The sequence below is a fragment of the Diadema antillarum genome, unplaced genomic scaffold, assembly GCF_040938485.1.
Source record: "Diadema antillarum isolate AM-2024a unplaced genomic scaffold, OU_Dant_1.0 seq00000256_RagTag, whole genome shotgun sequence".
NCBI lineage: Eukaryota > Metazoa > Echinodermata > Echinoidea > Diadematoida > Diadematidae > Diadema > Diadema antillarum.
Genome location: NW_027271297.1, coordinates 40,944 through 185,122, shown reverse-complemented (window position 1 = coordinate 185,122; position 144,179 = coordinate 40,944). Strand labels below are relative to the sequence as shown.

The window sequence follows — 144,179 nt, the reverse complement described above, 5'->3', positions numbered from 1 at the left end:
ACAATCTACTAAATCATTTATATAGATAATAAAAAACAAAGGCCCTAGTATTGAGCCTTGCGGGACTCCACAAGTAATGTTCGATTCGGTAGAAAGTTCCGAGTTGACAAGTGTCCTACATACTCTACCCGTTAAGTAGCTTTCCATCCATAGCAATGCTTTACCGCTAATCCCAATGTTTCTAAGCTTTTCAAGAAGAATATCCCAATCTACGGTATCGAAGGCTTTTTTTAGCTCAACAAACACCGCCCCTGTGTATTCTTTCCTATCAATTGCGTGGAACCAATCATCCGTTACCTTGATCAGGGTTGTAATCGTTGAGTGTTTTGAACGAAACCCGGACTGTGCTGGTGAGAGGATATTATGTTTATGTAAGTATGAAACTATTTGTCGCTGGACGATGCGTTCTAAGATTTTTGATACACACGGGAGGAGGGAGATGGGCCTGAAATTTCCTAAGCAATGGAAGATTGCTAAAATTATTCCGATACATAAAAGTGGTGATAAGGACATTCCATCAAATTTCAGGCCCATCTCCCTCCTCCCGTGTGTATCAAAAATCATTTATATAGATAATAAAAAACAAAGGCCCTAGTATTGAGCCTTGCGGGACTCCACAAGTAATGTTCGATTCGGTAGAAAGTTCCGAGTTGACAAGTGTCCTACATACTCTACCCGTTAAGTAGCTTTCCATCCATAGCAATGCTTTACCGCTAATCCCAATGTTTCTAAGCTTTTCAAGAAGAATATCCCAATCTACGGTATCGAAGGCTTTTTTTAGATCAACAAACACCGCCCCTGTGTATTCTTTCCTATCAATTGCGTGGAACCAATCATCCGTTACCTTGATCAGGGTTGTAATCGTTGAGTGTTTTGAACGAAACCCGGACTGTGCTGGTGAGAGGATATTATGTTTATGTAAGTATGAAACTATTTGTCGCTGGACGATGCGTTCTAAGATTTTTGATACACACGGGAGGAGGGAGATGGGCCTGAAATTTGATGGAATCGTACAATACCTATAACGTCATTTTCATTAACAGGCGTGAATTCAAATGATTCATCTATTGTCTTAGTGTTTTCCTGGAGAAAGGGAATATTGGGCAATTTATTTGCAAGATTGCTTCCGACCTTAGCAAAAAAAATTATTAAATTTGTCTGCGGTTTTTGAATCATTTTCAGAATTTATTGTAGAATCACCCTTTTTGTTAGGTATGATTGATTTTAAGGTTTTCCAGGTATTTTTTGAATCATTACATTGTGCCAATTTATCGGAGTAGTATTTTTTCTTTGCCTTTGCGATCTCTGCTGTTACTTTATTACGCAATTTTCTATATTCACACATAAGTTTATTATCATTTAATTGGCAAGCTTTCTTTTTCACTTTATCACGTTTTTTCATGAGTTTATAGATATCAGATTTCATCCAGGGCGAATCCCTATCCCTAATCCTCTTAGTACGCATCGGCATGTGTTTATTTATTACTTTTGACAGAAGGCTCTGCCATGCGTCAACGGCTTGGTCAATTGTATTGCACTCAGTAAGTTTTGACCAATCCTGTCCACGAACATCGTCCCTGAACTTGTCTGGATCAAGATTTTTGCAATTTCTAAAGGAAACAAATCTGGAAGTTGAAGTTGCTCCACAATTCCAAAATAAGTAGCTTATAGAATGATCGCTCATGCCGTTGTGAGCGACTCCAAATTTCTTTACCTTATACGGGCAGTTAGTAATCATGTGATCGACTAAGGTTGCTGAGACGGGAGTGATTCTAGTTGGTGTGGTTTCGTTTACTTGTACCAAACCGAACATATTATTGATTTCTTGATATCGTTTGCTCATAGCTGATAAAGGTATTGACAGAATATCACAATTCGTGTCACCGACTAGAATTATGTCGAGGCTATGACTGTCTAAGTAATTTATGAAATTTTCATATTGTTTCAATACGTCAGCATTCGAAGAAGGTGGTCTGTACCAGGTTGAAAAGACAATTGGTTTTGAATTTTTCAGATAAATTTTGACCGTGACAATTTCTAATTGATTTATGGAATCATGATTTAGCTCTTCAAAATGGAGTGACTTGTGAATGTAGATCGCTACCCCGCCACCATGCCGATTTCTATCTTTTAAAGGAAAATATTATCGATTTTAATTTCGGCATCAAAAATAGATTTATCAACTTTGGTCTCATTCAATGCTAGCACATGAATATTATTACATTTCACCAATGACCTAATCTCGTCAATATGTTTAAGAATACTATTCACATTTAGTTGGGCAATTTTAAGACCACACCCATTTAATTCTTTATAATCTAAATTATTAGAATTTGATTTAAGCTGACTGAACTGGTTCCTAGCCTTAGGACATGGTTTTTCTACATCTTCTTGGTAAATATGAAATGGCATTTGTTGAAAAATACATATATTACATTGCCAGTCGATAAACCTTTCCGACGGATCATCATAGTTCTTACATGACACACCTGCACATATGATATGAAGCCACCGTTTACATTTGGTACACCTTAATCCTTTCTGGTTGTTCTTGACAGGTTTCTTACAGGAAGCACATGGATATTTACAAGTATATGACCTAGTTTCCATTCAGGTATACATACAATAGTTATCAGATAATAGAAAAAGAAATGATATGTAACCATTCACACATAAAGCATTAAAACATGCATCAATACATAAAAATAATGCAAAAATAATTAGATTCATAGGTTGGGCGAGAAAAAAAATAGTTATTGATTATTGAAATCAATTCCAACACCTAACATGAACTGTTTAAGTTCCAGTAAATGGCACAGAGAATTAAAGAAAGTAAAAAAAGGTCCGTGCCGTATCAACTGTAAATTCTGTTAAATTAACCAAAAGAGCTATTACCCAATTTTCGGTTTTTAATCAATTCGGAAATTACGGCCCGAATTCCAATAATCAGTACATAAGTTCGCGGTATTATGGGGCAGGAGAAAAAATGATGGCGAGTTACCGATTAGTCTCGTTGAGTAAACAAACAAGCCACATGCAAAAGCTCCGCGAAAGACGACTGTATGATCAATTACAAGTGAGATTGTATGAGATCAATCGCGGGATCTGAAATATCAAACACTCGTTGACTGCGCGAGAGGTGGCTGAGCAACCAATCACAGGCGAGATAAGACATGACAAAACCGCGGAAACCTTGTTCCATACTAGGGAGGGAGGTATGAGTGGCCGATGACAGAAGAGATAAGACTTGACAGACCCATAGAACTCTTCTCTGGATAGACCGGTCGTTGAATTCTGTACATGTGAAAATAACCATTGGGCTTAGGCAAAAGCAGACTGATCATCCAGTCACCAGCGAGTTCAGAAGTTCAGAAGTTCAGAAGCGAGTTCACGGATGAAGCGCGAGATCCTCGTACAGCGCAATGCTCGTGGTCTTGGCTGAAGATGGCGCTGGTCAAAAATAAATAGGGTTCACTTGCGCAATGGCTGGTAACCATGACTCCGTGACGCGAGCTTGAATAGGTGTACACGCTTCAGAACAGATATCAAATCCAAGACGATGTGTGAGAAAGTGAGGGAGAAGACAAGCCAGCGTATACAACACAATAGTGGAGAGCAAGTAGAATACACTGGTTAATCACTTGTTTGGCGACAAAAGGCGATAATAATTGAGAGATTCACGCTCAGCTCAGGTTGTGTAGGACCATTCTTCCTGAATACAAGTGGTAACAAGTCGCTCCTTCCAGCACAAGGAGAAGTTCAATTAAGTGAGCTCACTGTGCTAATTCGGGCTACGAATACAGTGAAAGAATTTAGTCCCGAGTGAAACACGAAGGGAATAGATTCACTTTACGTACTGTTTAACTTGTGCATGTCACTTTCCCTTGTGATTGAGATACGCTTTTTCGACTCTTTATGTATGCAATGGATGCGGCCATCTTGCGTCCACAGTGCTTCCAAAACGTCCCTGAAATTGTTTTTTACTTTGCGGAATAACTCAGATCTCAACCTCGTTAGGCTTTCGTGAATGTAGATTGCCCCGTCCTGCGAGGTCCTCAAGTGTTTACGTTTCTTGTAGATCTGGTCCCTTGTATGATAATTCGTGAATTTGACAATCACTCCCCTTCTTTTCTTTTCTTTACTGGGACCCATTCTGCGACTTCGGTCAATATCCCTTTCGTTGAGTTTGATGCTAAGTTTTTTGTCACACAGAGAGATTATGGTTTCATTGGTATTTTCGTTCTCTCTTTCCTCCACACCATGAAACACTAAACAGTTTCTGCGCGAGTATTGCTCGGCTTCATCTTGTTGGTCAAGTAGGGTTTGAATTTTGGTCTCTAGAGAAGTAATGAGATTGTCTCGAGATTGTAGCTCAAACTCTATATATTCACGTATGTTTTCAGTCACCTTTTTGGTGATGATGGGGGTGATTTCTTCGATAAGAGTCCTTTGAAGCGCACTCACCAGTTTGTTGGCAATCTCGTCACTCTCCAGGGCTCTGTTAAGTTCAGTGCATACGGCGTTCGTTAATTCCTCGGTTTGGAGCTTGCTGCGCGTGTTCGGTGTAGGAGCCATGACAGTGATTCGATCCTTTGCAATTTTCAATAAAATACTGGCTACAAATCCATCGAATTTCGGTATGCACTTCAACAGCAAACTCAGCACGAAGGAATTGAAGTAGGAGAAGAGAGATAACGATTTTAAAGGCCGTATGAAGGCACAATGTTACGGTGATACGACACGGGTTTTGGAGCACTTAAAAAACACGTCCGCTCATGGCGGTATCATGGCGGTAAAAGTCGTTATCTATAAAAATCGTTATCTATAAGGCCGTCACTATATCTTGATTAGAACTGTAAGATTTAATAGGCAAAAAGTTACAAGAATTCCATGTTTTGTAAGCTGAAATACAAAAATTTTCGGCTCGCTCGCCAAAATTTATCAAAAAAAAGAAGAAAATAAGAACAAAACGTGATGATGACGGGAAATATACAAAAATTTTCGGCACGCTCGCTGCGCTCGCTCGTCAAAATTTATCAAAATTTATTACATTTAAATCACCCTCAAAAGACCCCTTGTAAGTGTTTGAAAAAGCATATCATGTGGACTTTTTTTAAGTCCCTACCGGGATGGGGTTGGGGTTGAACACTTTTTCAGAAATTAGGGGCGCAATTTTCGCACTTGCCCCGGGCGCCGTTTTCCCTAGATACGCCACTGACTACAGGAAGCAAAATTTGTTGTTCTACGGTGTTGAGGAGCAAAGAGAGGAAAACGTTTTCACTACGCTTACTGATGTCTTCATACTCCTCGGCCTGGATGAAGAGAAGGCCAAAGGAATACAGCTATAGTTAACCCCCACAGGCTTCCCCGCCGCAACCCACACGGGAACGCTGACGCCCACCACCCAGCCTCAAAACCGCCCATCCCCCGCACCGATAATCGCTAAGTTCGTCCGGATGGCTGACCGGGATCTCATCCTCTCCACCTTTGAGAATCAAAAGCGACCGAGGAACACCCCTGAAGGAGACGGAACCAACCCGTCTCCCCCTTCCCGGATGACCGTCAGGACATTGTATTCTTATTGTATTCTTATTGTATTCTTATTGTATTCTTCTCCACTCACGTATTCTTCTCCACTCACGAATACTTATTGTATTCTTCTCCACATTGTATTCTTATTGTATTCTTCTCCACTCACGCAGTGGACCGGCTGCACAGTTTAATACAGTTTATTACAATATATTATGTCAACTTGTAACTTGCTCGAATTTGGTGTGTGCCTTGTTCGCTACAGAGTTGCCCTTGGCAACCATGTATTTGCCCTATATAATATACTGGCCGTCGGCGGTCCCAGCGTGTTTGTCTTTTTGGGGCATAGGGACGGGTGATCTTTTGCGCTGCAGTTATGGGAGAGGAGGAATCCGTATAGAATTAATGATAAAAACGGTTATTTTTTTTTCATTTCTTGTAAAATTGATTCTTCGGGCAAGGATTTCCTTCCTAGAGTTGCCCTTGGGAACCTAGTATTTGCTCGATATACTGGCGGTTGGCGGTCCCTATAAGACTTGAGATGTCTTCTCTTCTGTCATAACACAATACGTATTACATACATGTGTTCCCTCTATTGATCGGATATAGAACAATTACCGGAGTTTTATTATAACTTATTTTGAATATTAGTATTCATGCTTATGACAAACTGTTCTCTTTATGTTTGTGCCTACTTAGATCGTATTAATGTTATGTATAGGACGATCCTATTTTCCTTTGTAGACAACGTTATATTAAGAGACAACGATAAAATGTGTAACTGCAATATTGCAACAATCTCCACAGTCAAATTGTTCTATACTGCCCTCTACAGGTGCCCTCGTGGACTCAAGCAACGGACAACACGCTCACCCTTTAATACGCAATTCTATAGACACAGCATTCAATTCAATTAATGATGATGACTTTTTTGATTTGGCAGGACCTTCTTTTGAACAAAACGAATCAAATATCAATCAAAATGACAATTTTTTTGATAATTATGTTTCTGACAGTTTTAATTCATCGCCGCAAGAATTAGACTATGATTTTGACACAGAGAACCAATTGCAAAGTCCGTCTTCTGAATATCTTACTCAATCCCAATTTACCAATGTTGTCAAGGAATATGATAGTACTACTTTTTCTCTTTTACATTTTAATATCAGAAGTATTAATAAGCATTTTGAAGAATTGAGGTTATTTTTAAATAGTCCCATCATGCATAATATCTCGGCGGTAGGTTTATCCGAAACCTGGCTCTCTCATGACTCCAGTCTTCCCTTCGCTCTCGACGGGTACGATTTAGTGGTTAATAACAGACAAAATAGGGTAGGTGGAGGCGTTGCCATATATGTTAAACAAAATTATGATTATGTAGTCCGCGATGAGTTCACCAGTATGACTGATTTTTTTGAGTCTTTATTTATTGAAATCACAGTTCCAGGCAGCAAAAATATAATCATAGGTGTAGTATATAGACCACCAAATGCGAATACTAAATCATTTTTAGATTATTTTTCGGATCTGGTTAAAAACCCACTTTTTATCAACAAAAATTGTTTTATAATGGGTGATTTTAATATAGATTTGCTAAAACAGAATAATATGTCGCAAGATTTTTTGGAAATATTTTTGTCTGCCTCTTTTTTACCCTTAATATCTAAACCCACACGTATAGTTAATGAATCTGTTTCTTTAATTGATAACATTTTTTGTAACATTCTTCCTCCTGATTCTTTTGTAGTACTCTCAGATATCACCGATCATTTCCCCATCTCGACTGGTTTTTCTTTAAATGGAGCAGTTAATAATAAAAACAACAATATATTTAAACGAAGAATTACTCATGAAAGTATAGCCAGGCTAGGTGCTAGCTTAGACACCGCAGACTGGTCCTGTATCTTTGATACAGATGATGTTAATTTGTCTTATGAATATTTTATGAAGATTTTTATCCAACATTTGGACATTTGTATTCCAAAACGTAGAGAAAAATCAGCTAATTACAAAAAAATACCCAGGCTCCCATGGATTTCAAAATCGCTCCTGCGATCAATAAATAGAAAGAATAATTTATATTACAGATTTAAAATGAAACGTACTGAGCAATCAAAGTTGAAATACACTAGTTACAAAAATACTTTGACGAAAATTATACGAATAGAAAAGAAAAAATATTATACTAATCAGTTACAATTTTACAGGCATGATATGCAAAATACATGGAAAGTTTTAAAGCAAGCCATGAATATATCAAATGTTAAGTCAAATATTACAAAAATTAGATTTGATGGTGAAATTCTTGAAGATTCTCAACAAATTTGTGATGTTTTGAATAACCATTTTTCTTCAATTGGGGAAAGCCTGGCAAGTAATATTCCTCCCTCCACAAAACATTTTTCCGAATTTTTGGGTCCCCCAAATTCTAGTTCAATATTTTTTAATCCAACATACACTCAGGAGATAATTAATATTGTCTCTGATTTCAGTTCCAAAAAAAGTGCTGGACACGATGACATCAGCAATTTTCTTTTAAAGGGGGTAATATCGTCAATTGCGGATCCCTTAGCTCATATATTTAATCTATCCCTTTTTAATGGCACCTTCCCCGAAAGTATGAAAATAGCAAAAGTCATCCCCTTGTTTAAAAAAGGTGACAAATTAGATGTAAATAATTACCGACCAATTTCTTTGTTAAGTGCATTGTCAAAAATTCTTGAAAAAATTATTTATAAAAGAACTATTAATTTCTTTAAATTTAATCATATATTTACGAATTTTCAATTTGGATTTAGGGAGAAACATAGCACCACACATGCATTATTGAGTTTTATAGAAAAAGTGGCACATGCTATCGATAAATCTTCTCATTTGATAAGTTTGTTCCTGGACTTCTCCAAGGCCTTCGACACCATCAATCATGATATTTTACTTAACAAATTACACCATTATGGAGTGCGTGGGAAGGCCTTGGAGTGGTTCAGGAGCTACCTCATGAACAGGAAACAATATGTTTCTTTAAATGGTTGTAATTCACAAATATCAAATATCAAATGTGGGGTGCCACAGGGAAGTTTATTAGGTCCACTGTTGTTTACTGTTTACATAAATGATTTTTGTAGATCATCAGATGTTCTTTCTTTTATTCTTTTTGCAGACGACTCAAATCTATTTTTTTCACACAATAATCTTTTTACCCTTGTTAATACAATAAATTTAGAATTAGAAAATGTTGCCCAGTGGATAAAAGCAAATAAGCTATCTCTTAACCTTCAAAAAACAAAATATATGCTCTTTAGTAATTCTACTGAGGCATTACCTGTTGATATTGTTTTAGATGGTACTCCACTCGAAAATGTCTCCCATATAAAATTTCTTGGAGTAACAGTTGACAATAAGCTGTCCTGGAAATTTCATATTGACAGTATATGTAAAATTATTTCACGTAATATTGGTATAATTAATAAGCTTAAGTTTTGTTTTCCTTTGTCGTCCCTGCTCGTATTATATTCATCCTTAATATTGCCACATTTAAGTTACGGTATTCTCGCGTGGGGAAATACATATAAAACATTCTTAGATAAATTACTTTTATTGCAAAAGAAATCACTCCGTGTTATATGTCATACTGCATTTTTGTCCCATACTGACCCACTATTTTATGAGCATAAAATATTGAAAATTAATGATTTGTATTTGTTTAATCTAGGACAATTTATGTATAATTATAATAAAAATAATCTCCCAAATATATTTGAAACAATGTTTCAAAGAAATCAATCCATTCATAATTATCCAACACGGCGATCAAATGATTTCCATTTGCCATTTCTGAGAACTTTGTTGGCTCAAAACACATTTATTTACGACGGGCCAAAGTACTGGAATTCACTTCCCAGTAACATTACTACTGCTCAATCTCTGAATTCCTTTAAGAATAAATTAAAACCATTTTTATTGAAACTTTACAACATCCAACAGAGTTAGTTTCCCTTTATCATCTCAGTCAAGTCATCATTTTTTTTTTTACATAAGTCCTCCTATTAAACTATGTCCCTCTCTGTGTTCTAAATATAACGATGTGTTTTTTTTTCTCCTGCATTCTTACCAACATAACTACGTATAAAAAATGTTTTGCATTACATTCAATCCAGCTTGTATATTATCACTTATTTTACATTATGAAATCCAGATTGCTTGCGTCCACGATGGCACATGCTGTAGTTCCCTCTTTTTTCTCCCTTTTTTTCCTCTCTTTTTTTCCTCTTCTTTTTCCTTTCCTTTTCTCTCTTTTTCCTCTTCCCAATCATTTTGATGTCAGTTGACATCGGTTCGTTTATTGTGTTTTATATTGATGTTTTGTGTATTTTTCTGAGGGTCCCATATCGTACAAGCTTTGCTTCTTAGTGGGACCCTCCACTTCCATCCTCATCCTTAGTTGACTTGTATTATACGCTTTATGTATTTAACAAAGATGTAATCACATCTACTTTTCACTTTCATAATTTTCTTATGTACCTTTTCAAGTTTTGTTCTGTATCACAAATATCCCGTGTATACGCAATGTACATAAAGTTCTTTGTTCATTTTGATGGAGGTGAAAATAAAGTTGAAAGTTGAAAGTTGAAAGTTGACCGATCTCCCTCCCACGTTGAAAGCCCGGCGCGGCCACCTTGCTGAGGTGGCTTACAAGCTGCGAAAGGAAAAAAACTTGTCTACCAGAATTAAACTACTAGGAGTCAACATCGTCCTTCAGTGGAGGGAGAAAGGAACAACAGCATGGAAACCTTACCAAGACTGAACCCCTCATCACCTCAGGTGACCTAGCTTGTTTTTTGGTATTTTTTTTCTGAATGGTTCAGAAATAAGAAGTAAAATGAATTACTCTCTAAAAAAAATCGAGTGAAAATTTTCACTCTAAAAAGAGAGAATACAAAAAAGAGTGAATTTCGAGTGAAATTGGAGTGAATTTTGAGTGAAAATGCTCATTTTCACTCATTTTGGAGTGACGTCAGGGATCACTCGAAGATTTTGGAGTGATCCCTGACGTCACTCCAAAATGAGTGAAAATGAGCATTTTCACTCAAAATTCACTCCAATTTCACTCGAAATTCACTCTTTTTTGTATTCACTCTTTTTAGAGTGACAATTTTCACTCGATTTTTTTTAGAGAGTACAGCTACATATTATAATCAATGTGAAACTGAGGGGGAAAATATCAAACGTTGTTTCTTTTGCGTTTCACATTGCTTTGGCACTTTCTTTATAAGCCTTTTTCCAATGTGTTTTCTATCCAAACTTTAAAATCCCTCGGTTTGAAATTATTATAACATGTAGAGGGAAAAACACCTTCAGTATATTGCACATTTCGGTATTGTAGTTTAATTTGTAATTATGACTTTAAATTTCTGTCATATTATAATGAAGTAATATGAGTGGTTTTCTTTTTTCTTTCTCACCGCAAACCATAAAGATATCGTACACAGAATGTTTGATTTTTATGACCTTTTTTTCTTTTTGCTATATAAAAAATGAATATCAATTAATAAGATGGGGAAAAAACTAAAACAGAATAAAAACGAGCTTCAGTACTGGTACCAGGTACACATGCTCTCAACGCAAAATATAAGCAGAGCTTTACTTTTCCTGTACACCACGGCTGTGATTTTCACGTACAGGCTCATGTTAGCCGAACATATTGAACACTGAGTCAGAGTGAGGGATGTACAGTCTTATTTGTCGTTTTAAATCTGAACTTATTTGTCATCAATGATGACCCTATTCCACACTCTTGACAATCCCCGTGAAACGAATTTTTACTGGTGTACTATGCATTGCTTATTACGTTATTACACCCAAGGAAATTTATAACGAAAGAAAAAATGGAATGCAATGTTTGATGTAGCAGAGAAATACTTCCATCTCAGATCGATTGGAGGCATGCATTAAAGGACAAGTTCACCTTCATAAACATAAGGATTGAGAGAATGTAGCAATATTAGTAGAACACATCATTGAAAGTTTGAGGAAAATCGGACAATCCGTTCAAAAGTTATGAATTTTTGAAGTTTTTGTGCAGTAACCGCTGGATGAGAAGACTACTGCAGTGTGTGAATAACTTAGATGTCACATGCGTACAACAATATAAAGAAAATATAAAGAGAATTTCACAAAATTTCATCTTATGAAAAAAGTTCACATTCCCCCGACTCGTTACCGACAAATGTTATGGGTAATATTATTCCCCCTGCCTTTAGAAAGAGCAAAGTCAAGTGCTCTTTTGTTATGTGAAAAAAGTGAAAATATGTTGAATTTTCTTTATATTTTCTTTATACTGTTGTACGCATATGACTCACAAGCTGTAGTAGTCTCCTCATCCAGCGGTTCCAACACAAAAATTTTAAAAATTCATAACTTTTGCATCGATTGTCCAATTTTCCTCAAACTTTCACTGATGTGTTCTACTAACATTGTTGCATTCTCTCAATCCTTATGTGTATAGAGGTGAACTTGTCCTTTAATTACACTCACTTTAGTGATTGTGGTACTGATGTTTATAATACCTCTTTTTATACATATAGTGTCCAATTTGCTTCATACGAGAAAGGTCTATCTGATGAGTCAAATTCTCATTTTTTCTACTTGTTTGCCTTTTTTTTTTCTATTGGCGAACGTAAGATCCCATTTACTTCCAAACACGTTAAATGTCATGCGTGGACGTTCTCCCTCTATTGGGACGACCCATCACTCCTTGTAAAATGTGAATACTATACATTTTATTCAAAAATACAGCTCAACATCACAATTTGTCATTTATTTATTCTCTGTGAATTGTTATTTGAACTTTGAGCATGTATCACCCCATTTTTGAGTCTTGTATATCCCCTGTATCAATCAATAATCTTATCCCCACAGCTTATACACACAGCTTAAAACATGTAGTCATAATGTTCACACACTTCTAAAACAGACACAGGACGCTGTTTCTCTTCCACGCCACGGCTGCTTAATATATTCTAGGCACACTGGCCGTATGGAGGGGTCAACTATTTCGATACCTTGACTTTCATCGTGATTAAGAACTACCAAAGGCACATTCCTGTTGACTATCAAAAAATAAAAGTCAAACACATGAGCCTTGAAAGGAATGTATATTTGTTACTACAACAACAAATTTATAGCACCGAAATATTTCCAAGGTTAGATTGGTTTGAAGCATGCATTCACTACAGTAGCACTCTGACTTTAACGACTGCTTAAATATTTGCTTTTTGTGTTGTCTTATTTTTCGTAGTGAAATTCTGTCCAGTCGTTTTGAGAAAGGTTTGTCTGATAACTCTGGTCCTTTTTTTTTTCTATTTTTGTTGTCTTTTTTTCTTTTGGCGAATGTTAGGTAGTCCTTCGCCTTTAAAATGTTGAACCACGTGCGTGAATGTTCTTTCTCTACTGCCATGACCTTCCATTCCTTTCTTTTCTTACTACGATACATCGCATTTAAAAGTACTTCTTAAAATCACAAATTATCTATTCATTTGTTGTGAATTGTTATTGATGAATTACGTTCGAGCTTAATCTAACTACCTTCTGAATTTTGTATATCCTCTGCATCAACCGATGATCTTATTCAGTAATGTCTATAGCATACCTATACTTTTGTATAAAAAAAACCAAAAAAAAAAAATGAAATCCCTGTATTTGTTATTCACACACGTCTAAAATATAGACAGTGCGTGGCTCCTTCTCCTCACCACGGTAAAGCTATAGTCAATATTTTACATCGGTCTTCTGGGCCATTTTTGCTGTTCGTTCGGAAGGGTCAAATACCTTGACACCTGGACTTTCACGATCAATCTGTATTGGTTTTATTGTGACTAAGAACAACTGAAAGGCACAACTGCGTTAGCTGGTTAAGAAGAAATGATAATTAAAGAAAAAGAAATAACAACATTTGACGTTTTAGCGTCGAAAGGAGTGTATGTTTGTCACCACCCTCCAGCAGCTAAATAAGGCTGCCATGCATGCAGGGATGTTCCATTTACCCTGTCTTGCCCGTTGGATTTAGTGACGGGCATTATCCTTTGATTAATAAAAAGAGTTACATAATTTCTGATTGAAAATGGGCTGCTTTCAATTGTCAAATCCACCATCACTGCGGCCGGGTATGTCAAAACACATTCCAACCCGGAGCTCTTTGGTTGATAATTTTCCTTTTTCTTACAACTTATTGTTACTGAGCAAGAACATCTGAAGTCAACCAATTGTCAACTAAGCTTCCATACATTTATCCCTGTTTTGAAATTCAACCATAGAACTCAATTGTGTATTAGCCTCACCACATGTGGCCAATTACGTGTCTTGTGCATGCGTAAACCAATGTCAGGGCGAGGTTTCCCCTCCACGCCTCTGCTATCCGACCTCTTCGTTGATCCACTGTGAATCAATGTATATTATAGATATTCACTTCATAAATTATTATATTTAAAGAAATCACATTATATTGTAAAGATTTTGATGACCGGTGATATGAAAAACCTAACGAGAAAAAAAGGGAAATCATTTTCTGTCATCACTGTAGGGTTACACAGTTCAATTCGGCAAGGTTATGTTCATCCGCCACCAGCCTGCGAGCTGAATGGTGACAATTAGTACCTTATGTTTTCACGTATTAATTGTAAAGCCAGAAATGTTCACCCGCCTGTTTCACTTTAAGTTTCAAAACTTTTTTGAACCCATATCTCTAACTTTCTGAATGAAAGTTACTAATCAATTTTAAGTTTACTGATAACTGGTAAACGGTTTTTACAAACCTCCATACTTCCTGTTATTGTTATTGAACCTCGATTTTCTCAGTATAGTATCCCTTGCACTGCTTTGGCAGGCATTTATCCCTGTACTTGCCCGACAAAATTATTTTGTTTTACAAATCATCTTTGTGAAAGTCAGAGGTGTTCCCACTGACGTGACGTTCTTATTCTATGCATGTGTACTATCAGAATTTTGCAAGAATGTGTAATCGTTCACATGTTTAGTGTAGACACTGAGCGTGGCTACTCTTTCACACCACGACCTACTTATATGTCTGTATGTTAATCAAGCCACTGCAAGTGGCACCTGTGTTTGACGCATGTTGAACGGGTTCCTGTTTGTACACCCTGATTTCCATTCAATATTCATACTGTATTTTTTTTTCTTCGACACGTCCTTTAATGGGTACATGGTTAAAAGTCTCGTATTTGATAGTCAATACAGAGATTGCAAGAAACGTACCTTCACTCCCCCATTATTCCCCCCCCCCCTCCCTAACTGGCTAAGGGTCACGGTCCTTTGGTTTTCATATAAAGGAACTTTAAAGTTTGTAATGAATTTGTATATATAATGAATTTGTGTCAACCAATGATTTTATTCAGTTATTTCTGCAACGTAACCATAATTATATATAAAATAAAAACAAATATGTAGTCTTTATAGTTGTCCACACACGTCTAAAATATAGACACAGGGCGTGGCTCCCCTTCCTCACCACGGTAAAATTATATCCAATATTTTATATCGGTCTTTTGAGCCATCTTTCCTGTTCGTATGGAGGGGTCAAATACTTCGACACTTTGACTCTCATGATTAACTTGTATTGGTTTTATTGTGGCTAAGGATAATGTAAGGCACAATGGCGTTGGTTGAGTAAAAAAAAAAATAACAAGTAAAGAAAAAAATCATTTAACACACTAGCCACGAAAAGAATGTATGTTTGTCACTACCTTCCAGGAGCCATTAAAAAGCTACCATTCAGGAAGATTTTATTTACCCTGTTGGATTTATTGACGGGCATCGCCCTTTGACTCGTAAAAAAGTTACGTAATCTGTGATTGAAAATGGTTGCCTTCAATTGCCAAGTCCACCATTACTGGGAATGGGAATGTCAAAGCACATTCCCATCCGGAGCTCTTTGGTTGACAATTTTCCTTTTTCTTACAACTTATTGTTATTGAGCAAGAACATCTGAAGTCAACCAATTGTCAACTAAGCTTCCATACATTTTTCCTTTTTCGATATTTAACCGTAGAACTCAATTGTACCTTGTAACATCACTACAAATATATGTGTTGTTAATTACGTGTCTTGTGCGTAAACCAATGTCAGGGCGAGGTTTCCCCTCCACGCCTCTGCTATCTGACCTCCTTGTTGATCCACTGTGACTCCCAACGCTGAGTGTATTGAATGATAGAACCATGGCTAGTTACAACCATTTTTATTTCCTATTATATACATTCATATGTATATATATTTTTTTGATGGCGGTTATCAAAGTTTTAACGGGAAAAAAGAAAACCTTTTTCGGTCATCATTTTAGGGATACACGGTTCAATTTTGCAAGGTTATGCTCATCCACCACCTGGTCATTCTCCACAGTATGGCGACAGTTTATAGTACCTCATTTTTTCACGTATTGATTGAAGCCAGACATTTCTACCCACATATTTCACTTCATAGTTTCAAAATGTTTTTGAACCCATTAATAACTTTAAATTTTTAAAGAAAGTCACTAATCTCTTTTAATTTATAACTGGTAAATGGTTCTTTTAAAGCTCCCACACTTTTTGGTATTGAACTCCGATTTTTTTATTATTATTATTATTTTTAGTACAGCACATCCCTCACTGCTTTGGCAGATATTTATCCTACTGTGAACTGTCCGAAAAAAAAATCCCTTTGTTCTACGAATCACCTGTTGAAACTCCGAACCCATTGATAAGACGTCCTTATTATACATGTACAGTAAGCAGTTTCCATGAATGTGTAATCGTTCACATGTTGTGTGTCGACACGAGGCGTGGCTGCTTTTTCGCGCCACGGCCGACTGATCTCCAATGGCAATTAAGCCACTGCAAGTAGCACCTGCGTTTGACGCACGTTAAACGGGTTGCTATTAACACCCTGATTTCCATTTAGTATTTGTACTGGGTTTTTTTTTTCCTCTCTCTCTCTCTCTCTGATACGTGTTTTAATGGGTGCATGTTTAAAAGTCCCACATTCAATAGCCAATACAGATGTTGCAAGAAATGTACCTTTACTGTTTACTCCCCTTTACTCCCCCCCCCCCCCCCCCGTATACGGGAAAGTCTCCCTGAACTTTAACTGGGCAAGTGTCACGGTCCTTGAATTCTCTGTCTGTACGTGTTTTAAAACACAACACCTTTATACTGAGTGGTCCGGCTATCCCCTGGTGATCTGTTGTAATTGAGTAATTATTGTAACTGTGACCAAGATGGGTCTAATTGTACCAAATTTTGTATTGTATATTGAAACCCCACACACATTTGCACTTTGTACACACACCTGCACAGTAGTATGCACTTGCAAAATGCACATTAGCACCTATGCAGTTGTTGTCTCTCAAATCTCCGGTAATTTACATTTCTGTATTAGAAAATGGCGTCACAGGTGAATACCCCCGATATTCTTGCTGACTTTATGCCTATGCGCGACAGTAAATATTACACACCCCTTGAATTCAATGATATTGTACCGTATAGTTCAGATAATATTTCACTTCTTCATATAAACTCTAGGAGTTTGAATAAAAATTTTGAATGTTTGGAAAATCTTTTGCACTCTTTAAACAATTTTGAATTTTCTGTTATTGGAATAAGTGAAACTTGGTTACATCAAAACTCCCCAGATATCTTTAATTTGCCCAATCATAAATTAGTTAGGGCTGATCGTCAAGGAAAAAGGGGTGGCGGTGTTGCGTTTTATATTGCGCAAAATTTACAGTTCGAAATCCGTTCTGAAATCACGTTAAGATGTGCAGAAACGTTATTTATTGAAATTGAGAACCCAATCTCTAAAAACGTTATTATAGGTTTAATTTATCGACCCCCTGATCTGAATTGTGAATTATTTTGTGATGAATTGGATTTATATCTCCATAAGATAGGTAATGAAAGTAAACATGTTTTTATTTTTGGTGATTTCAACATTAACTTTTCCCCCACATCCGATAACAATAATTCCCTTAATTTTATGCATTTAATGTATTCATATGGTTTTATGTCGATTATCAATAAACCCACCAGGATAAATCCACACTCATCAACTCAGATTGATAATATATTTTCGAATGTGTATAATAATACAATTACGGGGGTATATTATGTTCTGAAGTTTCTGATCATTTACCAATATTTTCAATTTGTGAATGTAAATTGGGTCGTAATGAATTACATGATAAAATACGGTATTATAAAGAGTCAAAACGTAATGTCGAATTATTGAAACAGAATTTATTTTTAGAGGAATGGACAGATATCTATAGTATTAACAATGTTAATTTGGCATATAAATGTTTTAATGATAAATTATTGTATTATTATGAAAATAATATTCCTTTATGTAGAATAAAAAGTAACCGAAGTAAACCAAGAAATCCTTGGATTACAAAAGGTATTTTGAAATCCATAAACACTCGTAATTTTTTGTATAAGTTACATATTCGTAACCCAACTGAATTTAATTTGAATATGTACAAAGTTTATCGAAATAAATTGACAAAATTGATTCGTTTATCCCGCAGATTATATTTTTCTGATAGAATGAAAAAGGTTTCTTCGAATATTAATGCAACATGGAAAATTATTAAAGAGGTCCTAGGTAAAAAAGCTGATTCTCCGCCAACGGATAATATCACATTAAACGGCATTAAAATAAATGATCCCGATATGTATGCTAATTCATTTAACTCATTTTTCGTTAACATCGGACCGGAACTTGCTACTAAAATTAGCAATACTTCTGCTCATTTTACAGATTATCTTTTTGACCAAAATCAAGAGTCTATTTATTTTAATCCAACAAGTCCCAGTGAAATCATTAGTATCACTAAATCTTTAAATAGCTCTAAATCTTGTGGTTTTGATAAAATAAGTATGATGTTATTGAAAGAAATAGTTTATCCACTCGCAGAACCATTAAGTCATATATTTAATCTTTCTTTATCACAAGGTATTTTCCCTGATCTGCTGAAAATAGCGAAAGTTAATCCTGTTCATAAAAAAGATGATCCTCATGAAATTAGCAAATATCGTTCTATTTCTTTATTGCCTAGTATATCCAAAATCTTAGAAAAAATTGTTTATAATAGACTTCTTAAATTTATTAATAAGTATGATTTACTTATTCCCAATCAATATGGTTTCAGAAAAAAATTATTCAACTGATTTAGCACTAATACAAATTCATGACAAAATTACGAGTGCTTTTGCAAACAAAGAACATGTTGCAGGTATATTTTGTGATTTGAGTAAGGCATTCGATACTCTTGATCATTCTATTTTACTCACCAAACTTAGTCATTATGGTATTCGAGGACAAGCACTTTTATGGCTTAAAGATTATCTAACTAATAGAAGACAATATGTTACTTTTAATGGTGGTGAATCTGACCCCCTTTTAATTAAATGTGGTGTTCCTCAAGGCTCAATTCTGGGCCCATTATTATTCCTTCTTTATGTTAATGATATTATAAATACATCCTCTCTTCTCTCTTTTGTTCTATTTGCTGATGATACGAATATATTTTATTCTCATAAAGACCTTAAGATTTTAAATGATACTTTAAATATTGAAATTAGTAAAGTATCAAATTGGTTTAAGTCTAATAAACTTTCTTTGAATATAAAAAAGACTCATTTCATTCATTTTAAACTTCATTCTCATAATGAAGATACGTTGATACATATTAACATTGATGATATCCCATTAGAAAAGAAAATGAATTCAAAATTTCTAGCAGTATACATAGATGAAAGTTTGACTTGGAATGAGCATTTACATCATATTACAACGTGTATTTCTAGAAATATAGGGATAATTTCCCAGCTGAAGTTCTTTCTTCCTCGTTCAACTTTATTTCTATTATATAATTCCTTAATTCTCCCATATGTAAGTTATTGCAATGTTGTATGGGGTACTTGCGGCTCTACCAAAATAAACTCTATATTTAAATTACAAAAGAAAGTTATACGTATTTGTACAGGATCGCATTTTCTGGCTCATACTGATTCTTTATTTCATGAGCTTAAAACATTGAAGGTTTTCGATTTGAATATTCATTCAAGTAGCAGTAATTATGTTTAAATATATACATGATCAACTTCCATCATCGTTTGATAACATGTTTAGGTTCAATACCTCTGTCCATTCGTACCCTACTCGTATATGTAAAAATTTCCACCTTTTGAATCCCAAATTATTAGTGACACATAAATCTATAAGACATTCGGGTCCGGACATTTGGAATAATCTCCCGGATAATATAAAGTCTTGTTCAAGTATTTATTCTTTGAAAGCTTCACTTAAACGATATTTGATACAATTATATTCTCCAAACCAATTGAGCTAACAATTATCTATAGTGTAGATTTTCATCTTGTTGTCAATCTCTATTTTCTTCCTTCAACTGCATCTTGCACTCTCACCTGCAACTGCACTGCACTCACCTGATCACCTTCCTCCAAGAGAGTTATGTCGTTGGATAGTCATTTTATGAGGCCTCCATCCATTTCAAGCTTAATTGCTTATGATGGTGGTCTCCTGCATTCAATTATCTCTGTTGTTTACTGAAAAATACTGTATATCTTATTTTATGTTTCTGTGTATCTACATTGCTCAATGCAATCACCTATGTGTATCTATTTATGTACTGTTATCGATTTATTTCACTGCACTTGTTATTCTTTGTCTTTGTACTTTTTGAAGTTTGCATTCAAATTGCATCTGATTGAATGCAGAAATAAAAGCAAACAAACAAACAAACAAACATACAATAATACGTCTGCTTTTCATGTTAAAGGCAACAAAGGCATACAGACATTATTACCAACATCTTTCTAAGCGTATCAAATAATAAGGTTCTGGGGGTCTTATTCAGACAGCGATAACAACATGATTATATATTAGAAATAAAAATACATTGCTACCTATTACGTTCTAGCTTGAGCTGTCAATGGGGGAGGGGGCACTCTTAACTGTCATTTATGCTAACATTACTCCTGTAAAAGAGCAAATAGAGAAGCATGAAGGAAATCTATACGAAATAGGAATTGAAGGTTTCCAAGGAAATGTAAGTTTTTAGCATCAGTATATACATCGGATATGATTTAAAACTGATCAAAACAAATATTCATATAAAAAAAAAACATGCAGTCCTACGACTGATTTCTGTATTGTAGCACTATTGTAATATATTTGGCCTTGTATTATCATGGTTTACGAAAATGTAAACAGTGGGAACAAGAAAAAGAAAAGACAAGAGAAGCCTACCTTCACAACTCCTACGGATGTCACAAGGTGAATGTGGGCTGGAATGTCTTGCAAAAAACACTGACAGCAGTAAGTGCGGTTTAATTGGCACGCTATGTTTTGAAGAGAAACAATACTTTTTTTCACACAAGATAGCAGAAAGACAACTGATAATCTTTCGTTCATGGGAAATCCAGCAGAAGTTTATGAAAGCATTTCAAGCGGCATCTTGGTGAGTTACAGTCTGTTGAAAATGTCAGTATAGCGTGAAAAACAATTGAAGGTCAGCTGCGATACAGCCTGTCATCACACCAACTTTGATCAACACATTCCATGTTTACTCCTGATGGAGAGGGAAAAAAGTAAACAACAACATTGCAAGATTGATACATTTCTGCCAAAACAACAGACGGGAACTGATTCCATGTAGAATATATAAACATTTGTTTTGATTTTCCATGCATCTTCCCATATCATTACACACAAAGCAGTGTCATGCAGTGCCAAATTTTGAAAATGCTAAAAAATACCCTGATATAAACTGTCAATCTCTTGCAGTATATGGGATTGAAAAAATATTGGAAATCAATTGGACGTAGAATTTTTGTTTTGCTGAATACATGTTTTCAATTTATCTAATTTGTTACAGATTTTCAAAACTGAGGGAGGTAAATCGGCAGTACAATAAACAGAGATCATCACTGAATACGATTAAATCTGACTTTAATTATGGAAGTGAATTCCTTATTGTAAATAAGGACAGTATTACTTTGTTGATATTTTACAACTAGCATAAGAAATAGTTATTTAAAGTGCCATTAAGGGTATACTATTGTACTTGGTACCATATCCCCTGGTGACGCCATAAGGGTATGTTTCGCAGGTACAACGTCATTTAAGGCGGTACATATTGGGTATGCCGTAATACGTCATTCATGACGACATTCATGGTCCATTAACATTCTGAGGTGCTTGAACATGGCTGGGGAGTATATTTGGGCGCACGTCACGAGACCGACACCCACGAATCATACAGCCCATGGGTTCGTATGGCAAGCCTTTTTTACATTTAAAGTTAATTTCTGATATCACAAATTCCATTTTGTGATATCAAAAAATCCAATTTTTGATATCAAGAATTCAATTTGTGATATCAAGAATTAAATTTGTGATATCACAAATTCCCGTAAGTGTAGCACATGAACTTAATTTGTGATATCAAGAAATCGAATTTGTGATATCACAAAATCCATTCTTGATATCACAAATTCAATTTGTGATATCAGAAATTCGAATTTGTGATATCTAAAATTCAATTTGAGATATCACTAAACGAATTTGTGATATCAGAAATTCGAATTCTTGATATCAAAAATAGGTTTCACGTGAAAAACCAATGGTAATTCGTGATATCACAAAATGATTTTTTGATATCACAAATTCGAATTTGTGATATCACGAAATAAATTTGTGATATCACTAATTTGAATTTGTGATATCAAGAATTCTTATTTGTGATATCACAAATGCGAATTTCTGATATCACAAATTCCATTTTGTGATATCACGAATTGAATTATTGATATCACAAAATCGAATTTGTGATATCAGTAATTCACAGGGAATTCGTGGGTTAGTTTTGCGCTGAAATTCAACTGTGAATTCGAGCGTTAGTTGAGCGCGGAAATACACGGGGAATTCGAGCGTTAGTACAGTGCAGTAAATCCCTGTGATTTCGAACGTTAGTTGAGCGCAGAAATACAAAGTGAATTCGAGCGTTAGTTTTGCGCTGAAATTCAACTGTGAATTCGAGCGTTAGTTGAGCGCAGAAATACACACGGAATTTGAGCGTTAGTTCAGTGCAGTAAATCCCTGTGAATTTGAGCGTTAGTTGAGCGCAGAAATACAAAGTGAATTCGAGCATTAGTTTTGCGCTGAAATTCAACTGTGAATTCGAGCGTTAGTTGAGCTCAGAAATACACAGGGATTTCGAGCGTTAGTTCAGCGCAGAAAATCGCTGTGAATTCGAGCATTAGTTTAGCGCAGAAATACAAAGTGAATTCGAGCGTTAGTTGAGCGCTGAAATACACAGGGAGTTCGAGCGTCAGAGTTTAGTGCAGAAAATCGCTGTGAATTCGAGCATTAGTTTAGCGCAGAAATACAAAGTGAATTCGAGCGTTATTTGAGCGCTGAAATAGACAGGGAGTTCGAGCGTCAGTTCAGTGCAGAAAATCGCTGTGAATTCGAGCATTAGTTTAGCGCAGAAATACAAAGGGAATTCGAGCGTTAGTTTTGCCCTGGAATTCAACTGTGAATTCGAGCGCTTTTGTTTGTTTTTATTTTAACGCAGAAATACACAGGGAAATGGAACATTACTTTTGAGCTGATATTCAGATGGACGGTATACTACTGCTAACTTTTTTTAGAACAATGTTCAAAATACCAATAACTATATATGAAAGATTTACACATCCATCATTCCCTAAATGATCTTCAAGGTATATTCGATGAATTATTGATACAAATCAATTGTTTTGCAACATGTTATCATGAATTCAATGATACTATGTTCACTTAGGGCCTACATTTAATTCATCGTTATGGTCCTCAAATTGTCATCTATTACTACATTATTGTTAATTATGATACATTTTTCATGTGGTAACTCCCTTTACAGTAAGACTCTTCCACCAAATCGATGATAATTATGTGTGGTTGTATGTGTATGTGTGTTATAAAAGCATATACCATGTGTTTGTATTGCGGAGGACCGACCGAGGGCAATCAACCCTCTGGTCTGTGTATGCAGGGAGGTTCACCTCCCTGGTGTATGTCAGCAGCGGAGAATAAGAGAGAGAGAGACTGTGAGTCATGCGGGGTGCGAGAGGGAGTCGTAAACTTGCAAATTTAATGTCCACCACTGGTGTCGGCTGATGGTCACATAAAGCAACGTGTTTTTCCTAAAGACATTTTCTCACTCCTCAAAATCAGTCCTCCAGAACAAAGGGGTGTATCCATTAAGACCAATATTGTTGGGTGTACAGTTTGCCTGCCCCAATATGTTTATGATTTTGTAAAATAATTTAAAGTGTAATCATATAGGCAAGTTTATTCAAGAACCAAAACCGGGGAGAACAAAACTGGAATGCACAAGCCCAAAAGTCTTCAGACCAGATCAAGAAGAGTGAAGATATCCAGATCTTATGAGGAGTTTATGCAGCAGTATGCATGTCAAACAAACAGTTAGAATTTGTAGTAAGAAAAAGCAGTGGTACGAAGGACTTCAGTTTTGTTAATCTGCGCAATGAGAAATCTCTCTTATTAACTCGGAGGAGTAACGGGGGGGGGGGGTCGGGAGAGAGTATCTTTCACATGACAGAGTAAACCTAAAGAGGAACGCAAACAAAAGTTGTAAGTCAACCAGTCTCTGCCAAATCAGTGGCGAGAAATGGAGAAAAAAAAGAATATAATAATGACTTTGAAGTAATTGACAACATATCAATAATAGCACTTTAGATATGTTGCTAAACGATTTATTTTCATCGATTCTTTTAAAACCAATTCCTAATCACTTTAAAAGAAGACGAGTTGCCAAAACTCTTCATTTAGGTTTTTTTTTGTAACTATCGTTATATACTATGTAAAGATAACACCTGAAATTCCATAGGAATATCTGCGCTAAACTAATGCTCGAATTCGCAGTGTATTTCTGCGCTCAACTAACGCTCGAATTCATTGTTGAATTTCAGCGCAAAACTAATGCTCGAATTCCCTGTGTATTTCTGCGCTCAACTAACGCTCGAATTCACAGTTGGATTTCAGCGCAAAACTAATGCTCGAATTCCCTGTGTATTTCTGCGCTCAACTAACGCTCGAATTCACAGTTGAATTTCAGCGCAAAACTAATGCTCGAATTCCCTGTGTATTTCTGCGCTCAACTAACGCTCGAATTCACAGTTAAATTTCAGCGCAAAACTAATGCTCGAATTTCCTGTGTATTTCTGCGCTCAACTAACGCTCGAATTCACAGTTGAATTTCAGCGCAAAACTAATGCTCGAAATCCTTGTGTATTTCTGCTCTCAACTAACGCTCGAATTCACAGCTGAATTTCAGCGCAAAACTAATGCTCGAATTCCGTGTGTATTTCTGCGCTCAACTAACGCTCAAATTCCCGTTGGTTTTCTGCACTGAACTAAAGCTCGAATTCCCTGTGTATTTCTGCCCTCAACAAACGCTAGAATTTACGGTTGAATTTCAGCGCAAAACTAATGCTCGAAATCAAATTATTTCTTTGCGAAAGATATGTGCTGAAATTCCATGTAAATTAATGATATCACAAATTCGAATTAGTGATATCACAAAATGTATTTCTTGATATCAACAATGTGAATTCGTGATATCTCGAATTGAATTCGTGATATCACGAATTGAATTTGTGATATCACTAATTCGATTTCGTGATATCAAAAATTGGTTTTACGTGATAAACCAATGAGTATTTGTGATATCAAAAATTGAATTTGTGATATCAGAAATTCGAATTTTTGATATCACGAAAGGGAATTCGTGATATCAGAAAATCGTTTTAAAAAGTAATATGGCTTGCCATAGGTTCGACACTACCCTCACTTTTAAGTAATCATTTTTGAAATATGAGAACCCTCCAGGCATCATTTTATCTCCGATTGGTATATTACTCCTTTCTCTTGTGTGCTTCAGTCTGATCTATTCACTTTATATGTACAGCTGTATATATTTATATATTTGTATTTTGTATGTACTAGTGTGTAATGTTGTGTAAGCGTAGATTTCTAGGATCTCTCGATGATATTGACTTTGATATTCTTAATGAATTTCTATCACCACCTGAATCTGAAATTAATCATGATTCATTTCAAACGAATTGTACACCCGAAGAGTTTAATGATTTCATTGAAAATGAATATTGTAATGATGATTTGAGTAAATATTTGTCTTGTATTTATATTAATGTGAGAAGCTTATGTCGTAATTTTGATGATTTGTCACTTTTTCTTTCTTCTTTGTCCATGCAAACTAAAATTGTTGGCATCAGTGAGACATGAATAACTGATAATTGTCCTTTAACACTGTGCAATATGAATGGTTATAAGTTTGTTGGTAACAGTCGCAAAGCAAAATGCGGAGGAGGTGTTGGGTTAAATGTACACAAAGACATATCTTTTAATCGCCATTGTGATCTTGATACCAATACTGATTTTTTTTAGAGTATTTTTTTTTATAGAAGCAACAAATTGCAATTCCTCTGCTTTGATATGTGTTGTACATAGACCACCCAATAAATCAGTTGATAAATTTTGAGATTTTATGAATGATATTTTAGATATTGTGAAAAACGAAAAGAGAATTTTTTATTCAATGGGAAATTTTAATATTGATTTGCTTAAAGTAGGGCATGTGCAATATGTGAATGATTTTGTTGATTTGTTGCTATTGAATTCTATGCTACCTTTGATTCGTCATCCTACACGTGTAACTGACTCGTCCACCTCATTACTAGATAATATTTTTACCAATGATTCTTGTCAAATCCAGTCGGGAGTTATTCTTACTGATATATCATATCATTCTCCTGTTTATTGTATTTGTAAAAGTGCAATGTCATTGTTAAAAAGAGAACAAAGACAAGTAAAGAGGGATTTAAATGAAAGTAATATCATATATTTTTACGGTCTCTGGAATCCACGCCATGGGTATGTGATAGAGATGACGGTAACATTAGTTATGATAATTTGTCTGATGTAGTTACTGATAAGTAAAATGAATCATTTCCATTTATTTCAACTAGATGTAAACGCAAGAAAAATGATAATGTGTTGTGTACAAAAGATATTTGTAAATTGATAAGGAAGAAATGTAAAATGTATAAATTGTACCAGAAGAATTCGAATGATTATCGTAAAGCTCTTTATAAAAGATATCAAAATAAAGTGACTAATACGGTAAAATTAGCTATTCAAAGAAATATTATGAGAAAATGTTTGCTGACAGTAGTGGAAATAGTAAAAAAGACATGGGATGTGATAAATAAAGCCTTGGGGAAAAAGTGCAATACGAAAACAGTCATTAAATCTATTAAGTGTTATAACGAAACAGTTGTAAGTAGCAAGGAGATCTGTCATTTGTTGAATACATTTTTTGTTGACATTGGTCATGATATTAAATCTTATTTTGATGATTCATATGAGTATGATTATCTCCAATATGTTGAAAAAGTTGAGTCAACTTCACTTTTGAAACCAATTACTTGTAAAGATATAATTGACATTGTAAAGAGTTTTAAGAATGATGTAAGTGCTGGATACGATAGTATTGATTGTTAAAAGAGCTATTCATTTGTAATGTAAACCCCTTTGTGTAGTATTTAATCAGTGTATGGAATCTGGTATTTTTCCTGATAAATTGAAGGTAGCTAGAGTTGTACCAGTTTTTAAGAATGGTTCCCCGGATGTAATGACAAATTATCGCCCAAAATTAGTTTTATCCGTTTTTTCCAAAGTTTTTGAAAAATGTATTTCCACTAGGCTTGTAGAATTTCTTACGAAGTGCAATATCATAAAACCGGGCACTCCACATCTCCTGCATTGATTGATTTTATTCATAAGGTGATCTGTGCGATAGACAGTGGGAAAATTTTACCCAGCTTATTTTTAGACTTCAGCAAAGCATTTGACGCGCTTGATCATAACGATCTATTAGCTAAATTAAGTCAGTATGGATTTTGTGGAGTTACTTTAAAACTTTTTAAGAGTTATTTGAGCAATCGCAAGCAGTTTATATCCATTGATAAGAATATACCACACAGTGCCAGATAACAAAAACATAAGATGTGGAGTGCCCCAGGGATCGATCCTTGGGCCTATTTTATTTTTCTTGTATATAAATGATTTACCGATGTTTCTAATATTTTACAATGTGTGTGTGTGTGTGTGTGTGTGTGTTTTTGTAGATGTATATTTTTGTCTTATGATGATATTGATTCTGTGCAAGAGGTTTTTAACAAGGGATGGCATCATGTCACAAATTGGCTGCGAGTTAACAAATCATCCATAAATGTATCAAAAACTAATTTTATGATATTTACAAAGAAAAAATGCAACATTGACAAGGTATTTTGCAACATGTGTGGTTCTCAAATCATGCAAACGTCTTCCTGTGAAATTCTTTTGAATTCATGTAGACAATAAATTGAATTGGTCAAATCATATTAATTTTGTTCGTGATAAATTATAAAAAAATATTCGTGTAATGTATAAACTTAATTTTCTCCCAAAGTCTGTTTTAAAATCAATTTATAATGGTATAATTCTACCTTGTTTGTATTATGGAATAACTCTTTAGGGCGATGCTTACGAATGTTATATTCAAAGCCTTTTAGTGCTTCAAAAACGTGCAATACGAATCATATCCCGTACATACCTCTTTTCTTGCCCATACCCCACAACTTTTTTTTTTTAATCCCTGAAGATATGTATAAATATCAAGCTGAAATTTGTATGTGTATTATGTGTAAAAATACACTTTTGATAATGAAATTCATAATCATAGCACGCGATTCGCGAATGATTATCAACTATCTCTATCTCGTACTTCTTTTTATCAACGATCTATCATATGTGACCGTGCATCACAAAACGAACAAAAGTCGCACGCACTGATTTTGTGTGAGAACTGAAAATAGGTGAAAAGGGTCAACCTAGTCAATCTCGACTTTTTTTTTCTGAAAGAGCGGGTCTTCTTCTTTGGTATACATTATGATAAGATTTGGGATCATAAAACGAACAGGAAAGTGTGTTTTTTAGCAGTTTATCTCGAACAATTCTTTTTAGAATAGTGCCATTAGGTGTAGAGTCCCCTTTTCATTTCTTAAAAGCCCATACACACTCTTCACTTTCAACTCTAATAACTTTAGAAAGGATGATGCTACTGCTTTGAAAGTTGACATTTATCATGAACAGAATGTACTGATAGAACATACTCAATTTCAGCTTAATTTGATGATCCCTTCATCGTAGTTGATCCGGTGGTTTACATAATGTTTTTGTCCCATTCATTGAACAGGTAGCACGGCTTGGTAAAGATGAAACGCTTGAATAGACCCCGGGCTTCAGAGCCTCTTTTCTCAGTTCACACTTTTCTGGAGTGTGTGCTTTCTTTTCAATATTTAAATAGGTTAAGAGAGTGCAGTTGTTTTGAGTTATACATCATTTTAAAGCTTAAAGTCTGCTCTTTAAGATTATGCTCTTTATCAAAAATCCATGTCTGGCGACTTTTTGTTGGTTTTGTGATGCGAAGTCACATCAAATTATACATTGGCCCTACCCTGTGGAATTCTCTCCCCTGTGCAATTCGTAATGCTAAACCTCTGAATACATCTAAATCTGGTTACAAAAAAAAAATTCCTCGATAACTACACCTAAACTTATTGAATTCAAGGAGTATAATCTTTTATCCCTCATATTTTGAGACATCCTGTATTTTCTTATTGTCATTGTGTGCTTTGTTTTGCCTTTGTCTTGTCTTGTTCTTACGTTTTACTTTCCATTGTACACATTACAGATGATTGGACTTGAATGAATAATTTTAGGTCAGCTGAAAAAAAGGGACATTTCCTTTCTGGCTGCTACCTACCATAGCATATCTGCAAACCTATGTACGTATAATTGTCATTCTATTTTGGCTTTTCTTTTCTTTTCACTGTTTGACTGATGTATTTGTAATCGTATCCAAATGTTGGTTATGACGATTGTGTTTGTTTTTAATATGTTCCTTGCTTTGGTAAAATAAAGAAACTTGAAAATTGAAACTTGAAACTTGAAACTAAGCAAACAAGGCCCAATAGCACGAAAACTATATACCAGAAAACACTGTCGTTGATATGAATAATAGCTGAATTGTGGACAAAACATCATGAACATAGACAAGTTTATCAAATCCATGATTAAAATTCAAAGTTAGGTTGTAGATATTTGTCAAATCTTAACCCCCTGTACGAAACTCAAACTTTAGACGGGAACCAATTATGTTTTTGTGACTGTGTGCTTACAATGACCCTGAACAATGGACATGAATACGACCTGTTCAGAGCTGTGCTGATTCGGCATCTATATAGTCTCTTGCTCCAAGGCACGGGAATGCTTCATTAATAATCAATGATGAATTGCCCTTAGGCACAGATAGTCTAAACGTATAGTAAAAGGTAAAATTCAAAGACATGAAAGAAAAGTATTAATTACATGTTTCCATGTGCCTATCACCATTACGATATTATCATCATCATCAACGACAGCATCAACAGTCCTTTCTTTTAATGATCTGAATTGAAAGAAAGATATATATTATCATTGTAGAGGGAGACAAAGTGAAGAAACACACACCTGATGATCTGAATTATTTCTCATTACTTTGATTGCTTCAAAATCCACTAAATCCACTGAAATGACTTTACACGGTTAATGCCAGAAGATGATTAAAGACTAGCTGTCATAGTGCAGTTCTTCGTGAATGCATTGTAAATAATGAAGCATGCAAACCCTGACCATTGTCTGGGTCTTAATCACACACTCCAATACACACCAACTGACCCCTGTGCAAAGGTAAAGTTTTGTTAAACAGAGGGTTGAAAATAGAGCAAAATCCGAACACTAACTTAAGAATTAATCTTAAAGGGACTGTACAGTACTGGTTGAGGTGAGGATTCAGCTTCTATCGACTTGCTAGATATTCAGAAACCACTCTATGAAATGTTAAAAAGCATACAATTCTAAGAGGAATCAAAAGTTTATTTGATGAAAATCTGTTTTGAAATGACTAAGAACGATTTAATTAGGATTGCTTTTTGGATATCTCAGCCATTTCAAGGCCAATTTTCATCAAATAAACGCTGAAATCTTCTTGAAATTACATGCTCTTTCATATTTCATACGAGATTTCTCATTATCTCACTAAAAATGTTATAAACCTGAATCCTCACCTCAACTGGTACTGTACAGTCCCTTTAAATATAATGAAACTGATTCATGCCTTCATTTTTAAATCACTTCAATCGAAACTTGGGTCCTCTGATCGGGAGTCGGGAGTCGTATCCACTTAGCCACAAGAATGAAAAAAAAAATTATTTTTGTAAATTTTACAACAAACTATGGTCTGCAAGACTGACAGAGGTGAGAGTGTGCTCACCTAACATTTCTGATGATTTCAAAAATTTGCCGATGTAAAGGCAAAACCTGGTTTCTCACTATCAGGAATAGAACCTTTTCCTCTAAGTATCCTCCCGGAAACACTCAATAAGCTTTGCTAAAAAAAAACCAACAACAACAACAACAACAACAAAGCCCATTAGACTCACGCTGAATGAAAATGAAATTTAACGAAATGAATTCATGCCATTAAAATACTGCAGAACCTGATGTATAATGATGGTAGTTGAGTTGTGAATCTGCTGATCTGTGCAGGCTACTGCAAATGTCATCTCATCCATTGCCGTCATTACATCATAATTATTCATTTCTCTCGGATGGAGGCTCACTGAAATTTTGCTCAAATCTGTTAACCCTTTGTGTGTTTTGCGTGTCGAATGGAGCAGAAAATCTCGAAGCGTTGTACACACTTTTGAAAGTCCGTGGCACGGAAAGGGTTAACTATAAAAAAAAAAAGGATTCATGTGCTTTTTAACCCATCGAGGACGAGTCCAGATTCTCGTCAGGCAAGTGTTTGTGGGTAATGCGTGTTGCAGCAAAAATCAGCCCGTCCTCAACAGTTTGACAACTGTAGGCCCTTTATGAAACCTATATATAGGCGTCCTTAGTCTACCTGGTGAGAGCATGAAACAATACAAAGTCATGCTATCTCACAAGAGTGGTTTGGCCGAAACCCAAATCCATCAAAAGATGATTAGATGATCCTTGAGGGCTGATGTAGCACCTCTTGTTTATTTCACGAATCCTCTATTTAAAGGTTTAGGTGATCCATGAACCTCAAGGCCCGCCTCGTATGATTATACGGATTCGTCGTTTTCAATTTTGTTGATCCGTGACGTGAAAGCTAAAGGATCACCTCTTTTTTAATTGTGCGAATTCTTTGATATTATTATCCATGTTTCTTTCTTTCTTCACAAATGCTGTGCAATGGCTTTCTCTTAGTTTTTGAAACTTGCATTTTTTTTGTTGTTGTAAGTAACAGCTCAACCTTGACCTTTAATAATGAGACGTCATTTTCTAAAATTATATTATTGCCTCTAGCTTCATTTCTAAACGTTGTTTTTTTTTGTGAAAACTGGCAAAATTTCAAAACGCTCCAATCGAGCTACAAATAACTTTGCATACCTTTCAGACCATTTTCAGCATCTTTGAATTTTTTCCGCGCATGCACGTCAGCTTGTCATTAGCGAGTATTTTCGCGTCCGCTAGACAAAAAGCTTTACTTGTTTGGTTTTTTTTTCCCGTCGAATCGCTTTCTTATTTATAGATGTTATTTCCACTAAATTTTATATCCAACTTAATATATGTTGTTTTGCGGAATCTGTATCCTGTATAGGCATGAGATGTTACCAATCCACAAGATACCAAATCGGAATAATCTTTTCTTTTCATGGATTTTTATTGAATTATTATGAAGAGTTTGATTACTAAATTTCAAGTTTATCCGACCGGATATGACGTCATACTGCCTTGACGACAAACAGTACAAATGTGCAAAAGATGCTTATTTAAGATCTGTTGTAACTCGTGAACATGGACGATGCCCCCCCCACCCCTCCCCGACCCCCACTTTCCTTACATATTCTGAAAGTAAATGAGAGGTATATGTCAGCTAATGAATCTGCAAGTCTTGCAAAGTGAAATAGATTTATCAAGTTCCTGCATGATATCAAATATATGAGATTTCGGAATGAGGTCATATCATTTCAAATTCATTCGACCGTATCTCACTTATACGTGACTTAATAAACCCAGATTTTGGTATGTTTCATCTTTGATTATCGATTGAAATCATGCCCACAAATCTTTGATTAGATGACGTCATCATCGTGACATGTTACAAAATCGATGGGAGTTACCCTTGTCAAATATGACCATACCTTTTGTCATCATGGTGGGCCATTTCTTTTTTCTGAAAAGCAAAGTGACATGACTGTCTTCATTCACAGAGCAGTACCTCACTTTTCCAAATGGTCGGATCTCTCCCAGATTTTGATATGTTATTTTGCTGGCACTGGTAGCTATCGTCACGTAGCCGTTGCTTGTAATTCTTAGAAATCATTCCTAAGAATGTATGGTTGAATTTGAAACTCAGTCTTCAATTTTAGAGAGATTTATCGCAATGATCATAGTATATGAGCACAATCTAAATGCTTATCGTTCGCTAGATGCCAAGAAGGAGTTTTATTTCGAAAAAAAAAAGATAGCTCAAAAATAAATCAGGTAATTTCTGATCATAAATTCATTTTATATTGATGGATATGCAATACTTGATAAAGATTTATTTCTTAGAAATGTATATAAAGTTCACCATTTCGTGGATGTAAATGGGGAATTAAAAGTGAGAAGAGAGTTCTTAAATATTGGGATTTAATGAAGAAACGATAGCAAAATATCAATGTATGATATATTTTTAGCTTTACCGTCATCATTGAAGGGTACCTTAAAACGAGAAATGAATGTGGGGGATTCTCAATTAAAAGTTGAATTTAATTTACCCGAAAGAGATGGACTTCGTGACGTACCATCACTGCTGGGCGAAGAGTGAACGCAACGTCGTCATCGATATTACTGCCCTTCCAGAGCTTCCAGGCCTCAGATTGATGATTTTAACATATTTCCCTGGAATATGACTGAATGAGTGGATTGAATAAAGGCAAATCTGTCGATATTTTAAAGGAAACCTTTCAGTGCAATTTTACGACAGGCTGTCTAAATTATGATCAAATCACTGAATTTCAGGTCTGAAAATGCAAAATCACCCTCATATGGGAGCCATGCCCTCCCGCTCGATCACTCCGCTCCCTCGCACAAATATTCCAACTGCAAGTTTTGCCCCCCCCCCCCCCCCCCCACTCGTGAAAATGGATCGGCGGTGCTGTCCAGTATTATACCCGTGCTAACCATATGTCGTCTCAAAATAACTGACTACCTGTAGAACACAATACAAACAACGTATTGATAGTTATCTTGTGCACAAACAGACAGATAGATTGACAAACAAACAGGGAACAGAAAACATAACCTCCGCCAGCCACACATATTTCAGGTGCTAATAGACATAATCAAGTCTTCCGGTTTTTTTTTTTTTTTTATTACACAACTTTGTGCGGCTTTGGTTTCGCGTTCATCATAATGTTACACATAACACATTATATATAACATAATATTCCAAACCCGATCATGTTCTGCTTTGTAACAATCCCGCTAATATCTTTTTAAAGGTAGAATGTTAGAATAGGAGTCGACTATTCATATTATTATACACGGTCTCTTATGATGATCATACTGACATAATCATGCTCATGTTCTCAATCGACTCAGATTTAGAAGAATTAACATGCGCAGTAGATCTAAACTTTCTTATCAGTTTTGCAGATATTAACACACTGCTTTATCTGGCATTTTCATTTTCTATATTTCGTCAAAAAGTCGGACAAGATATGTATTTTTTATGACATCTCACGACCATCAGTATGCACTTTAATGTCATTGGTAATAATGTTAAAATTCTTCAAGTGACATGGGGAAATTATGTCACTCCTTCTATTAATAATATTTTATTCTCACATGAAATCAATAGCATATCAAAAGTATTTTCATAATCAGTATGAAAGAGATTTCATTAATCTATTTATGAAATGAGGCTAAAATTCCCTATGTCGGACATTGCCGAGACCGACATTAGATATTAACTTTATCATTTTTTTTTTAAGTCATGACTTTTTTGTCTTGCCTGAACAGAATTCTAAACAATTCATAAGGATAACACCGATTCACCAAAGCAACAGGAGAGTCAAGGGAATTATTTGGACTGCAAGCATTTATTGATGGCGCAGCGTCAAAAGACTGTTTTGAGACTCTCCTACGAGGAGACTCAGACACTCAAAGATGGCGTCAATCTAGTGAACCGCTCAGAAAACGAGAAGTATGTCATTTTTAAAGAACCAGGGAAGGAGGAGTACAGGGCATGCAGGAACAAGTGCAAACATCAAGGTGGGACCTTCATCAAGGATATTGAAGATGCTGGAACGTGGTGAGTCAATTCTTGCCTTTTTAAGGTTTCACGACAGTTCATACAGTGGACATGGTGGAATGTGGAGTGTGGAGGTCAAGCGAATGTTCTCACCAAATTAAAACTTTTGTCGGTACATGTATTAAGGCTTCTCTACATATTTGCGTAAAGGGTATTACTGGTGATAAAAAGTTTGGGTAACACCTAGGAAGTTGAAATTTGAAGTCATCTTACAAGGGCACAGAGGGAGTAAAAAAAAAGAAATAATCAACTCAGAAAATTGCCATTCATAAAAAAAAAAACATTAACATTTTTTTTTGTTATGCAAGGTTAGAAAGCGTTGTTTATCCAGAAACATTTGGCATCATCTTTGTGTTAAAGTGTTCACGCTTGGATGATGATGAGGAGCCTACTGCACAAAATGAAAATGCATTGCATAGCAATTATTTTTGTTTTGCCTCGATGTGTATTGATTTCATTCATGAATTAAATCTGGGTGTAGCATAAAAAATGAAACACAAATACAATGCTTATTCAAAACACAAACAATCCATTCTTCAATTTATACTGCAAATAATCTCTCTTCAATATGAATAACTCAGTTATCAATCAATCCCACTGATAATTTCTTCACTAAGAAAATATTGACATATGCCAAACATGATGCCAAACATATATCCCTTAAGTATATCAAATCATATAACTCTACTCTATTTGTAAGAGCATAATTCGCATAAAAAAGAAACAAGAAATTTTATACAAGTATATAATAAAATCCTTTATGAAAATCCAACCAGCCTTCCTCCTTCAAACCAAAACAAATCTTCATTTATCCTATATAGATATTAAAGCCTACATACCAAATATCTTTCTTACAAATTTTATTTATAACTATCCTTCAAATCGAATCCCAATTTCATAAACCCACTATTCACCAAACCCAGAAACACACCTACACCCACACCCACCAACCCACATACACACACACGCACGCACACACACACACACACACACACACACACACAGCCGAACCGATACCACCTTCCTTCCTGATGAAGCCAGTTCCAAATTAACGCACAAAATACATAAAACATAGTGAACAATATGCATAAAAGCAACATCCGCCTGCAAGCACCCGCTCCGAATCCAAACACAAACCCTTCAGCAAACTGGGGGGCATTTCATCAACGAGTTCGTCGGAGGTTTTCACCGACAAATTTGCTATCAGCCAATCAGATGCAAGCATTTCAGTAGCTTTTAACAGTTGTCAGTGTAAATCACTGACAAAAAGTTTCATGAAACAAATGGTCCCCTGATCAAACTCAAGCAGTTGACAAAAACCACCATTATACCTAGCCCTTCATACTTGAATCCCCTCCTGCCCTGCCCAAACAAAACTCTTACGATTCCAACAAATCGGTTCTTCACGCCTGTGTGCACAAAAAACGAAAATAAGTTTGATCTGATATATTCGATAGGTCATGTGTGTGCGGCAACATTTCCTGACCCATAGCAGAAATAAAGTATTATGTGGCACATACACACACGCACACACACACACACACACACACAAACACAAACACACCACGGCACACACAAGGAACGCACACACTGACCCACACATACACAAGGAACACGTACACCAACACACGTACACATACAAACACTATAACACAGTCACAGACCGACCAGTCCTATGTGCGACTTATTCCTTGTAATGTTGATGTACAAAACATTCATCATTATGTAGCTATATATATATATATATATATATATATATATATATATATATACACATATATATATATATATATATATATATATATGTATATATATATGATTGATTTTACATTCCATTTTCAAATTAAAGTGCTTATGGGAAATTGTGATTTTACAAAAAAATTTCAAGTCGTAATTGTAACTTATGTAAATTATGTTAAACAATAGCACGTTTTTATCCAAGCGTTAGCCCACACCTTGCACACCATTCAATTGTGATAACGAATGATTCGGGATAATTTTTTTTTCTTCAAAACATTTATGATAACATTTCGTTCATAGCTGGTTTGAAAAACAAATCGCAATGTTCTCTGTGAGTGTGTGTGTGTGTGTGTGTGTGTGTGTGTGTGTGTTTACTCACACTTATGTAACTACCAAGATATGAAATCAAAGTTTTGTACCAGAACTTAGACGTAGCAAAGTAGCAAATATACTCTCTGTGGACAAGGGAGTCAAACAGTTTTCATCCTAGAATATGCACCGCAAGAGGATGGATTATGTTTTTGAATTGCATGGTATACTCTATAACGTCATCTAATTTGATACTTTTACACGCTCTGCACGTTGAAAAATCTCTATATTCACGTGATGTGCATTGTAACCACTCGATGAAAGAAAACAGAGTATGGTAGAATACACAGATATTTGTGGGTATTTCGCTTGGTTAGTGGAATCTATGAATGGTCTGGCATGAAATCTTTCTCCAAATTTTCAGTTACAAAAACATGATACGCTGAAAGGATCTTACTCAGTGATATTCAGGGACCGATCCAGGAATTCCGTAAAGGAGAGAAGCCTTTCAAAATGGAAGGGGGGAGACGCACGCCCCCATTTTTTTATTTTTTGTGTGTTTTGTTTTGTTTTGACAAACCGCCCGTTGCGCCCCGTCTGGATGCGCCACTGATATTACATACCCAATGTCTTTTTGAATGATAGGAATGTATGTGTGAGTGCTTCCGATTGTAAGATCAATGTTAATACATAGTCGATAATGTTGACATGTATTATTGTGCGTGTACTTCGGTCGTTCCGATTTAAAGTGGAAAATCTAGCATTTCAAGCATTTTTTTGTATTATCGTGGCCTTCTTTCCGGTTTGATTGGCATGTGTGAAGGATATAACAACATTACATGTGCAAAATGGAGCAAATTCTTTAACTGCTTTAAATGAGAGTCCACAGGAGATAGGCGTGTATTCGGTTTCATCCGTAGTGTTCCGCCAAATTATTGACAAAATGTGCATTGCAATGAGATAACGGGTCACACACGTGGAGGCACACAATTCAAAGTGCACATCTACAAATCAGCAGTTTGTGACATAATCGCAAAATATAAACTAGAAAGGAATGAATACATCAATTATTCATCCTCGCATAGATACCATTTTTAAATATAGTTTTTGTTATGCTAGATTACGTAATGAATGTAGACGTCTTAGGTTAATCTTCCTCCCGACTTCTAAAGAGCTCAATAAGAGCGGTGTATTCACAACATTTTATTTCTTCTTTCTTTTGTTGAAATATGTATGTGCCATTATAGATTTAATGTCTGAGATTCAATATCGATTTATTATAATTTTGATGACAATAAAGTCCTTTACTTAGTTGGATTGAGCTACTTGTAGTTTTATGGAGTTAAAGTTGTATGAGCACGCTTTCCCTAGTGTGGTCAAATGTGTGAAACACGGCTGGAAGCTGGACACGAGGACAATGCACTATACCAACCCACCAGAGAGCTTTCAGCAAGAAGAGCTGGGTAAGCTTGCGATTCATCGCGTAATTCTTTAATCGTTGCATGTGGGAATTCATTGGGCATTCATTACGCATCGTCGTTGCTGCTGCCATAACATTATACAGTATGTTATATCGTGAATGGCGATATAGAATTGTATTTTAAGATAGTTTCGTCTACTGTGGTGTAAGTTTATCTGGGGCCATCCTCCTAGTCAAGCTCTGCTTATGAAGATATCCCTAATGGAAAGAACACAGTGTGATCACAGTGTGGTCACATAGTCGACTATGTGAAACCGCTCAAATTTACTAGTGTTGAGATGATTTCGCACTGTGGTTTGGTTTCACAAAGTGTTCACATGGTAATGTTCTGTGTCACACTCTGAATTGATGATTCAGAATGTTTTCACACTGTTAAAACGCTCGAATTTAACAGTGTGAAGAGATTTCAAACTGTGCAAAATGTGTTCACATTGGGACACAGTGTTTTTTTCCAGAAGGATGGTCCCCTTCATCTCCAATTTCACGTGATATCGTATATATATTATTTACCCCCAATTTGAACTGTTCCTTTCGTACAATTTACATTCAATTTGACATTGTTGTATGTTTTTTCCTATACATTTTCTTCATACAATCGTACCCCATAATCTGTATTGATGAGTTGGAACAATTCATATGATTCATGCCACATCGTCAAATTTTGTTATGCCTTGTAATGAATACGGAATACAGAAATGAACTGAACATAATGTTTACTCACAAGACATGACTGAACGTCTCTCATCTATCATGTCTATTTGATCTCTCTTCCTGGATTTTCTTCCCTGTCACACCCATTTCTTCTTGATTCTCTCTCTCTCTCTCTCTCTCTCTCTCCCTATCCCACGACGTGGGTTTATCCTATTCATGTTCACGTCCTTCTTTCACGTATCTACCAAAGTAAATGCTGTTCGGCACCCTTTCTAATCCTTATATTCATAATCCTGTAAAACCAAGCATAAATTTATTTGCACAATCGAATGTGTGCAGTAACGAGTAAGACACAGATACGGACACTCCGTGCGCATGAAGCAACATTGGAAACTGCCAAGCCAGTCCAAACGAAACGAAAGGAACGAAAATTCTTGACTTAATTAGTCTTCAGGTGGATGTTAATTCATTTTTTTTTTCAATTCAAATGAATTAAATTAAAAATTGTAATTTATTTCAATCCAACTTAACTTGAAATGAAGCAAAATACAAAGCATACATAAAAAAATTATTATTTTATCATTTTGTGAAGCAGCCTACATAATGTGAGGATTATTTAGTACCATTGTAAAGGCCCTACAGATGAAATTACGTAGAACAACTAAGAATAGCAGTATATATACTTAAAGCCAGGAATAGCAATGTGCGTTTTAAAATCTTTGATTTAAAAATCAACAAAGCGCGATAAAATTTCCTACCTTTCACCGTGTGTTTTTGTTGTGTTTTTTATTCATAGGAAAATGTAGGTGCGTGTTCATGTCGTTTTGCTTTTTCTTATCAGTTCCACAGTCAGAATTCAATGGTGATGTGTCGTTTGTTGAACTTTACCCTCCTCAACCGTGGGAGAGTGACGTAAGGCCGAAGCAACCATTACGTGTGGGTGAGGTGAAGGTAAAAACATGATCTTTTACCATTTGCTAGGTTCCGTGAACCCGCAGAGTTGAAACTGAAAAACTTTAGTGGCTGATATGGCAACATTGTCAATGTCGTCATTCCTTTTATGTTTTCCAAGTATATTTGGCCCGAGCATAAAGCAATACAAGAAATATCAAATATCAAATAAAGATCATATTTAATAATTAATAGAAAGCCATTCATATTCAATAGAAAATCACCAGGATGGGACTTTTACTTATTCAGTTTAAAGAATGTTAACTAATTGGACTCAGATATTTGTTAACACTCTTCCAAAGCAGTGCCGAGATCACGTAGATAACGACGTAAAAAAAAAAAAAAAAAAAAACTTCTTACGGGTTTTGACAAAATAACAAATGTGCATATAATCACAGATATATACCGCAGTTGTATGCGTTCAATTGAACTAAAACCTGACAAACTGTAACCCTAATTCAGAAACGAAAAAAAGAAGAGAAAAAAACCCCACAAAAATCACACACACAAAAAGTTCATGTCCTTCATAAATGACAAGCAGGCTCAAAGACCAGAAAAATCCTTTCTTCTCTGCCCAATTATGTGCATATATCTTACTTCTTTCTTTCCTTTCTTAGTTGGCATACTTTAACCATGCCTGCATGGAGTTGAATCTTGGTGGTACAGTCATGTTCACCGACCCGTGGCTGACCGGCCCAGCCTTTGCCAGAGGCTGGTGGCTACTGCATGAACCTCCAGCTGACTGGCTTGGCCGCTTGTCCAAAGCTGACTTCATTTATATCAGCCACCTTCACTCAGACCACCTTAGGTAAACCTAAGTCTTGACTGCTGTGCTAAATTCCCAGAATAATCATCAAAATATCTTCATGTATGTTAAAAATCCGACCAATCATACTATAAGGAAATCACATCGTAGTATGACATCATGAATATCATTGCTGACTATAGTTGAGTAAGAACAATGGCAAAAACGGCAATAATCGAATGTCATGACTTGCTCCAATATGTATTGACAAGAAAAGCCCAGAAAATTGTAATAGCAGCAACGGTCTGTGATATACTTTTACCCCTTTACAAGTTCTATTCATTCTTTATTTATCCTCCACAGTTAACACGCAAACGGAAGTTTAGCAAGAACAACGAAACAATACCTTTTATGATTTTTATTGGACCGTAAAGACTATTCAATCGTGAGATCTGTTGGTTTTTTTTACTTTCGCAGGTCATTCCAAAAAGACACTTATGACTTCATTGCCCCAAAACGAAAACAAACAAAAAAAGAAAACAATGCTTAAATGAAGATGTTATGTATTCTGTGTCCATGTTTAATCTTGCAGCTATCCTACTTTGGAACTGCTGTCGTCTAGAAATCCGGACATTCCGATCTACGTCGGAAATACGTCAATGCCAGTGTTCTGCAAACTTGAAGATAGCGGGATCCAGTTGAACGACATTCGCATTCTCGAAATTGGAACCTGGCATTCGGTGAATAAATATTCACATCACAACATAACACGAACGTACACAAGCAATATATATATATTTGCCCTTTTCATCATATTCGTTTCTGGCTCAAAACGTCTTGTGATTTTCTCCAGAAATCTTTTTGATATTGTCGATGTTTATTGCCGATGTAAAACACGTTTACAATTCTACTCGTTGGAATTATTTTTATTCCCACTATTTTGTGTGTGGAATGTTATATAATGAAGAGAAATTGTGAAGACTGTTAGATCTGACGTCTTAAAGGAGACCTCCGGATGATTTTCAGATTTTTACATTTGATAACTATAAATTAGATATACTGAGGACAGAGTTTCAGAATTTGTGATAATTGGGATAAAGAATAAGAATATTTTCAAAAATGCATGAGTTGGGGCTTGAGGAAGCAGAACGAAAGAAGAAGGCATGCATAGATTATACACAGGTGAACTCGCAAGCAAGCGGTATTGTAATGAAATTACACTGCTACATTTCTGAAATATGTGAGCCTCCAATATCATCATCCATGTTCAGTGTAATTTGTTGAAGGTTTTTCAATGTATTGTTTCTCTGCTCAAGAACCACAATAAATTCCACAAATCTATACATGGAGTTGTCGATTTATGTACTACATGATGTGAAATCATGAAATTCGTCTGGAATGTCCCTTTAAAAGCTCCGCGATCTGTATTTCAATAATTATGTATACGAGCGTATGCTACTGATTCGATCTCATTCAAGGTGAACAAAGACACTCGAATTATGATCATGATGGACGGAGTGCATCCTGACATGGATACCTGCATCCTTGTCGACTACAAAGGTAGGTCGAAATCATTAAAAACGTGTAATACATATTCGTATTCGCCTTCGTTAAACATCCCTGCTGAAAAGAACACAGTGTCTCACAGCGTGAAACACGGTGTGAACACAGTGTGAACATATTGTGATCACAGCTGTTTCAATCTGTTCACATTGTTAATTTCGAGCGTTTTGATAGCGTGAAAGCATTGGGAGTAATCAATTCACAGTGTGAAACACAACTTTACTTTGTGAACACTGTGTACGCACAACACAGTGTGAAATCATTTTGTACACTGGTTAATTCGAGCGTTTTCACATAGCCTACTGTGTGAGAAACACAGTGTGAACACAGTGTTAACACAGTGTGAAATCTAGTCACACTGTTAAGTTCGAGCGTTTTAACAGTGTGAACACATTGTGAATCATCAATTCATAGTGTGACACAGAACATGACCATGTGAACATTCTATGAAAACCAAGCCACAGTGTGGAATCATCTCCACACTGTTAAATTCGACCGTTTTTACATAGTTGACTATTGCCTTAAACAAATACATACTGCTACTGAACGTTTTCGACGTGCACTTTGCTCGTTTTGCTTATATTGTTATGTTCGCGCTTCTTGTTTCATACGTGCGGTTTCTACTCCGAAGAGTGCACGTCGAAAACGTTCAGTAGCAGTATGTATTTGTTTAACGCAATTTTGAAGTTTTGTACCACCAGCATCTCTTTGTATAGTTGACTATGTTACCACACTGTTAACACACTGTCTGACACTGTGTTCTTCCCAGTAAGGTATAGATAAGTACATTAGACAAGAAGTAGAAAAAAAATAATACGTTGAAAACAGCAGGTGATCTGAACTTCGAATGTTTTACTTCTTATAGTGACAATGTTTCGAATGCTTACCTCTTATAGTGACAATGAATTGCAGATCAATGCTGCTTATACACAGTAGTGACCATTTCTTCTTGTACATTATTTCCTCACTGATCGAACAAGTAAAGCCTTCACTTTCCTATCTCATTTTCACAAGAAGACAATGAGGAGAGAGAGGAGGAGGATGAGGAGAAGGAGCAGGGTATAATAAAAGTAAAAGGTTGAAGAAATGAATGTTTGTATTCTGTTGGTTTTCAAGGTTTTTTGTTGTCGTTTTCTCTAGTAGAAAATACGGTGATATGATGGAAAAATTGATTATTTTTTTTATTCTTCTCCTCATTTCCATTTTGTAATGAAAAAGAAAGAAGAACAAAAAATATTTGCATATAATCCTTACCTTTTATACTGATTGTAAATATTGTATATCAGTGCTGCCTATACACAGCAATGACTACTTCTCTGTGTATATCCTTTCTTCATTGATAAGATAAGTTAAGCCTTCACAGACCCACTCTTATTTGCACACACAAAAAAAAAAACGATGAAGAGAAGGAGGAGATGAAGGTAAATTGGATTTAGCTTTTACCTTACCTGTTATACTTATCATGAAATAGGATTATAGTGAAAGTAAACTTAAAGCAGGTTATTTCCTGCGTGACATCATTTTACACCTTTTCTTCTTGAATTATTTCCATTTTGTAATAAACAAGGAAGAGGAGAATGATGAAAGAAAAATCCTTTTATTTGTTAAAATGACTGGAATCTGTGTCAAAGCTGACTTCAAAGTTTAATACATTTTGTGTTTGTATGTGTGTGAAAATTGCCCAAACATAATACGCATATGAAGTTTTTTCTTTTTCCCTTTTCATTTCTATTTTCTAGTAAAGACAAAGTAATACATACAGTACGCATTTATTCATAATATCTATTCCACAATGTATGTCCATGTTGACATCAAAGTTCTTTATGTTTTGTGTGGAATGCTGATTCTCATGTATGACCTTCAGTTCAAACCCAGTATTGAAACAAAAAATATTCAGATGATAAGGAAGAAAGGGAATAGGAAAATGATCCACATAAACCCCAGTTATTTGTTTATGTAATGTATGATAACGTTGATCATAAATTAAGATATATATGTATTTGTTGTATGAGCCCCCCTTTTCCGGTACCAACCAGGTTTGAATACATGTTTGTATTTGTAATAGTTTCTCGGTAATCAGAATTATCATTTTATTTTTTGTTTTTGGTAACAGTTCAGGGAAAAGTTAACTCATATAATCATTTTTGTATATAATTACAATTAACAAAGATAAAATGTCTGTTTGTAATGTAATACGATAAGATTGATTTATAGCTCTGCTACACGAAGATGCCTCAGTTTATCTTATGGTGTGTTTGTTACTTGTACACGGCCGGAAAGTATGCATCCGTTTAACACTAATGAAGTAATGTTTGACAAAATTTGTTATATTTCTGGAATGTTGTTATTATGAATTTTGCGGTAGCTGGGGGGGGGGGGGGACACGGATCACCTGTTTTGGGACACCGTCGCCCATCAACCTTCGTTGCTGTACTGCTAAGTCTTCGGCTTAATCATAGGTGCTGTTCATACTCATGGATAGTTATGGCAATTTATTGTATCATATCAGGTGATGTTGGCCCTTTGACTGCCGTTGGTTGTCTTAAAATTCAAAGCGATAACATATTCAAAATAACTGGAGATTGGGAGGCGTTCTGTTGTCAGAACGTTGTTTTTATGCAAGAGTGTAATGAGGTAATAATTGTGCAAATATTTTTCCCAGGTGACAAGTCGCCTTTATTTTTTCATCTATTCTCGGCTTTGCTTTTTGCCTTCTTTTGCACACACACACACACACCTGTAGACACATGAATTCCCACGAATGTTATAAGTTAATTGTATAGCCGTTCTGTTCAGTTTGTCAAGGTTTGTTGTCTAGATTCTCTTTTCATTCCCCCTCTCACTCACTTCTTTTTTTCTCTCTCTCTCTCCCTCCCTCGCTCTTCTATCTAGGGTACTCACTCCGTGAGACAGATTGGGCTATTTATCATTCTATAAATTATATTTACACATTGTGTACTCGTATTTTGGGCAATTTTGTTTGTATTTGCATAACAGTTTGATGAAAATTTTAACAATAACAATGGAATTGCATTTTTTGTGTGTATGTGTTTTGCATTACTTTGATATAATTGTTCGTAATGCTTATAAATCCCAATGGTATAAGAATTAGTTATTTGGGATAGGCGATCCGACTACCAAAAGAAATACAACAATAACTGGTTCCTTATTTTGTCATTAAGTGGTCGCGAAGTTTAATATGGTCGTATACGTGTATAGTGACGAATTTGTTATTTCTCTCTCTTTTCTCATTTTCATCATCCCATACGTGTTTTTCTTTTCTCATCCCCATCATCATTATCATCTTCATCATTGTCATTCACTTCTCTTTTCATTCATCCTTCACGCACAGAAACCTCTTGTGTAACGTCATATTGAATTGAATTCAAATTGGAAAGATTTCCAAATACAGTTACGTACTGTGTAAATGGATTTAAGACAGCAATCATGCTTTGAGTTAAATACTTCAACTTCTGACAGTAATCATTATACAACTACGGAATTCGTTGAGAATTTCAGAAACTCGAAGAATTTTAGTTTGTTACATGTTAACTCTAGGAGTTTAAATAAGAACTTTGATTCTTTTGAAACCTTTCTTCATACTGTAGATGATTTTCCTTTTTCAGTTATTGGTATCACAGAAACTTGGCTGCATTCTACTTCAGCAAATCTATTTAATTTAACAAATTATCATATGGTTAGAGCAGACCGTGAAGGAAGAAGAGGTGGAGGCGTAGCATTTTACATTCATGAAAACCTGCAATATAAAGTAAGAGCTGATATTTGTTTTGAAGAATTTGAAGTATCATTTGTAGAAATAGAACGTTCCAAGAATAAAAATACGATTGTCGGTTTGATTTATAGACCCCCGAATACTCATAATGAATTATTTTTGGAAGATTTGGAAAAATGCTTTGCACGTGAAAATAAGCAGATATATCTAATGGGTAATTTTAATGTTAATTTGATATGTGATTATGACAAAGATAGAAACTCTGAAAAGTCCCTTCAATTGATGTATTCAAATGGATGTTATCCAAATATAAACAAACCAACAAGAATTAATAACATTTCATCCACTTTGATAGATAATATTTTTTTTCTAATATTTCTGATAAAGAAATTGTCAGCGGTTTATTATATTTTGATATATCTGATCATCTTCCCATATTTGTTATATGTTATGATGAGTCTTTTGTTGAAAACTCATCCAAACCGGTAATGTATAGAAAGAAAACGCCTCAAAATATTAAATCATTTCAAGCAGATTTGGCATCTGAACAGGGGTTTGATGTTTACAGTGAGTTTGATGTGAACACCTCTTATGATAATTTTAATAGAAAAATACAATATTATTATGATAAAAATTGTCCTTTGGTAAAGTGTAAAAAGAATAATAAACATGGGAAGAGGCCTTGGATAACAAAATCGATATTACATTCAATACATACAAGAAATAGGCTTTATAAGATTTATATAAATGATCCTACTGATTCTAATTTGAGAAAATATAAGATATACCGAAATAGATTAACAACTGTGATAAGAGATTCACGAAAAGTATATTATTCTGATAAGTTGAGCCAAGTTAAATCAAATATGAAGGCCACATGGATAATTATAAATGATTTGGTTGGGAAGAAAGAACAATTACCAAAAACAGACTTTAAATTAAACGATTGTATTATTGATCAGGAAAATGTAGCAGATGCATTTAATTCTTTTTTTTTGTTAATGTTGGCCCTAATCTGGCAAAAACATTTGATGATGTAAATGAAGATTTTTTGAAATTTTTGCCAGACCCGATTTCCTCATCGTTATTTTTAAACCCTACAAATCCCACAGAAATTATTAATATTACGAAAAAGTTGAATTCTAGTCAGGCAAGTGGATGTGACAGAATAAGCACATTAGTACTCAAACAAATTATATATCAAATTGCTGATCAACTTACTCACATATTCAACCTTTCCATACTGTCTGGAAAATGTCCCAATTCTTTAAAAATTGCTAAGGTAAACCCAGTGTTTAAGAAAAACGATTTTTGTCAAATTAGTAATTATAGACCAATTTCTATTCTTCCTAGTATTTCCAAAATTCTTGAAAAAATGATATATGATAGGTTTTATAAATTTTGCATAATCATGCAGTTTTGAATTTACATCAATATGGTTTCCGAAAGAATTATTCTACAGATTTGGCTTTGGTCCAGTTGTATGATCAAATTACAAACGCAATGGCAAATAGAAAACATGTTATAGGAGTTTTTATGGATATATCTAAGGCGTTTGATACGTTACAACATGATATTTTACTTAAAAAGTTACAGTTTTATGGTGTTCGCGGTGTTGCACTCTCGTGGTTAAAGGATTATTTATCATCTAGACAGCAATATCTTATACATAATGACATGTCGTCAAATTTTTTACCGATAAAATGTGGTGTGCCCCAGGGCTCAATATTAGGTCCCCTTCTCTTTTTGTTATATATCAATGATATTGTTAATTCGTCGTCTATATTATCATTTATATTATATGCCGATGACACGAATATTTTTTTTTTATTCCCACGATAATATAGAAACGTTGGTATCTACACCTAATGCTGAGTTACCAAATGTATCAAACTGGTTTAAGAAGAATACATTATCACTTAATATTGATAAAACAAATTATATTTATTTCAAGCATATGAAAACTCACACAGATGATCTTGTAAATAATATAAGGATTGATAATGTATTTCTTGAACGTAAAAGTTCTATTAAGTTTTTAGGCATTTTTATTGATGAAAACCTAAACTGGAATGATCACATACGTTATGTTGCAACCTGTATTTCTAGAAATATAGGTGTTCTTTCAAAGATGAAAAGTTATCTTCCTGAACATACTCTTTTTATGCTTTACAATTCTTTAATCCTACCATATATTATGTATTGTAATCTAGTGTGGGCTACAAGTTCAAAAACTAAACTCAACCCTATTTAATTACTACAAAAGAAAGCCATTCGCATCTGTACTGGATCACAATACTTAGCCCACACCAGTTCACTTTCTTATCAGTTAAAAACACTGAATATATTTGATATAAATACATTACATTCTTTGCTTTTTATGTTTCAGTATTTGAACAACTTAATTCCAAACATTTTTCACGATTTCTTTAAACTGAATTATACCGTTCATTCATATCCCACTCGTAATTCGCAAAATTTTCATTTAGTAAATCCCAGATTATTAATTGCACAAAAATCTATAAGACACAATGGACCAAATCTGTGGAATACACTCCCAGATTATATTAAATCATGTAAAACCTTATATTCTTTCAAGGCTACATTGAAAACTACATTACTGTCCGATTACAATCTATGAATATAGCATTTGAATATATATTTTGTTTTGTTTGATCACAAATTGTAAATTGGATTTAAAACTACATTAAATATACGCAATGTTTCTGTGTCTATCATTTCATTTCATTCCCATTATCTTCAGCATCACCACTATCACCTTCATCTTCATTATCACATTTTTCTTCATCATTATCCTGTCAACATCATCATACATCATCATCATCATCATCATCATACTTGACGTTACTCTTATTCGTATCTATGCACTAGGAATATAAAAAACATAATGTATTTACAGTGTTTTATATTTTGTAGTATTTCTCCATTCCGCAAACAATATAATTTTTTTGTGTGTATTATGTAGATAGGTCCCTGGGCTGCCACGTGCTCAAGCTTTTGCTTATAGTGGCAGTCCTTCTTCCGCATAATTTCTCAGATAATTATTTGGAAAATTGGTAATACGATTTATAACTTGTTAATGAAATTGATTTACACATCGATTTTCCTTCTTTGAATTATGTACTTGTAATCTGCGTACTGATATTCCATGTGATATTACTGAAAATAATTTTGATTTATGTATGAAATTGTGTTGGAAGAAAAATAAATCAAACAAACAAACAAACAAACAAATGTCGTTTCATTTGCAATGACATGATGATATGATAAACAGAAGCAGTTCCCCCGTAATTTTTTTCTTTCTTGTTCATTCTTACAAAATTCAGGGGAAGGGCATCGCCGGCATTTTCCAGATTTATCTTTTCTTATCATCGCCATACATTATTATGCAAACAAAGTAAGAAATAGAACACAATTAGGGAAATTGCATAATCACCGTAAATCAGTATATAGAGTTATGTTGTAATCTTACCAAAAAAACAACAACTAAACTTGTCAATTTTGAAACATATATGGTGGCCTCTTCAGACTCTAACGTGTAGTTATCATGGTTGTATAAGAAATGATGTCCATTTGTGACCATGCTGTGTTCAATCGAATCCAGGCCATCTGATCATGAACACCGTGGACTGTACGAACCCAAACGGGGGACGCCTCCCCATAGGCGTTGACGTGTTGCTGAGCGACTTCGCCGGTGGTGCCTCGGGGTACCCCATGACATTCTTCGGGGGGAAATACACAGGTTGGACACCAGATTTCCTTTTCCTTTGTCTCATCGGTAAATCTAGCAAATATGTGTACAGGCATGCATCATGTACATAAATACCTATATTCACACAAATCCTTATGTATCAAATAAAAGGTGCAAGATATATGTTTATATTCCATAACTGTGGGACCATCACGTCGGACGAGGCATGCAGTTGCTAGGCGGAAAGACTTACACTGTATACGTAGGTGTTCTGAAAACCTCGCTTTGTCTCTTTTTGGCAAGCTTTGCTATGCCTTTGTTAAGCTTTCTTTAGAACACACACACACACACTCATAATATATATATATATATATATATATATATATATATATATATATATATTGTAGTTGTTCCGCGTATTGGCAGTACTAGAAATAGCAATAATAAAGTCACAACAGAGGAATGCAGGGAATGCATTAATAGCCAATCTTGATTTAATGAATAATCCGAATTTTCGAGGAACCTTCCTCTTCTTCAGGGATGACAGTGCGAATATTCACAATGATTATTAAGAGTGAGGTGTTACTACCCTGCTAGCGCGCGCAATAAGTGTAACCAAAACAAAAAATAATAGATAATAACAACAAACGCATGTTGTGCGCTTATGAGTGTCATACTACACGTCATAATAGATAAGACGTCACACTAGGATTGCGCGCGCTGCACAAAAAGATCATGAGACAATAATAGCAATAATGGAAACGTCATAAAGGCAATGAAGTTAACATGATACAATGAAGGTGCCAATGGATTTTCACAGTGATATGTCAATATCCCACCAGCGCGCGTAGTCTCAGTGTAACCAAAACAAAGGATAACAAATAATAACAATAAACGCATGCTGAGTTGCGTGAATATATGAGTGCCATACTGTGCGTTATAACAGAGAAGACGTCACGCTGAGATGGCACGCGCTGCACAAAGGAGACAATAATTATGAACGATAATAGAAACGTCATAAAGGCAATGAAGTGATACAATCTGTCAAGTGCTTGTACGCATTATATACAGAGGAGAGACGAGAGACGAGAGAGCAAAAAGTAGGAAAGGAGGGAATAAGGAGAGAAGAAAGACACAAGAAAAAATGTCATAATATACATGAGGTACACTTACTCGTAACACATCAAGACTGCGCAAGTTGTCTAGTACCAGAAAAATAAACTGAAGACCTCTACAAGGGTGAAATTATCAACAGCGGAGTAGCAACTGAAATTAGTTATCGGAAGAAAGTGTATGGGCTGAGCCAGGAAAGATCTTTGTTCATGCCTGTTTCAAAACTGCGGCTCCGAACAATGAAACGCAGTTCTGCCCACTTCCTGTCTTCAGCCGATTTGTAACCCCCGCCAAAGATGCAGACTTTCAAGTCTTTCATCGAATGGCGGGGGTCACTGAAGTGGTTCGCCACTGGAGTATCTTTATGCTTGAGGATTGAGCTTTTGTGGTTATTGAACCTCATGCGAAACTTCGTGCTTGTCTCACCTATGTATGACACCCCTGGGCATTTACTGCACATAATACAGTAAAGCACATTGCTAGAGTCGCATGTGTGGTCCGGTGGTTTGATTCTGAGTGACGGAGAGATTTGCACCACTGTTTCTGTCACCAGATGGTTACAAATTTGACATCGTGGTTTGTCGCACCTCTTGTTACCTTTTGGGGTTGCAGGTTTTGGTAACTCACTCTGCACCAGAAGTGATCTCAAGTTGGGCGGTTGTCTTTGGGAGTGTAGAGGTGGTTCCCCCAATATTGTAGAAAGTCTGGGATCAAGTTGAATATTCGTCCACTCTTTCTTGGTCGTGGAGACAAACTTTTTGACTTGTGGGTGGAATGTAGTAACGAGAGGAATGCGATCGTTCCTCTCATCTTTAGGTTTAGAGTCTAACAGGTCTTCTCTCCGTTTTTCATTGACCTTTTTGAGCGCATTATTCACGAGGCGAACTGGATAACCCCTTCTGACAAAATGTTCTCCCAGACGTACAGCATCTTCTTCAAACACCTTGGGGTCAGAGGTGATCCGCTTATATCTGACTAGTTGGCTGTACACAATTGATTGCTTTGTGTGCAAGGGGTGGAACGAATTGTAATCTAAGTAGGTGAAGGAATCCGTGGGTTTAACATACACACTGGTGGAAAGCAAGTTACCATTCTTAGACACGTTGACATCCAGGAAGTGGATTTCCTCTCTGGAGCTCTCCATTGTGAACTGGATGTGACGATTATGTTTGTTAAATGCCTCGTGAAAGGCTGCGAGGTCTTTTTCACTGTGGGGCCAGATTATGAAAATGTCGTCGATGTATCTCAGATACATTGAGGGTTGGAGAGTGCATTTAGAGAGGAAATCTTCTTCCAGGACTGCCATATATATGTTAGCGTACACGGGCGCCATCTTGGTCCCCATGGCGGTACCTTTTCGTTGAAGGTAGTGTTTGCCGTCAAACTCAAAGTAATTGTGCTTCAATATGAACTCGGTCATGGACGTTATATCATCGATGTCATTGTTGGGTACGTCCAGTTTTGTGAGGAACGTACGAAGAGCGTCTACACCGTGATCGTGTGGGATGTTGGTGTAAAGGCTCTTCACGTCCATGGTTACGAGTAGGCAGTCTGAGCTGAGGGTTCCAGACTTAATCTTGTTAAGAAAATCCGTCGTGTCTTTCACGTAACTTTTGATTTTGGGTAGGTACGTCTGAAGTTTTTTGTCAACAGTTTTTGACATTGGTTCTGTCAGAGAATCAACGCTTGAGACGATAGGTCTGCCAGGAGGGATTACATGCTTATCCCTGGCTTCCTTAATCATTTTTTGAACGTCAGACACCCCTGCATCAGATGCGGTCTCCACCATATTGGGAAGTTTGTGAATCTTAGGTAATAGGTAGAATTTACTCACCCGGGGATTGTCAGGGACCAGTGTACGCTCAGAGCTATTAGCAGACTTAAGGTTCTTTACACATTGTTGGGCTTGCTCGTGATATTCTGGCGTGGGGTCTTCAACCAGGGGATGGTAGAAATCCTTGTCTGAGAGCTGGCGTTGAGCCTCAGCGATGTAGTCCTTCGTGTCTAAAATCACCACGGCTCCGCCTTTGTCCGCCGGCTTGATGACGATGTCCGCGTTGTTCTTCAACGTGTTGATTGCTCGGAGTTGTTCCTTCTCTTGTTGGCTGGGTCGTTGCTCGTTGACGTGACAGAGGAAGTTGTCGAGATGTCGCTCCACTGCAGAGGTGTAGTGGTCAATATATGGATTCCTTCCAGTTGGAGGGGTCCACTTAGCCTTCGTCAGCGATGGTGGTTGCGAGATGGGTTGGGCGCGTGTCATATCGGCTGAGTCGTCTTTTTTGGCGAAGAACTCCCGGAGTCTCACACGTCTGTTATTTTCATAATCTGGCCCCACAGTGAAAAAGACCTCGCAGCCTTTCACGAGGCATTTAACAAACATAATCGTCACATCCAGTTCACAATGGAGAGCTCCAGAGAGGAAATCCACTTCCTGGATGTCAACGTGTCTAAGAATGGTAACTTGCTTTCCACCAGTGTGTATGTTAAACCCACGGATTCCTTCACCTACTTAGATTACAATTCGTTCCACCCCTTGCACACAAAGCAATCAATTGTGTACAGCCAACTAGTCAGATATAAGCGGATCACCTCTGACCCCAAGGTGTTTGAAGAAGATGCTGTACGTCTGGGAGAACATTTTGTCAGAAGGGGTTATCCAGTTCGCCTCGTGAATAATGCGCTCAAAAAGGTCAATGAAAAACGGAGAGAAGACCTGTTAGACTCTAAACCTAAAGATGAGAGGAACGATCGCATTCCTCTCGTTACTACATTCCACCCACAAGTCAAAAAGTTTGTCTCCACGACCAAGAAAGAGTGGACGAATATTCAACTTGATCCCAGACTTTCTACAATATTGGGGGAACCACCTCTACACTCCCAAAGACAACCGCCCAACTTGAGATCACTTCTGGTGCAGAGTGAGTTACCAAAACCTGCAACCCCAAAAGGTAACAAGAGGTGCGACAAACCACGATGTCAAATTTGTAACCATCTGGTGACAGAAACAGTGGTGCAAATCTCTCCGTCACTCAGAATCAAACCACGGACCACACATGCGACTCTAGCAATGTGCTTTACTGTATTATGTGCAGTAAATGCCCAGGGGTGTCATACATAGGTGAGACAAGCACGAAGTTTCGCATGAGGTTCAATAACCACAAAAGCTCAATCCTCAAGCATAAAGATACTCCAGTGGCGAACCACTTCAGTGACCCCCGCCATTCGATGAAAGACTTGAAAGTCTGCATCTTTGGCGGGGGTTACAAATCGGCTGAAGACAGGAAGTGGGCAGAACTGCGTTTCATTGTTCGGAGCCGCAGTTTTGAAACAGGCATGAACAAAGATCTTTCCTGGCTCAGCCCATACACTTTCTTCCGATAACTAATTTCAGTTGCTACTCCGCTGTTGATAATTTCACCCTTGTAGAGGTCTTCAGTTTATTTTTCTGGTACTAGACAACTTGCGCAGTCTTGATGTGTTACGAGTAAGTGTACCTCATGTATATTATGACATTTTTTCTTGTGTCTTTCTTCTCTCCTTATTCCCTCCTTTCCTACTTTTTGCTCTCTCGTCTCTCGTCTCTCCTCTGTATATAATGCGTACAAGCACTTGACAGATTGTATCACTTCATTGCCTTTATGACGTTTCTATTATCGTTCATAATTATTGTCTCCTTTGTGCAGCGCGTGCCATCTCAGTGTGACGTCTTCTCTGTTATAACGCACAGTATGGCACTCATATATTCACGCAACTCAGCATGCGTTTATTGTTATTATTTGTTATCCGTTGTTTTGGTTACACTGAGACTACGCGCGCTGGTGGGATATTGACATATCACTGTGAAAATCCATTGGCACCTTCATTGTATCATGTTAACTTCATTGCCTTTATGACGTTTCTATTATTGCTATTATTGTCTCATGATCTTTTTGTGCAGCGCGCGCAATCCTAGTGTGACGTCTTATCTATTATGACGTGTAGTATGACACTCATAAGCGCACAACATGCGTTTGTTGTTATTATCTATTATTTTTTTGTTTTGGTTACACTTATTGCGCGCGCTAGCAGGGTAGTAACACCTCACTCTTAATAATCATTGGGTGATTTCAAGTTCGGTGCTAGCGTTAGTGCTAGTGCTATCTCAGCACTAACACCGGCGATAAAACCGAACTTGAAATCACGTCGGTGTTGGGAGTTGACCTCAAAATTATGACGTATTTCCGGTAGTTGGTGCTAGGCTCGGTGTTCAATGTCGTCTGCTGAACCGAGCTCCGCCGTTTGTGTTAGCGATTTACGTGCTTTTTCGCCATTGACTAACACTAGCCCCTAGGGATTATCATTTTCGTCATTTCAAGTTCGGTGCTGGTGTTAGCGTTGCCGTACGAGACTCTTATGTACGTCCATAAGTAGTTGCACGTTTTACGTGCAAAGTCTATGCTAATGCAGTGGTCGCCCACGTAACGTACACGAACACTCTCGACATGGCTTTCTAAATCCGAGCCTGGGAGCAAATTTAAGATAGTTGTATTTAGGGGAGTGGATGAAATTTGTGGAATTTTAATCTGTCTTCCTCACCAAGTCTCTAAAACTGAGCAATTTTGTCTACATCTTTTAATATTTTACTGTAATCACGCGCAATCACTTTTTTTCGTCGCGCAATTACCGCGGAGCTCGCGGTGCTGTGATTCCAACACCTAGTGCTGGTGATCGATAATTTTGATCGGTATCGCCTCGTTAATCTGACCGTCGGTGTTGGAGCTCGATTTAACGCTGTTATTTGGGGGCTAGCACTAGCACTAGCACTAGCACCGAACTTGAAATCACCCATTGTGAATATTCGCACTGTCATCCCTGAAGAAGAGGAAGGTTCCTCGAAAATTCGGATTATTCATTAAATCAAGATTGGCTATTAATGCATTCCCTGCATTCCTCTGTTGTGACTTTATTATTGCTATATATATATCATACAATTAATGCGCTCAATTGTGTAGCTTAGTTACCTACTTGAAAATTAGTCGCTTCATGCTTTCGTGACGCTAACATGCATCAAAAATATTCTTATTAAAAAAAGAAAATAACTGAACAAATATTATGACATCAAGCAATAAGTATAATAAAAGTGATCTAAATCGCATGACAATCTTTTCATGAACGTATTCTGTTATGTTAAAGGGTGTGTACAGTTCTGGTCGAGGTGAGGATTTAGCTTTTAACATTTTGCGAGATATTCAGAAACCACTCTATGAGATGTCACAGAGCATGCAATTGTAAGGGGTATCAAACGTTTATTTGATGAAAATCGGTCTTGAAGTGGCCGAGATACAAGGTGAAACAAAGAGATCCTAATAAAGTTGGGGCATGTAATCTTTCATTATTATCACTTTTTTGGATATCTCAGCCATATGAAAACCAATTTTCATCACATAAACGTTCAATCATTCGAAAAATTACATGCTCTTTCATATTTCATAAGAGGTTTCTCATTATCTCACTTAGGAATGTTAAAACCATGATACCCCACCTCAACCAGTACTGTATAGCCCCTTTAATTTCATATCTTATTCACATTCCTTTTAGGCAGTATTTAAGAACCTGAGCTCAAATCGGTATGATTTTGATAAGCTAACAAGTGTACACTGTACAACTACAAGAAGTAGGCAATATGTACATGCCATTTTAACGTGGGCACAGCATCAATGTGCACTATAAGCACACAGTGTAACTGTGGAGCGAGAATATAAATGATATCCTTTTGCTGGCGTTCCAAATCTTTGAAGCCTTTCTTGAAAACGAATTCCCTCCCCCTTTTTTTTTTGTTTACAAAAGCATGCCACAGAAAAATGTTAGAATTGCCTTGAGAATTCACACCGAGAGATACGCCGTTAAAATGTAAATAGCATAAAGGCCCCGGAATGATTGCCCATGCAGCAAGGAAAGTCGACTCGAACGAAAAGCCAGTGGTATTTGCTACAAAAGAATGATTTTTACAATCCAATCCATTGAAGAAAGAGTTTTGCACTGCGTTTCAACCGTGCACGTCACAATACATTCTCGACGTTAGCCAATTGAAACGCACTGCACTGTGCATTTACAATGTGATAAATATGTGCAGGCAGCACATACAGTGTGTATGTAAGTATGCGTAAATGTATGAAAAAAGATATCGAAAGAATGATCACGTGTTATTGAAATGCATTGCATGCCTTACCTTTGATCTGTTTTGTACTGCTCAGACGAATGGAAAGAGCAATTCATTCGGAACGAACGCAAGAAATTACTCTCCTACAAGGCACAAGTGGTGCACGATGTAAAGCCCGTCGTGTTCTGCCCAATCGCTGGATACTTCATAGAAGCGCATCCCTCCGATGAGTAAGTCACGGTAATGAATGTGAAACACTCACAAACACACACACACACACACCAACACACACGAACCACACACTGATATATGTATATATATATATATATATATATATATATATATATATATAAAGGGGTGCTACCCAACACCAGCCACGTCTATATGTGCAAGATTTGCTGTCAATAGGTTTACTGTCCTTTCACCGCCATGTTGTGGTTAAGTCCTTTGATGTCAGTATATATATATATATATATATATATATATACATATATATCTTGTGTGTTTATGAAATCTATACTACATATGCATGAATACATACAGTGTGTATTTACATATATACATATTATGAACATGTGAGATAAGATGATCCCTCGACTGAAATTGAAATTCCTCTTACTGTTCCCCCTCACCTTCTTTTTTTCTAAATAGCACAAGCTGTAAAATTAGTCTCCGCCGGGAGTCGAACCCGGGTCTTTGGCATGGAACGCCAAAGCCTTAACCGCTCGGCCACGGGAGACTTCAAAGCGGTTCAGGCAGACCTAAGCTTGATTACCCAGCAGACCAATTCTTCAACCCTTTATGTGCGTATCTGAGTGACCACTACCTTGTATATTGCACTTGGGGTACAAAGAACAAGAACCATAAACAAAATGTACATATAATAAGGTGTCTCGAAATGCTGGTAAATGCAATAAGAATAATGGAACCACGTAGAAACATACCATAATGTTATTAAATCATATCATGAATTTGAAAAAAAGAAAAGTTATTAAGTGTGAGGAATGAATTTGTACCGCTTAAAAAGAAAAGCGTAAAGACAAAAAAAAAATCTTCTTGGATAACAGAAGAAAGTTTATATATAATGCGTCCAAGAGATCGACAAAAACTCATTTCTAAATCATCTAAAACTCAGAGTGAGTGATAGTTTACGAAGTTTACTTTACACGAAGCTTAGAAATGAAGTTACTATGAAATGTCGTCAGACGAAGAAAGAATACATAAGTCATGTCATTTATTCCAGCAATGGTAACTCAAAAGATGTCTGGAAATCTTTAAAGTTTATTACTCCTGCAAAGAATACATTCAAGCAAATAGAATACATTGTGAATAATAACACGCAATTCAAGGATAAAGTTGATATGTCAAATTTTTTTTAATGCATATTTCACAAAAATAGGAGATGCGATTTGCAAGAGTCATGATCAAAGAACAGAGGAAGAGATTGCAAAATGAGTACCGAAATGGAGCTCCTTGTTCTCGTTTGAATATGTAATTAAAGACACTGTGAAGGTGGTTGAAAGTATGCCAATGAAAAACTCCTATGGAATGGACACTATACGTTTATAAAATTGATAAAGCCTGTTATGAGTAAAATTTCAAAGTCACTTCTATATATATTTAATTTTTCGTTGAATTGTGGTTGCATTCCAGAACAATGGAAGGTCTCAAAAGTTGCGCCAGTGTATAAAAGTGGTAGTCGAAGTGAGATGGATAATTACAGACCCATATCTTTTTGTCTGTTGTTACAAAGAAAATTGAAAAGCTCATCTTTTATCAGTTGTATGATTATCTGAATAGAAATTATATCATTAACCCAAATAAATCAAGCTTCAGACCTGCCCATTCCACTATGACTGTTTTACTTTGTGTCAGAGAAGAAATGCTCCATAAATTAGATAAGGGTAAAATGGTTGGAATGGTCGCCATTGACCCCAAAAAGGCATTAGACACAGTCAATCTGCGACACTTCTTCATAAGTTATCTCTCCTTGGACAATGTTGGACTGAATAGTAATTCGTGTAAATGCTTCTGTAAATTTCTCCGTGATTGTGGTCTGTATACTGGTATTTACGGCTCCATATCTGAGCCTAGGTATGTAACATGTGGAATCCCACAGGGCTCTACGTTAGAGCTCTTGTTATTGTGTACATCACCGATTTGCCTGATTGCATTAAGGAATGTAAGGTCCATTATACCATGACGATACGTGTCTTTATTTACCTAGCAAGGATCTCCGTCAAATACAAAGAGGTCTCTCAATAACGACTTGACGTGCTTGTCACAATGGTTGAAAGTAAACTTCCTCGCTCTGAATGTGAAAAAGTGTGAAGTGAAGTTAGTAGGTTCCAGAAAGAGGAATAGGAACAAGGTGTTGAGAGTCAGCATTGATGAATCTGAGGTTCCCTCTGTTACTTGCTGTAAAATTCATACTTAGGAGTTTATCTTGACCAACATCTTGATTGGAGCAAACAGGTGGATAGGGTGACAAAAAGCACAGTGAAAAGTCTGTATTTATTGAAAAAAAATACGATTTTGTATAACTGAAAAAAAAAATGCTCTTGTATTTATCAAGTCCATTATAAGAGTAAATTCATTGTATGGGGTAATCTGCAAAAAACGGATTCTGAAAAGTTGCAAATTATTCAAAATAGAGTTTTGATAACTGTCCTTTTGGTTGAACCAATGTACTCAGCAATCTACAAACGTCTGTCATTAGATACTTTGGAAAAACGAAGATATAAACAATTACTACATGTTATGTATTGATTTGATTGATTTTTATTGTTCCACATCTCAAACACAAATAACATGATACAATCGATTGAACATAAGACTGGACATAGTGTCGTAATTAAAGAATACAAGAGAAGACAATTAACCATGAAATGTGGGAACCTACTAAAAAGCAGAGCTTGTAATTTATAGGTCCCTATATAGATGAAAATGTTGGTCTTCTTACACAACCTAGTAACGAAAACTATGAAAGGAAGGAAATGGACGTAAAGGAAAAGAGAGCAAAAAGAGCAATAGAAACAAATAAAATACATGAGAGCATAACGAAATAGCCGCTGTATTGCGCTTGCAAGATTCCTCGTCACCCGAGCAATTTAGTTACGTAACTGTAAGAATGCGCAAAAATGCATATGATACATAATGGTTCATTAATTCAGGATTAGCCTTGACATAAATGACTCAGTCAAAAGAACGAAAAGCAAACCCGGAATACCTAATAAACAACGAATCTGATAAAGAGGAGGAAGTCCGGATGAAGATTGCATGTTGTATGATTAGACATAAGCCTGCACGAGGATTTTTTTTTTTTAGTTTGCGTTTGAAGCAATTCAGTAACAACAATTCAGTGATGTTAGAGTCGAGGCTATTCCAGAATGTCGGACCTGTATGAACTAATGTTTTAAGAGCAAATGCAGTTCTTTTGGGGGAAAGTGGAATAAATTTTCCTGTCTTGTAAGGTAGGAATGTAAAGCTTTATTTTTTGAACAAACATGGGAGTAAAAGCATAAGGTAATTCATCCTTACTTAACTGGTACATAGATATCCCAAGGGAGTAAGAATATACATGTATATCAAAAATCTTTAGTACGTTATTACTTTCAAAAGTTGGCTTGTCGGTGCTAAATAATTCGTACAATTGATAATCTTTATAGCTCGCTTTTGTATTCTGAAGATAGATTCCATGCATATTTTGGAACAATTCCCCCATGCCAGTATACTACAATGAAGATAGGGAAGTAATAAAATCGAATATAAACTATATTATACGTTATATATATATATATATGGGGAAAACCTGCTTAATCTTGTGCATAACTCCCAAATTTCGTGAGAGTAACTTGCATAGATGTATAACATTTCTAATGGAATGTTTTCAGATTGTGTATTGCAATTTTTTGAAGAACATACAGCAAATTATTTTCTTTTTAGAAACAGTACAAAGAAATTTGTATTGTGTAAAGCAAAAACAGCAGTTCGAAAAAGAATTCTTGCCTTTACAGGAGTCCAGAGTTAGAATCAGTCAGCATATGTGACCCTGCACCTCAAAACAAACAAAAAGTCGCCAAACATGAATTTTTAGTTAAGACCATATTCTGAAAGATCAGACTTTAAGCTTTAAAATGATGTATAACTCAAATCAAATGGACTCTCCTAACCTATCTAACTATTGGAAAGAAAGCACAAACTCAGGAAAGGTGTGAACTGAGAAAAGAGGCTCTGAAGTACAGTGTCTATTCAAGCACTTAATCTTTACCAAACCGTGCTGGCTGTGTGATGAATGGAACAAAAAACATGAAGTAAACCACCAGAGTAACAACAATGAAGGGATTATCAGATTAAACTGAAATTAAGCATGCCTCATTGACACATTCTGTCCATAATTATTGCCAACTTTCAAAGCAGTAGCACTATCCTTTCAAAAGTTACCAGAGTTGAAAGTGAAGAGTGTGGACAAGGTTTTTCAGAAATGAAAAAGCGGTTCTAAAGACACACCTAATCACACTATTCTACCAAAAATGTTCGAGATAAACTGCTAAAAAAACACATTTTCCTGCCCATTTATGATACCAAATTTTAGCATAATGTAAAAGAAGACCCGCTCTTTCAGAAAATATGAAAAAGTCAAGTTTGGCTAGGTTGACCCATTTCACTTACTTTCAGTCCTCACGCAAAATCAGTGAGTGCGACTTTATGTTCGTTTTGAGGTGCACGGTCACATATGAGTTGAAATGTAAGCTCTCGAAGATCTGTCCAGTTTCAAACGAGCTCTTGATATATTATTTTTTCTCTTTTTTCTCCTTCTATTTGATATTGTTGAATTAACATGTTACCACAGCTGTACTTTTTCAAATGTATCGTTGTTTTGTTGTTACCTGACACTTGTTCCTTTCTTTATTATAATTGTATATGCCATTTGTATGTATTTCTGCTATTTTTTATGTTGTTCACGGATTGGCAGAAGAACAGCTTTCTTGCCGTGATTAAATAAAATAAACTGAAACTGAAACTAACATTTTTGAAGCGCCATGAGCACTGAAAGGTGGACCTTTGCGTTATACAAGTAGCCACTTTTATAATGATATAAATTATAATTGTGTATATGTGTATATATATATATTTATATATATATATATATATATATATATATATATATATATATAGGCCTTTACTTGCATATTATACGCACCTCATGTCAATGCGTTTGAATGCAAATGTTTTCAGCCACTTGAATCATCACATTTATGCAACGTATGCGATGATGAAGCAAGCATATTCGACCAACAAAACGCTTTCCATTTGAAATATGGAATGTTAACAAAGTTATGAATTGAGAATGAATATTGTTCATTTTACAGATACTAATAATGTTATTGGCTGTAAATATTATATCGCGTCAAAAATAATGTTTGTGTGCAAGCGTGTTGGAAAGCAAGTATCCATTCGATGACAAGCGATTTCAATGTTCATTATTCTCAGAATGTAATTATAATGAAAATACGACGAATGAAACACCTGCCATGTACTGGTTATTTTTTAATCAAAGTACCTGAAAGGCATTATTTACCATCTTGCAGATGAAACAAAAACCTAGTGATTCAAAATTGTTCGAAAATGTGAGTTAGGGATAAAAAATTTGATCATTATAGTGTTATGCATGTTTAAATGGACAAATTGTGAACAATAATTATAATAAAATTGTTTTTAGACTAAACCGTCTACAGTCAGGTTTTTTTTTTAGAACAATAGTGATATCTCCTAATATTTCAGACTTTATTGCACATTTTTTATATGGTAGGATGTTTTGTGATACCACAGACCTACACATGCTATGCATCAAATATGATAACTCAAACATTTCTTAAATCACTGCTCCCAATGGTAAACAATACCTTTAACATAAAGATGGTAAATGATTAAAAAATTATGAATTTAAATGTAATATTACTTGGTCACCGTATTCAGTAATTCCTCTGCAAGATTGGCTTTCCATGTGCTAGTTTAGATATAGAACAAGGCACATTATAGTTCTAAAGTGTAATATTGACGGTGTTGCTAGTGCCTATACAAGATTCGACGAGAAGAAGTTCGTTAATCACGTCAGGGAGAATCTCAATTTCATGCTGATACTAAAGCATTCTGGGTTTTTTAGTATCAAATAATGATTATATTGTGAGGGAAAAGTACAATTTTAAGGCGTCGTTTTGCGCAATACCACTGGTATCTTCAATAATTTCTGTTTCGAGGAATACAATCCCCTAACTGAAAACTCAGTGATCATGTACTTGGTGTTAAAAAAAAAAAAATCCCACTATTGATCCTAAATATCTCGAAAACTATATATCAGATAACACCGTCATTGATAGTTGAATCAATAGCTGAATAGTGCACAGTTTACTTGGAGGTGATTTGAATATGAAAACATGAATCAGTTTCATTAAATCCATAGGCTCCAGATTTTGGTCAAATTTTAACCCTCTGTGCAAAACCTGAACTTTATACACAGGAACCAATGATGTGTATGTGAGTGTGTTCTTACGACAACCCTGACCAATGTACATGAATACTACTTGTTTAGAGCTCTGCTGACTAGACTTTCTTCGGTCTCTTGCTCTAAGGCACATGAATGCTTTAATTGATAATTCATGATGGATTGCCCTTGCACTGCTAGTCTCAATTCATGGTAAGAAGTGAAATGCATACACAGGAAAAACGTAATGTGCTTGCATAACTTACATTTCAGGATGAATAAAGACTAGCTGTGATAGTTGGGGTAAATACTGAATCTAGAGTGATACACGCAATTAAAAACAAAACAATAACAACAACAACTACAACAACAATAATTGCTCATGAATGAATAATTAAGTATCATTGTCCAGGACCATTGTCTGGGTGTTAACCACGCACTCCCATCATACACACAAATTGACCCCTGTGCAAAGTTACAGTTTTGTACAGAAGTTGAAAATAGAGCACAATCTGAATCCTAACTAACTTAAAAAATGAATCCCGAATATAATGAAACTGATTTATGCCTTCACTTTTAAATAGCCTAAACAATTGTACTATTCAGCTATTGCTCATATCAATGTCAGTGTTACCTGATATATAGTTTTTGAACTATTAAGGATCAAAAGTGGGATTTTTTTTTTGGAACACCTACACGGCATTCTACTGCTTTTTTTCAGTATCTACAGTGTTGGTGGTTACATTGTTTGTTGCAACTTCTGTTTTACCCTCCGCTCCCCAAAGATATCTTCGGAAAATCAACATCAGAAACGAACCAGATACCCTCAACGCATTGATCAACAAGCGCTGTCCACTTGTGAAAACATGGACTCCAAAACCAGGGTCCGTCTTGGATCTACAGAAGGCTATCCAAGGAGACAGGTACACATGCATCCTGACTTTTGTGGTTGACTAGAAGTTGACTATAGAAAGGAAATTAAACCCAAATAAACATGTTGATTTAATGAATGCTGATATCTTTGAAGGAGAAGAGTACTACATTTCGTGACGCCACGCCGGGACAATAATCTAATTAGAATTTAAAAAGAATTCCACAATATTTGAATCTTGGGGAAAGGGGGAATATACATTCCTGCGAGGTACTATTGACACATGTTAAGGGTAATGTCATTCCACCTGCTTTTTGAAAGAGCGTTATGCTAGAAAAGGAAAACATGCTGAATTTTCTGTATATTTTCTTCACATCGTTTTTCCTACATGAAGTCATAAACTGTAGTAGTTTTCCCACCCAGCGATGAAAAATTCAAAAATGCATAATTTGTTGAGACATTCTTTTTAGACTTCCCCCAAACTTTCACTTCATTTCATTTCATTTATCTTTTCTTTTTTTTTTTTTGCATGGTACAAAGAATCAAAGAAATCATTGTGACAGAGGACAGAGATATGAAAAGAGGAAAACAAATCAAAGTACCATACATGATTATCCCTAGCAAGCCTAACTTAATATTAGGGCCTCGTTAACTTTGCTGATGACAGTGTTCTACTGATATTGTTTCCTCCCTCAATCCAATTATATATTTGGGGTTCATTCTCCTAGAAAATAGAAAGAACTTAAAAATCACAAAATTTTGATGGCAAAGACAAATTAATGTTTCTCCATGAAAATCGGAACGTCCACTCTCCCCGAAAAAGATTATATATCATTTGACATCGCACCGATACATCATTTTACCTCATCAATGAGACCTTTGAATTATTTTGCTCCGGAAATATGATGTCCGCATTGAATACAATTGAATAGGTGACTAAAAATGATTCTAACGCTCACCAATGTGAGATGATGACGTCACCATGTGCAATTGCATAACAAATAATGTGCATAAAGGTGAAAGAACTTTGTTGAAAACAAAAATTAATAAATACACTGGCTTTGTCCTGAATCATGAATTGATTTCTCATTAACATGATTAGCCTAAATGGAATGATAACGATTTCCAGAGATGATCTTTAAGAATCTGAAAACATATTGTTTTCACTACATCTTATTTAAAGATGTTTTTCTTCTGCCTTAAAAATTCTTTGACGATGCAGAGACTACATTCAAGATCCGCCTGCCAGTACCAAACTATTCAAAGATAGGTAAGAGTTGCGCGTCAAGTCGTGTTTTTCTTTTTAAAAATCTTTAATTTGTCACCCTGAATGACGTTCCTTCTATCTTCTGAGGTTTGTCTTCCGTCCATGTTCTAAGCTCTTAGTTTATTACATGAATCATTGCCTAGTCTTGGATGGCGGTGTCATATGTCATAGATGAGGTTCTTTTGCAAAAGCAAACCCCACTCCTAGAAATCTTGTGGATATATTCAACAAAGTGATTTTGTTTTCTATACAGTATTCTTAGTTTCAATAAGTACAACACACGAAATATTATGCTTAAAGTAGATCTAAAATCATTTCATAGAATGCACATACTTACACATACTGGAACTTCATATGGAATTCTTTACCCGTTAAAGTTAAAGTTAAAACCAGCTATTTGTGCCCTCAAATTCTGTCACTGTGTCTATGACCTATTGCATTTTCTTCCTTCTCTAAGACATTTGGGGCGAGGTAACAGCTGGTATTTTAATTCCTTCTGCACTGTAACTGGTTGTTGAATGTCTTCTTTTTTTCTGGGGGGGGGGGGATTTGCAGGTGCATGTATTCCCTCCTTAATACACGCAATGTATAAATCTTTAATATTTTTTTAACCGTATTATTGTTCTTTTCAGAACTCAGAACACCTTTATTTACGATGGGCCAAAGTTTTGGAACTCACTTTCTAATGATATTGTAACAGCACGAACTTTGAATTCTTTCAAGAATAAATTGAAATTATTTTTATTGAAATCTTATAACATATTACCGAACTAGGTTTGTTTCATTAACTCAATTAATTTATCACTTATCTTTATATATATATATTATATATATATATATATATATATATATATATATATACACACTCAGCAAAAAAAGTAATTTCCCCCTAACATTTTTGAATATATCTCAAAAAGTGTTTCACGGATTTTCATAATTCAAACGGGAATGGATAGGAAATTTCATTACTCATAACATGAATGGCATATAATTGCCACCAGATATCATTATTGGTGTAAAAAAAAAAGCGCATTTTATGTCAAAATGCATGGGGAAAAAAGTTGCACTTTAATAGGCTATATGAAGCATATTGTATACATTTCCTATGTAAGTTAGCAAATGACCTTTCAAATTGTGTAATTCTCAGGAATTTCTTCAGGTACAATGTGCTTCCCTATTAAGCAGATGTTATGCATACTTTTTAAACAATAGCCTTTTCAATATGAAAATGTTGGGAGATGCCATGTGATTTGTAATTCCAATTTGGGTTGATCACATTAATGTGCCTTTGGCCATTTTGCATCATGCGATCAAGCTGTAGATCAGTTTGTTGAGGGAAATGGCATCGAAAGTATGGAGTGGCCTACAAGATCCCCTGACTGTAATCTAGTAGAGAATCTTTAGGATATCATTAAGCGGAAAGCAAGCAAGGAGGTGAAAATGACACTTTATTGCAATAATTTCAGCGCATCTTGCAGAGAGCATGGGCCAACATTGAGCAGCGCCAAGTACAAACTTCAGTTAACAGTATGAGGACGAGATGCCGGCTGGTCATTGAAGCGGATGGTGGACATATCAATTATCAAATACTTGACTGTATGCTCATGAAAAGAAAGAGATAGAAAAAATATGCAATAAACCATGCTTAAATGTTCAGAATCATGATTGATTGTTTGATTATTTGTGTAGAAGTCACTGCAAATCACTAAAGTGCAACTTTTATTTCCATGCATTTTGACATAAAATACATTTTTCACACCAATAATAATATCTGGTGGCAATGGTTTGCCACTCATGTTATGAGTGATAAAATTCTTTATCCATTTCCGTTTGAATTCTGAAAATCGGTAAAATACTTTTTGAGATATATCCAAAAATGTTAGGGGGGAACTTACTTTTTTTGCTGAGTGTATATATATATATATATATATATATATATATATAATATGCATTAATCATTACACATCAACTATTTTCTATCATGAGAGTAAAATAATCTGTCGAATATAAGTTCTCCTCAAATATGACAGTCATCGAACAATGCATCATTGTGTCTATTCTTTGCTTTTAATATGTCCGCCCTTTTGTAGTCTTTCTGGTATATGTACCATTCCCATCCGTGTAATATGCATATGTATATAGGCCTTATAAATGCAATTGTATGTCGTTACTCATCATCACATGTATCTTGTTGATGTACGTTTATCGAAATCACTACAAATTTGTTTTGTTTATGCATTGAATATCATTTCTCCTGTTTATTTAATGGAAATGAAAATAAAGTTGAACTTGAACTTGATTATACATGTAGTTCAAATTAAATAAGGATGGGAATGGAAATGGAAGGTTCCACTGAATAGCAAAACTTGTACTATATGGGACCCTCAGAAAATGAATGCGAAAACGAATAATGAATTAAATTAATGAAACTACAACACATATAAAACAAAATCAAATAAACCAATGTCAACTGACAAGAAATCAAATTAGGAAGGAAAAAAAGAGGGGGAAAAATGAAACTACAACACGTGCCATCGTGGACACAAGCAAACTGGATTCCATGATATAAGAGTAATAATAAAATACTACCTTGATTGAATATAATGCAAAGAATTGTGTACATGATAATACCGGTATAAGAATGCAGAAGAGCGGACATAAAAGAAGGAGAAAATACACACAATGGTAAACGATACTGCAACATCTGAGGACAGATTATTTTCCTCTAAAAAAAATATGATTCATATATATATATATATATATATATATATATATATATCAACACTTGAGAAAGGGCGGCGAGACGCTCGAAAATTTGTGTGAAGAAATAAACCGTTGGTGAATACAGCATGGACTTTGTTGCAGCTTTGTTACTTATCTTTTTATCTTGCCAACACGTGGACTACCTTATCAACATATATATATATATATATATATATACCGACGGACATATACCAAACGGATATAGTTGGTTTACAATGTTTTAACGTATTGAATATGCCGACGTCATACTGGATTCAAGTAATGAATGAATGAACAAATCGATTACAAACACTTCAAAATGACGAAGGAATAATCACACTGAAACCCTGATCACCTATATTATGAAATGCCCAACTTTGTCCAATACGTAATGTTGTTATCCAGAATGACGTTGCAGAGGTTTGTGCTCCTTCCTATATAAATCGGTCCACAGTTTCATCATCATTATTATTACCATTATCATTAGAGTTGTTCCATTTTGACTATCCGTCTTTCCAAGAACATGAATTAGCCCGGACTCTAAAATTTGTCTAATGAACTTAATGTAGGTCATAGCTTATGACGCCACAAACGACAATGATTAATTCTTCACTTTTTTTTTTCTCAGTGGGCCGTTTGGGCAATGCTCCGTGCTTGAAAGTTTATACCATTGACTACATAGTCAGTGATTTAAAGATCTTTAAGGTCGAAATAAAATCCAAAGAGGGGGGGGGGGGGGGGTTGGAAAATGCTATTTCATCCTGACCCCTGTGTATAACATCCATATCATATTTGCGCTGTTGAGTAATAGGGCCTTGCCTTTTTACATGTTTTACTGCTTCTGCATATCAAGAATTGATGTAAATGAAATTTGTCCTCCATTCGTTCATTATTGCAGTGTTAAAAGAGTAACGACAGGTAGATACGTGAGAAATTTGAGTACCATGGTAATTTTAGGTGGATGGCTTTTACTACTGTCAACAATCAAACTGCATGACAGAGAAAAAAATGACTACGTCACTACGATTTTGGTAAAGTTTTCGATATTACCCTTCAGCACTTCAGTTTGTATTTTCTTTTTATTTTGTAGCTGGAATTTCACGAAATACGTGAATGCCGTGAATGACAACATTTCAAGCGAAATCTTCTCATACCCGGAATGGATCCATGCATACTACGAGTGGGTCGGGTTTCACGACTACGACCTCATCGTGAGAGTAAGTCGACTCTCTCATCTGGCAAATTTGGGGCTTTCCTGATTATATGTCAAACCGATATGCTCATAACTTGAGTTAACTTGAGTTATTTGAGTTTGAAGTCTATGAAAACAAGGAAACTAAATAAAGTAGTGCATAAATGAATATTTTTTTATAATAATTTCAAAATGTTTCTTGTTATGTATCGCGTATCATAGAAAATATTTATTTTTCAATTTGATGATGACCTTACAACAACAACAACTAATACTAATTTATCTGTTTACTCTTCATAATGCATATAGACAGCAACACAATCTATCGCATGCTGTATATTATACTCAAAGGTGTAACGTCTCTCAATCTTTTCATTTTGTTTTTGAGTTGGAACGTTCATTTATAAAATTTTCCTACGTCTCATGCTTGGTTTTCAATGTTCATGCCCTGGAGGTACAGCAGATGAGGTTGTCTCTGTCGGGTCTATTTGCCTTTCTAATCTTTGAATTAGGGACAAGCCTATACTGGAAAGAACACAGTGAACCGCAGTGTGTTCATAGTGCGTTCACATAGTCGACTAAGTGAAAAAGCTCGAATTTAACAGTGTGAAGATGATTTCACACTGTGGTTTCCACAGAGTGTTCACATAGTAGTGCTTTGTTTCACACTGTGGATTGAAGACTCACATTGTGTTTGTTCTGTTAAAACGTTCGAATTTATCAGTGTGAAGAGATTTCACATTGTGTTCACACTATGTATCTCACATTGTGGAACACTGTGTTCTTTCCAGCAGGAATATGTAAGCCATGGCTTGGAATTCTCTAAATTCACAGTAACCATGCATCGGGCCTACTTTAATACTTTTTTCCTGTGTATTTGTGTGTTGTTGTTGTTGTTGTTGTGTTGTTGTTGTTTTTTTTTTTTGGGGGGGGGGGTGTGGTTATAGTCTGAGAAATACATCTTATATGAACATGAGAGACTCTCTTGAAATGTAGTTGCAACAACCAAAACGAACCCCCTCCCCCCCCCAAAAAAAAAACAACAACAACAAACAAACAAAACAAAGCAAGGAGAAACAGTTGGGTACTCTATGATTATACCCAACCACAATCTCACAGCAGCTTTGTCATTCCTTTTTTTTTCTGTTAAGTTCTGGAAAAAAAATTGTGCAAAACTTGTCTAGTTTCTAATCCGTAGAGGTAGAATGCCACTTCGCATACAAGTTTCCCTGCAATTTTTATGTCCTGTCATACATTTCCTTGAATGGGCGTATTGGTTTATTGTATTCGAATGAGACATTTGATACCATATCCTTTAACTGCCTGTTACGGCCCCCTTTTTTATAGATCAAACCTGAGGTGAAAGCTGAAATCTATAAAAAAAAAAAAAAACAGTGTGTTCAGATACTCATGGCAAATACCATTTTCAGGAACTGCAGCTGAACAGACCAGATTACCTGCAGGAGAAGTCACAAGATGTTTTGGACTTGTGGAAGTTTGACGCAGAGTCACACGACGGGGAGTACCGGACAAATTTTGAGATAAACACATTTGGTCGAGGAGAATCGTTAAAGGTTACTGTACCCCACACGTCTTCACGTAATGCACAAATTCACAATGGTTTATCAAATTGAGTGGCGGGCAAGGACACGAAACCGAAGCCTATGGTAAAACAACGAGTTTTTATATCGACTCACAAAAACGGATTTTTGTAATATAATCGCGTAATCATGTTAATTGGATAATTTTACGTGAGAGACAAAGCCTTTCGCAGGTTATAACGAAGTACAACAAAGAAGAATATGCTACAGACATCAGATCTACTTATTAAATCATCTCATTTCATATCTTGCATAACATTTATAAGACTTCTCTTCGAATCACTAACACATTAAGGGCTGATGCAGGAAACTAACTTTTATCTACAAGGGAACTTGCCGTCGACGTAGATCTTTATACCAAGGTAAGTGGAAACCAGTGACAAGAAAGTGTATATTCACGCTTTTCGTACGAACAAAAATCTGATCGAATCGAATCAAATCATATCAAATTAAATCAGATCAACTCAAATCAAATTGTAATTACAAGCTGATGTTAAATTTTGTACAACATATATTACGGTAAACTACGAATGATTGTTCCAATTTTTGTTTTGTTTTTAAAGGACAAGTTCACCTTCATGGACATGTGGGTTGAGAGAATGCAGCAATATTAGTAGAACACATCAGTGAGAGTTTGAGGAAAATTCGACAATCCGTTCAAAAGCTATGAATTTTTAAAGTTTCTGCTCAGTCATGGCTGGATGAGAAGACTACTATAGCTCATGATGTCACACACTGTAAAAACATCGGTGTTAGATTTAACACCACGGGTGTTAAATCTAACACCGATCAAACTTCAATAAAGGACCACACCCACAGGTGTTGAAAATGCACTGTGATGGTGTTGAAAAGTGTTCATCTGACACTTCGTGGTTTTAATTTGACACTGTACCTGGTGTTATTTTGACACTGCACTGGTGTTAATTCAAAAGTGACACCACATGGTGTTGATTTAAATTTGTTGGTGTTAATATCAATGGTTTAACACCCGTCCAGCTTCAATAAGAGACCACACCAGCTGGTGTTACTGTGGTGTAAATCTATTTTCACATTTTTTCAAAAATCTAGTATTTTAATGTAAAATTCTTGATCGTCTTGTTTAAATTATATATTTAAAGAAATATCATCATGACGTGCTAGAGGACGGACGTGTGGGTGACCTAGCTCCGCAAATTTGTTACAGTCTACATACCTGTTGGACTTACATCTAATTTGCCACATCGATTTCCCCTAAAGGACACAACTATGATACAAACGAATCAACTATGAACTCTGGAAATCGTGTAACTAAGGAATACAATCTTCGACCGAAAAACTCTGCCCCAAAAGACAGTCAAAAGGACCAACTCCGAGACACAAACCATAACGGAAAACCACAGGGTGCTACAACATCATCGAAAAGAACCATGGCTCCTCCCCTAACCCGCCGGACCAGCACGAGCCAGCAACTACCCTCTGCTAGCCAAACCTCGGCCACCAGCCACTCTTCCAGTCTCCCCCATGGTTCACCGCAGCAAGCCGCCACCACACATCCAAAACATAACCAGGAAATAATGACAGAATTGAAGTCAATGTTTACTCAGTTCTCTACTGAGTTTCACGTCAAGTTCGACAAAGTCATCTCGTATCTATCAGAAATGAAAAATGACGTCGCGGCCATGAAAGTCACGATCAATGACCTCGAAACATCAGCATCAGACACGTCAACTAGAATTTCCGCGCTCGAATCGGAAAAAAATACCCGAGATTGAACACTCTATCGACAGTCTGAGAATGGAGCTGGAGGACAAGTTGGTCGCCCAAGAAATACATCTGCGCAAGTAGAACCTTCTATTCTACGGCATCCCTTCCCAGCCGAACGAAGATGTTCACAAGGTATTGACGGACACAGTGTCTAAACTGCTGGATATTTCGACCGAGGAAGCCACCGGAATACCATACGTAAACATCCATCGACTACCAAGGAAAAGATCCACCACCTAAGCCGGAAACTCATCGACGACCGATGCCCCAGACCCCATTATTGCCCGGTTCGCGAGAATGAGCGATAGAGATCGGATTCTTCGTGCTTTTGAACACCCTCGACTACCCCGGCAACCCCGAGAAACCCCCGGAAATCTCCCAGCGACACGGCAGGTTACCTTCCGCACGGACCTCCCACCCCGCATGAAGAGGGAACGCGGTCGCCTGGCAACCGTCGCGTATGATCTCCGCAAGAACAGGCAACTGAAAACTAGGATCTCCATTCAAGGCACGAAAGTTCTGCTCATGACAAAAAAACCGGACGACTCATCTGGGAACTGGAAACAGTGGTCCGAGTGAGTAGAAGAAAACTGTTAGTTGTAAGATCCTATGTGAATTATGGTTGTTTAGTATATTTTCTCATATAAATTTGTAATTGAATAAAGAACGACGAATGTAAATTTTACGTACGTTTGTTGCCCAGTACTGATAACACAAACTCGGAATTGAGCGGAGAGTGATAAATTTTGGTGTAATCTCACTGCTTTACACTGTTTTTACAACCTATAACCTGTTAAATTATTTTTTGTGTGTGATTTATAAGTATAACTGAATCATTTCTGATTGCATTAATTTTTTTTTTAACTAGGAATTCAAAACCGACTGGTATTGAATAAGGTTTTAACACAGTGAAAATTACTAAGTAAAGCAATCACTTCATAATATGATACAGTGATAAACTGTTTGTACTGATGTCATTTTGTATACTATGTAATTAAAGCATCAGTTATGGAATCAAAGTGACCTTTATTAAAATGACAAATATCATTTCAGATATTCACTTTTTTGCGTTATAACTGCACTCGGATTTAAATAGATGGTTATCTTATAACATGATACAATATAAAATGAAGTATTTTTTTTTATTGTGAAGTAACATTTGCTGTAGTGCAGTGATGAACGTTTTTTTCTTCTACATGTACGCCCATGTTTATATCGATGCTCTTTGTATATTTTGGAATACACGGTGTGATAACGTTAAACATAAAATCAAAATGTCTGTTTTTAAAGTCAAAATGCCTGACTAATGCATTTGACGCGTGTATCCATTTCTTATCATCGCATTGTTACTGCTACGAACAAGCTTAGGTTAAAACAGATGTTTATTTCAAGAGAGCAAATTAAGTCCACTTACTGCAATGTCATTTTCGGAGACAAGCATCATTGTAAGATTATGTAATGTGCGTGCTATTTTATTCATATAATTTACACCTTGCTCCATCTGTTGGTACAACGATGAACAATGAACTCGAGGTCTACGCACGACCTGATTTTTGAAAGGGTCAATTTTAAAGACATTTTTTTTGGAATGGTATCTTTACCCCGTTCCGGACTTTTCTGCCTTAACCTCTTTCTATCATTCAACCATTGTCAGCAAGATGAATGCAGAATTAGCACTTTGCGCACCAATAGTATAGACCTAATTTTCTATAGGCATTTACACTTCAACGAAGCACCCATCCCTTTTGTAATTCAATCGGTTGAGCCCACTATTCGCGCCATTTTCCGTTGGCAGTAATCTTGCCTGCTCCGCTCCACTAAAACAACCCCACCAAAGTTGTAACTCGCTATGCTATGTTGATTTTTATGTTACAGTTAAAGGTACATTCGAATGGCAGGAAGGAACCTTAGCGGCATTGTCAACTTTTCATGATCCATAACTAAATTTTTTCTGACTGCACCAGTCTTTTGACTAAGAACTCGTAACTAACTGCTATTGCATAAAGTTTTCATACAGTGAAAATTATCAAACAAAGCAACCATTTTATATGATGCAGTGATAAACTGTTGTTATACCGATGTCTTTTGCATATCATGCAATTAAGGAATCAGTTATGGTTTTAGAGTATTTATTACTAAAATCAAAATGTCTACCTCAGATATTCGTGTGTATTCATTTTCCTTTATCGCATTGTGACTGCACTCTGATTGAAACAGATGGTTATTCTAACATGATAAACTGATACTCATGCTCATTATAATAAGCCCAAATTGCAGACTTTGCTCAATGCTTGAGAAAAATGGGTGCCATGCGTGAGATCGTGAGATGGCCCCTAAATGCTTGAGACTCACTCAGAATGTGTGAGACTTGGTAGCTCTGCACATGAGCCTATTGTCTAATGTCGGGAGAGCTGAACGCTCGTTTTTCGACTATCCGTAGATCCGTATCGGTAGAAATAAAGCATGTTTTCATGCCAATTTTTATCAAGCATGCGTTATTCATATTTGACGCGTAGGGTCTCATATGAAAGAAGAAAATATGAATGTTTGGGTTATGAATTTCGTTTTTCAAAAACGTATCGTTAAAAGTCTGAAAATTTCACTTCAAGTCACCATTTGCGCGTGCAAATGAAAATTTGGTAGCACCACTGTTCATTGTTCTAACTCAGTCATGCATGAACGATGAACGTTAAGTTGTATATCAAATGTTAGAAGAAAAGTTTATCTTTCCACTGATGTATATCTCATAAAGAAAATTTATGATTTCGATAGTAAGAAAGTGCACGCATGGAAACCCGATTTCGTTTTTTCTGGGACACGCTGTACGTATTCCCAAACGGTCACTTTTAACCACAATAAGGTACAACTTGATCTCATTTCATTGATGCTGCATGAAAGAATTGACATATTTTTTCAAGGACTGTCTGAGTTTATGTGGCTTTTGAAATATTTGACCTCTACAGGTCAATGGACTCAAGAGGCGGCTGACCTTTATTGTTCAAAATTCTCATATGATACGCGTTGGTTACAATGACTTAAAGGACAAGTCCACCTTCATGTAGGCCTACATGTGGATTGAGTGAATGCACGCTATATTTAGTAAATACATCATCCTACTGGAAAGAACACAGTGTCTCATAGTGTGTTCGCATTGCGTTCATATAGTCGACTATGTGAAAACGCTCTTATTTAACAGTTTGAAGATGATTCCACACTGTGATGTGGTTTTCACCGGGTGTTCACATAGTAATGCTTTGTGACACACTTTGAATTGACGACTCACATTGTGTTCACACTGTTAAAACGCTTCACGCTCGAATTTAGCAGCGTGAAGAGATTTCACTGGATGAGAAGACTTTCTGCAGTGTATGATGTCAAATTCATAGAACGATATAAGAAAAATATGAAGAGAATTTCACAAAAATTTCTTTTTGGAAAAGAGTGCATATTTCGTCGACTTGTTACTGAAGTATGCTTGTTAAGAGTAATATTATCTCTCCTGCCTTCTGAAAGAGGCAAGTCGAGTGTTCTTTCATTTTGGGAGAAAAGTGAAAAGTTTAGTTTTCTTTGCATTTTTTTTATATCGCTCTACACATGTGACATCACAAGCTGTAGTAGTCTTCTCATCCAGCATTCGGTGAAGGGGCAATTTGTTAATCAGTTGCAAATAATGCAGTTTGCTTAATTTCTATCAACATCTCTGTTTCTTTTTAACCCCAAAGCGTTAATTACTGTCACTCATTGGCTCCAAGTCGTATATTTGCCTTCATGTGGTGTTCCGTCGAATGGATGATGGTACTCTCTATAAAAAAAAATCGAGTGAAAATATTCACTTTTGAAGGATTGAATTAAAAAAAAAGTGAATTTAGAGTGAAATTGGAGTGAATTTTGAGTAAAAATTTTCATTTTCACTCGTTTTAGAGTGACCTCAGGGATCACTCCAAAATCTTCGAGTGATCCCCGAGGTCACTCCAAAATGAGTGAAAATGAACATTTTCACTCAAAATTCACTCCAATTTCACTCTAAATTCACTCTTTTTTTTTGTATTCACTCCTTCAAGAGTGAATATTTTCACTCGATTTTTTTAAGAGAGTTATAATGCTAGAGCTAACGGAAAAATAAGAATGCAATCAAAGGGATAGAGTGTACTAAACAACTTTATTTCTTCTTTTTCACAAATGCGATCTGTACATATAGTCCTCATTCCCGTAATGTTTTTCACATTCTTAAAAAAAGTGAAGCGATAGCAATGCGATTAAAAGACCACTAGTGTTCACTAAATGCTTGCATGAAGCACAGAAAAATGTGCATAGTGCTGCATATTCATAACGCTGTTTTACTACGAGTATACTCCATTGATCCTGATTACTGTCCAACAAATATGTCCGATATGCTTTTAGTTTATTTCAGTTCACTGAAATGAGGGTAGCCCTTTGAAAAGGTTAAAACTAAATCCTGTAAATTTTGCGGGATATCCAAAGACAGGAAAAAGTATGAACAATAGCAACAAAATCATAACAGCAGTAATATATTGCCCGACCAGAGAAATCTTTCAAATGTTATGACCTGTCTCTTTCAGAAATGTTATCCTCCTATTAGTAAGATTATATAAAGTGTGATTCGCATTCGTCTTTTTTTTCGTGCAGGTAATTGAGACCGATGATCATTTTGAGGAAATTGAAGGAGGTTACAATTTCCTCGTAGACTTCAGAGGGACAGCACCCACCTTTCCCAAGAGCAGACCAAGTGGCCAACACAATTACCTAGAGGTGGGTACAAAACAACTACAGTTACAGATTTTTCAAATTCGAAATGTTGTAAAACGGCCCCTCTCTTTGGACATAAAAGTATAGATTCTTACCTGAAGTCGTACATAAGGATCTTGTTTTTCTGCTTTTCTGATTTAAGGTTGGAAGACCAAGAAGAATAGTATTGGTAGAATTAGTAGTACATTGCATTGATGTTTGCAATTATCGGGGCAATTACACAGCATATGAATTTGTCATATTAAGATCTATATCACAAGTTTGACAGCAATAATTCCCCACTTTTGCAACTCTGTACGTCCCAAAATAAGAAACCTGGCGTTTTACCTCAGATAGTTGTACATTGAGAGAACACCAAGGTATTTGAGTTTGCAAGAATACAAGGACCCGAAAATGCGATGCATTTGATACCCAAAGGGTGGTATCGCGTTAACTCCCGTGGGGCATTGATACGTCTGTGTAAACACAAATGAGGGTCGCACACAGCAGGTGCATGCAGCATAGATGCAGCAAGAGCACAGCACAATGGGCATGTTTCAAAAGGACCGTGTGCAGCAGGGTATTGGTAATTTGTTAAGGTAGATTCTGAATTTTCACTGTTTTACGATTATGTTATTTTTCTAGGTGTTATGTAGACAAGCATACTGGATTAAAGTTGGAAGAATATACCTGTATCAATACTATATATAATAGCATCAAATAATACTATCTCATAACAACTGATAACAATTTAATAACTTCTGATAATAAAGATGATAGCATCTAATAATAGATGCTCAGATGGCTGGCTGATATGTGTTTGTGTGTCAAATATATCTGCTCTCCCAATCTTTCCTAAAATTCGTGTGTGAAAGGACATTTTCTGCGAACTGGATATAATATGTAGTATTCAGCAACTTGTGAGTATGTAGATATTGCATGATTCACCCCTCAAATGGTGTAGTTCTGGAACTGAAATCTTTGGAGTACTCGAGAGCTCCATGAATCAACTTTGAATGTGTTGGTCCCACATACTGACACTTCTGTGACACTTCAGCCGTATACACTGTATCTGCCAGTCCTCTCTTTCCTCATTGCCTGGGTCATCCTAGAAGGAGACAACAATATACTAATAATGACTGCTATGAGGGGCACAGTTAAAAATATGGCCCAAAGGTGATGTCAAAACCATAACCATAACCATAACCATGATTTCACATCACCGAGGGCCTACATAATTTTAACTGTGCCCCGAATATCAAGCTGTCATTATTGTTTTATATACCGAAAATATAGATTCTTCCTATCTGATTGGTTAAAAGGTTACCTGAATTAAACACAAAAGGACTCGTAATCAACGCTGATCGACAGCGCGGTGGTCGGATCATTGGTGCGTACATATGAGCGATCTATGTGTACGGGGTTGCGACTGTCTCCAAAACTATTTACAGGGCACAGTTGATTCTATGTTTTTTCCGTCTGGTCTCGTTTCTGTTTCTGTCTTGTTTTTGTTTTCCATCGTCCAACCCTCGTGTATCGTTATCTCCGATGTGCTAGTCTTGCTTCCTGTCGTAGCCTCTCTTTTGCGTTTTACTATAGCCTCGTCGATGTCCCAGTGTGGCTTTATGTCCGTTTTATATGTTAATGTTGTCATTATGTGTCTTTTCCTTTTTTGTCTGACTCTTTATGGGCTTCCATTTCTATTTCTATTTTGTCAATGTTTTTAAACATTTTTTCTCTCTATTTTTGTTCTTTTTCTGCTGTTACAACTATTTCGCTGTTGTTGCTTCAGACATTTTCGTTGCTGTTCTGATGCCGATAATTGTTACCAATATTTTTACTGATTCTTTCTCTTCCAAGGGGCCCACACTCTACAAGCTTCGTCTTTTCAGTGGGTCCCTCCGTTTTTCGCCTTGTGTACGTTGATATTCCACTTTATTTCAATTTACTTCAGGCATTGTAATGTATCTTTACTGCAAGTATACAAGTACTGTTTTACTCTGTTAAACTCACTTTGTTTGTTTTTTGGATACCATTTTTATCACTGAAGAAAGAGTGATGTTTGTTATGTTATTTATTTTATTGTCGAAAAACGGAATAAACTAGAATTTGAATTAGAATTTACTAAATTTGAATTTGGATTACTATGCCCCGGGCACAGTAAAATATGACGTCATTTTGATAGAAAATGGGGCACAGGTATTTTCATGACTTCACTTTTAAGCAATCAGATGAGAGGAATCTACATATACACACTAATCCTGTTGCCTATTGTCGAGACACAATGGCCACTACCACTGAAGGACTCGGTACAAAATAATCTGTAGCAGTGACATGCCAAGTAGTGAAAGAGCTTGTGAGGATTGACGAGTTCAGCTCACTCCTGAAATTCATTGTACGCGAGGCCATGGAAGAAAAGATGGGAAAACTGCTGAAAACAATCCAGGTTGTTCAGGGTGAGATGCTGTACCTGCAACAAAAGCTGCACATGAAAGAAAAAGAGATCGATGCATTGAATAAAACTGTGTCAATCCTCAATACGTGATCTGCAGAAAGTAAACAATACAGTCAAAGACCTTGAGCAGTACTCTCGACGGTCCTTCATTCCAATCTTCGGTGTTGAAGAGAGGCTTGGCGAAGACGATGAGACCACTGCAGCAGACGTCATCCCTGACCGGCTTGGCATCATCCTGACGCCAGGAGATGTAGATCACTGCCACCGCACTGGAAAATCACCAAAGCCAACGACAACACCAAAACAGGAAGCTATCGGCCTACAAAAAGCGACGTGAAATACTTGCGAACAGGAAGAAGCTGAAGGGATTTGGAATTTCCATTGTGGAAGATCTGACAGTCAAAAACCAAGCACTCCTGACAAAAACTCGAGAGAACAGAAAGGTTCTGACAGCGTGGACAGTAGATGGCAAGGTCATCGCCCTTCTGCCTGCCAGTGGTGGAAAACTGTGAAAAAGATGATAAGAAATGAAGATGACCTCATTCAATAGCTGTAATCTACCAATATTTCCACAGAGATCTTAATGTTTGTATGTATTCTGGGCTACTTCCATGTTTTAAGCCACATTTTGTTGTACAGATTGTATTGTTTATTCCTTTTCTAGTATTGGTTTATAACTTTGCTCAGTGAATGCGCGCGCGCGCGTGTGTGTGTGTGTGTGCATTGCAGTACTTCTTCTACTCAGTCATGGCTTTGTATATCTTGTGTTTCAGAAATTCTGCCAATGCGATTCAGCGAATTCATATAAACTCTTTATCAGTATATTCAATTGTCAAAAAATATAGATATTATCAAAACTTTATTCACTTGTAATGAACCCTTTTGAAATAAATCCAGTGAATTTGGATAGTGAAACATTGTATGACACAGATACTAAAGATGGTAATCAAATATCAGCAAAACCTAAATGTCAATATATGTTTGATGAATATTTCCGTTCCAGATTTGCTCATGAGCAATCAGATTTTTCAGTTTTTCACTTAAACGTGAGAAGTCTCCCAAAAAATTGGGATCAGTTTAATATGATGCTTTCATCACTTCATTATAGTTTTAGTGTTATAGCACTTTCCGAGATTGGGTTTAATGAAAGTACAAATTTCAAATTTTAAAATATCGATAATTATTCTTTGTCTTATATGTTTAGAACTTGGTGGATTTGCTATGTATATCCAAAATGATTATCAGTATTACGCAAGGATTTGTAATGTATTACAACAGATTATGAAATGGTTTTCATTAAAATTGTCAGCAAGAAAAAGTCTGTAATTGTAGCATGCATTTACAGGCCACTAAATACTGATATATCATCTTTTTCTGATAAAATGCATAATATACTTGAAAAGGGGGAAAGTTAAAAGAAAGATATTTACTTCACAGGAGATTTCAATATTGAGTTGTTGAAATCTGCCGTACATAATAAAACAAATTTTTTTTTGGGGGGGGTGGGACATGATGTATTCGTTCAATCTATACCCTTTGCTTACAAAACCAACTCGTGTATATCTTACCAACCATTCTTCTTTGATTGATAATATTCATACGAATGTTTTAGTGAATGATCAGTTTCAGACTGGTATCATCTATGAAGATCTTTCTGATCATTTTCCAGTTTGGTTTTTTTTTGTATACTTAAAACAGAATCTATGGTTGCGGTACAGGAAAGATATATATTCCGGAGAGGTACATAACAAATGAAAATATATCATTATTCAAACAAAAATTGATGTTAACTGATTGGTCAAATGTTTGCAATCAGAATGGGGTAAACGAAAGTTATGACCTTTTCTTTAAAATGTTTTTCTCCATATAGTTGTTTTCAACCGCGGTCTATTCCTTTTGATTTTAGTTCACGTTGTAGAAAGCCTTGGATCAATAAAGGCATATTGAAATCTATAAATCATTAAAATCAGTTGTAATAATTGAGTCTAAAGAATCCAAGTGCCATGTATTATGAGAATTATAAGAATTATAGAAATAGACTTACAAATATACTATATTCAAAATATGGATATTATACTGATAAGTTTATACCGATAAGTTTACTTCTTTAAAATGTGATATGAAGAAAACATGGCAATGTATGAACGATATACTTGGAAGTAAGAAAGACAAACTCACTACCTCAATATATGTATCATGATGATGTGAAATGTTCATCTAGAAAAGCTATTGTGCAACAGTTCAACTCTTATTTTGTTAATGTTGGGGTAAAACTCTCATCATCAATACCGAACACTTCATGTGATTTTACTGACTATTTTTCATATCAAAATGGTAACTCTTTCTTCTGTATAAACCAGTATCTACTCATGAAATGGTAGATACTTCTGTATCTATATTCAAAGTTCAAAGGCAAGTGGTCCTAATGATATCTCTCCAAGAATTATGAAAGAATCCATGCATTGTTTTGTTAAACCTCTTTATTATATTTATAACCTATCCTTGCAGTCGGGTGTTGTCCCTGATAATCTTAAAATAGCCAAAATTGTTCCGTCATTCAAAAATGGTAATGCAGAAAGTATTGAAAATCACAGACGGGTTGCAATTCTTTCTATCTTAGCTAAAGTTTTGGAAAGACTTATGTACAATCGTCCTTCTAATTTTTTTAACCAACAACGAAATATTGATACCAGAACAATTTGGATTTCAAAAAGATTTCTCTACATGTTCTTGCATAACATCCTTCACAGATTATATTTTGCAGAAAATTGATGATGGTGATTATTTTTGTGGAGTATTTATGGATTTGTCAAAAGCATTTGACACCATCGACACAAGGTTCTGCAAAAGAAATTACATTTATATGGAGTGAGAGGTGTACAATTACAATGGTTTGAAAATTATTTGTTGAATAGAAAACAGTACAATGTATATGTGATGATCGATGGTGTCAGATCCTCTTATTGAACCATCGCTAACTGCGAACTGGTCTATAGGAGAAGTAATATACACTTTTAGAAATGTCAGGGGTTTTGGTGTGACCTTTGAGTAACTTCTGCGTGGCTTGTGTGACTTTTTTTAGGGTTTTAATTCAACAACTTGTGTACCCACACTGCCAGCGGAAGGTTATGTTCAATAGCTCTGTTGATAGTCTCACGCAGTATGGGCGTAAAGTCACAGTCTCTGACCACAGCACTGAACCGAGTGTGTTTGCTTGCGTTACCAGTTGTTTAAATGTTATTTGACATTCCCGAGCGTCCCCGTCTAATTTTAACATGTTTCTATTGTTTCAATCAGCTTAATTCCTTTGTTCCAAGTCTTCGTATTTAATCTTATCAAGGACGATTAGGGGTCTGTCCTTGATGGCAGCCACTGTAAAAATGTTTGCAAGAGGGAGGGCTGGCTGCCTTGAATACATCTTTTTCCTAACTGTTGAATTCTTCTTTTTTCGTCGTTTTCACTATTATTCATGTTCTCATTATTATCTAGCTTCATTGTAATATCAAATTTTCATTAAAAGGAAGGTATGCTGCAGGATATTGGTACTTTGTCTGTTAAAGTAGAATCTCATTATTTGCTGCTTTCATGACTTTGCGATTCTATTAATTTTCTCTGTGTTATGTTGACATAATTTGTACTCTGTTGGAAGAACATATCAATTTTTTCTCCCCCTCCCGAATAAAAAATATTTTAAAGAATAATTCACATCGATTGAAATTATATGTTGTACTAAAGCACCCATGCTCTTCATATGATTCTCATGTTGTGCCATACCTAATAAACTGTACCTTTTTTGGGGGGAACTCATATTCTCCTTATTTACGAAAGTTGACAGTTTTACGACAGAAGACAATACGTATGTGCACTGACTCTGTATATCAAGCACTTAGGATTACCTCAAAGTCATTAAAATCAAGGGGGGGGGACTTTAATTCTTCGCATTCATACAACTTAATAGTTGGACAAAAGAAGGAAATACGTAGTCCACTGGCTTCTCAATCAAGCAACCACATCCAACTTATTTAAATCGTTAAAAACTCTGGAGTTGGTAGATACAAACTAGTTGCAAATTGCTTCTTTCATGCAACGTTATTATAGGTTTTCCCGGCCAATTTCGCACTTTTGTCAGTCCAATTCCTAATTACTGCATTCAATTTAGCAAAATTTAGCGTAGATGACATGTTCGGTATTTCAATTTTGTGATCTCTTCATTCAAATTCATTTTGGAGCATTCAAATTACCTAAAGTCTCATTCTTATTAACACTTTTTCAGTTGAAATTCGTAAAACAAGCAAAATTTCGTTATTCGTTCATTCAATTTAGAATGATATCGTCACGTGATCACGGACATGCTGCACTCGTTCACTCGAATTCATTTTTGGGCATCCAATTTAACATCTTTCGCAGTCATTTTAGCACGCACGTTTATGCTTTGGTTCTTTCTTCCTTTTTTTCAACATAGTCATTGTTTTGCAAGCGTCATTATATTTCATATTTTCGTATTAATTTTAGAGATTTTGGCAACAGTTTTTTTTTTCTATGTGCTTAGTTAAGTCTTCCAGTCCGAAGATAGTGAATGTGGCCACAATTATCTGGCCGTTGAGCGCTTTATTCCAAGTGTGTCGGCCAGTTCTGGGAAGTCAAGGTTATGAGGATCAAATGTTCCTACAATTCTTTTTTTTTTTTGTCTTTTTGAGAAATACGTCGGTATCTAAGTTGTGCTGTCATGACTGTAAGAAGATGAAGTTAATCTGTAGTTTTGGTACATGTAGGAGTAAAATGACAAGTATGAAAGAAAAGGGGCGTTATAGAACAACAAACTCGAGTTATAAAGGTTCAAAAATATATGATACTTTTACTGCTTAACAGTGCGTGGAAGAAACAAAAAGTCACATAGAAATACGCGTTTAAATGTTCTTTTATTTATTTATTTATTTATTTATTTATTTAGTCATATTTATACAGGGTGGCCCTATCAGTAGTCAACGCACTGTTCTCCCTAGAGGCCCTGTGTCACAAACTCATTCATAAAAGTCAAACGAAACAGACAAATAACACTACAGAAATATACAACAGAGATTACAGAAAATGGATCTAACAAGATCAACATAAATATCAGATAACAAATAACCCAGGTTATGAGGCGAAATGTTTCAAATAATTACAGCAAAAGGTAGCTTTTGAAGGAGAACTGCGTATAATTGCAGGAAGTGCATTCCAAAGCATAGCTCCAGAGAAAGAAAAAGCCCTTTTCCCACTCTCAGAGGTGACTCTAGGCAAAACAAGACCATGGGTGCCCGCCCTTCTTGTCCTGTACCGATGTGTACTACTGCATAGCGTGAAGCGATCAATCAAATAGGATGGAGCAGAACCATTAATTACATCATATAAGAGCTTAGCCCGATGGAACCGCCAACGTTCCTCCATGGGAATCCAGTGCAAAGTTTTGAACATTTGAGAGGAAGGTGTTAAAGGATTTGCTTTCAGTATTATCCTTGCCATTTGTTTATGTTGTTTGATCAGTATCGACCTGTTGCGCTGATTGCAATTCGTCCAGGCATTACAACAATAGTCAAAGTAAGGTAAGACCAGTGCGTTACCAAGCAATCTAGCGCTGTCAAGAGTTAGATATTTTCTAACTCGTCTGAGTAATGCTAATCTGGCTGCTATCTTTTTTGAGGTATATTTGATTTGCTCTTGCCAGCTAAGATGCTGGTCCATCCAGACCCCTAAATACTTCACACTTTGGACCTGTTTGATAATTACATCATTCACCTTAACGACCATATTCAGATTGGACTGAACAAACTTCTGTTGTGTGCCAACAACAAGTACCTGTGTTTTATCTACATTGAGTGTGAGGTGATTCTCATCTAACCAAGACTTCACTTTCTTGAGTTCTCGGTTCAAAACCATTTCTATTCTTTCAGGATTTGGATCACTGAACATCATAACAGTATCATCTGCATACATCATTATATCACATTCATCAACTACTCTTGGCAGGTCATTCATGAAAATAGTAAACAACAGAGGGCCTATAATGGACCCCTGCGGTACTCCAACCTTTGTTTCATGAATGGCAGATTTCTTTTTTTGAACAACAGTATACTGAGTTCGCTCATTTAAGTAGGAAGTAAACCACTTAAGAGCTGTTCCCTCAATACCGTACATTTGTAACTTCCTAAGTAATATCGCATGATCTACTGTGTCAAATGCCTTCCTTATATCAAGGAAGACAAGACCAGTAAAACTTCCTCTATCCATATTCCTCAATAAGAGGTCAGTAACAAAAGTCAAAACAGTATGAGTGGAATGGCCCTTTCTGAAACCCGACTGATGGGGGGTAAGTAGACCATTGTCAACAAAGTAATCATGGAGTTGGTTGTGTACACTTTTTTCAAGTATCTTGACAATAACAGGTAGTACTGAAATTGGACGATAATTGTCAATGTTAGTCTTGTCTCCTCCTTTGTGAATTGGGGTTACTTTTGCCCGTTTCCAACAAGGGGGGATAACACCTGTTCGAATGGAACAATTATACATCTCTGTAACTGATTGTGCTATGACAGGTGCTGCCAACCTGAGCAAATGACTACTAAAACCATCTAGACCAGAGGATTTGGTTGCTTCAATGGATTTTAGTTCCTTTTCAACAAATTCTTTATCAATGTCAGTCAAAGTAAATGTGTTCATAGCATGTCCTCTATCTGACAATAAAACAGGTGACTGATTTTGCAAATGGAACTTTGAAACAAGTTCACTCCCAATTGATACAAAATACTTGTTGAACATAGTTGCAATTTTGAGGGGATCACATTCTACTTCATCACCAAGTGACAGACTCAATGGGGTGAACCTCACACTGGTGGGCGCTATTTCTTTCAGAATTTTCCACAATTGCCTTGGATTGTTTTTATTTGAAACTATTTGAGTTTTACAGAAATCTCTCTTAAGTCTGAAGCGGAGGTTATTAACATAATTACGACAATTTCTGTACAACTGCCAGTCTAGTTTGGTCTTTGACTTTTCGGCCTTCTCTCGTAACCGATCCCTTTCACTTGACAGAGATATGAACTCAGGTGAAACCCAAGGTGTCTTATTCCCTCTAACTCTCTTTGTGACTAGTGGAGCATGTCTGTCACATGACTGAACAAACATATCTTTCCACATATCCCATATTCCACGAATATCTTGCGACCAGACAATATTTTTCAAACATTCTTCTAGGTCTGTAAGAAACATATTCTCATTAAGTTGTTTGATATTTCGTGCGGTAATCATTCTTGGTGGTACATAAGGTCGAAAGAGTCTACGCACAACATACACAAGGCGGTGGTCACTTAAACCAAGTGGGACAACATTTGATTCACATACATTTTGGGGAGTGTTTGACAGAACAAGATCAATTAATGTAGTACTCCTATCAGTTACTCTAGTCGGGATTTTGATCATTTGATGCAAACTGTTATGATTACCTAATTGGTTAACAAAGCGGGATCCTCTACCACTTAACACATCATAATTGAAATCACCCAGAATAAAACATTCAAAGCCAGTTTGAGTGGCTGAAGATATTGCATCATCGAGTTTGTTGAAATAATCTACATCAGAGTCAGGGGGTCTGTAAAATGTCCCAACTAGTATAGGCCTTGTACATGGTAGTTTGACTTCAACCCATAAACTTTCCAAACCAGGTTGTTCAAGGTTGACTCTGCGAGTATAAGAAAGCTTATCTGTTACATACACCACAACACCGCCTCCGCGGCGGTTGCGATCTGTACGTTCAATCATATAACCATCCAAAAACAATTCAGCATCACCTATTGTTCCATCTAGATGGGATTCTGAAAAAGTTAGCACATCAAAAATCTTATTTGCAAACTTATCCCTAATGTGGTCAATTTTGGGATAAAGGCTACAGATATTCAAATGAGCAAACTTCAAACCTCTAGATTTTACTTCAATACATGAATGTAAATTAGATACATTAGACTGTTCATTCATATCCTTTTCCTCATCAACAGTAGCTGTCTCCAAAAAAATGCTTGTATTCTGACTTAGCGTTCTTTTTCTGGCCCGTCTACCGCGATGTGTTCTTTTGCGTCGTCCAATCCGAAGACTGCAGATTCGTCTCCATACATCAGGCTGTAATCTATGACACTGGTTATTCGTGGTCAAAAGATGTAGTGTAGGGGGGTCATACGTAATTCGTTGAGACACACGGTGAGGAATCTCATCATGGTTGACAGGTAATTCACTGTCCTCCTTCTGAATAGGTCCAGGGTTTGGATCAACATCACCGCATACCAGTATTGATGAGTTAAGTACAGCTGTGCAGTTCGGATAATAGGATACTGGGGCTCCATAATGCTTAACACTTGCTGCTGGTTCTTGGGTCTCCTTCCATTGAATAGCAGAACAGTAAGGCTGGTATTCCAGTTCACTGGACAAAGCATTCCTCAGCAGGAAGATGAAGAAGATAGTCCAGGCTTTCAAACACCCCATTGTGCTCCAGAGACCTCAGTCCAGTGTTATGGTAAAGAGGCTATAGATGATCAGTAGAGTATGAAGAGGGGTAGAAAAAACATTGGGCTGTGTAGTGTAATGGTGGCCAAGATTCAAAAGCCAAGCTCAGTCCAAGAAAAAGTTCCATCTCTCTCTACCGTCTAAATCCGCAAAAATATAGAGCAGAATTTGTCCCATCTAGTCAGAAGGGCATCCCGAACAAGTTTCTCAAGTAGAATAAACAAAAAGTCACAAATGTACGCCACAATCACCAACTCATTAGGAGCACACACGAAGGGGCTACCTAGCTAGGCGCACACCTTTTTTTTTTTCAAGAAAGAAAAAAAAATAACATGACGTTAATTTGAATGAACATGTTTGGAATTTGACTGCCCATACGCGAAATTGAATGACTGAAATAGGCCCTTCGGCCAGCGCTGGCGACTTTAATTGACTGTTTTACGAATTCGAAAGGCACATGTGCAAATTTCACTGATCGAAATGCTAAATTGAAAGAACAACGTGCAATTTTGAATGACAAAATGTGCAGTGACGAGGATTTTCGCTAAATTGAATGAACTTTCTATCAAATGGACTGACAAAAGTGCGAAATTGGCTGGGAAAACCTACATTGATTGAAAATATGTGTGACTAAATGCTCATGTGTACACTGATCACACTCGATTACGTCATCAGTTTCTCCATCGGGCTACTTTTAAGGGAAATCTAAATATTCATTACGCCACGCTGGACATGTATTTTTGACTGATTTGAATCTAAAGGGAGCGCACAGTTTTGATTGAGACCTAACTTCAGGTTTTTAATATCTTTTTGTGAGATAATGAGAATCCTCTCATGAAATATGATAAAGCATGTAATTCCAAGGGGGATTCAACATTTCTTGATGAAAATAAAATGACTGAGATATCCTCAAAAGAGCTTCTCAATAAAAAGCGGGACCCACCTTTTATTAGGATCGCTTTTTTCGCTTTGTTTTGTATGTCTCAGCAATTCCAAAACCGATTTTCATCTAATAAACTTTGAATTCCTCTTAAAATGGTATGCTCTGTACAATTTCATTTTTTTTTGTATCTTACAAACAGTTAAAAGCCCAATTCTAATCTCCACCAATACTATACAATCCCTTTAAATAATGATACCATAGGTTAAAAAAAAAAAACCTTGTCCAATAAAGTACTTCTGAATTCATACTGATATTCTGTGTCAGCTCTTGCAAACTGGATTACGTAAGTGGTTGATTTCTAGCTTTGAAACTGTTTGGTTTCAATGACTTTAAATTCTGGGCCATCTGACTGAAACATCTCTAACTGTGAATTGGTCTATATAACAAGCAAGATACACTTTTAGAAGTAAAATACTACATTACTGCATTATGTACAAAACAATTCAACATGTGCCGATTACAGAGATAAACATCAGCTTTAGTCTTGTAGAGGCATTGGCAATTTAAGAACTAGTTGAAAAATATGGCGATTTAGAGACCTCGATATTCTGCGGGAAGGAAAAACAATGAAGGAAAATTACCAAAATAGGGCTTAGAAGAGAGAAGTATTCATTTTATCTTATCAAATCCTTTTAATGATTACTGTAAGTTATTGTATTAAGATACAAAACCACACCACAGAAACGTCGTTTGTTTGTTTGTTTGTGTTTTTGGTATGACTTTTGCGTGGCGTTTGTATGACTTGTATGACTTTTGTTAGATTTTATGCAACACTTGGTTTATCCTTACTTCCAGCGAAATGCTATGTTTACTACCTCTGTCTGTTGTTTCGTACAGTGGGCGTAAAACCATAGTCTCCGGCTTTTTCATTGTTTTCGTTGTTTGCTTACGCTGCCAATTGTTTTAATGTTATTATTGAATCCCCAGCGTCCCTGTTCAAATTGTTAACATATTGCTATGGTTTCCATCAGCTTCATTTACTGTAAAAAATGTTCGCAAGAGATAATTTGCCTTGAAAACATCTTTTTCATATTAAACTGTTGAATTCCAAGTGTCTTTATTCAATTGTTAGCATGTCTCTATTGTTCCCATTAGGTTCAATTATGCCAAGGACAATTTATTACAGCTCTGCCAGAGTGCAGGCAACCATTGCGAAAAAGATCGCAGGAGAGAGGCTGCCTTGAATACATTTGTTGTTGTTGTCATGAGTGTGAAGTTTTTTTTTTTTCGTCGTTATCACCATTATTCATGTCTTCATCATTATCTAGCTTCATTGTAATATCAAATTTTCATCATAACTGGCATTGCCACTGATATTTTTGATCTATTGGTACTTTAATGGCCATCCGTTTTTAATCTGAATGTGTATTTGCTTGTCTGTCTATTTGCGCGTGTGTTTTCTTCAGACCAGAAACCGCATCGGGGTCCATCGCCAGGTTGTGCTGCGAGGCTTCTTCTGGGACGACCTCTACAACGGTTTCAATAACAACATCTCGAGGGATCCGGACATTTTCCACTTTCAGTAGGTTACACTAGTGCCGTATATAGGGTGGTTCCCACGTACACCAATTAGCGGGATACAAATCTCGAGATTTGCATCGCGATCGGTATCTCGAGTTTTTTTGCACGTGTGGACAGAAAAAACCCGATAATTATAGCGGGATAAGCATCGCGATGCTAATCCCAAAAAATCTTGCGCTAGTTCATCAATTAGCGGGATAATTGGCCCCGCGCTGGTACGTGTGAACGGTCGAGATTAGAATCTCGAGTTTTTATATCCCATCATACTTCACCTCTTTCACCTCTTTGGCGCACCACAACAATCGCGCGCGAACCACACCACTGACGCGCAAAAAAAAAAATGGACAAAGGGAAGTGCGCGCAGGTAGTGATAGAGAAGGGCGCTGTGTGACCCAGTTTGCAGGCTTTGCTGTTATCTCTATCGGCAATTAGCGGGATAATTCTGTACGTGTGGATGCTTGCAAAAAACTCGAGATTCCGAGCGCGATCGCTATCCCGCTAATTTGGTACGTGTGGACGCTCGCAAAAAATCTCGAGATATGGAACGCGATTGTCATCCCGCTTTTTTGTACGTGTGAACCCGGCTTTAAAGAGAGTCCAGTCCGGACAACTGCTAAATTGGACGCCATGTCGTTACCGCGCGTATTACCCCGTTACAGGGTAGCGTGTGCACGCTCGTACGTAATAATGAGAGCAAACCAAACAAGGGGTAGTGAACAATGGACACAGCGTATGAGCGCACTTGGTAACGACATGGCTCCATGATGATCACCGGACCTATTTTGACCAACCACAGGCTTCAAACTCATAAGCTAATATGTATTTTAGGGGGGAAATTGGTTTCGTCCTGTCTACAAGGTGAAGTTTTTGAATGAGATAAATACCAATAGCCCGCCCTCACCTTTGCTCGGATTGTAGTGTCCATCAAATTAACCATGGTTATGAATCCTTAACTTTGAAAGTTCTGTTCTTCAAAGGAATGAAAAAAAAGGTATCCCGATAACTAAAATCAGTACGGTATTGGCATCTCAAATTGGATATAGTTATCCTTACTTTTGGAAGATGCCCAGAATAGCTTTTGCAGAACCCAAGGAATAGAATCTTTCTTTCAGCTATAATGTCGGAAAACGTAATTATTGGTATTTTGCGTAAAATTGGGTGTACTAAACTTACACACTTGCACACTGCTGTATCCCAGGATAGACACAAGAAACCAGGGCCTATGCATCACTTCAGTACTATGCATATCATTACACTACGCAAAGTTGAATTAACAAATACAATTTACAAATAACTGTTTATATTTGTTTTGTAAGAAAATTGCCACTGTACTCCCCCTATCTATACACCCTCGCCCACTACGGGGCCTTTTTTTTATCTACATGCAAACTGTGATATCATGGGCATAATCATAAGAAAAGTTTGGTGACGTTGTTGTTGCATTATAGATTGTATCTTTCCTTCATTTCTGGCAGGTTTTGGAACCACATGCAGGTGTTCTTGCCAAGGGAACCTCCAGCTTGGGACGCGTTTCTGCAGAGAATGAAGGCCAAGGGTGCCCCGAAGAAGGCGAACTGGAAACCCCGCCCAGAGCTGATCCGAGGTGAGCAGTCTGTCGAGAGAACGTAGAGGGCGTTACCACCGTGTCTCCCTCTCTTTCGATGTTATAATCCTTTTTTCCCCCATATATTCATATAATCATAATAAAACGTTTATACAATAATCTGTTGCTTTTTTTATAGAAAAGAAGTAGAAACACATCGACATTTATTTTTTGATTGTTTAAAAGTAAAACGATTATGGAAGGAGGTAATTATGAAGTTATACTGTCTAATGGAAGTTGATAGTGATGATTGAAAATTAATTTTTATGGGGCATCGGGCAAAAATATTACAATAACTGTAAAAAATTGTGCGTTTTCTAAGTAAATTATACTATTTTTGAAACAAGAAAACAGCTGATTCTGCAATCTGCGCAAAAAGTAATATTTATTTATTATTCATTTATTGTCTTCTTTAAAAATTAGGGTAGTCCCACTCAGATATAGATATGTTGGTTCAAGATTGTAGAGATGAAGAGAATAAAATAGCCAATAAAAAGGAAAATTGGGTTTATTGGAGGTACATTTAATGGGAACATATCGATATTTTTCATTTTAAACGGATTTTCTTTGTGTGTGTGTGTGTGTGAGTATGTGCGTGAGTGAGCGCAGATGAACCGGAACTGGATTCATGCAGGGTGCAAGTGTGTTTGGATTTGTATGCGTGTGTGTAGGGTTGTAAAAGCTTAGGTGTATGTGTTTGTGCGTGCTTGTATTTTTTTTTTTTTTTTTGTCCGAGTGGATGTAGGAGGTAGGGGTCTATGAATTTGTTTAGAGTGTTGATTAAAGGTGTTTGTGATGGGAGGCAAGTGTAAAAGTCGTAGTTTGTCCTTTGGATTGGTATTGTGGTGGGGGTATGATTTCACACCTTCCTCGACTTCAATTATACGCTATTTGAATGGGGGAAAAAGGACATGATTACGTGAAAGTTTGGATTGCTATGATCATTGAGTGATATGATTTAAGAAGATATTTTTTTTAGGCATCTTTTTTCAATATTATTTAGTCAAAAAATGAATTGAGTAAAACAATGAAGTGTTTTCGAGACTATATTCTGTACCGAAGATCTCGTTTTTGTTTTTTATAATGTTACCATATTTTGTATTGTGAAATAATCATCATTTTGTGTATTGTGAATGTATGGCAAGATGAAGGAAATAAAACATCACTTAAACAAAAATAATCACAACATTCAGAATATTCACATTCAGTTGTCACCATTATAACATGCTCATGATAGTTTTCACCGGTATTTCAATAAGCATACCAATTTGATGGAAACAAAAAAGGGTAATTCAATTGCCCAGACTTCCAACAAAAATGATTTTGAAAACAATTAGGCTTTGTAGTAGAAATACACAACAATTTTCTTTCTATATTTTCTTATCCTTTCTACTACTATTGTGACATCATGTACAGAGGGCGTCATGTGAATTTTACTACACCTTGAAAAAATTATTACATTTGTACTGACTATCTGATTCTTCATACGATCACGATTTTGTTATTTGAATATTTCACTTTGCTGTACATTCACTGAATCTGTGTTTGGAAGAAAATGCTTGTACATGAGATTTTTTCCTCATAGTGCGCTATCCGTTTCTCAACCATAATAAAACATAGTTTTCAAACCTTACATAAAGATTATTCTTAGCCTAATTTTTCTACGCAACATCAAACATACATTGCTTTTTTGTTTATCATGTATTTTGTTTTTACGAGACATGGTTCGAGAAACTCTTCGACAACGATCTCCTTCTTTCTTTCTCAATCTTTCCGCCTCTTCTGCTGACAGATTGCACTGAAGATAACACGTCGAGAGAGGGCGTGGTGCTCCCCTCCAAGCCTCGCTGGTCCCTCCCGTCCAGGCATCACTGGTCCGTTCTGGCGATGCTGCTCAAATGGTTCGTCGTCCCGCTTGCGTCATATGTCGTCACGACATTCGTTCTCGACCGGTGAAAGAGCGCCATCTCATCAAGGTGGTCGACTTTTGACAGGCCCTACAAAACACTTGCTGCAGTTCTCACACATGTAGAATTAATGAATCTACAAAAACGATATTTCCCCAGTTGTTGCATGGGAGGCTTCAGGTTTTCATTTTTTTCGTTGTATGTTTGTTTGAGTCCCTACGTAACGTTGTCTTTCGTAACGTTACTGTTCATTTTACTGTTAGTGGCTGTACGTTGGGACATATTATGTTACAACACTTTTTCCCATGCGCACCATCAGATAGTTAATTGTTTTGAATCCACTTATAATCATTTTCTTTCATTTTTACCTGTGTAATCATATTTCATCCCATGAATTTAAAAATAGTTTAGCGAGAAAAAAATTCTAACGGTTTACCGCGTTATCCTATCTCTACCCAAGTCATCCCTCCCTCCTATTTTTATATCATTTATGTCATTATGTACGAGGGATGCTTGCTAATCAAGCTACGTTTACGCAGCTGTAGCCTTTCTATATTATTCATTTCATTGCTGCTGCGTTTTACTGCACATTGATAAGGCAGTGAAGAAAAATACTTTGTTAACAACTTATGTTTATGCATATGTATGGCACTAACAATGTTTATATCATGTACATGTATGTGCATGTACAATAATACAGGAACCAATAACTCAAATCACAGGGCTCAAGAGAGAGAGAGGGATATACATTATATATATTATATATATATATATATATATATATATATATTATATAATCTAACTATACAATGAACCATGACAAACAGTGAGTAAAAGGAAAGATGAACATTAAAGTGTAAGATAGGAGTGGACCGAGAAGGGTAAAAGAAGAGGATATTGCAGTACTCACGTACCTTGAGTCGTGTCTTATCATATTCCATTTGGGAATATACCAGCCTACCAATCAAGCTACGTTTACGCAGCTGTAGCCTTTCTATATTATTCATTTCATTGCTGCTGCGTTTTACTGCACATTGATAAGGCAGTGAAGAAAAATACTTTGTTAACAACTTATGTTTATGCATATGTATGGCACTAACAATGTTTATATCATGTACATGTATGTGCATGTACAATAATACAGGAACCAATAACTCAAATCACAGGGCTCAAGAGAGAGAGAGGGATATACATTATATATATTATATATATATATATATATATATATATATATATATATATATATATATATATATATTATATAATCTAACTATACAATGAACCATGACAAACAGTGAGTAAAAGGAAAGATGAACATTAAAGTGTAAGATAGGAGTGGACCGAGAAGGGTAAAAGAAGAGGATATTGCAGTACTCACGTACCTTGAGTCGTGTCTTATCATATTCCATTTGGGAATATACCAGCCTACCAACATACTCAAATGCCATCCATCCGTCCAGCCGCCATTCCGATCCAAACCATGCCCAAAGTGACAGTAATGGATTCACAGATTTCATACCTCTGCATGGCGTTCTATAAGAACTGATAAAGTTGAGATCTCGTCGCTGCATATTGAAGAGAATGCATCCAAACTGTGAATGAAAAAAAAAAGTACTGTACCACACTCTTCAACCATGCCCACGGTGACATATAGCCCAGCCAACTAACTATTCAGCCAACTTTAAGATTTTTTTTTTCAGTCAACTGGTGGCGTGTTATCTCTTGGTTTCATTTAATCACATGAAGGAGTTATCGCAACCCCTTGGCTCATAAACTTCTTCTGCTACACATATTATTTGGCACCATTGTGTCAAACTTATTATTTCTCGTCAGTATCGGGATATAAAGATATGAATTATGTTACTATCATACGAGAATAATTTTATGAATACACCACTTTTCATTTTTATGTTTGTATGTAAAAGTTATATATCATCAAAACGCATATATTTCATATTACACACATGCATATCATACGGAGCAAATTATAAACAGTTGTTGTACACATTAAAGGCATTATCTACCATTTGCAGATGAAACAAAAACCTAGCTTTAGCGCTTCAGAAAAGTTGTAAAATGTGAGTTAAAGATAGGAACAACCAATGTAAAAATGTTAATCAATATAATTACTGTCAAGTATTGTTAAATATACACAATGTGAACCGATAGTCCTGATAAAATCATTTCTAGATTAAACCGTCTACCGTTATGGTTTAGTGAGAAAGATAGTGATATCAACTTATATTTTAGGATTTATTGCGAAATGTTTCTATGGTATATATGATTTGTGATGCAACTGACCTACACATATGCATCAAATGTGATAACTCGAATATTTTTTGAATCACTGCTCCCAATGGTAAACAATACTTTTAAAGTGGAAAGAACAGGGGAGAGATAGAAATATATACATAAAGCAAATGCAACAAATAATCAACCAAACAAGATGAGAACTCATTTGACTTCAGATGCTTTTTAAGTATTTCTATGAAGTCTGCGAATCGGATCCTTATGATAGAAGAGCATTCCAGAAAGATGTTCCAAAAATAAACATTCAGAAACGATTTCCTCAGCTCTTACAAACACTCACGAGTTGACGAAAACCGGTACTGTGTATGAACAAATCCACTTATTGAGTATTCGAGTATGTCTGGAATATCGAAGCCAATATGAACATCAAATCTTGAACATCAAATGCAGACAGTCACTTTACGAAAATCATATACAGGTATTGAATTTCCATTTCCTAAAATTGCAAATAATCCAAGATAAGAGGATACAACATCTTCGAATGATATATCTATAATAGAAATGCGTTGCGAAAAGAGTGTAGCTCAAATTCTAGATATGATCACATGAAACTTGGGCGTTCTTGTGATATTTTTGTGAGCAAACAACTGGCAAACAGGCAAGCAGTTGTCGTCATGGCCACCTCACCAGATTTCATTCAATCCAGTTCATTCATACTTTATTTCCGCCGATCAAAAGGTTATACTTAATACAAAAGTATACATTTGAAAAAAAGAAGAAGCAAAGTTTGATTTAGTACGTCATTGTTATAACATAATATGCAGTTTAGCCATTTAGTGTTCTATGTATAGAAAGCAAATAATTTTCTCAGAGTAAATTTGAATGTAATGGACTTAAAAGATTCTCTTTTAAAATGTTATATCAGATATTCCAAAATCTTGGTACAGTAGTATAAACAACTTTTTCGGCGGTTTTGTTTTAAAGATCCAAATCAAGATAAGTCATTTTTGTAGTCTCTAAGAAGAAGGAAAAGGAGAAGAAGAAGAAGAAGAAGAAGAAGAAGAAGAAGAAGAGAAAATGCATGCTGGTAGTGAGGGAAGCCTCATGCTGAAATGTTCCTTTCTTGTGATCGGATAAAGAATTAGGTTAGTTTACCAACCTTTTTAGTCAGATTTTAAACCAGGCAAAAGCCACAAACCACTGTTTTTATTCGTGTCGAAGCGTTCACATTTTAAAGAAGGGTTGTATTTTTATGACGATGACAAATTTAATAAAATTATTGTATGTTAATACCACTTCATTGTTATAGGCCAGAAGCCTTAGATTATTACATAGTGATAAGTAGGGTCATAGTACCGTAGACGTCTTCATAGTATCATACTCAAATGATATTAGATGAGGACAAAGGCTTTGTTCCATCTCATTCTCAATTTAATTTAAGTATGATAACGAGAGATTTTGTATTGAGACAGATCGAGCTTCTTGGCATAGATAAAGCAACCGGAGAAGATCACATTGGCTGCAAACTTTTAAAGATGACAAAGAATGTTATTGCAGAATCTCTTTGCGATATTATCAACAAATCCCTGTCTACGTTGTTCCACGTGAATGGAAAAAGGCTCGGGTAGTACCAATGTTTAAAGCAGGAGATATTTCTTCGTTGAATAACTACCGCCCCTTCTCAATCTTACCAACAGTGAGTAAAATTATCGAAAGGACCGTACATCAACAACTGAGCGAATTCATGAATGCGAATGATTTACTACACCCTAATCAATCTGGTTTTAGACCATTTCATTCCACATCAACTGCTCTTGCAAAACTTGTGAATCAGTGGTCTTTGAATATAGATAATAATCAAATTTCTGGAGTTGCCTTCATAGATCTTCGGAAGGCATTTGACACTGCAGATCATGACCTACTTTTACATAAAGCGTATAGGGTGTAACAAGACGACTGTAGATTGGTTCAAATCCTATTTAAGTGACAGACAGCAAGTGACGCAATTCAAAGGAGCCAAGTCCCACCCTTCAACTATCAAATTGGGTGTACCTCAAGGGTCAATTCTTGGTCCCCTTTTATTTTCAATTTATGTCAACAGTCTACCCGAGTGTACTTCAGAAGGTGTTATAGATATGTACGCTGACGATACACTGCAAAAAGTCCGGTGTTAAATAGTGAACACCGAGCTGGTGTTAAATTTTCGGTGCTCATTTATGGTGTTAAATTAACACCACCGGGTGTCATTTCCAAATTTCAAACTGTTTTTTGAAGAGTTTCTTAGTAACTGCACTTCTTGTTGATTTTTTTGATTTAAGCAAGACGTTCAAGAATTTTACATTAAAATACTACATTTTTGAAAAAATGTGAAAATAAATTTACACCAAAGTAACACCAGCTGGTGTGGTCTCTTATTGAAGCTGGACGGGTGTTAAACCACTGATATTAACACCAACAAATATCAAATCACAACCATGTGGTGTCATTTTTGAATTAACACCAGTACAGTGTCAAAATAACACCAGGTACAGTGTCAAATTAACACCACGAAGTGTCAGGTGAACACTTTTCAACACCATCATAGTGCATTTTCAACACCTGTGGGTGTGGTCCTTTATTGAAGTTTGATCGGTGTTAGATTTAACACCCGTGGTGTTAAATCTAACACCGATGTTTTTACAGTGTACGACCCTCACTGTCAGTGCTAATGACGCAACAGTTTTAGAAGAAAAGATAACTGTTGCACTAAATAAAGTAATGGGGTGGATTAAGAAAAATCGGCTCGTCCTTAACACTGACAAAACTTCTGTCATGATTATCGGCTCCCGTGCTAATCTCGGGAAAATTGAAAATTTCAGTATTTCATTAGATGGTAGTCGGATTAAAAGAGTTCAGTTCACTAAATGTTTAGGTGTTTTAATAGATGAAGAACTGAAATGGTCTAAACAAATCGAAAATGTATGTAAACGTACCAAAAAAAGTGTCTGCATGATAAAGAGAGCGAAGGCCTTTTTGCCCCAACAATCCCTAAAATTACTTTATAATAGTCTAGTGTTACCACAATTTGATTACGGTTCTGTTGTCTGGTCAAACAGATTCCAATCCCATACAACTAAGTTAGAAAAAAATTCAAAAGAGGGCAGCAAGAATAATTTTGGACAAAACATATGACACACCGTCGGCTGATTTATTCAACAGTCTTAAATGGATGACACTAGACAAACGTTTTGATTTCAGCCGCGTTATGATGATATATAAATGCGTCCATAACTTAGCACCTTCGTACCTTCAGGTGCACTTAGTTAAGCCTAGTGATGTACATGAACATCATACAAAGCTAATAGACAGTGGAAATCTATGTGTGCCAAGATTTCGCTCTGATTGTCACAAGTGCAGCCCAATCGTATCCTCTGTACTTAAATGGAACAGGCTAGATCATTCAATTAGATCAGCTTCTTCCATATATTCATTTAAGAGATTGTTTAAGCAAAGTTGCTATTTGTAAGTAACACGAAATTCATTCTGAGCTTTATCATTCCTGTATAATCAGATAATAGCGTTTTAATTGTTATTTCGGCATTCTGGTGAATTCTTGCTGTGGCATGTACTTTTTTATGTTACTTTGCAATGTACAGTATGCTGGTATGTATCTACACTGTATTATGTCATCTTCTGTATATAAACGTTTTGCTATTTAATGTACATATGTTCATCAACATTATTCAGGGCTCCATGGAAGACCACTATTTATTGGTGAATAGACTACCCTGACAAAAGATTAGAAATAAATAAATAAATAAATAAATAAATAAATAAATAAATAAATAAATACTCAAAGGTAATTTCTCAAATACCACCTTGCTTTTTAGCTTGCATCCATCCTCGTTTCTTGTTTTAAGGATTACTCGTGCATGTCTCATGTCATTGGCATAGTCATGAGGAAAGCAGAAATTGTTAAATGTAAGGCGGGGATTTGGCTTATAATCGGTAGCGCGTCTGCCTCCAAATCCAAAGGACCGGGGTTCGATTCCCAGGTCCCACTGAGCAATGTTGCGTGTAATCATACCGTCACTTCTAGTAAGAGGCAAAACACTCAATCCCTAGGATAGGACATCAAATGGAGGTCCTGTGTGTGAGAGTGTCACATCTCATGCAAGTAAAAGATCCCGCTTCATTCATTCATCGCAAAGAGCAGGGTGTTCAACCCGTTGAATGTTACATGTTACATCCAATTGGACCCCATGGAAGACCAGCTAATGCAGCTGAATGTGGGCTATCCGGCTATCTTATCAGATGGAATAATGAAACAAAAACAAACAAGCAAACAAACAAACATTTTAAGACAAAACAAAAATCAGAGAAAGAAAACTGAATCTCCGTTGGGATGAATTGATCTAAGTGTGTCCCTCGATTCGAAGTGAAATGTGTATTTGTATAATTACTGAAATATCTTTGAAGTTGTAATATTCTTCTTCTTCTTCTTACGTATGAGGCAGCGGCAGCTTAAGCAAAGTCTCTCAATTGTTCCAGCCAAGTTACAGTCTCAGGGGTAGGGTGTGTTAGGGCTATGTTGTCAGGTGGTCGGAGATCAGGGCACTCACTCAAGATGTGTTGAGCAGTCTGTTCTGGTGCACCACACTGGCAGGCTGCTGACGAGCGTATTCTAGTTGTAACGGCACATTATATCAGTATTAAAAACGGTGCAACATCAAGTCGAACAGTTGTTATATTGCTTTTAACTTGATGTTGCACCGTCTTTAACACGGATGTAATGTGCCATTGGTAACTTCACTGCCCCTCGTGGTGGGCCGATTACTAATAGACTTTTCACTTTTCATGGCAATCTAGCAAGGTAGTGTGGTCCAATTAGAGATAGAAGGACCCACTGCATTGCCATACTTTGAAGACTGAAGATCCTTCGATGAAACTCTAGAAATGAAAAAAAAAACACTGAAATTGTAATGCGCAATAAAAGAAATAAAAAAAATGCAATAAATGAAACACAGTAATGCAATTCTTTTCATAAACACAAAACTTACGTGATTCAACGTTCCTTTGAATATCATGTACTCATGTAAGAATTATGTATATTGTATTATTTTATATGGAAATAAAATCATTTTGAACTGAGTTGAATTGAATACCTCCTAAGACTTATCTCCATCGCTCGAAAACAAAACGGATGTTGAATAATTTTGAATGTATCATAATGCATATCTTTTGATTATAATTTCATAAGTTCTTTCATATCTTGTGTCATATATGGAATGTAATGCCTATGTATGAATGCGAATGTCTTACCTGTTCAAACTGTGTTTACTTTATGTTTTAATCCAAATATTAAGTGTAGCATCTGTAGGATACCATGGGTTGAAAAAGAAATATATTCTCTTTTGATGTTTTTAGTAGTACTGCGGTATATTGTAATCATGGTAACTGTCGTTTGATATGCTGTTTCATTGCTCTGAAATAAAACAGTAGTGCGGAACTCGCCGGGTATTTGAGTGGAATAAACATTATTGGCCAGTTAGCATCACAACGGGTATAGTTACTATGTTGAAAGCCTTTCTGACTATTTCGTCGGTTTGAACTTCTCAATGTTTCACTGATTTTCATATGGAGAAAGCGATTGTTTTTCAAGTTTCTCTTGACCTATCTGTGCCTACGTTGATATAACAGTAGAAAATAGAAAAACAAGGCTTAAAAACCAATACATCTATAATATAGTAATACATCTGAAGGGTTAAGTGAACTTCTGGTTGGTGAGAGTGCATTCTATGATAAAGACAATAATCCCAAAAGGAAATAAGGTTCGTTATTCCGAAGTTTCCTTAATGCGAAAATGGAAAGAAGATGCTTACTAACGAACCTTCGGAACAACGAACCTTCGTAATAGCAAACATAAACAGGAATTTAAGTTTTTCCATAGGATGGAAAACAAAATGCAATATAAATGACATAGTTACGTTGTAGTAATTTTTTAAGTTACGTTTTTGGATTAACAACCCTTCAGAAGTATACAGGAATTAAGATCTCAGTTTTCGATGGAAGGTCATGTACGATGTAGATGAATCTATTATGAAGGAGACCAATTATATCATTCCAGAACCGATCTTGAAGATAAACAATAAGATAGACCTTCTGATCACCTTTTATCCGTTTGCTTTTTTGATACCAACCTGAAATTTATAGCTCTAAGTTATCACCAATATCATGCGTATAAACAAAAAGTAAGTTTTGTGTGTACATAATTTATATAATGATGTAAGACGTGGTAAGTTATAATCATCTTAGTATCGTAGGCAATCTCATATATACTTTCCACAGTGTGTACTTTTTTTATTTTTGGCAGCAGATTTTATCATCAAATCGCGTATAGTAGACATGTTTATGGCATACCCTAGGGTAAGTCCGTGCATTTGGTGTGATCTGCAGGGATATAAGCTGGAAGTAGACAACATTTTGGTGTTTTGGTGTGAAGTGAAAGCAACTTTTGATCCTGCACGTTGTTCCAATAGCAAAGGAACAAAGAATTCGTGAGATAAAACGTACACTCATAGACAAGATATTATGAAACTCGATTAAATCGTTATTAGGAAGTTAACACAAAGGTGGCATTATATCCGTCGGTTGTTTAGCAAAATAATCACAGAAACTGAGTTACACAAATCCAGGATTCATGTTACTGAGCCCTTTAAAAATCATACAGTTTCAAAATACAGAATACACTTATTTAATATGTCCACAGTGAATTTGTTTCCCATTATGTTGAATTGATTTGTGTTTTTGTCTCTTTTATAGACAATCCCATATAATTTCTACAATGTATCTATCAATTTTATTTTCGACAGCTGAAAATCACGCGTAGTAAACATGTTTATAGTATTCCCTGTATGGTAAGTCCGTGCATTTGCATTGATCTAGCTGGAATTAGACAAAAATCTGGTGTTTTGATGTATTAAAGGACAAGTTCACCTTCATAAACATAAGGATTGAGAGAATGCAACAATATTAGTAAAACACATCAGTGAAAGTTTGAGGAAAATTGGACAATCGATGCAAAAGTTATGAATTTTTAAAATTTTTGTGTTGGAACCGCTGGATGAGGAGACTACTACAGCTTGTGAGTCATATGCGTACAACAGTATAAAGAAAATGTAAAAGAAAATTCAACATATTTTCACTTTTTTCGCATAACAAAAGAGCTCTTGACTTGCCTCTTTCTAAAGGCAGGGGGAATAATATTACCCATAACATTTGTCGGTATAGAGTCTGGGGAATGTGTACTTTTTTCAAAAGATGGCATTTTGTGAAATTCTCTTTATATTTTCCTTATATTGTTGTACGCATGTGACATCTAAGTTATTCATACACTGCAGTAGTCTTCTCATCCAGCGGTTACTGCACAAAAACTTCAAAAATTCATAACTTTTGAACGGATTGTCTGATTTTCCTCAAACTTTCAATGATGTGTTCTACTAATATTGCTACATTCTCTCAATCCTTATGTTTATGAAGGTGAACTTGTCCTTTAAAGAACTAATGCTTTGTATAGATCAGTATGATTATTTTGTGTGTGGAATGACAACTTGTGATCCTGCACATTAAGGATTATTCCAATAGCAAAGGAACAACGAATTCGTGAGATAAAACGTTTAGCGCCTACACATAGACAAGACATTATGCAACTCAATTAGATCGTCATTTATCAATAAGAAAATTTAGACATGTGTGGCATTTTCCGCAGGTTGTTTAGCAAAATAATCATAGAAACTGAGTTGTACAAGTACATGATTCCTGTTAATATCGAACCCTTTTACAATCAAACGGTTTCAAAATATACCAACATGTACGCAGTGTATTTGTTTCCCATCGTGTGTAATAGATTTGTGATTTTTCTCTATCATATAAAGTATATAATATGTGAAGAGCTTGCTTCCAAAGGGTGCTAAATCCATTGAAAAATGATGCATTTAGCGCCTTTTGGAAGCAAGCTCTTCATATATATATATATATATATATATATATATATATATAATGTATATTATCATTATTACTATTCCGCTGTATTTTCTTTACATATAGATATGAAAATAAACTAATCTGAAATTGAAACTTATTTTCGTTTTAATTCAGATCTCCAAAAAGTAGACAGCAACAAATTCACCACCACCACCACAAACACAGAAAAAAAAAAAACAGAACTCGAAGAGTAATACACGCTACGAAAATGACGATGCTTCTGAAGTCTGGGTCAAAGGTTAGGCGAAATGTGGTAGCTGCACAGCTAATGGTATTTCAATTCAATTCAATTCAATTCAATTCAATTCAATTCAATTCGATTGTGTGTTTCTTATTTCCATCCAACAGAAAGGAAATACAAATACAAAGTATACATTACAAAAGAATATTTGAACTTATTTGTATACGCAAAAAGATTAAAAGTGTAGAACATAAAGACAGATATTTGTAATTTAATAGATGTGAAAGAAAGTGAAGGGAATGATCGGTAAATCAAAGAAAGCAAAATAGGATTTTAAAAAGAGACCGGCGGGGAGTTGTAGGAGAGAGGAGCGACAAAATAAAAATCAGGGACGTCATACAAGGCCAGTTCGTAATTAGCTCATGTCATGTGCACACTGGTACAAATGACCTCTACTTTTTTTTCAGTTGGTTAGGCACTTCACTCATTCCCAAAGAGACATAATACGTAAGCTTCCCGACGTGACAATTGTTGCAATTCGTGTTATAAACAAAGAATGAATTTTCGTAGACCAGTGCCCTGTTTAATATAGAGTTATAATTGATTATATAGTTGATTTCTATCATAAGTGTATGTCACCCTGTGTGATAAAGAAATGATATAAACGACTATATCTTTTGATAAAACGGGACCCAGATGACCAGAATGGTCCGTCAATCAACACTTGGAGAATCATCCAATTTTTTTTTTCTCTAACACAACATCCAATTCATTGTTTTTCATTAAATGCATAAACAAACGGTTAATATTGCCAAATACCAGGCTTGATGTCAGGTGGATGTGTAATCTAGTACCTTTTTATTAGGACTCCATGAATAATCGTTATATGACAGATGCTTATATTAGTGAATTTAAAAACAAACATGCCTGTTGGTACAAACTAATGACCATTATCTGCTCATGCGCAAAGGGGAACTCTGAACTGGCTTATTCATGGTCAATGTGTCGCAGGCAGCTAGAATGATATAGGTGCACTCTCCGCTACAAAATGACAAACACTCACGGTTTAATTTAAAATCATTAGGCGTCAGACTCTGAGAGCCTTTGAATGCAGCCCACAGCTGCAAGAGGTGTTTTAAAGGTTGATAGAGGAGGGTGCCTTTTAGCCTCCCATTTGTTTTTCTTATGTCATTGCTGAAGTTCGCTCGCCATTTTACAGCCTTCTTTATTTGCAGGATTTAGAACCGCAGAATGCCGCCTACTTTTAGGTCCATTACGTCGACTGGCGGAATTTGGAATCTGCTTTAGAGCATTTTTGAAACTGTGTGAACCCAATAAGGTTAAACTGTCGAGATTTCACCGCGAGGGGACGGCACGCACATTATGCCGCATCGTCGACGTTGTAAGTGAAGAGCGCTCATTACGCTGAATGGGTGTTTATCCGCACTGCTTTGTTGTCTCTGCTAGCACTCGCCGTAGATCGGGTCTTCGCCGTGGATGTCAGCTTCCCGCCGTCCATCACACAACGTCTTTTCAGTCGCGCAGACGACCCCTTCGCTCACAGTTAGAGACTCTTCCCATCCCGCCTCCACTTGGGCAGACCAACTTCCCTGCGGATTAATGACGACGGGCACGTTAAGGCAAACGATTAATTCAACGACGACGATCCCGAGGTTGATTTCGAGTAATGTTACCGAGACTGACGGGCAGCTTCAGTGCCGTTTGATCTGGTTTGATCCATCGCACACTTCTCGGTACGTAGTAATTCTCCGCCACCAGAGGTGGTAAGTTGACCACGACAATCCTTTCTAAACTCTCTCCGTGCGATTTGTGTTTATGTGCTACTTTTATAATACATCGGATAATGCGAACCAGACAAGTAAGGAATCTCTTCCTCCAGTTTATCACATTTAGATAATCATTCAAATTCCTTCGCGAATAAACCAAAACAAACACCCCCTCAAAAAGTCCGTTATATTGTTTCAGACTCATGAACAGAAAACTAAACAGGTAAAGATTACATAATAACAAATCAACTCGTTAATGGTGGTCTTAAAACCCCTCCAATCAATTAAGGCCAAGCTGAGACTGGCATCTCTCACACCAGAACGAGATGATACCGAGTCGCTCTGTGGATATCAGAATCTAACTTGTCTCGCTGGTTCAACTAATTGCAGAAAGAGCTCAAAACTTGGGATCTAAGACGACGAATGTAAAATCTTTTGTAAATTTTAAACAACATAATCCTAAAAATATCTCACTTTTAAGGGATAGATTAAAGACGGTGGCAGCTTTCTGCGGACCCGTAATTTCGCCCTTTGTGTACTTTTAGTGCCGATTGGCATGAAAAAAGTCCAAAATCCTCAGCATAGAGAGGGCTAAAATGCTCAAAACTTCTCCACATGATAATGACATACATTCACACAGTAGAGCAAGGAAATGAGAGGAAAAATTCAAAACTATATACTGTAAGAACTTTTTACGCAATGTAGCAGCCGAGGATGACAAAGGTAAGGGAAACAACAACAAACAAACTAGAAACTTCTAAAGTTTGTACAGTAGACTTTCCAAAAAGACAGGCATATTCGTTTGCTTTTGAAAAAGACACTGCACTAGAAGAAAAGTTCACACTGGTAACGAAAACTTGAAATTCTGTGTATCAGGCAATGACAGTTTACATACTTCGGTGGCAGCCGGTTAGAGAGACTTTGCTTGTGCGTAGAAAATATACTCTTGATAAAACAACCTTACGTCTTATGAAGCAGGACGTGGTATTATGGGTCACCCCAACTTAAAATTGATATCGTGTATATTCGGGCCAGTGGCATTTCTTAAACTAATAGAAGAGTCTTCCATATCCATCAGGAGTTAAACGAATTACCCCGAGTTTGTTATGCCAACATCATAACCAGTCGGTGTATAATGTCTTTCCAATATCTCAATATCTGGCACAAGGAAACGCAAACTTCATGTACGTCCCTGCCGCAGATATTGGGAAAATGTATGTCAGGGCCGAGTAGCAGGAGTTTATGAGCTAAGTCTCTAGATGCGATAGCATGAAATATAAATAAATGAAGACAAGGAAAATATGACAGCATTAATGTATTTCACGGTCACGTGGCCAGATGGTATTTATAGATAATAATAATAATAATTGACAGTGCTTATATAGCGCATAACACATAGTGATAATGTCCCTATGCACTCAATTCCTATCAGTTTAATCTTATTCTTTATTTACCATAACAAATTTGAAGAATCATTTAAATATACATGGTTTATCAGAAGATAAGTTGCTTACTGAGTTGAAAAAAAAAACCAAACAAACCCGAACGAATTAAATGATATAGAAGAGCAACATGATAGTGAACACCGGAAGAGACAGGTAAAAATCCCTTAATGTGAATATATATATATATATATATATATATATATATATATATATTATGCGTGTGTGTGTGTGTGTGTGTGTGTGTGTGTGCTTTTGTGTGCGTGTGCATGTGTGGGTGTGAGTGTGTGCAAATTTATGTTTTTGATGAAGAAGTTACGCAAAAAACGATGGAAAGATAAAAAGATAGGGAGTAAAGTAGGAGAGAAAAACAGTTGAATTGAAAGGAAAAAGATAAAAGATAGAAAGAAGGGTACGGGCGGGGGAGCTAAAGACCTGGGGCCCGTTGCATCAAAGTTACTATTGTGGTAACTTTGCCATCCAATGGGAACTACCATGGCAACAATACTCAACAGCCAATCAAAATCAAGAATTCCATGGAAGTTACTATTGGATGGCAAAGTTACCATAATAGTAACTTTTATGCAACGGGCCCCTGGGGCCTGTTGCATAACACGTTTAAGTTGAGAAAAATCTGGTAGGAACTGAAAACTCGGGTTTGAATAGTATGATGCTGCCATTGTTAAATATCAATGCAAGCTTTTCTCAGGCAAAAAGTGCAACAGGCCCCCATGGTTGCGTTGGGAGATTTAAAAAAAAAGAATCCGTTTGGATAGAAGGCCCGATTGAATAGATCTTCATTCGCTGTACATTCGAAAACCACGAATGATAGGCAACTTTTCTAGAATAGAATTGCCTGTGAGCGAATGTGTGCATCGAAGCGTACACTTATCTGTAACGTTCGACCCCAGTCGAGATTCTTCGGCTGTGTGTGTGTTTGCATAGAAATCAGTGATAAAGCTATACACAATTCGTTACGAGGATTCTCGAATATCTCCGAAACGGACTAGCCTTTCCCTTGCACCAATTCCCACGCTACAAGGCCTTTCAACTAAGGAGTCTGACAAGATATTTGTAAGCTGATGTAAGAAGTAAAGACAACAAACATTCCTTCTTATTGATAGAGATAAACATTCCTTCATATTGATAGAGTAATAACAATAACAATTAATCCGTGGACTCTCCCCAGATTGGAGCAGTTACAAAGATGAATCAATAATGTTAAACTGTACTTTTTTATGTCTTCTTGAAAAGTATTCATGATTTTATAAATATCGCCTGAAACGAATTTTGGGCAAAGACCCTGTGCACATTTCGTTTTTGTTTTTGTTTTTGTTTTTTTGCTATATTTGTCGGAGTGAAATTATGAATGAAAATTGTTTATGAGAGAAATATCACCAAGCAAATATGCAAATGTTTTAGATGGACAACGTTTTAATGAAATATAAACATTCGCAATTGTAAAATGTTTCATAATGTATTGTCTATGTCAATGTTTTCACCGATCTCTTCTTTTTCGTTACTGTCTTCTCATGATATGACGTATTTATATTCATGTTATATAAGGGACCATGTGATATAACAAACAATGAACAATATCTTGCATTCTTTTCGAGATCAGTAGGCGGCAACGGTGTGATTTCTATAATATAAAGAACTTATATGCCTCCAGGAAAATAAAGAGAAAGTAACAAGTAGGGTCCTGAATAAAATCTGCTTCTCATTTAATATCTGTTTCGGAAGCACCGCCGCAAGTAAAGGGAAAAATCCATTACCCTGTCGAATGCGTTTACGAACACAAACCCCTCGGGACTGTCTCTATTACATTGCTGTTACATATGTGTACGACCCAACCAAAGGAAAACTTCCGCTCACACATACTTGCTCGTTGGGAGAAGCGAAATGTATTTGCAGTGTCAGCCAGGCAGCCAAAAATCCATGCGTGGCGAAGGGTGAGCCAAGTAAGAGACAACGGCTTCATTGGCTACAAAATACGTGGCCGTATGACAGGTTCGAATGCAGTAAGCGAGATGCGTAAGATAAGAGGGGTTGTCCCTTTGGATGAAATGGTGAACCATTAGTTTCAATATACAATCACATGGAAGAGACAGTTCTCCTTTTCAACAAAGTGCAACAATGTAAGCCAAGGCTGTTCGGAACGCATCTTGAGACCGTTCTGTCAATTTATTAACCGCTAATGAAAATGACTCCGTCAATCTACAGCGGTTGCACAGCGGAATCGGCGCGTTGCATCTCCAAGAATCAGTGTCATCTATGTGATAAATAGATGGAATGAATCCGTATTACAACCCAGACCTCTAGTTGGTGTAAGAGAAGTCTACTTCCTCAGTGGTTGTTTCCTCAAGCGCTGATTACACAAAAGAGTTTATTCTATCATTTATTTCTAAAATGTTCGTCTTGTCCTGTTTGACAACACTCGTCATCATGGATCCCCTTAAAATGCACAGGCTCTGCTGGGGACATTGACGATGCGATCTAGTCACAGTACTCCAACACGTGGGTCACAGTTCAGTAGTTCTGAAGTCAAACATTGCCGTGTTTGAGGCTCACCATAATTTGCAGAGATCCGCTCGCCTCTTGCAGATCTTTCACTATGTGATCTTAGAATACTTAATCTGTCGATTCTCATCACTTGCCTGACCCTGTAGGTATACATCCCAGATATCTGGCTGATTGTCCAGTTCCGCATGTGACATCATTAGTCCCCAATGGTATCATCATTTCCAAGTGACGTCATCAACCTAAGTGGCATCGTTACTTCTAAGTAACGTCATAATTCCGTGACAGCCCATAGCCACAATTATTTAAAACTCGATAGCTCACGGTGAGCTCATGGTCATGTCAAAGATCTTAGACATTACAATGTAAACTCGCAGCTGGGAACTACAGTGTTGCGATGTCAGTATCTGGCCACTTTATGAATATGCTTGTCCATAAGAGGCTGGCACCGATGGATCTTAGCAATGTTGTAGGATGCGATTAGGTTTTCAGTAACTTTACCACACGCAAATTGATGTAAACCTTGCTACGCGTTGCGGAAAAAGTACGACACATGAAAAGTGCACTGTGGAACTGCAATAACATTCTACTCTCAACAGTTTGTGTGGACTTTATATCAACGGGATTACATTAATTTCAACGTCTCCCTGAGATGTCCTGTAGTAGCTGCGTTGTTGGAAGGATCGCGTATGCTCTATTGCATCGGTGCAATGAGAATTACCGTTGGACCGTTGCAGGCATCAAAACATTACTAATTAGATCAATACACTTTCATTTGCCTTACAGTCATCTCTCTATTTGATTAGTTTCTGCGAGGACTTTAGGGTTTGGAGTCGGTCCTTGTTGGCCACTTAATGTATTCCTCACGGTAGATCACTGCATCTTGTGCAATGATGGGTTTCCTCTACGGGTAACTCTTTGATTCACACTCCGTCCTTAATCACGCTGTATCACTAACTCGAGCTCTACCGAGAACTCTTCTTCAATCTCCTCCACTCAGACAAATGTCAACAAACCCTCGTTGTCTGATAAGCATGAGGAGGACAAGAAAGTTCCTTTAAAGTGCGGCATCGTGCCGTTAGCTGTCCAATGCGGCCAAACTAACCTAGAGACAGTACCATGCACAGTGCTTTAAATGTCATATTCCAATTCTGATGGAACTCTATGTAATCTTGGAGCTACACAGTAGTTCCATGGTATGATAAGGAATGATTTTAGATACGTGAAAGCATTGTCGCTTTGTGGCGTAATCATCAAACCGCTAAAAGTGTATAGAGTACAGAAGTGTTAATGTCACGGTCTTTTGTTTGGAGTCTTTTGTGTTTAGCTTTGTTTTGAACCAGGTGTGGACATAAACATTGGGACCAGGTAAGGTTGTTTAGAATCAGTTTCGATGGCGATAAATTGCTATGACATCACATTATGGTACTCTCTTGAAGTCAGATGCATAGCGGACGAAATCTTAGCTTTAAGTCATGACAGCAGTAAATAAAATGAACTAGCCAGACTCCGATCGCTTTGCCGTACCATAGGTAGTGACTCCGGAACAAGCTACACGAGCTTGGTAGAACTATCTATCCTGATCTTTAAACTTATTGCCACATGCTATAGTGTATAGAATAATCAGTTGTTTTAGCGTAGATTTAGACAACAAGTGTCATATTTAAGTGGTGATACCGCAAGCTAATACTTCTGAGCAGTATCTCAACAGAACCCCCCCCCCCCCCACACACACACACACAAATGATTCCTGACTGAAATGAAGCCTGTGTACTGGCAAGATCTGAACCAAGAAGGATTTTTCATCTTTTGTAAATTTCTTAGAATTTTCTGAAATCTTATCCTAAAACATGTGTCCTATAAAAAGAATTATTAGGTGTGAGATCTTGTACGTGCGGAGAGAATTCGCCTTCTTGAATTTTTTCTAGAAGGCTCGCTAGGGACCAGACGAATGTGAAGCAAACCAAAATGAATTGTAAAGGAGGAGAAGGAAACTTGTTGGAAGTTTTAACAAGTCGCCTACAAATTTGTATTTGCCTTTTACACGAGGATGCAAAAGCAAGTTTCTACAGAATCTCCTTCTTGTTTTCTAGTTCCGTAAAAAACACCCAAGCGAATCTTAAAAAGTTGCTTTCTTGGCTTAGACGGAGTTTCAACAAGTCTCCTCTTTGCCGCGTATTTATGTATCTGGTTTTTTTTAACAGATATGAGTACTGGTAAATTTTTCCCCAAATCCTTGTTGGAAAAGTTCATCAATCATTTATTTAAATTCATGAAATTCATCAATCATTCAGTTTACAAATCTATTTACACAAATGTTCTAAAAGGAAATAAATATTAGACGAATCTGACTTCAAAGTATTGCTTGTGTGATTCTATTCTTGTATTTCAAAAAGAATCAAGTTTTATGATTATTGTTTGTAACATTTTTAATTCCGTAGCGTTTAACAAATACATAAGACAGAGAATAACAAGTTATAAAAATGAGAGCATGAATGCCATGAATGTAGTTTGATATGATAGTTACCAAAGATATTGTTATTCGATGTCTTTCTATTAATTGAAATCGAGGCTAAGTATAATCAGTCAACGATTTGGAAATCGGATTCCTTTATTTTGTTTTGTGCTAATTTGCCTTTAGCACTCGCCGTTTGTGTTTCGGTAAGAGCGCAATTGAACTCGTTTTAGTCGAATAACGAACTGAAATAAAATCGGGGTTCATTTGCAATAGTTGAGGCGGCTGGGTCAGACTTTGGCTTTGCCAGATAATTCAAATTGGGTCAATTTCTCTAGCTGCCAATTGTGATGTAGTTCGACGAGAACAGAGAGTCTTTTAACCGACCCGTAATTGGAAGCTCTTGGAGACGGTCCCGTGACGCGAGTCCCCTTCAAACCTTCGAGGTTGAGTAATTCTGGGCTGGACTGTGGGGACCTGACGCCATGTTCCTCGGAGTCAAAATGGCGTCTGTTCTCTCTTTCAGAACATCACGTGACCTATTCTTCACTTTTGACGAGCTCCCGGTGCATGGTAGCAATGTGTGCCATTCATCCGGTAGGCGTTCACTCTGCTACCATTGGTCATCGTAGCGTTTCAAACACACACAATTATGGACGTATCTACAGTTGATAAAGTCCTTGTCAATTAAATTCAATTTGCATTTAATCATTGATATTCAAAATACTTTGGGAGCTGAAAGGTGTTTTCTGGTCAAATTGCTGATGCTCAAGGCTTCTCAGTGTCACAGTGAAAGTGACAATTTTGAAATCCACACTGCTCTGTTTTGCTTATCTTTAATAAGTTGATAAGAGTAGTACGTCAAACACATGTTTCAGTGACCTTTGAGTGGAATGGCTTGAAGTCAAGACAGTGTCAACTGATGCGTTTATTTTCTAAGGGGTTGATGCAGTTTTAAACAGTAATAGTGAGATTTTGATATTGACTCTTACATTGGGTCAATTTTTGGAATTTAGAGATTTGACCAGACGAGTTTGTTATAGAAATGGATTGACTGGTCAAATAATCTTTTGTATGTGAATTGAATTTTATTGGAAATAAACCTTGAGAGGTAACTGTACATGGCATGTGTGAAGTTATCCTTATTTTGAGTAAACCCACGTGACACTCAGTAAGGAGAATTAAAGGAGTAGTAACAAGGAATTGATGTTACAAGAAATCAGATTAAAAAATGTGGAATAGATCTTCATTTGCTTGGTGCTCAGATCATTTTAAAGGGATCGTATAGTTTTGGTTGAGACCTAACTTTAGGTTCCTAAAATTTTGTTGGTGAGATGAGAAACCTCTTATGAAATATGTCAAAGCATGTAATTCCAAGAGGATTTCAACGTTTATTTTATGAAAATTTGTTTTGAAATGACTGAGATATCAAAAAAAAAGAGCATTCCTAATAAAAGGTCGGACCCACCTTTCATTACGATCGCGCTTTGTTTCACATTGTTTTCGGATGTCTTAGCCATTCCACATTCGATTTTCATCAAATATGCCTTGAATTTCTCTTAGAATAGTATCCTCTGTGCTATTTTATAAGTGGTTTCTTGGTATCTCGCAAAAACTTAAAAGCCCAATCCTCATCTCCACCAATACTATCCCTTTATAAGGTACAAGATAGAACAAGGTATTTCGCGCAGTTTAAGAAGACACGAGAGTCGCAGTAACATGGATGAGTGTTGCTTTCAGAGAAGAGATATGATATATTCTTCAAAAATCTCTCGAAGGCAATAGCTTAGATCAGTCAATCAGTGTTTTTTCTTTCTTCCTTGATCCTTTTGTTTTTTTCTGAACTTCTTGCAATATGGAAATACTGCCAAACTCAGACAACATCTACACACTTAGTCAACAATCACAAATTTCGGACGAATATTCAAAAAATTTCCCTTACGAATAATATTAATGAATTGGAGAAGAAAAGGCTGGGCTTACGCCATTCCAGTCTTTCCCCACAATATCCTCAGAATTACTCTTCAAAAATAGAAAGCAGCTCGACTCTACTGAATCCACTCCCTAACATAGCGTGACTCTGCGGTAGGCGAGCTCTTCCCTCCAGAAAGATTATTTTTATCCCTTGGCTCTTCTTTAGCATGCGACCTAATTCGTTAATCTTCTCGCACTTTTACGCATGGCGATATTCTATCGATTTGTACATCTCGCCTAATGCATGTGGCCGATGAGCGAAAAAAAAAAATCCCAACCCAAATGACCAAAGACGAGTCACGAGGAAGACGAGACCAAATGGTTTACGTTATAGACGCCACCGGATGCAGCAGTGGGAATGATTTCTCTTTTTCTTTCTATTTGTTTTGTTGTGTTTTCAGGCCGACATCTGCAAGCTTTTTCAGTTTGACCATTGCAAACTGCTGTTGGATATTAAGGAATATAGTTTATCATTATTGTTTTTGATTTGGGGTGCACATTACTGAACACATGCTAAAAGAAGATGCTTAATGGGTAACACGTGATCATGTGATCGGTCCCATACCGGTTGTCCTTTTTCCCTTGGAAAAAACGCCAGCTTCAGTTGTCCAAGCATTAAGATTTGTTTTCAGAGTGTGGGGCAAGATAACAATACACTGTTTGGGTTGCTTCGGTCTGGAAATGATTATAAACGGTCACGTGACCATGGAAAGTTGAGCTATTTTTGTACACCCACCATAATTAGTGGGCAGTGTTGGTGCTCTTGCTTTCTTCAAACTCATTATATTCCTATGCAAAGAATCTCTTAACCGCTATCCTTGGCTATACCCACTGAAAATAGACACTTTGAAAAAAATGAAAGAGATGTGTTTTTCTCAAAGGAGCTATAGATTACCACACACACACACACACACACGCACACACACACACGCACACACACACACACGCACACACACATACACACACACACAAAATGCAACATGCTTGCTAAACGAATGCGAAATATATGGAGAATCTGAAGGCGGGGGGGGGGGGGGCGGGCGCACAGATGGTTGACGATAAATATTCAAAGATGGCAGTGACCGATAAATTGCTGGACCATCAAAGTAAAGCCATCTCCTCCTCTAGTCTGGCGTGAAGCCTTGCTCATATTAGAGTGATGTCATAAAGTATAGAAGGAGGACCCTTTTGTTGCTTGGAAGCTTAGAGTCAAAGAAGAAGACGTCCTTCAACTAAAGTGTGTCCCCTTGCTAGATTATTCGTCGTGTCTACATAAGAGTAATCCACGTGTAAGAGGACGTCCTTCGCGGACGTTTATCTATAGTTTCACCCTAACGAGTCACTTCACTCTGTCCCTGCCCTTTTTTTGGCTACATTGCACACATACACTTTAATGTCGGGTTGTTGCCCTTCGACAAGTCACCCAAAGCAAAGATTCTTGTGAGCTGCTACTGCCTTTACTCAACTCCAACATCTTTTCCAATAACATGTGACCTGAAGTGCATCCTATACCTATGAAGCTATGAATCTAAAACAACAGAAGTAAACCAAAGACGAATCGATAATACATGGTCTTCTTATCCATGGTAGCCTCTTCAGTGCTACCACTGTTCCACCAGAGAGTCATGCTATTAGTCTTGTCCTAGCGTTGCCAGGTAGCGGATTATCATCGAATGTATCAAGTTGTAGTCTATGCTGTTATCTAGAGTGGTATCCATGTCTGCATCCAATTTTCTCATTTCATTTTGGCAAAGTAAAGTAGCTAATATTACAGTCTTATATCATTTGAGCTATAAACTTCCAAATTATATCATAAACGGTGAAAAGAAGAGCAAAGTCCAGTTTGTCTGTTACACACTTTTTACCCAGGGGGGATTACATTCACATATGTACATATGAGGGTTGCAACTGTAATTTTCGATTACCAATATCTATTTCCATTCTTGAATGGTTATATCAAAATAATTCTTCCCCAGATAAAAAAAAAAAAAATTGCTCTGTTCCTATCTTTATCAACTACAACTTAAATTCCTATTCCATTTTCTGGTTCAGTGTCGGAGAACTGCGTTAGGTGATGTGAAGTGGGTACGGTAGAAGTGCACTCTAAAAAAATGAAATGGTACAGCAACATTGGGAATGTTGTCACTACTCCAACCTTGAATTAAATTAAACACCAAAATATTAAATTTAACACCCAAAATGTTGAACTACTATTTCAGCAATGATAAATCTGTTATTTTGAGTGTTAAATTTAAAACTCAAAATGTTGAACTACCATGTCAGAAATGGTAAAACTAACATTTTGCGACTTAAAGTCAACATTTACAAAAAGGGTGGAGGAGTGGCAACTTTGATTTTTTTTTTATTTACCATATCATTTTTTAGAGTGAGAGTTTACAATTGACGTCATCAGGTTGATTCGGTAAATTTTCATTTTGATCCAACATTACATTCTTGAATGAAATCGTCAGCATAATTAGAATAATGAGTTTAGCATTTCAGTTTTAGCGTTCAGATTTCTTCTGAATTGATTTTGTACATAGTCGAAAGAATGAAACAATTAAAGAGTTTGTTCGCAAAAACCGTTAAGTCCATTTTTGAAGATTTTGAAGTACGGTCTCTGTCATAAAGTACAAAATAATACCTTTTAAATGATATATTGGTCACTACATATAAAGGTACATTTTTGAAGTTATGGTCAAAAGAAGCAAACATTTTCTTATTATTGTATTTTTCTTGACCTTTAATCGCAAACATCTCCATTTGGCAAATATGGACTTATTGGTTTTTGCGAACAAACTCTTCAATTGTTAATAGAATTAAATCATTTTGAAGAGAATCACTCAATGGAAAAGCCGTCTTAAAGACAAGACAAAGTATGATTATTACTTGGTACAGTGTCTTGACGTGAAGATGGGTATGGATATGCAGAAGAAGTGTGTAATTCGAATGATTCCAACATTTTCAGTAGTTATAAAATGTGACCCTGCACCTCAAAACAAACAAAAAGTCGCCAGACATGAATTTCTAGTTAAGACCATATTCTAAAAGAGCAGACTCTAAGCTTTAAAATGATGTATAGCTCAAGCTAATTGGACTCTCCTAACCTATCTAAATAATGGAAAGAAAGCACAAACTCAGGAAAAGTGTGAACTGTGAAAAGAGGCTCTGAAGTACAGTGTCTATTCAAGCGCTTAATCTTTACCAAACCGTGCTGGCTGTGCGATGAATGGGACAAAAAACAGGAAGTAAACCACCAGAGTAACAACAATGAAGGGATTATCGGATTAAATTGAAATTGAGCATGCCTTATTAACACATTCTGTCCATAATTAATGCCAACTTTCAAAGCAGTAGCGCTATCCTTTCAAAAGTTATTAGAGTTAAAAGTGAAGAGTGTGTACAAGGTTTTTCAGAAATGAAAAAGGGACTCCAAAGACACACCTAATCACACTATTCTACCAAAAAATGTTCGAGATAAACTGCTAAAAAACACACTTTCCCGCCCGTGTTATGATACAAAATTTTAGCATAATGCAAAAGAAGATCTGCTCTTTCAGAAAATATGAAAAGGTCAAGATCTGCTAGGTTGACCCATTTCCCTTATTTTCAGTCCTCACGCAAAGTCAGTGTGTGCGACTTTATGTTCGTTTTGAGGTGCACAATCACAAATGTTGTCTAAGCCAAATCTATTGATCTGTGAATATCTCTGAATTAGTAGTAAATTATTATCATCAAGTTATGTTTAACCCTCCGTGTGCCACGTTTATTTCCCGTTCATATTATGCTTGTGTGAAATTTGTGTACGTTTGACTTATTGACACAGAAAGGGGTAACACTGATCTCATGAAAAGGAGGACTAACTCCCGCAAATAGTTTGGCTCAAGAAACTACCTCTGAACACACGCACACTTATCTGTTTGTCCATATGGACGCCCGTTTTACCGTCCATTCAATTCATCGATTTGCCCACAATTTCGCTATTTATTTTGATAAATTCCACTTAATGTGAATATGTTAACTTTGCCGACTGTCTATAATGTATCAGAACAATCAGGGCTAACATGAGGCAGGGCATTCTTTGAAAAAAAATATTCCGAAAGTTTGTTGTTGTTTGCTTTTTTGCTTGAAGTACTCAAGCACAGTATAAGAAACTTAAATCAAGCAATATGCAACCAAGTTTCGTCAGAATAAAACAACTAGAAAAGAATAAATTTTTGAAGTGTAGTAACCCATGACCCATTTCGATCAAGCCTAAGTTAACAGAATACACTTTTTTTAATGAACACATCTACTGACGGAACATGAACCCCAGAGTAACAAACACATATTATTTCATTTTCCACTTGAGGCCCTGAGGCGTGTTTCCATTTACCTCCGTTTAAACTTGAATTTTGCTTTTTTAGCTGCACGACCTACAACATTTTGATAAGAGAACAATATCTTTAAGAAAGGGATGTTTCAAACACCTTTTGGCTTGGTTTGGTTTTTATTGTTCAAGTCAAAGCAAACAAAATCACCTTTTCAGTATATATGGGCAAAAGCGTTGCGGAATATACATGCTTAGTTCAGCACAGTGATTCACCCAATTATCAGCTATTCAATAGTATTTTTTTTTTTTTTGCTTGAACTGCCAAACTACCGCTATTTGTCTTTAATGTCAAAATAAGCGGTGTAAGTTGACAAACTTTGACTAATCAAGGTTTTTACAAGTTTTGAGTAACTTTGTCTTTCATCACATCATACTTATCTCTTAGAAATCTGTGAAATTATTTGATTTCCTCGTAATTCCATAAGAAAAGTGAAAAGTGCGTTCAGAATGAAGAAAGTTAGGGCCCCCCCCAAAAAAAAACAAAAAAAAATCAAGGCAATTTGATAACAAGAGATTTTTTTTTTTTTTTTTTTTGTAAAGGGTGGTTTAAGTTTCGATTAGGGTTATACTCTACTGATAGATTGTATATGTCTCTGCTTGTGGAAAAGAACTGTGTTCTGCAAATCTTGACGAATAGTGCATAAAGCACCTCTTCTCCACAGCAGAATATGCGATTTGCAATGTGTATCACATGCATTACTTCCTAGTTCTAAGGATGATCGTGATGAAAATTGACTCTTGGAGAGGGTTCAGACTTACATAAGAATCCGTATGCAAACGTGTTTAGAAACACGTTCCATAATAATCGAGTTACTTTGGAAATTTGAGAGCTAAATGGAATCACGTACGTTCCTCCGGTGCACATTTCTAAAGTCACGTTCGGCCAAACGTAGTCCGGAAGTGTGTTCTCAAATCGAGTTTTGTTCGATCTCGGGTGTAAAGTCTGAACAGCGTGACCTCTCAGACTCGATCCGTGAGGTGAGCTGAGCTTGGCAGTGTTATCATCTCCGCCTTGATGCAGCATAATACATTCATAATTTGCCGTGTAGGTTAAATCCCAACAGGTGCGATGTTTGATCGACAGCTAGCCACGGAGACTATTAACACCTCACTTGTTTGGGATATCCTTTGTAGTTCGAGGTCAGAGATGATACTCAATTTATAGTGTCTCAAGGGCTTGCTACTCTATGTATGACTTCAGAAACGAATTTCAGAAACGCGATTAGGAACGAGATTTTTTTGTCATCTGAAACCCCTCTAAGTATTACCTTTTATGTCCGAAGTTCACATAAACAAAACAATGCTTAAAGTCGGGGAGAGTTATGGGGTAGATCAATATCGCCTTGAGTAGCGGGTCATAGCCAGCGGCGCTGGAGTACCAAACAACCAGCCACGTTCGTTGTTTTATTGTTTTTCCGAATTATCGTTAATTGCGTTTCCGTGGAAACATCTCGCAATCGACCGATTCGACAGATAAAAGAGATGGTACGGAGAGTGGTGCGTGGAGCTGACACGAAGCAAACCCTTTCATTGAATCGCCCTGGGTGGGGAATCGAGAACATTACAGACCGATCATGACAAAATTTCGAAATGAATGAGAGACCCGCATATCGTGTCATCTTGGGAATGCTTTCAGAACGCGATTAGGCCTTCATCTTTATTCGTGTATCGCTTGAGAAAAAAAAAATCGAAGAAATCACATAAAAAATAGAGGTGTATTCCTGCGGTATTATGTCGACGAGAAATGTTCGATGTGTTACTGCGCTGGGTCCATGTAAGGAAACCTTTGAAATACTGTATAAGCATTTTATTGTTTATTTGTCTGTTATCTGTATAGCAGCACAATGTGCGTGAGTGGGTTTGTGCATATCGTGGATGAAGTGGCCTGGGACAGGTTGCAGGCGGGAGAGGCGTGGCTAGATAACGGGAGGCTCACGTGAGGATTTTGTGCCAATGATAAGGACAGTTCCGTCTGCCAACTCAACAAAAACCACTCCACATATCGCATTGAGACATTTGGCCTGCTTCACGAATTGAAATAACTAAAATACAAAGGATGGTGGTATAATGGTGAAGGGTTTGAACGCAAAAACAAGAGTAATGTCATTTTTCAAGTGTCTTAAGGTAAATCCATCATCAAAATGAATAGAGAAAGGGAGAAAGCGATATACTCAAAGTAAAAAATTAATATACATATAATTTAACAAGGCACCATTAGAAACGTTCTATCTTTCACGGATAAGCATTTAATTTTAGGTAAAATAATCACTGGGTGTGTGTAGTACAAATTTGTGAGTAGCAATCATGATCTTGTCTTCTCATAATGCATCAGTTACTGATGCAGCCTACTCCAAGAGGATCCATTTTTTGTTTTGTTATGTATTTATAACTTTCTTCCATGAGTAGACTATTCGCATTCCGTTTTCGATCTGTATATTCTGCAATAATGGCGATGATGAAACGAAACAGAATCCAGGACTGCGATAAACTTCATGAATTGATCCATCGTACCTCAGCAAATGCAGCCTCCCTGACAACATTGTCCCCCACTGCGTGATGTGCAGGTAAACCCTAATAAATGGATGAACATTTCGGACCGAGACATCCAAAACGGGAATAGGCACATGTCGGTGAAGATCAAGATACAACATTGGTCGCGTGTCTGGGATTGTGCGTGTGGGGACCATCCCCGAAATAGACTCCATATTCACCGCGGACACTGTGGAATGTTTGCCGCAATGTAAGGTCAGCTGTTTAACACCTGTTCTTTAAGTAACAACAACAAGTAATGTTAAGATAGACCGGTCTGCTACTAACGTTACATATTGTAGTTTCGATTGATTTTTCTGTTTTTATGGAATTTATCGATTCACCTCGAGGAATGATCAACGTCACGTTCAATTCAGCAGTTCCTGTTGTTGGTATTATCATGGACCTAATATACAAGGACATTCACCGTATCGTTAATTAATTCATGCACCTGTACATCTCAAAGGCCCCGCAAAGATATTTTTAGCATGCTTCACTGCTTTGATCTCATGATCGTCACCGCCAGCAAGCCGGAAGAAGAGGCGAAATGGCAAGACGGAGGCAAGACGGAGATTCGAGAAATCTAAAACTAAATGAAAATGTGCGAATCAGCAATTGCCCATCTTTTGACACAAAATTTGTCATGATATCAGGTTTTGCCGCTCCTCATCATCTGTATTTATTCAAAGACTTTTCCGTCTGAAAAAGGCACATCAGCGAAACAAGACTGAAATGAGGGAAACGCTTCTTTTGTTAGTGACGATACATGATTACACAATGGTTAAATTGTCAAGACACCTGAATGTACTCATCAAGATGCACATAATCATGTGTTGGTGACGATCATTACATCAGAGAAAGACTGCCGTGAATAGTCCATATTATTAGGTCCATGGTATCATTCAATATTTTGAATACGTTACTCCAGTACAGCTGCAAGGAGAGACCACTTTCGGTATTTGTTCAGTCAAAATGCGTGCCGTTGTGTATAGGCTGTTCCTGACAGACTAAAAGATTACGCTAGACTTGCCCGTGTTTCATGCCCACTTGATTTCTAAGTTTTGAAGTTTACTTTAAACGATCAGATGAGCTGGAAAACTTGTTGCTTGGTCCCAAATGATCATTCATTAGTTCTTTGAAAAGATCTTGGTCCGTTAATTTTGGTTCCTTGGGTAAACAATGAGAAAGCATTTATATCTTTTCGGGTTATGATTTGCGAAGCTTGAAGAAAAGTGTATTTCCAAAATTGTTCAACTATTAAGGAAGTCTCAATTTGTTTAACCATAGAGGGGTGAGTTCCCTTTTTAAGCTCTTTTGCAAAGCTTCCCATGCCAAAGTTTCAACAAAACGCAGTTTACATGTTGTCATATTATTTCATTGTCGCAAATCATAAAATTAGGGTTTTTTTAAAGTGATAACAGCGTCCTGCAACAATCGTAACGACCTCGGATTATGCTTTGACATATTCACAGGTGCCTACACCTGGGGCTTTTTGCAATTCATAATTGATATCGTCTCTTATCACAAATGGCCTTCAAGCAACTGCAAACCTGCATAAATGGCATCAAGCTTTTACGCCAACGTCTATCCCAGCCGATAATTTCCATAAATTGACACTTTAACAGCGCCTGATATGAAGTATCGCTGTTACTTGTCATGGTAACGCCCGTGAGGACACCCATAAGACAAATACGTTTATAATCTTGCTACAGAGGAAGTGAATTTTTTTTTCTCCCACACTAAAAGCCTGATTTACAATTTTCTAAGACTAATCGCTTCTGCATCCATAACTTGTCCGTATATGTTTACGTGTGACAATTGAAAGATTACAATTGCACAGGTACCCTATGTGTTTCGCAATAGCGAGCTTTAAATCTGCTACGCGAACGATAAGACGACGAAGCTTCCCTGGTTGAACAATGGAAATAGCTTCCTCGTGCATGTGCAGAACAGTATTAGCGTTCGCGTCCCAGATGTATAAACTCGCTGATTCCGGGCTTTAGTCTAGATCTACAACGTTAATTCTACGGTGCTGCTATGAGGAAAATAAGAAAAAAAAAAGAGAAAAAATGTTGTTCTGCACATGCGTGAAACAGCTGTTCCCATTGTCCAAACGGAGAGGGGGAGGCGCGTCAATCAGCGTCACAGATCTAATGCTCGTTATTGCTGTTTATAATAAGTCTCGAAACACCTCAAATAAATTCCGCCACTGGTTTGCGTCTACACAGAACAAAAAAAAAAAAAATCAAACGCTGAACAATTCATCAAAGAATAACAGTTTTGAAACAAAAGTAGGCCTATCTTCGATAATTTAATTATGGCCGATTTTTTTTAAATGTTTTTCATGTTTTAACTTGTTAAATGTAATGCGATTATACGATCATTTATTGAGTCTTCCAGTATTCGGGATCGAAGGCACAAAATGAGCTATCACAGATTTTTTTTTTCTGCATGAAATTATCAAAACGTCTGTACGTGGTGAGGAATCGGGAACTAGTGCATGAACGGTCCGCATAGAAACTATTATTACTGAGACAAGAGCCTTGCGCTCTAGTTCAACGTGATCATGTTCGTGCCGAAGACATAAATAATTATTATATTGAATTCGTTCATTATTGAGATGGCAATGTAATGTGACAAGAAGTGGAGTCGTATCATGTCATGTATGTCTCTGAGTGTGCACTCATGTTGTGTTTGTGTGTCTGTGATGCAGTGTATGCATTTTCATGTCCTTTGCGCGTGCTACCAAGGCTACCGCGCGTACTACAGAGGTCAATATAGGGACACGATAGCTTGGGAGATATTCAGTGTTCTAATGTTTGGGTTTTTTCGTAATGGTAAAGAATATGTGCATGTTCATGTTTGAAAGTGTGGCATACGAGACGATGGACTTTGCATAAATGATCTGCCGTATCATGATTGTTATGGTATCCAATGACATGTTGCGCTTTGAAGGCCAAAACGTGACCAAAGATAATACGTTTTGCTTGGTTGCTGCCATTTTTTGGCTTGCAGAGGTAGCTGGGGCCACCAAATTATTTGACATATACACAATTTTTTAGCAAGTCACAACGTGCTAATCAATACGTTATGTGTACGGTTAACTATTCGCTGTTTAAACGTTTTGCACGCTATAAGGTTTTACTTTCGTTAGTTCGAGCGTTTTAGGGAAGTTCGGAATAGGCGAAAAGTTGTACGTGAGGCATAAACCTTGCTCTATGCTCTATTATACTATATAGAATAAGTGATGCTATAGCCATGCACCATGAATCTGTGGTATATCGTAAAAAAATACCGCTCACTATTTCTGATATCTTTCATTTTGAATGTTACTAGAGCAATGTCTCGAGCCTGAAATGAGCCTGTTAAACTTGAATTTTTATCACACCATGAATATTGGATATTTTCAAGATCCCCTTCATTGATCAGATGTGAACAGTCTATTGTTCAATCTCCACTCCATAAACTGATGACAGCAAATGCAATCTGATGGTACAACAAAATGGTTGAGAAATTCAGAATGATGTTAGGTCTTTGGTGAGTTCCTTTTGCGAATTTGACAATACAACTTTTAGTCATCAAGTCGGGTGCAAAGCCCCCAGAAAAGTAAATGTCTTTTTTTTTAGGGTGATAGTATATAATTATGTGGTTTTCTTTTTTGTTTTATCGCGATATAGTGCTTGCAAAAGATTTCCATGTAGTGATCAAAACCACAGAAACAGCATTACTCCATATCATTACGAAAACTTTGCAATGTGTGCAAATAACACAAAAGAAGATCACAGCTTTTATAGATACAGCAAAATAGCCAACAGCATTTAAAAGTCGCTGTGAAGCGAAATGGAAATTGAATGCGGATTTTCTTTTTTTTTTTGTAGTATAAACCGTGATAATCTTCAACAAGCGAACTTTTTTATTGCACGAAATAAAAAAAAATTGAAGTGTTTCATTTCATCTTTTCTCATGAAGTGTGATATTATGGAAGAGTCAGGAAAAAACACGTACAAATCAAGAAAATTCATAAAACAAGGTACCATTCCAGCAGAGAAATCATATTCCAATGTCTTTATTTGTGACTAGCGTTCTGACCTTCTCTTCTGTGTTTTATGGGTCACCATGGTTACGCTCCATTACACTTCTAATACAAAAGTTTGTTAAAGGAATGTCAAGCTGACACCGTGACAAACATGTCCATCATGACAAGCAGTAAGTCTGATGTGTTTTCGCGCCAAGTCCTCCCATGTGATTATGAGAAACAGTCAAAGTCTCTAAGGTGACTATTCAGTCTTGCGTCACAAGGTCATGGCATTTATTACATACTGCTTCTTACAGTCCGCGGGCCTGCACACTCTGCTATTGTATTCTCTTTCCAGTCGCCCGCTCTCTGAAAAGAAAAAGAGATAGAGAACGAATTTGATTGTGCGATCTGTCTATGGTAAAGGGAGCAAAAGAGATGTCATTGATTTGAGATGCAGAAAGCCTTAGCTACATTTTTTATAGTGACCTTGTGATCTATTTTTCTGCTCATGCTTTTAAGCGACATACACTTCTTCACAATCGCTGTGATTCGCGCGAATGCATGCATCCGCCCTTGAACGTTCGCCCTCTTTTTCTCTTATATTCGACAAACACAGCGCTGGTGTGGTCTGTAAGTGTTAGCCGTATTTGAATAGACATATCGCCTACTGCCTAGCAACAGCTAATGTGAGGAATAGTTTGAGAATCACTTAAGTGCCAAACCAAGTGTTGACCAAAATGACGCTTTGGTGGAAGCAAATCAATTCGCATTTCTTCAACCGCGAGGTGCTCGAAGATAGTGGTCTTCACAGCCTTGCGATATTTTCCGATTTACATTTTTCAAAGATTTATCCTAGGGCATGATAAAGATAATATAAATTGTATAAATGTATGTATTTTTTTGTTGTTGACTGAGACACTCCTGGCGGCGATATGCACGGTGTAGCTATTATGTAATATAAAATGATCCAGTTGCGTAACATGTTTAGCAATATGAAGCTCTAACGAAATCGACTTCCTCGCAGTCACATTAATCTTTACATTCAGGCACTGTACATTGGATTTAGGCTCTTGAACAAGACATACTGGCCCGAAGTTCACGAAGGTGGTACAAATGAAACCATGGTTTAAACCATAGACAAAAACCAAGGAGCGCCAAGTGTCGCATGGAATATTTCGTTACAAAATCAGTCATTTCGTCGATGAAATGCTTATTTGTATTTAAATGAACATTTCGTCCACGAAATGATAATTTCGTTAACGAAACGGTCATTTTGCCGACGAAATGACTGATTTCGTAACGAAATATTCCGTGCGACACTTGATGCTCCATGATTTTTGTCCATAGTTTATACCAAGGTTTAATTTGTACCACCTTCATGAATTCAGGCCACTAAGTACAAACCCTGTATGGTGTGAACATCTGAGACAAGATGATGGACGCAAAATGTCGATCCCCACTCAGGGTTGCACTGGGGACCGGACGTTGCTGGGGTAGAACTGCTTATTAAAACATCAAATTAAAATGGACAGGGGAATTTTTGCAAGGTATTGTGCATTCGATCTTTAATGCGCAGTAGTTGCAGTAATAGTAATAGTATACAAGTAGTAGCATAGTAATAGTAGTACTGGAAGTAGAAGTAGTAGTGCATATAGTAGTAGTAGAAGTAGGAGCAGCAGCAGTAAGTAGTATAGAAGTAGTAGTAGTAGTAGTAGTAGTAGTAGTAGTAGTAGTAGTAGTACATAGTAGTAGTAGTAGTAGTAGTAGTAGTAGTAGTAGCTGGAGCAGCAGTAAGTAGTAGTAGTACATAGTAGTAGTAGTGAGTAGTAGCTGCAGCATCAGTAAGTAGTAGTAGTAGTAGTAGTAGTAGTACATAGTACATAGTAGTAGTAGTAATAGTAGTAGTAGTGGTAGTAGTAGTAGTAGTAGCAGTAAGTAGTAGTAGTAGTAGTAGTAGTAATAGTAGTAGAGAGTAGTAATCTATGTATAATAAATGAGACATTGTCATACATTATCATTATTAGTGGGCGATAAGATCGGAGTGTAAGTTTGGAAGATTCGAGTCATGTTTGACGAGGCAGTCAGGCAGCATGCTTTCACTGCAGTCAAACACAGAATCGTGTCTTGTATTATGAGGCCATCGAGTACTGTAATGTGTACGCGAGGTTTAGTCTAATCTTTCAGAAGTTAGATACAGTTTTTGCTTCATTTTCCTCACGTTGAACCATAGTTGCTTTCGGGAATCTCATGAGTTCCGTTCAAAGTCTAAGAGGACTGCAAAATCTCGTAGAAAACAGGTTGATTAATGTTACACATGCTTACGCACAAAGAAAAAAAAAATAGATCTTACATTGGATTAACCACCGACATACATACACGCACATACATTACACACACACACACACACTGCACACGCAAACACTTCTTCACGACTCGAACGCACACACACATAAACGTGTTCTCTTTCCTCAATACATAGGGAATTATCTTTCGATTCCCGCCTTTCGTTAAAAGATAAGAATGATACTAATATCAATTATAATATTCTACTTGCGAATGCACAAGCACACACACACACACACACACACACACACATAAACAAAGAAACAAACAGACACACACACACACACACACACACATATTATAGTAGTACTTCGATCCGACTTTCCCCCTCTGTCCTAGCACCTACTACGTATGCTTTTCGAAGCACGAGCATATCCTTTAAGTTCAAAGCGGTCTATCTTTCCCTGCAAGGTCACTTTATTCAATCACGTCTATCATTCGATTTACAGCCAATAATCCCCTAATTACCAAGCCACGCCCCTTGAAGTAAAAAAGCGTGAGTGCTGTATGGTGAGGTCAGTCGTCTGAGTGACGTCATTATGCACACGAGTTTCTTCTAAACTATATTATTTTCCACTTGCTTAAAATTTACGAACTGTCGCTGTGCATCATGGCATTTGTGCGTGTTGTTATTTATACAGGTGTAATTGTTATAATCATTATTATTTTTCCCCAAACATGTTCGGTTCATATTATCACGTCGGGTGAGAATGAAAAGGGCGTTAATTTGCCACTAAACCCATAGTGTTCGAGACAATTTAACGCCTTCCTCATTCTAAACCGAGTCGGTTAGTCGATTCATTGAAAAAAAATGATCGTACAGTTATCCAGTCATATCATGTCTAATACATACATTGGTACATAAACGTTTATTGATCAGAATACTCATTTGTTTCTCTATTTTAACTGTAAAATGAAACATCATCACACTTTGCTGTCACAAGCTGAACCCAGAAAATGAATGACTCTCTGTACCAGACATAATGAGGAGAGATTTGTAATGTCTAAATAACACTACAGATACTTCCAAACAAGATTCCAATATTTCAAAATGTGCTCTACCTTCTATACGGAGTGTAATCGAATGCACCAGTATTCATAAAATGTGGAGGGAGAGTGGGGCATGAATTGGGTAACAAAAATGCTGCTACCAAAGAGAGACAACTGGTAGCCGAGTCTTGTCTAATCAGTAAACAAGTTCCACTGACAGGATGATTTGCATAGGGCATCACTCAGTCCTCAAAATAGTTCTATTTCCGAAGAACTGAGACAAAAAAAAGTGTCTCCATGGAGATAACAAAGCTCTATCTGCTTGGGGAAATTAGAACGTTGCAATCAGAAAATGGACTTAAATCAAATATTGCATGCTTGCTGTTAATGCATTTTGCCAAATGTAATGTTCTTTTTTTTTCTGGCCGAGACGGCAACTTCATTTTCATCTAGTATCATCAAACATTGATTGTCCATAACTGAATTTGTTATCTTGTAACATTTTCTTCGTAAACATTAAACACAAACAAAAGTCACTGCCGATTCTGATCCTGGTTAGATGAGATTGTTCGCACACTCACGTAAAGTAGATCACAGTTTTGCACAAAGGAATTATACTGGAGTGTGCTCGAAGCATCTGTAAAGATGCCAAAAAGTGGTGTACAAAAACCACAAACACTGCCTTTAAGTCTGGGTGACTTACTACAAAATGGTTTCTGGCTAAAATCTGGCACGATCGGCTTGACCTTAATGAGACCAGTATTGGCAACAATTGATACAGCTTTTCTGCTAGAATGAGCCACAAATTAGAGTGATTAAGGGCCGAAGCCACGGGGGGACTGGCGGCTGAGACAACGTTATCCCTCCTGACACCGCTGCAATTACCCGTGCATTACCTCTGCGACTGAATTATACCGCGTAGGTCGGTACTTCGACCCCCCAATCAGCGGGGGTCTTATTTCACACTAGTGTGTCACCGGATACGAACGTGCGCTGCCGCCCTGAACTCGAGCCGACCAATCCGAGCTAGCAAACAGGCGGCGCTTCCTCCATTTACGTGATCAGCCATACCTGGCTAGAAGCTTCTCCTTCTAAAAATTCGTCACGAAATGTATTCCATTGCCACACATCCCACAGATTCCCCTAACTCAATCCTTGTTGTAAGCTCAGTCACTTATCTTTTAAGCCAGAAATGGATTTATCAATATCTATCTCTGTATAGTGAACAAAATGGCGAGGGGTAACTGGTAAGCGTGACAACGGGAAAACAACGGGACAGAAAGCCTGTACATTATTGGCATTCTCCCCACGCCATGTCAATTAGGCAAATGCCTTTTGTAACAAATACATGCGATGTCATGTCTGAGACAGAGGAGTGTCAGGAAAGATAGATAGAAAGATTGACTGATGGCTACATAGAAAGATGGATTGAAGAATGGAGAAATAGCTGACTATGCAATTAGAAACAATCCCCAAAAGTTGGCCTTCAACACAAATAGAATGACAGTCCAACAAGCAAGAATAAGTTGGGTAAATTCATTGGAAGATAGTACACACATATCGGCAGAAAGAATGTATACAGATGAAAACAATGTATATAGACAATGTACAAAGACAGTGTATAAATGATTGACAGTTGTCGTGAGAAAGAATACGAAGAAAGGGACAGGCAGAGAACGAGAGAATGCGAAAGAGGGAAGAGTCTAGGAATCATTAAATCTGCCTTAGATTCTAAATTGGTGATCTGAAGAGGTAATGCTATTTTATGTTGTTTTATTTTTCACTGACCAATGAAGTTTATCCACTGGGCGAAGTAAAAACAGTACCTCCTGATCACTGTTGTAGTGTTGTAGTTGTTGGGTTTTTTTTTTTAGTTTAAAGGAAGGCATATAAGATCTCAGTGTTATCAAAAACTTATTCTTAAACTAGATGCGGCATATAGTTACAACCTGTTTACAACAAAGCGATAAAAGAAAATTCAAATACTACCTTGTATACTACGTCTGGTTTCACGCAATACAGTGAAATTATTCCAGGAAGAGTAAGATTTGGTCATTTTCAAATAAACATTGAAATAAACAATTGTAGCAATGCTCTGTACGAAATGCTCCCGAAATCGCCTTTCCTTTTACAGATTATCTATCCGTTTTGCAAGAGTGATTTAGAGCCTGTAAAACCATTGAAATGAGTTCTACGCAGACTATACAAAGCACTAAATCAATGAGAGCCACACTATAGCCTCTCATCTACGGTAGATATTAAAGTACTCCATGTGAATAATGCATGTACTCAACGATTTGAAACAGAAGTGGGGTATTTATTGATTTATTTCTGTTAGTGAATACTGGTGCTTATTGGCAAATACCTACAAGCAGTAGGGAAAAGCCCGAACTACAGACAATATTTTGTCTGAAACGTAATCCATGGTCGTGTCATTAAAGGGACAGACGTATCGGGTGCTTAATACACAACCCATATCTCCTCTCACTTCTCTAATAGATAAACAAACAAACAAACAAATAAACAAACAAACAAACAAACAAACGAAAAGCCAAAAAAAAACGAAAACAAAAGAGGCATGAATAAGGGTAGATCCAGCAAGAAGGAGTATTAACCCTTTCTCTGCCAGGGACTATGGACAGTGTGTACAATGCCATGGGCTTTTCTGTGCCATTCGGCAGTCAAAACACACACAGGTTAAATCGATATTATTACCTTTCTAGCACAAACCGATACAACTATAGTCAGAGTAAATAGAACGAAAGAACCGTAAAATCTTTAATAAGACTGGACCGCAAATAATTATAAAACTGATGGAATGTTAACATTTTCACGAACAATGATGTCCGTCACACTCGTGTATGCAAATAAGATCAGGTGATGACGTCACTGGGGCACTTGTCTTCTGTTGACTCGGGTGAAATTACATCCTGCATGCATGGTTATATATATATATATATATATATATATATATATATATATATACATATATATATATATATATATATATATATATATATATATTAGTCTGTAACTGTAACCTTTTTTATAGTTAGTGAATTTGTTATGGTCATGTGATGCGAAATTTAGACTATCATTTGTCGATCTATTTGTACGGTTTCGAAAAGCTGCAAGAGGATGAACCTGTCTTATGTCATTTCATGGATATTTCCGTAATCATTATCGATGTCACTGCTTCTTAAAAGAGTGGCATTGCAATTCTATTATTCCCTTTTTTACCCAGCGTGACTTGACAACTGATTTTTTTTTTGCTTGTTTTTATCATTATTTTTACCTCCATTCATTTTATTTAAGTTTGATCATTGAGTGTTTGATGTTTCCCTTTAATCACTATTTAGCTTAAGTGAGTGACAAGTAAATACCGATCGAGAATACAAGATCCAAGGATATTGACGATTCAAGAATAGATTTCTGTCCTCCGCGTTTTGAAAGTAGTTTAGAGAGAGTGACATCTACTCCACCACTGACCGGAAGACTATTATGCATGTCGCTTCTAGTGTAGCTGTCAATTTGGTGGAGTGTTAATATAGGAGACAGGATAAACATTTACCGCATACACTTTGGCCTGTCCTATCAGGAATAAATCTATTGATGTCTTTCGATCTAGCTATGTCTGTTTTGTCTCTCCGTCTGAATCTCTCATTTTGTTTCTCTCTTTGTCTTTCTTTCCCCTCTGTCGTTGATTGTGTGTCTGCGTGTGTTCGTGTGTTTGTGTGTCCGTTTTCAATGACAGAGCAGTCATCAGCAAAATGCTTTCCACGCCATGAAATATGCATAAGCCGTACCTGTTCATTTGATTCGTCTCACAATCAAATCTGGCTAATTCCTTCACGTGCGAGACGTCGGATCGACATTTGCTCATTTTGATAAATTTCATTTGTGATAATGTCACTCAACAGGGAAGAGGGAGGCGGTGGATCACATCTATCGCGAGACTAATACAGACTAATACAATGCTGAAACTCATATGTATTGTCTCCCTGAATGACTAGATATTTGGGCGGTGGGGGTGGGGAGGGGAACTTCTGCTCCTGTCTAATGTTTTGTGTAGCTGAGGAGTTAAAGCGATAGTTATCATTTTACTAGTATAAAGCTATCACTGCCTATGTCCGCAATAATTCAAAATAACAGAAAATGAAATGTGGAGGTCAACTTTTGCGTTAGAGATGTATAGACACATTCATACTCAAAAAGCAAAAGTAAAATACTAATCACTTTTGATTTATGACTTTCGAAAACCGAAACGATTGGGTAAATGTTAATTTCTTCATATTTTGAAAAGGATGTTAAATGAAGAAATTAGAAGCCAGCAAATTCCACCATGAAAAAATCAATATGAATGCAATGTTATATATTTCTTTGTTTGTCTGTTATTATGTGGGTGGCTAAAGCTCTTAAATGCATTCTGCAGGAATAATCATCAAAATTATTAGATGACTGTTGAATTATTTGGCCAAAATGATTGCAACATCAAAGCCCAATTGTATTACAATGTTCGTCTCATCTTCAAAGAGAGGAAAATCAGATAACACTTCTCAATTGCCGTCTTATTAACATCACAGTCAAGCGTCTCGGCGAGTAGAGCTGATATGAAGATTAAACCACCCTTTTTATTCTTTCTTTTTGCTCATACACTCGGGAGCATTTGAAGTCTCTCCTCACTTCACGCTGTCATCTCCTTCGACTAATTCCGAATCACATTCTTCCATTCGTTCCTCCCCTGGCTAGTCGTTCATGTTGGTTCTCGAAAACTCGATGCCAGCGCAGTACTGTGTGAGAATTACATCTTTATTACCTCCAAGTTAAAATCATTTAACAATCTCTCTCGCTTCAATTATTCATTTTTTTCTCTCTCCTGCAACATCACTTGTAAGACTCTCAAGGCCACACGCCACGCTAGACTGAATTGCGACGATATATTGTGAGGAAGGGTGGAAGAGAGGAGAGAGAAATACGAAAGAGAGAGCTCCCTGGGTGTATTGAAATATATAATGAAAAATGAGAATGAGAGGGGGGGGTGGGAGGGGGGAGGCGGAAGGGAGAGGAAAGACATGTACACAAGAGAATACTATGTAAACGTAACATCGGACATACAATATGAAATAAGACAGGTTGATTTTAAGAGCGGAATAATGGAGCAGAACAGTATTTTAGTGGAAGGCTTTTTCTGATAAGAACTTCCCTTTTTTAGACAGACATAGAATGCTGCATGCCACAGTCATCAGAGAATCAGTGCAGGCAAAACTCTTCATCTATCTCTATCTTTCTCTCTCTTCCCTCAAAAACAAAAATGTATGAAATGTATAATATTTGTGTGTGGTATTTGTTGTGGTATCGATATCTCTCTATAAGATGAGGACCAAACCTTGATATTCTGACAGAACTAGAACGCAGCTGACGCGACGACAAGTTTGATGAATGTTTGATTTGTAGAGTGTCTATCAATATCTCCTGATGACATTTGAAGAACCTGTGAATGATTGAAAGTGATGCGTTTCCAAGACATCTATGGCTACATTACGTCCATCAAGTTATTACCACTACTACTATTTGAGCAGGACGATAGGGCTACCCCATCACTTGTCTGCAGTTTGTACGAGAGACATAATAAATTTGGAAAGAAAGGAGCAGACAAATGTAAACATTCTACTGAATGTATAACACACACACACACACACACAGACACAGACACACACATGTATATATATATATATATATATATATATATATATATATATATAAACGTATATACAAGTCTAATTCTGTGCCATGTTGCACTTAATTATTACTCTGCGATCTTGGAAGATTGTATCCTATCCATTCTAGTTATTTAATTTCCAACATTCGCATGTTCAGTGAACAATTTGCATGCTTAGAATGACAAGAAATTGACAACAAAGGGTATATCTTTGGGCGCCAACAAATACGTATGGGTATAATTCCACCCCAAGAAGATAAACAGAGTGAAATCATACAGATCAAATAGAGATTTTTAATGGCGATTAATTCTGCAATAAAAATATATTAAATTGTGAGCTTTCGCACGTTTTTCCAAATTGTTGCCATTATACACAATGGCGTAGTACAAACAGGTTATCAGGGATTAGAATGTCCACTTAGTTTGTTGAAGCCGTATGTCAAATCATGGTAGACACCTTAGAAACAATATACCCCGCCCCCCATATAAGTTCCCAACTCGATGGATATTTCGTGCTGTCAATATAACATTTGCCTATTGATTGCTTGTCAAAAAAGGAAATCTGAAGGATTTGTGTGTAGGTGATTTGAGGTATCATCATCTCATCCTAATGGCATATTGTGTCTGCTGCTAATACCACTGATTCTCGGAAACACGCGAAGAATTACAATTTTATAACTTTACTATATTTAGGCCCGATATTGATGAAACCCGACCACTCAGTTCGCCAACTGAACATGGTGTGGATTACAATTTAAAGCGTTCACACGATGTGCTCCTTTAATCAATCAAGTTTCACTCAAATAATCATGCGGGCACCGGATATCCTAACCTCCTCCCTCAGAGGATTTTGAAATCTTGATGGACTTTCCGTTGAACGCATTATGGTCTAATAGGGAATGATTATTCTATGATAAAACAAGCCACATGCTGTTAATATTCAAAGCTTTCAAAACTTTAATTTTTTGGCTCCTTCTCCAAAGTAGATTGAGGCATGTTTGATAGTAGGATATAAGTTTATCTCTCAGAGTACAGGTGTTTCTCATTGTTCTTCTATAGAAGATTTCAGACATTTCAGCTCATGTCTGTCGACAACCTGTCGTAGTTGACTTAACACTCCTTTTTTATTTTCCTCGATGTTCATTAATTTCATTAAGATCATTCCGGGATCAACTCATTCTGGGTATAACATGAACAAAAAAAGTACAAATACATTTCGAAAACACAAACAAATCAATTTTCAAGATACACTGCAAATAATCTCTCTCTTCAACATGGATAATAACTCGGTTATAAATCCATCCCACTGATAATTTCTTCAAGAGAAAATATTGAAAAATGCCAACATATGTCCCATGGATCATTTAGTTTATATTCCACTTATGAGAGCATACATATGAAAACAAACAAACAAAAAAACCCAACCAGCCCTTCCACTCAAAACCAAAACAAATCTTCTTCATCTATAGTCAATCCTACCAAATAATACCATTCTTACAATTTAAGAAGGAGGTGTGAGAGAAGAAAAACAACATGCTACCAACAACTACAAACTTGTTTCACTGAGGTCTGTATTGCATGCTTTTGTTAAAAGAACCATTTTCAGTTTAGTTTTTAATTGTGTGTTTCTGGCGATATCTTTCTCAATGTTACGGTCTTTGTTTCCCTCAGCCAAATATTCCTCCGCCGTTCTACTTCCATAGTTCCTTTGTACTTTCTTTCCATCGTGTGGTAAGAGATAATGTCTTGCATCGATGTGTTTACTGGGTTAACGAATGGTTGTACTTCAGCGCTCATTTACTGTGACAGACAGACATCGTGACTCGTTGTTGGCGTATTGTCGAGGGAGGCGCTTTTCATTCGCGACATTAATTCTATACGTATTGCAGTTTCGCACGCCTCTGCGACCCAAGTGCAAACAGCCTTGTCTATGTGGTTGCAACCAGCCAAGAGTTTCTTCAGAAGTGCATTACCACGCGACCCATGTGCGCCCGCTGGCGCTTGATTGTAGGGATCACGGCTATAATCCAGAGTCGCATTTGAATGATTGCAAGCTTAATGCAAGGAGTTTCTTTCATCAATCAGGAGGATTAGGCACGCCGAAAAGCATATTCCCTGCACTCAGGTATGCAAGTAGGCGAACTTGACAATGCATCGCGTGGAGGAAAAAGCCGCTATGCATCTTGTAGAAGGGAAAAGAGCATCGCAACAAAGCAGAAAGAGGAATCACCTCGATTCTCAGCTTCCCTTTGAAGTTCATCAGTTTGCGGTTGACCTTTACCCAAGGACCAAGATAGTTTAAATCTCTCTCGGAAACTATCGAGGTGATTCAGATGAAACTTTTCTCCTCTCTCCCTTTCTACAACATATCTCTACCTCTCTCTTTCTTTGATTCACTCACCCCCCCCACACACACACACACACCTGCTTAGAAAAAAAGAAACCCACCAGACCCATTGACCATGCTTTTACACCTAACTTTTCGATAGAAGCAATTAAGATGCATGAGCATGCTCAAACCATTTCCTTTCTCTAAAATAGAGTTGTTTGGAATGTATTGGCAATATCACAAAATAACGGGTATAATTGAGATATTAAGTATTGACTGTCACGACCATTTGTTGGTATGTCATCTAATATGGAAAAACAGTGCGTTTCATGTGTTCACAATCATTGTGAAAAATGAACGACTATCTATATAGCAACAGTCACCATTGTGTGTGGTTGTTTATGTGTGAGTGTGTGTGTTTGTCTGTGTGCGTGTGTCTGTTTCTGCAAAAATTGTAGCAAATATGATGCGTTTGTAATTGGAAAAGCTAAGTTCCTTCGTCATGTGGAGTGTGCCATTTTTTTATATATTAAGGAAACGAAGTAAAACAATGTCTGGCAAAGTGAAAGTAAACATCGATGAATTCACGCCAACACACACACAAATACACACACAAACACACACAAACGAACACACACAAACACACACACACACACACACACACACACACATGCACATATAAGCGATTGATATGCCTGTCACAAGTTCGAATTATAATTTCTATATTCCACTACATGACATGCAAGCGGATGCCTTTTAAACGGTGAAACGTTCTTGTAAATTATTGCTGACCTATCCGTTTGGTGTTCTCTTCGTTCACAGAATCTCAAAACACCCCTCCTAGAGAGATATTCTCCTTTAAATTAGATGTAAGGACATCCATATACACCAACGATGTTCGTCACCCCATTCGCTACCTCATTTCATCGTGGTCTTTATTCTTTGTGGAAAAGCTAAACCCGCAGCCAAGCCTTGTCAAAAATAGTTACCATCATAAGCAGTAGCCTTCTCTATAAAAAAGGCGGAGGGGAAAAAAGATGATTAAAATCAGAAATCGAGATCGGGAGATTCTCTCCGCTCTCCGCAAGGTGGAATAAAAGTCCATGCATTGATCAGCGCGATCGCCTAGCAGTCACGTAATGTTAGACCTTGGCAGCTATACACAGCGGGGTTTTAATCAAACGCGGTCAAAACTTCAAGAACAAAGCTCTACCGATAGTGACACATTATTACGCCACAGGAATAAAACAAACCAAGTCTCGTTCGTAGACAATCAAAGATTCTTTTCGTTTTAACTGTTTCGAGATGGCTAGAAAGCAAATCAATAAACTACCATGTGAGAGTTGAAGTTCGGAAATTGCCCCAGAGGCATTCTTACATTGTTATTTCGGTTTGGTTGCTTACCACGAAATCAAACAAGCAAAACAGAATGATATGGCTTTATACAGCAAATCTAATATTGTAAATTCTGCTATTGTGCAGTAATGTCAATTCCGTTGCGACTCATGCGTCTTTATCAGCAAGTATAAGAATTGATCAGCCACCAATAGTCATAACATTCTTATTCCATTTGAAAGAATATGGTGAACGTTGTCATGGTAGTCGGCCTGAATATGAGATAGAAAAAAAAAAACCCAACCCAACAACAACAAAGAGAAAGGACGTCTTTCATCAACATTCATAAACAAATCCAGCATCTCGACTAGCACTATAGTGCAATTAAAATTCACTTTCATTAAACAAAATATGATGCCAGTCGATATTGAAATGATAAATGCCCATAATTTAAGCATTTGAATACACAAGTTCTGTTTTGATCAGTCCGCAACATGCATTACGGTACAATGTCTACATTCGTAGTCTATTTCATAATTAAATTGTTGCAACCGCAAAGGCCAACCCATGACATATTATTGATTCAAGCGATTGATTTTTCTACTCATTTAATTGTGCTTTGAGTGTAGCAGACTGCATTAAAATATGATAAATCAGTAAAAAAAACAACAACCACGAAGTCATTCAGAACCACTATTGCATAAAGAAAGAGAATCTACGCATACATCGGTTTATTCGAAGTATGATGAGTCCTTTAATATTTATTTGAAATAATTGTCAGTCTCATAATTGATTGTGACTGCGCTTTCAAGCAACAGACAAATCGCTAATTCATAGTAATCATGCACAGTTTGAATTTGTACTATAACAAAAAAAAAAGTTTTTACTTCATTTTGAATCTTGAAATCTTTTGTCTACCTCCGATGACATACGCAATGGAAAAATGGAGAGTATTCTTTCGGAATGTTTTCTCCGACTCTTCTATGAAGGCCGAGTTACGAGAATCACGTACTGCTTCCAACTATCTTTGCTAAGATGTGTTTGGTTCATAGTTCATAAAAGATTTAAGTTGTCTCGTAGAATCCGTTTGTAGCTGAATGATATGGAAAAGCCATAAGCTCACAATAATGCGTTTTACATTTTTGCATTTATCGTTGCGGTCATCATAAAACTCGCGGCATCGTAAACTTGTATTTTGATCGATGACATTATTATTCTCGAAGCCGAGAAAAGAAAATGAAAACCAAATCTTTCACGAGTGACCTTTTCTTTAACGATCAGAAAAATCTCAGTTAACACCATTAGAAGAGTCAAACTAATCGACCACGTTGGCCGACATGTTTATATGTTCGCAGTGAAGAGCCCAGAATATGCAGAACGTGTGGTGTAAGGGTATGACAATCACGTTGTGCATTTGCCACTCGCTCCCTCGCACGTACCGCCCCGCTAGTGCTCCATGTGGGCACTGTCACGTGTTCCAAGCACTAAGTGGAAGAGCTAGCCATGTGCAGCGTGCTTTATTGAGAGTGTTGTTTATTCTGAGCAATGTGAGAGATCAAATCAGTATTTGCCTTACCTGTCTAAGCACACTCTGCCCGGGCATCGTGTTAGGGCGCTGTATTATTGTCATTTTCAATTAGCGCCATGCATTTCACTCACGTCGACTGGCAGGTGGATTGGAGGCGACCAGGCGAAAGGAAGCCGAGTCCTTGTAAATGCCTTTACTAACAGTACCATTAAAGGAACGTTCATGTTTGCTCGTAAACACGCACTTTCAATTGACAGCATGCGACGATGAAAATAGCAAGGAACATTTAGATATTCAAAAATTCAGAAAGAGAATGTGGACACACAGGGATAAAAATGTCACTTTATCGAACCTAGGGCATTTTTTGTGCAGTACGAGATTGGCTAACAACGTTATTTTCAACCTTATAGGGCAAAATTTCTTTGCAATTACATTACACGATCTCTTCCTTACAAGCACTCGGCAATCAGGAAATGGAAACATGGTAATAACATTGACAATGATAATCCAGGTAATAATATGCTTTGCTTGCTCGCATAAGAATTACCAACAGTAACAACAACAATTTGTTAGTAAAGTCAGGGAGAACCGAGGGAAATTATGAATGAGATGAAACGAGATTGATCAAAATGCGCTTCTGAATTGATTATGATCGGTTCTTTTTGACTCCATTAACCTTTGTCTTTGTTCCGTAATACAACACTGCCAGCCACCGCTGTATCATATCCTGATCGGAAAGAGGAGAGAATTAAAACGACCTTTTATAATGTTCAGTATTTAGTCAGATTTAATGATAACCGCCCCCTCTTTCCGGATTACTCAATTCACTTCCTTCGGCTCTAGCTCCCTCTACATGTATTGTAGCCCATTGAATAATTGTTATTACATTAATCTGAAATTGAAATTAGGGCACATTCTCGGAATGCTATGAGTTCCGATGTCTGCATAGACCCTGCCTCAATATCATATCATTACTGCCTGATTACGTTAGAAGCCAGTCTCCACGGTTTCTGTAATCACGTCCATTGTGCTTTTAATATTTAGTATTTATTTCATACTGTTATTTTCCCCGATGTGTACAAATTTTAGCTCTTAAGTTTGAGATACTTCTTGTGTTTCTGGGTGTGTTTGGGTGTGTGTGATTCTTTTACGTAACTCGCCGTAGGATTGGTAAGTTTAAAGACGCAAATCAATATTCGTGAAGGAGAAAGTGCACGACTGCCTTTAATGAACGCTTTTAACTGATGCGTTTCGCAGCCTGAATTAACATTCACGTTTATTGCACGAATAGTCACATGTGTCTTTCTTCATTCCATATAAAACTGCTGTTCAAATGTCTTTGGATGTGCATGGATGCCATGAAAACCCCATTATATCACGGAGAGGGTACCATGTAATATAATAGTGTAGGCTCGGGAGACATGTACTCGATCCTGTAAGCATACAAAGACGAACACGTTGTTCGGACGGGCGGAATTACTTGAAAGCCATTCTCATTTAGGTCTTGAGAGACGGAAATTGTGTCTTACTCACTGATGTAAAAAGATTACGCTTTTCTCTATGATACGACAGTTTTTCAATTTCGCATTTTGGTGTTCATTTCAAGCCATCACGTGGCCCTATAGTCATACATAATGTGATTTGTTAATTCATACGTGCTTCAATCTCACGGCGCTGGATTGAACTGTTTAAGGCACTGCCCTGCCCGGAGAAGGTTTATAAAGCAGCCATCCAGGAGAGGGCAGACCCTGTAAAGAACGAAGTCGTGGAATGCACTCAAATATTCCCAACAAGTTTAAAGATTAGCTAAGCATAGTTATGTGACGTGTTTTCACAAAAAAGACACTTAATCTGCACAAGTCGTATGCATTGAAATCTATTTCAATTCTGGTTAATCATGACTCTTTCGTTAACGTGATCTGAATTGTTTTGAGTAATAGGATATTAGACATATCAATAATGAAATGATAGAAGTAATAAATAAGGGAACATGTAACGAACACGGCTGAAGTTGAAATTAAGTCAAATGATTTGTTTTTCTTTTTGAACAAGTAATCTCCTTTATAATGACTTTTTATTTTAGACAAATTGAAACTAGGGGAGATTTCTCCATTACCGGCAGCTATCCACACTCTACCTGCTCTTCAACCCCACTAAAGGGAGGAAGGAGGGAGGAGAAAAAAAAGATAATGATAATATTGGTGATATATCAAATATTAATTTGCAGCCAGAAAATTGAAGTGCGGAATTTTGTACATTTCCATTGGGTAATAACACAAATAAACATAAATATAATCATTCTTCTATTAGAATATAAAGTCATCAATAATGACAGCGACAAACCAATACGTAAAACTTGAAAGATTGATAACATGTCGCACAAAAAGGACAAATATGATATTTATTCTGTGAGTTTGGTATCCCATATAAAAACCCTGACAGTTATCGACTCCCAAAGTGCTTAATCAACAGTAGATATGAACTTTAGTGAACTTGTTTGCCTTGTTGTTTTAGTATAATTTTTTTTCCTGCAAACCAAGTTTTGCATCAGAGAGTTGTGTGTGGAAGAACATATGAGATTTTATTCATTCTACTTGGAATGCATGAGGTAAAATGAGTGTTGAATCAACTTCGTGAAGTCAAGTGCGTAATCTATGTTAGATATGAACCTTGATGACGCCATTATTCTCCAGGTATCATTGTTACTGTTTATGATACCATATCATGTATACATGAGCCTTTTTCAAGTCGAGAGGATGAGCCTTATGAGTTTTATTTTCAGACATGTTTACGTCTATGCAAGTATAATGTTCCTTTTTTCCGTCTCTCTTTTATTACCAAATTCAAGTTGTCATGAGCTCATGCGATTAGTAGACACTTGATTAACTTAAACAGGTCCTATCTACTTACCCGAATGTTACGTATGGGAGAAGATTACAAGTAAAAGTGGTTTTGTCATAGACGCCAGGATATCAGTCGACTCACTGTATACATCAGCGTGTTATTAGATGATATGTTATATTATAACATTCAAGGCTAATGTACCTGGGATACAAGAACTGGATTGAGTTGTATAGAGTATCTGTTCACTTTCATATCAGTCAACTTATTGTAAACATATTGGATGAAATGTACATTACGAATAGCCGACTATTGTAGGGAATACTTCTGTCTGACATATATAAAGTGTTTTTGAAGCAATGTCCGCCATGTTTGTGGAAATAATTATATAGGACATGTAGGACTGGAACAAAGAATAGAAAGTACGTGACCGCGCACTTAAGTTTGTAAAGCTATAATCTGTCAACACTTTTATTGGTGATAATTCAAATGCTGTTTGCTTCGTTGAAATGAGCACAAACTGTATGAGGTTTGTGAGCATGAATTCCAGATTTATGAACAGCATAAAGCCTAAACACCATGATTTGTGTCTTTCTGTGGTAGATATAGGTATAGATAGATAGGTTGACAGACAGATAGGCAGAGAGAATGATAGATGAATAGATAGATAGATAGATGGATAGATAGATAATAGATGGAT

General features: G+C 36.6%; 1 protein-coding gene across 1 annotated transcript; it reads left to right on the top strand.

Moving 5' to 3' along the window:
* Positions 1 to 34,898: 34,898 nt before the first annotated feature.
* LOC139729728 (cytidine monophosphate-N-acetylneuraminic acid hydroxylase-like) lies at positions 34,899 to 94,893 on the top strand. Its single transcript, XM_071640665.1, has 15 exons — positions 34,899 to 35,104; positions 38,525 to 38,616; positions 40,126 to 40,235; positions 40,853 to 41,043; positions 41,573 to 41,720; positions 42,459 to 42,540; positions 49,902 to 50,039; positions 57,335 to 57,470; positions 64,510 to 64,647; positions 65,818 to 65,865; positions 69,695 to 69,821; positions 77,788 to 77,910; positions 91,220 to 91,335; positions 92,810 to 92,937; positions 94,730 to 94,893. The coding sequence occupies exons 1-15, from the start codon at positions 34,899 to 34,901 to the stop codon at positions 94,891 to 94,893; spliced, it is 1,947 nt and encodes a 648-aa protein (XP_071496766.1).
* The last annotated feature ends 49,286 nt before the right edge of the window (positions 94,894 to 144,179 follow it).

Coding starts and splice junctions, on each gene's coding strand:
- LOC139729728 (XM_071640665.1), top strand. CDS start 34,899: ATGGCGCAGCGTCAAAAGACTGTTTTGAGACTCTCCTACGAGGAGACT. Junction 40,236..40,852: donor TACGTGTGGGTGAGGTGAAG/GTAAAAACATGA, acceptor TTCCTTTCTTAG/TTGGCATACTTTAACCATGC. Junction 50,040..57,334: donor CTTCGGGGGGAAATACACAG/GTTGGACACCAG, acceptor TGTACTGCTCAG/ACGAATGGAAAGAGCAATTC.